The sequence below is a fragment of the Muscardinus avellanarius genome (genome assembly GCF_963383645.1).
Source record: "Muscardinus avellanarius genome assembly, chromosome: 4".
NCBI lineage: Eukaryota > Metazoa > Chordata > Mammalia > Rodentia > Gliridae > Muscardinus > Muscardinus avellanarius.
Window position 1 is genome coordinate 150453614 of NC_137789.1, and position 142841 is coordinate 150596454.

The 142841-nt window shown below is 46.3% G+C and overlaps 5 protein-coding genes across 7 annotated transcripts; 2 read left to right on the top strand and 3 right to left on the bottom strand.

Annotated features, from left to right (window-relative positions):
* Window positions 1-5673: 5673 nt before the first annotated feature.
* On the top strand, window positions 5674-6312 carry NANOS1 (nanos C2HC-type zinc finger 1; the record flags this gene model as incomplete). Its single annotated transcript, XM_080694126.1, has 1 exon — window positions 5674-6312. The coding sequence occupies one exon, from the start codon at window positions 5674-5676 to the stop codon at window positions 6310-6312; it is 639 nt and encodes a 212-aa protein (XP_080550252.1).
* Window positions 6313-11854: 5542 nt separating this feature from the next.
* EIF3A (eukaryotic translation initiation factor 3 subunit A) lies at window positions 11855-53327 on the bottom strand (the record flags this gene model as incomplete). Its single annotated transcript, XM_080694973.1, has 22 exons — window positions 11855-12066; window positions 14127-14317; window positions 14973-15174; window positions 17021-17646; window positions 18757-18845; window positions 23699-23883; window positions 25083-25236; window positions 25614-25736; window positions 27120-27233; window positions 27554-27658; window positions 28364-28711; window positions 30372-30557; window positions 30751-30867; window positions 32809-32907; window positions 33233-33337; window positions 35221-35392; window positions 38020-38228; window positions 40032-40231; window positions 43493-43656; window positions 44049-44185; window positions 44335-44525; window positions 53279-53327. 22 exons carry the CDS (start codon window positions 53325-53327, stop codon window positions 11855-11857), a joined length of 3978 nt encoding a protein of 1325 aa, XP_080551099.1.
* A 20161-nt stretch (window positions 53328-73488) lies between these two features.
* DENND10 (DENN domain containing 10) lies at window positions 73489-99389 on the top strand (the record flags this gene model as incomplete). Of its 3 annotated transcripts, none has more annotated exons than XM_080693910.1 (9): window positions 73489-73543; window positions 78228-78424; window positions 79691-79770; window positions 84447-84595; window positions 87157-87268; window positions 90591-90691; window positions 91400-91507; window positions 95481-95575; window positions 99213-99389. In XM_080693910.1, the coding sequence occupies 9 exons, from the start codon at window positions 73489-73491 to the stop codon at window positions 99387-99389; spliced, it is 1074 nt and encodes a 357-aa protein (XP_080550036.1). The 3 variants fall into 3 exon arrangements, with proteins under 3 accessions (XP_080550036.1, XP_080550037.1, XP_080550038.1); XM_080693911.1 differs by having other exon boundaries at window positions 91421-91507; XM_080693912.1 differs by lacking the exon at window positions 73489-73543 and having other exon boundaries at window positions 78324-78356.
* Window positions 99390-105469: 6080 nt separating this feature from the next.
* Window positions 105470-127677, bottom strand: SFXN4 (sideroflexin 4; the record flags this gene model as incomplete). Its single annotated transcript, XM_080694127.1, has 17 exons — window positions 105470-105547; window positions 108417-108534; window positions 111214-111299; window positions 114807-114922; window positions 115313-115391; window positions 116689-116754; window positions 116900-116956; window positions 117037-117090; window positions 117190-117388; window positions 117447-117538; window positions 117809-117865; window positions 117996-118021; window positions 119316-119370; window positions 119450-119476; window positions 122222-122296; window positions 125686-125751; window positions 127639-127677. The coding sequence occupies 17 exons, from the start codon at window positions 127675-127677 to the stop codon at window positions 105470-105472; spliced, it is 1290 nt and encodes a 429-aa protein (XP_080550253.1).
* A 2746-nt stretch (window positions 127678-130423) lies between these two features.
* Window positions 130424-139880, bottom strand: PRDX3 (peroxiredoxin 3; the record flags this gene model as incomplete). The annotated part of the gene is made up of 7 exons (XM_080694293.1): window positions 139507-139880; window positions 138431-138566; window positions 136707-136848; window positions 134748-134883; window positions 133956-134059; window positions 131399-131564; window positions 130424-130477 (listed from the first exon to the last, which is right to left on the bottom strand). Exons 1-7 carry the CDS (start codon window positions 139540-139542, stop codon window positions 130424-130426), a joined length of 774 nt encoding a protein of 257 aa, XP_080550419.1. The 5' UTR covers window positions 139543-139880.
* Between the last annotated feature and the right edge of the window lie 2961 nt (window positions 139881-142841).

Below are 142841 nucleotides of genomic sequence, written 5' to 3' on the forward strand. Positions count from 1 at the left end.
ACCCAGGGCAAGCCTCAGCCCTACTACTTAGCAACACAAGTCTTGCCCACATGTCTAGAAACCCCTGGCGCTGAACGAGATGGAGCCATCCCTGACAGCTGGGAGAGCTCAGCCCAGGAAGAGCAGGTGAGTGGGGAAAGAGGGGACGCCCCCCAGCACCTGCCCTGGGGCTCCAGGCTCCACACAGAGCCCCACCACACTGCCACCTCCATTCAGCAGAACAGCCTGGCACACCGGTTACCGAATGTGATTCTGACTCCATGTTTCCACTAGAACAAAGTCAGTTGCACGTGAAAGCACACCCGCCTGGAAGTGGCTGAGGGGATGGAGGGTCTGAGGCGAGGCTCTCCAACACAGCGAGGCCCTCAGCAACCTCTCAAGACCCCGTTTCAAAACAAAAATAAGTATATAAACAAAAGGGCTGGGGTGTCGCTTGGAGGTAGAATGCTCCTGTGCTCAATTCCCGGTACCAAAAAAGAATGATAAATAAATAAGGGAGCGACTCTTTGGTGGCGTCCCGGACACTTGCTTACACCTCAAGGGCCAGGGCCAGGTCAGCGGCCAGCTCGGTCCCCCATCTGACCAGAGGAAATGAGACGTTTCTGCTCGCCTCAGCCTCCGCTCATCCCGAGGCCAAGGCTCCTGCAGACAGGACCCCCACGTGCCCAACGGTGCCTCGCCCTGGCAAACGCCGTGTCCGGGGCAGCCAAATCATGGCAGGCTGGACAGCAGGAAGCCCGAGCCTGACAAACGGCATCTCTGTAGCTGCCTGGACACCAGCCAAGCCGCCTCATTTCCCAGGGCTGGCCTCCGCCTGTGAAGAATCTGTGCGGTGCGGTTCTGCTGCTGGCAAAGGAACCCGCGCGGGCTGGGGGCGCAGGCAGAGGTGGGAAGGCGCCCTGCCCCGCCAGGCAGGCCCGGCTCCAGAAGAAACCAGGCAACACCCCTAGGTGCTAAAATGAGGCCCAAAGCCCACCTGTTGCCGTGCCTCGACGGGAGCGTCCTTCTACTTCTGTTTCTTGCCAGACCCCTGAAAAGCGAACGAAAGGCCGCCAGACTTGGCGGAGGCGCACCTGGGCCTTAGGGTCAGGCTGGGGCCCGGGCTCAGTCCCGCCCCTCCCGGCCGCTCACAGCAAAGGCCTCCAGCCAGAGGCCCCTCTCCCAGCGAGGACAAGCCCCTTTCGCGCTTGCTCGTTTGCAGGGTAAGCACCTCCAGGAAATAGAGGTGCTCACCTTGTTCCTTCCAGGGCATCTCCGTAAGGACCCATCACCGCAGGCCAAACAAGGCACCTTTTTTTCCCTTTCTTCTTTTCTTTTCCTAGGGATTGAGTCAGAGGCATTCTGCCTCTGAGCTACATCCCCAGCCCTGTGTGTGTGTGTGTGTGGGGGGGGGGTTTACTGGGGATTGAATGCAGGGGCATTCTACCTCCAAGCTACACCCCCACCCCTTTTGTAAATTTTCATTTTGAAATAGGTCTCACTAGGTTGATGAGAGTCTACTTGCTACGTCTGTCAAACCTGTGACCCTGCTGTCTCAGCCTCCCAAGTATGGGGATTGGAAATGAGCACCACCACACCACACTATTTTATTTTTATTTCAAAACAGGGTCTAAGAGCCAGGCATGGTGGCGCACGCTTGCAATCCCCCGCTTAGGAGGCTGGGACAGAAGGATCACACAGGTTCGAAGCCAGCCTCAGCTACTTAGTGAGGCTCTCAGCAACCTAGTGACACCCTGTTTCCAAATAAAATATTTAAAAAAAAATAGGTCTGGGAGTATAGCCCAGAGGTAAAGCCTCTGGGTCCTACCCTCAGTACCACATTAAAAAAAAAAAAAAAAAAAAAAAAAAAAACAGGGCTTAAGTTGCAGAGGTCCTTGCTAAGTTGCTGAGGCTGGCCTTGAACCTGTGATCCTCCTGTCTCAGCCTCCCAAGGACTGGGGTTCCAGGCATTTTCCACCAAGCCCAGCTAAGGCATTTGTTTTTATTGAAGTTCACATAAGTCAGATATGGGAGTTCAAGTCTATAATCCCAGTACTTGGGAGGCTGAGACAGAAGGATCACAGGTTCAAAGCCAGCCTCACACAATTTAGTCTCTCAGAACTTAGTGAGACTCGGTTTCCAAATAAAAGTAAAATAAAATAGGGCTGGGGGTGTGGCTCAGAGGTAGAGTGCCCCGGGTTCAACCTTCAGTGACACACAACATTCGCATCGAGTTAGCGTGCCCTTGGTTCAGCCAAGGGGCTCAGGGGTTCGGCCGGTGCCGAAGCCAGCGGCCAGCATCGCAGCCTTCCGTTATGCAAGGCCACTACTGAGGCCTCCGAGGCCAGGATCGGAGCCTGCCGAGTGGTTAGGCTGGGGCCAGGCAAAGAAGATCTCAGCTGCTCTCCTCCGACCAGACCTGGAGGGAGCAGACGCAGCAGCTGGCTGTTTTAAACTTTCCTTGCTGCAGTTCTCCTCAGAAGGAGGGCTCCCACTCTTGAGCTCGAAAAGTCCTCAAAAGTATGCGGGCTGCAGGAAGAGGGTGGAGTTCCCCATTTATAGATTAATACTCTTCATCCCACTCTGGGAGCCCGGCATCCTCTGCGAGGAGCTCAAGTTCCAAGACAGCAAACCTGCCGGGCTTCTGCAGGAGCCCCAGGGCACGCGGGCTCTTTTATTTATTTTTGGTGGGCAGAGGGGAGGAAATAAAGGATGACTTTTTAACTGGCGTGCCAACACAAACTTGAAAAAGAAACTGAGTTGGCAAGTGCAGAATATTACTGCCTGGTTTCAGGTCTTAGATCAACCTTCAGAGGCCATGGGATGAGAAAGCCTGAAAAGCACAACTTCAAGCCCGAACCCAACAGGTTGTCAGAAATCTAAGCCTCACGCTGCCACCTGGAACCCTTCCCCGCCTGCCAGCGGCCCTGGGTTGCTCCCCTCTGGCAGGAGCCCCATCTCTCTTCTCCCAACTCCCCTGCACTCTGCATTTGAGATCCACTGAGGCAGGCACCGACTCTGGCTGAAATACCTTCTGGGCCCTGATGTTTGTAAAGGTTTCCTGGCCAGAAGGGACAGACAGACCTGACTGCCAGCTCCAGCTGTCACATAGCCACTGTGTAACCTTAAAGAGGTCCTTTTGTTCTCTGAGCCTTTTTTTTCTTCTTCTTTTTTTTTTTTGGAGGGGGGGGGGCCTGGATATTGAACCCAGGGGCATTCTACCGCCAAGCTACACCACAGCCCTTTTAATTCTTTTCCTTTAAAACAAGGTCTTGCTAGCTGGGCATGGTGGTGCACATGCTTGTAATCCCAGCATTTGGGAGTCTGAGACAGGAGGATCGCAGTTCCTAGACAGCCTCAGATACTGAGAGAGGCCCTTTGCAACTCGGTGAGACCCTGTTTAAAAATAAAGAATAGAGAGCCGGACATGGTAGCTTATACTTATAATCCCAGCATTTGGGAGGCTGAGAGAGGAGAATTGCTGTTTGCAGCCAGCCTTCGCTACTTAGGCCCTCTGCAACTTAGTGAGACCCTGTTTCAAAATAAAGGATAAAAAAAATAGGGCTGGAGGTGTAGCACAGAGGTAGAATGCCCCTAGGTTCCATCACCAGTACTTTAAAAAAAAGGAATGAAAGAAAGAAGGAAGGAAATAAAAGAAAGAAAGAGAAGGAAGGGAAAAGAAAATAGGGCTGGAAGGCTGGATGTGGTGGCACATGCTTGTAATTCCAGAATTCAGGAGGCAGAGACCGGAGGATGGTGGTTCACGAACAACCTCAGCTACTTAGCAAAGCCCTTTACAACTCAGTGAGACCCAGTTTCAAAAAATAAAAATACTTAAAAATAGGGCTGGGGGTGTAGCTCGGGGGTACAATGCCCCTGGCTTCCATCCCCAGTACCGCAAAAAAAAAAAAAAAAAAAAAAAGTGTTGCTAAGTTGCTGCGGGCCCCTCCAATTTTGGGGGCTGGCCCTGAATCTGCAGTCCTCCTGTTTCAGCCCCTCGGGTGCTGGCATGGCAGGTGTGCACCACCACACGCAGCTTGCTGAGTCTTATTTTCTTCACCTGTAAAGACTGGACTGAATTATCCCAAAGGTCTGATGCTGGGTCGCTGTGTTGGTTTGTTCATTCTAACATTGGTGAATGCCAGCACCGGGTTTTGGCCATCCTAGACCTAATGGGCACAGCCAGGTTGGTGGGTGTCGCCTCTGGCCTAACAGGGCTGCCAGGAAACCCATTTTCCCGCTTGGGAAGGAAAGTCCTGTCCTGCCCTATGAAGCCCACCCTGTCGGCGGCCCAGCCACCAGTGGAGGCGTTTTTCTGGTCTCCATCCTAGAAGAGCCTCCAGTACCTAAAACCTTTCCTACTTTTTGTTTATTTATTGGTACTGGGGATTGGACCCAGAGGCATTCTACCTCCGAGCCACACACTCCCCAGCCTGATTTTATTTATCTAGAAACGGTCTCACTAGGTTGCTGAGAGACTTGCTAAATTGGAAGGCTGGCTTTGAATGTGCACCCTCCTGTTTCAGCCTCCCAAGGACTGGGATTACAAGCGTGCGCCACCACGCCCAGCTCAACCTTTCCTACTTTCCATTAAATAACAAAAAAAGTTAGCTCTTCTTGGGAAGGACTAGACTACTTCTCATCCTCCTAGTCCAAATTCATTTAACTTCTGATCTCCATGGGTTCTACAAAAAAGTCTTACTCATTTCAAAGCATTGAGTTGTGACGCTGAGCACGCGGTATTGCAAACTGCCCCTTCACCGCGATCTCAATCCAGGCCCTCTGTGGTCCGCGGATTTTTCGGCCTCACCCCCACCTAAGGCGCCAGCACTGGTTCCTAACACCTGTTGGAAGGCTGCTGCGCTGTGGGCAAGTCCTGCGTCCATCCGCTCCTCACTGGGACCAAACTTTAAGCTCGCCCAGACGCCTTCTGGATTTCGCCCGGCTCAAGAAGACCTAGAGCCCGTGCAAACGAAGTTACTGGGTGCAGGCAGGCAGCGCGGCTCCAAAGTGAAGCAGATCCTGGCCTCCGCTCGGTCCAGCCTCCCGCAGCTTTTCTTGCTGATGGAAAGAAGCGGGGAGAGCCCGAGTTGGGAGGTGGGCGCGTGGCTCCCGGGACATCCCCGAGTCACCATCCACACGCGGTGCCGGGCGAGCCTCGCCACCGGGCCGCCCGACCCAGCGGCGCCCACTTTCCCCGCTTCCCCGCGGCGCCACGCCCCTCCGCGGCGGCCACCAATCAGCGTCGGGAGCGGCGCCGCGGCTCCGGGCCGCAGCCAGTCAGCGCCGGGGCCCGAGGGCGCCGCGCCCGCCCCCTCGCAGCCCGAGCCGCGCCTCGCAGCCGGCGAGCGGGGCCAGCGCGGGGCGCGGGCCGGAGCGGGGGCGCGGGCCGGAGCGGGGGCGCGGGCCGGAGCGGGGGCGCGGGCCGGAGCGGGGGCGCGCACCGCCCTCCCGCCGCCCGCCCGCGCTCCGCCTCCGTCCGTCCGGGGCTCGGGCTGGCGGGCGAGGCGGCCGGGCGGGGGCGCGCAGGGGCCGGGCCGCGGCGGCGGGAGGGGCGCGGGGAGGAGCGCGCCCCATAAAAGGCGGCGAGGCGGCCCCACCCCGCGGCAGGCCGGCCGGCCGGCGGGCAGCTCCGCGCGTCCCTTCCGTGCGGCCCGCGCCGGCGGCGGGGAGGCGCGCGGCCGCCGCCCGCCCATGGAGGCCTTCCCCTGGGCGCCCCGCTCGCCCCGCCGCGGCCGCGCCCCCGCGCCCATGGCGCTCGTGCCCAGCGCCCGCTACGTGAGCGCCCCGGGCCCGGCGCACCCGCAGCCCTTCAGCTCGTGGAACGACTACCTGGGGCTCGCCACGCTCATCACCACGGCGGTGCGCGGCGAGCCGCGCGGGGGCTGCGCGGGCGGCTCCCCGCCGTCCTCGTCCTCGTCCTCGTCCTCGTCGTCGCCGTCGCCGCCCTGCTGCTCCCCGCACGCGGGGGCCGAGCCCGGCCCGCCCGACGACCGCCGCCTGCCGGGGGGCGCGCCGCCGCCGCGGGAGGAGCGCGCCGCCGCGGCCCCGCGCGAGCCCCCGGGCTGGGCGGCCGCGCCCCGGCTGCTGAGGCCCGAGCTGCAGGTGTGCGTGTTCTGCCGCAACAACCGGGAGGCGGTGGCGCTCTACACCACCCACGTCCTCAAGGGCCCCGACGGCCGCGTGCGCTGCCCCGTGCTGCGGCGCTACACGTGCCCCCTGTGCGGCGCCAGCGGGGACCACGCGCACACCATCAAGTACTGCCCGCTGTCCAGAGTGCCCGCGCCGCCGCGCAGCGCCCGGGACGGCCCGCCCGGCAGGAGGCTGCGCTGAGCCGGCGAGCGCGGAGAGGAGCCCGGACGGCGGCGGCGCCGAGTGCTTCTGTCGAGCGGTGGACCCTGGACGCTAAAAATCCTCATTTTGTCTCTAGTTTGCGCACATCCAGAACGGCGAAGGCTGGGTGTGTATTCTACTAACTGAAATATGGCAGCTGTTTATTTACTGTATACGTCGACCTATTTTAGATGCGCAGCGGTATGAAGTTCTCTATAATCATGGATGTTTCGTTTGATGGATGGAGGCACTTTACTAGGTCTAGAATATTTTTTTAATAGCCTCTCAACCGAGCTTGAAACTGGCGATTTTTTGGAATGTCGGCAAAATGACTATTTTATTGTTTGATGCAATATTTTGTTCTAATTCCAGGTGAAGCAGGCCCTTGGTAGCTTCGGCATCATGGCACGTGAAGGCTTAGTACACTTTCCAGTGTTAAGAGTGGGCATTCCCTCCTTGTGGCTTGTCTTGTCCTAGCCGGAGGTGTAAAATGCACATCTGTAGCAGGTAGAATATAGCTCCTTATCCTTTTATGTGCCGGATCTTTTATGACTGAACTAGCAACTAGTCCTCTCCACCTTTAAAAAATGTGCCAAGTCATAATCACATTGTGTATACACTTGGATATGGTGCTGTTTAAAAAAAAGAAAACTTGACTTGTGTATTTATAGTTAACGGTAGTTGAATCCATTATTTCACGTTGGCATTTTCCTCTCTGCACCCACCCTCCATTTCTGGTTCTCCAGTTACAGCCTAAGATGGGAAGAGAGACAAGGAACAGTGTCCAAGCGCACCCTGAATTGCTCAGTCTCGGGGTTCTCAGATGGGCCGAGGGAAGCTCACTCTAGTCCCTCTGGGCTGTCTGGCAGGAGACTCACATCTCTCTCTCTCTCTCTCTCTCTCTCTCTCTCTCTCTCTCTCTCTCTCTCTCTCCTCTCCTCTCCTCTCCTCTCTCTCTCCTCTCTCTCTCTCCTCTCTCTCTCTCTCTCCTTTCTCTCTCTCCTCTCTCCATTCTTACTCGTTGGCTTCCCGAGCCCCACCAGTTATCCCCGAGATTAATCCCTGATCCTTGGGCAAAGGTTCCAAACCTCTACTTCCCCTGCTCAAGTCCAGAGTATGGCATGGAGACCTACCATGAAGACAGATATGAGGCCATGGGAAGTGAATTAAGACAGACTCATCAGAGATGCACAAACACCACTATCTGGAAGTACCAGCAAGAGATTTAGTCCAAGGATGTAAGCTTCCAGTAGGAGGATTTAGCTAGTGTATTAGGCGTTAGCCTGCTTTCATGTTAAACAGCTAACTTCCTCCACAGCAAATTGACTTCATCTGGAGCCCTCTGCTCCAGTGTCACAGGCTCTGGTAAATACTGGGTAGCGGCGATCCTTTTATTGGAACCAAATGGTTGTGAACAAGAAAGCAACCCATCCTAACAGTCCCAGACCACAGGACTTCATATTTGACTGGGCCTCAGCTTAAAGCAGCTTAACAGAACCACCTACTGAACCACCTAATCACTTTTCTTTTGCTAGAAAATATGCCAGTTTAACTTTGGCTTTGGTTTTTTTCAGGTCAATATGAATTCCTACTCTCCCTCCTCTCTACCCTCCCGCTTCAAAGGGGTCACAGTTGCTTTGAATTTAGCCAAATCGTACCTTTCTCAAGGTCGGAGGTCTGTGGCATTAAGATGTCCTCAACACAAGCGAATCACTGAAGGGATGTTCCGGGCACTGGGCTGTCTTTGTGATAGGACGGGGGGGTTCTAGGGAATCGAACCCAGAGCCTTTCCTAACTACTTTGTTATTCCACTGTTATTACTGTTTTACCAGAACTGGCAACCTGAAGCCAGGAGGGGTCTCATTACTTGGTTAGTGATTCTACCCCCACTTCCTCCTGTGTCTGATTTATTTTCTAGCTAACGCTGAAATACTGGGAGTTAGGCCACATTCACTTAAAAGCAATCCCTGATGGCTCGATGTGGCGGCACATGCTTGCAATTCCAGAACCTGGGAGGATGATACAATGGGATGGCAGGTTTGAAGCCAGCATTGGCAACACAGCCAGGCCCTCTGTAACTTGGTGTGTTGGGCTGGGGGTGTAACTCAATGTGCCAGAGTTCAACCCCCACCACCACCACACACACACACACAAGCAATCTTGACCTGGGTGTGATGGCACATGCCTGCAATCACAGTACTTGGGAGGCAGGGACTGCAGGAATGCAGGTTCTAGGCCAGCCTCAACATTGCAAGATTCCTCAGCAACTTAGCAAGACGCGGTTTCAAAATTTAAAAAGGGCTGGGGTACAGTAAGGAGGTAGAATGCCTGTGGGTTCAACTTCCAGTACCAAAAATCAAGACTAAATCCTTTAATCACTCATACTGGGGGTGAAACCCAAGGGCATTCTACCTCCGAGCTATACCCCCAGGCCTATTTTTTATTCTTTATTTTGAATCGGGGTCTAAGTTGCAGAGGGCCTCACCAAGTAGCTGAGACTGTCTGCAAATCCAGGATCCTCCTGTCTCAGCCTCCCAAGTACTGGGAGCCACCACTCCCTGATAGACTAAATCCTTCTAATAAACATTTTTTGGGGGGAAAAACTCTTTAAGAAGTGTTAGCGGTATGATTTGCCATTATTACCTACTCTTTTCTGTTCAGACTTGTATTTCCAGTAACTTGAGTTTTAAAATTTTTCCTTAGTCACTTTTGGAAGTCGCAGCTATTATTAGCTTTGATTAAAACAACTTTGGTCATATTAAACTAAAACTACATTTTAAAACTACATTTTAAAATACATGTTCTTCAAGGGAAAAGTTAGTCATATTTTTCCAATCTATTAGCCACCTGGTGAGGACACCCCAGACCCCTCCAATGTCCCATATATTTCATTTACTTACATAAAATTATAAATCAATCTCAAAATGCCTTTGGGGAAAAACATCCCATAGACGCTGACCTTCTCCTGATGGGCATCATGGGCAACCAATGGATACAGTTTTCTTGAGTACAGAATGTCTTTACCCTCAGGCCCGTTATTAATAGCAGTGCTCTTAAAAGCCAGGAGTGGTGGCGCAAGCTTGTACTACCAGTACTTGGGGGACTGAGACAGGAGGATCACACAGCTTCAAAGCCAGCCTCAGCTATTTAGTGAATCGCTCAGCAATTTAGACCCCGTTCCCAAATAAAATATAAAAATTAGATCTGGGAGTGTAGCCTGGAGGTAGAAAGCCCCTGGGTTTAATCCCCAGTACCACAATAAATAATATAAATAAATAAGAAAGCCAGGCATGGTGGCACACACTTGTAACCCCAGCATTTGGGAGGCTGAGACAGAAAAATCTTGGTTTGTAGTAGACAGCCTCAGCTACTTAATGAGGCCCTTTGCAACTCAGACCCTGTTTCAAAATAAAAATAAAAAATAGGGCTGGGAGTGTAGCTGGGAGGTAGAATGCCCCTGGGTTCCACCCCCAGTACTGCAAAAAAATAAAAAACAACTTCAGGTATAGTTCAGGGATAGAATATCCCCGAATTCAAATCCCAGTGTCCACCCCTCAAAAAACAAAAACAACAAAAAAAACTCATTAAAAAATGCACAAGTTACTAGACTTTGGGACCCACGCCTGTAATCCCAGTATTTTGAGAAGCTGAAACAGAGATTGCAGGTTCAAGGAAAGCCTCAGCAAGTATTGACACTCTTGGCAACCTAGTGAGACCATTAAAAGCAAGGGCTGGGGGTACAGCTCAGAGGTGGAATGCCCCTGGGTTCAATCCCCAGTGCCACACACACAAAGCAGAGCCACTGGAAGCATGGACCATCTAGCACAGGGAGCAGGTTGGTTGCTCAGCTTTAACACCTGTGAATAAAGTGGGGGACAACACACACAAGAGCTAGGTCACAGGCGACCCTGCTGAGCCCCTGGGCGAGCTTCTGATTGCTAGACAATACTACGGCGTCCGGGACGTGGGCCCAGCAGAAGGGCACAGGGCTTGTGGACTACCCTGAAAACTTACTCGTGCTTCTGTAACTCATCTAACAAGTCTGAGTAGATGAATCGCTGCAGCTAATCTATGTCAGTTTTCTCTAGTACCAAACTCATTGTAGTACTGTTGCTGATCTTAAGTTTTTACTTATTATCTTTTGAGATTTCCAAGTGTTTGAAATAGTACTTTGAAAGCAATCACCACCACTGGTAACATCAAACAGAAAACTGCATGACTAGGAAAGTGACGCTGCTTCTTCCGGCCAGCTAGCTGGAATTCTCACGGCTCCTCAGGAGCCACGATGAATTTGTGACTAACATTCTCTGAAATTAACCATATTTTTTTTTTCTAATTCAGGTGAAACATACACACACTACATGTAGGACACCATTGCCAGCAAACTAAGGTGTTCCCATTGAAAAACCAGGATGTTCTCACATCCCCCACTCACTTGCTCTCTGTGTGTTGTATTTAAGTTATTTTCTATTGATACTGAACACAGATTTAATGGCACTGATATAAACTCAACAGCTGAATATGCAAACTTTTCATTAAAAACAAAACACTTTATAATCATAAATCAACACTAAAATTCTGTAATATTTTATTTATCACTGAAGAAAAAACAGCAGCAAGTTCTGTGTTGGCTTCAATAAGACCAAATCGTTAATCTTTAACGTGGCTACTACACTCCAAAACTGAAGTCAACACAGTCATTACTACAAATTACTTGTTGAGAGACTCTATCCTGAAGAGAAAGAAAATTAGGAAAAAGAATTTAAACAATTCCTCCAAACCACACATTTATAAATATTGTCATATTTAAAATGCTTGAAAGGCATGAATTCTCCATTAATGGAAAAGCAGTTCACTATTGGCAACAGAAAAAAAACAGCAATCGTTTACCAAATGCTTTAAAATTTAAAAGCTGTACTGCTTTGGATTCCCACTTGAACAGTACTGTCATAATAATGACTGTAAATTGCTTTATACTTACCTCTTAAGATCTACAGATCCCACTGTATCCACTGTGTGTAATGTTTACTGCACTTACAGTGAACCTAAAAATTTTCTAAACTTAGTTAATAGTAAATACCTCAAAATACCTAAAGAGGTATGTTTTCAACCACTAATGGTGTGAGATTGTTTCAGATCCACTGGTTTAAAGGGTCTGCAAATGTTTTAATAGAACCTTACTTCATTCCAAATTAATGTCAGATATTTCAAAATCAAAGATCAGTTCTATACCAAGATACAGGTGTTACTCCATACCCAAAGGGTTCACATTTTAAATTTATTTTAGTTTTGATTTTTTTGTAAACAAATGATTGATGAAAATAATGCAACACCTTAAATTCCAGAAAATGGTGTGGTTTTCCAACCTGTGGATACGGTGCATGATCAATCTATTATATAGGATTAATACAAGTTCATGCTTTTCGTGTTATGGTGAAACAACATTAAGAATCCAATTTAGATTGGTTGAAGCACAAGTATAATAACCCTCAAATGTCATCAAACCTACGTAAGACAAGAGTTTGACGCCATCATCTTGGACTTAGCGTCGTACTGTGGTCCACCCGTCTTCATCAGTCTCGTTTTTAGCACGACGAAGGGATTCCCTATCCTTTTCAGCTCTCCAGGAAGCCTTCTCTTTGTCAGCTTCCCTTTCTCGCTCTCTTGACAGAGCTGGAGGAGGAACACGACGAGGGGGATCCCGCTCCTCCGCCCGGTCATCTTTCCTATCATCAGAACGTCTCCAAGAGCTCACTAAAAAAAGCAGTTTAGAAGAAAAAATGCATGCGTTTGTAATGTTTCTATTGGCTCAAACAAAAGGAGTGTCTGCCTGAGATTATTCAGAAATCCTGTACTAAGATTAACAGCAAAATTATAATAAAGCTTCATACATTTTAACTATTTGATGAAATTCTGATAGTTTTTTAACAATTTAGATATAATTCACAAGTTAAAAACAAGAAGAAACTATTGGTCAGAAATATCCTAATAGTGCGCCGGGCGTGGTGGCGCACGCTTGTAATCCCCGCGCTTGGGAGGCGGAGACAGGAGGATCTCGCAGGTTCAAAGCCAGCCGCGTGCGCTGGCTTAGGAGACCCTGTTTCTAAATAAAAATATAAAATAGGTCTGGGAGTGTAGCCCGGAGGTAGAAGGGCTTCCAGGAACCCCAGTACCACCAAAAAAAAAAAAAGAAATATCCTAATAGCTATAAAACACTTAACATAGTGACAAAAATCTGGATGAACAACCAGGCATAGCGGCACACATCTGCAATCCAGCGACTCAGAAAGCTGAGGCAGAAGGATTTCAAGTCTGAACCCAGCCTCACACTTAGAACATTCCAAATGCTCAATTTGGCAAAACCGTGTGTTAGGAAATGAGAGAGTGGAGCTCAATGTGAAGCACTTCCCTAGCATGCCCCAAACCCTCGATTCAAATCCTAGCATTGCACAAAAAAAAATGCAGAAATTTTAACAGCAAATTAATCATAAAAACAAAGTTTTATTTATTTTAGGGGGTGGTGCTGGGGATAGAATCCAGAGGCTTTCTACCTTCCGGCTATACTCCCACATCTATTTTTCTATTTTATTTGGAAACAGGGTCTCACTAAGTTGCTGAGGCTGGCTTCAAACCTGCACAATCCTCCTGTCTCAGCCTCCCAAGTACTGGGATAACAAGTGTGTACCACCACACCCAACCTAAAACAGTTTTAAATTATGGCCATAATAGTGTAATTTTTTTTGTGTACATGTTACTGGGGAATTGAGCCCAGGGGCATTCTATCTCCAAGCTATACCCCATATATATCTCCCTCTCTCTCCCTCTCTCTCTCTCTCTCTCTTTTGGCAGTACTGGAGATGGAACCCAGAGGCATTCTACCTCTGAGCTACACCCCTACTCCTATTTTTTATTCTTTAATTTTGAATCAGGGCTCACTGAGTTGCAAAGGGCCTAAGTAGCTGAGGCTTTCAGTGAACTGCAATCCTCCTGTCTCAGCCTCTCAAATGCTGGGATTACAAGCATGCATCACCATGCCCAGCTCGCCTATCTCATTTTTATTTTGCAATATGACTTTGCTAGGTTGCTTAGAGTCTCACTACTTGCTAAGGTCTGTCCTCGAACCTGCAATCCTGTTTCAGTCTCCCAAGTATTGGGATTAGAAGTGCATATGACCATGCCCAGCTTAAGAATAACGTTATGACCAGACAAAATAATAAAAGCGTGAGGCAAGTACTTAAATGCGAGGAGCATTCAAAATGTACTAAAAGCCGGGCATCGTTGCACACACTTGTAATACCAGCATTTGGGAGGCTGAGACAGGAGGGTTGCAGTTCAAGGACAGCCTCAGCTACTATTTAGTAATAGTAAATATTACTTTCCAACTCAGTGAGATGCTGTTTCAAAATAAAGAATAAAAAATAGGGCCAGGGTGTAGCTCAGAGGTAGAATGCCCCTGAGTTCTATCCCAGTATTGCAAAAATAAACAAATAAATAAAATGTACTAAGGTACTTTTACTAGTTTCTACTGTTATAATTTCAGAGAGTGTTTCAACTTTGTGCTTACCTGCCAGGACCTTACTTCTATAAGAATTTTATCAACACAGTGATTATCCAATATAGTCTACTACTGTACGCTGAACTGAGAGATGAGCTCATCTCATAGCTGGACAACTAAGTGTATAAGAATCACCAGTTCTCAAGTAAATAAGCACCAACTGCTACTCTTGGTGTTCAATACAAATTTGCTATAAATTAAGCCCCCAGTCCCCAAGAAAGTATGGTCTCCAGCACTCCTACAGTCCTAACACACATACCTTCTTCCCGTTCTGATCTGAGGGGAGGTCCTCTGCGGTCTCTGTCATCTCTTAGATCTCGTCTTTCTCTTAGATCACGCCGATCATCTCTCTCACGACGACGGTCATCCCTTTCCCTATCATCACGGCGACTCGAATCTCTCCAGCTTGAAGACTCCTCAGCAGGTCCTCTTCTCCAGCCACCCTCATCCCTGTAGGCATTTTAAATGACAAATACTCTTGCTGTTAGTAGATAATGTGGTTAGTTCTAAGTGAGCACATTATACCCAAGTAGTGCTCCGCATTTACAAATATAACAAAATCTAAGCTCCTAACTGACCTCAATGTGCTACCTCAGGCCTGGAGGGCAAATGTGGGAGCCTGGATCTGTGTTATCCCACACAGTAGCGCCTTGATTTTAACTAAAATAAAATCAAGACGATTCCTTTGCAGCACTAAGCACATTCCAAATGCTTAACAGACAATGTCACTGCTGGCTACTACATACAGACACAGAACAGTTTCATCTTTGTAGAAAACTCTTACTCAGTGCAGGGCACTTTGGCAAGGTGAACAAAAGCTAGAACTTTTACTACTAATAAAAGTAAAGAGGGTTTTGCTCAATTACAAGCAATAAAGCTGAGTACTTTTACTCAAAAACCAAAAAAAAAAAACCTGCGTGTAGCTAGTTTAACCACATTCTCATGTAAGAAAATGTTTGATTAGATCTAGACTTCTAGAACTTTTTAAATCTGCACAATGTGATGCTAAGAGACATGGCAGAACAGTTAAGACTATCCTTTCTCAAAACCAGTTTGGAATACACAAGAGGGCATTTAGGGTGATATCTCCACTAGAGTAGCCAACCTGGGTCTTCTGAAGCGGTCCTCTCGGTCCCCATCTCTCTCTCTGTCCCTGTCTCGTTCAGGCTCCTTGTCGTTCTCCTCGCGGTCTTGAGTGTCTCTATCCCTTTCTTTGTCTCTATCCCATTCACGTTCTTCTGATGGTCTTGATTCTCGAGGTGGACCCCAACTCTCTTCTCTGGCTTTTTCTTTCTCTCTCCATCCACCTTTTTAAAAAAAGCAAAACATTTTATCCACTCAAGAAGCAGGCTGGCAATAATTAAGAGATCTTAATGTTGTCATCAATTCATCACCATTTACACATTGACTTAAGACACTCTAACTTCGTTAAAAAAAAAAAAAAAAGTTTTGCACATCAATGCACAGACCGAGGTGAATGTTTCATAAAGTGTCAATGAGTTGTCCACAATACCAGCAGAGATTTTAGGTATAAAATCTGTCCTAATGGTAAACTGCTCATTTAAGTGGAGAACGTCTGAGCTTTCTTGGAGGAGAGCCCCAACTGTGGATCCATTTATCCCTGCAGCACTGCCGTACCCTCCACTGCTGAAGAGTCGCTCACTCCTGGCGTCCACCACCTACACCACCATGTGAGGATGCGACAAGGAAGCCTGCCCAGTGTCCCACAGGCAGCTGAGACATATGAATCTACCAAAAGGCCAACGCAGCAAAGACTTCAATGAAAGCATATGACAGCTTTAAAGCTAATTATTATTACTGTGAACACCGATATGACCAGGTGCCAGAGCACTAATTTAAACCATATACTTAAATTACCTCCCACAATCCTACCCAGAGCTAAGGCTACTCTCATTAATGTCAGATTTTGTACAGTCTACAATCAATCAGTCACCCAAAATTTATACTCATGGCACTTTTAGTCACTCCGTGGCAACAAAAGAAGTGAGTTTCCAGAAACCCACAACATCAGCTGAAGCTGGTGACGCTGCCCTCTTGTTCCAGCTCTGATTATAAACAAGCATCCTTTCCAGCATCTATTTAGTGTCATGTTTCTTTGTAATTTTTGCCAGTAACTTTGCCGTTCAACAACCCCCAGCACAGTACTACCTAGTGTCCCCAAGAACAGCAGGGTTATGAAGCAGCTAGGGAGAAAACACACCTGTTGCCAAGCTTTGTTCAGGAAGGAGTTATAAATACTCTGAACCCATGAACTTCCTTCCAGTATCAGTCTCCCAAATATTGGGATTATAGGTATACACCGCCATACCCAGTTTTAGAACTTTTAATGTAGAAAGAACTAAGAATGGAGAATCAGCAGAGATGAGTTAGAAGATTAAGAGCAAGAGCTCAAAGAAATAAAAATGGTGGACTCAAGTTGAGAGGGGAAAATCCAGAAGTAAATGGTTTTAAGAAACATCAAAAAGGCAGAGCTGAACTAAACCAAAGATTTAATAGAAAGGATGATATAGATCCATGTAAACATGAACACCCACCCAGGTTTTAGCTCATGCAGTCAGCGGTGCCCTGCAGAAGCAGGTGTGTGCACATACACGTGTTTGGAGGGTTAATCAAATCTTGCACAGGATTGCAAGTGGTTGTTGGGTGAAGACATGCTATGATAGCCATCTACCTGCCACCTGTGTGTAGTATGTAGAACTCACCTGGAGGAGATGGTAACAGACATCACACAGACACAGACACCACTGCTCCAGGACAACCAAGTGTGATGGGCAGGGCCAGGAGTAGAAAAGTTAAAAACCAAGCTTTCCCGGGTATAATCCCATGGTGGGCAGGAGTGTGAAGGAACATGGAATAAGTGTGTGTTTTGGTTTTATTTCTAAAAGACGGCTGGTACAGAATAGGAATTGAAGAGTACACCAATACTTAAGGAGCAGGCATAAAAAGTCTTCAATGAAACAGTCAACAGAAAGAAAATTAGGCTGATATTAATGGAGAGAGGGTTAAGGGTGATGTTTTTAGAGTGTGGAACGGTGAAGAAAAACTAGACATAAAAGTCGCCCAATCTGTCGTTTTTCCATTAAAATCTTGCTCTACATGCAAATGCATCAAGCTGATTACACCAGATCTCACCTGGCTTGACAAACGGTCTCCAGGGCCCGGGTCTTGAGTCATCGCTCCGCCTGGGCCCCCGATCATCTTCACCGCGCCTGGACAGCCGGTCATCATCCATGTTTCTCCAGGGGCCCCTGTCATCGTCTGCTCCACGCCTAGAAATTCTATCATCATCGGCATTCCTCCAAGGTCCCCGGTCATCATCCATGCCACGCCGGGGACCCCGGTCATCGTCCATGTGGCGCCAGGATGGCCGTTCATCGTCAGCACCTCCTCGCCTGGGCCCCCGGTCCTCATCCACCCCGCGTCTTGGCCCTCTGTCCTCGTCCGCCGTTCGCCAGCCCCCTCTGTCTTCATCCAGTCCCCGCCGGGGAGGCCTATCATCATCTGCGTGACGCCAGCTTCCCCTGTCGTCATCTGCATTACGCCAGGAAGGCCGGTCATCATCTAACCCACGACGAGAGAAGCGGTCCTCATCAGGACGCCGAGGGCCTCTGTCGTCATCCATGCCCCGCCTGGGGACCCGATCATCCTCTGCTCTAAGGGAGGACTCTCTCTCCTCATCATCTCCCAAACGCCGTGGTCGGTCTTCATCTCTCCTGTGAGGCCGCTCCTCATCTCGCCCTTCTCCACGTCTCCACTCCCTAGGAACAAGACACATGCTGTTTGTTGCTGGAAGAAGGAGCGAGTTACTTGAGGCTGAACCTAGGGCACTTTATCTCTTAGCAAGACTGCAACTGGCTAGCCACATTTTTTTGGTGTGTGTGTGGGGGGGGGGGAATACTGGAGGATGGACCCCAGGGTATTCTCTACCTCTGAGCTATACTCCCAGCCCTATTTTTTATTTGGAAACAGAGTCTCATACTAAGTTGCTGAGGCTGGGTTCAAACCTGCAATCCTCCTGTCTCAATCTCCCAAGTACTGAGATTACAAGTGTGTGCCACCAGGCCCAGCTTTGCCACATATTTTGAAGAACAAATTTTCCAGAAAGCATATGATCCTCTGGGAAACTGTTATTTCACCTTCTTTTAAAAATCACTTAAGTCTAGCTGGGCATGGTAGCACAGTTTTCCTAATAAAAACAACACAAATCCCAGTATCTTACACCGACACAAAGATCTATAAGCAGACAACCACCTAGAAAGATTATCTGAATTTTTTCTTTTTCTTTTTCTTTTTTTTTTTTTTGCGAGTCTGGGGATGGAACCAAGGGGCATTCAACCTCTGAGCTATACCCCCTACCCTATTTTTTATTCTTCATTTTGAAACCTTGTCTCACTGAATTGCAGAGGGCCTCACTAAGTAGCTGAGGCTGTCCACGAACCGCGATCCTCTGTTCTCAGCCTCCTGAATGCTGGGATTACTACAAGTGTGAGCCACCACGCCAGGCTTTCTAAATCTTTTTAATGAGCTTTCTAAACCTAATTTCTATACAGGAAGTAAAGCGCTACTATCAGGAGTGCTAGCTTTACTTCTTTAACAGAACTGCTAAAGCTACTTAACAAAAAAAGTTATGAAACGGTTCCTTCTTACTCCCTAAACTCAATACTGTTAGATGAGGAAATAAAAACAAATCCGAAGCACATTTCCCCAAATGTTTAGGTCAGTTATAACGTTAAAATAATTTCAGTAACAGTAAGCCAGGCTGTGCAATTCTTCTTGGGTCTCCTTTCCCCAGGCCAGATTTTAAAAACCATCGATCGGGCATGCCCAGGCCTCGTGGCAAGGGATGCCTGTTCTGTAACTCCACTTACTTCTCGGGTGGGCCTCTCCTCCACTCGGAGTCAGCTTCGGGTCCTTTCCTCCAAGTGCCTTCAGAATCTCTATCTCCCCAACGAGAGTCCTGCATCAGCAATGAACAAGAGCCACCACAAAAACCATAAATAACTATTACAACTACTGGTATTGCCAGACATCTGTATTTATATTAAAACCACCTCAAGTCCTTAAATACAGGAAAATCTTGACTTTTTTTTTTTGTGTGTGTGGTACTGGGTGGGTTCCTGGAAACCCTTCTACCTCCAGGCTACATTCCCAGACCTATTTTATATTTTTATTTGGAAACAGAGCTAGGCTGCCTTGGAACCAGCGCGATCCTCCTGTCTCTGCCTCCCAAGCACAGGGATTACAAGCATGCGTGACCACACCCAGCAAATTTTTCTTTTTTAATCTGCCATCAGACTGACAGTTTAATGGAGCTAGTTAGTATTCTCAAATATTGTGGGTGAGCCAGCTGTGGTGGCACATGCCTGTAATCCCAGTATTTGGGAGTTTGAGACAGGAGGATTGCAAGTTTGAGGCCAGCCTCAGCAACTTAGAACCTGTTTCAAAATAAAATAGAACTGGGAGTATAGCTCAAAAGTTGAAACCACCTGGAGTTCCAATCCCCAGCACCACAAACAGGGGAAATGGGAGGACTTCATATACTGGTCAAGCAGCACTTAAAAAAAACCAGAGTACATACCTGGAGCCATTAAAATCACTACAGATTTTCTTTGACCTACTAACAACTTTTGAGAAGGATAAAGTGAAAAAAGCCAACTGCTTTGAAATGTACATCATAGTGCCTACTAAACAAAACAAGAATAAATGAAATGTCTAACGGGGTGGTTACATTAGCCGTTATTTGTCTTCAAAGCATTCTTTGTAGTCATAAAAACCTATGAGAAGGCCATCAGAAGACATTCAACACCCTCCACTGAAAATACAAATGTAAGCCGGGCATGGGACACGCGCTTGTAATCTCAGCATTTGGGAGGCTGAGACTAGAGGATCCGAGTTCACAGCCAGCCTCAGCTACTTAGTGAGGCCCTCTGTAACGCAGTGAGACCGTGTTTCAAAAGAATAAAACCGAGCCGTGGCTATAGTTCAGAGGTAAGATGCCCCTGGGTTCAATCTTCAGTACTACACACACACACACACACACACACACACACACACACACACACACGGTAAATCTAGACAGTTGGTATGAATAACTTTTATCATCAACAGCCTTGGGTGTGGCCTGACTGTTCCTACAAATGTAGCCTAAGCTCTCCAAAAGATATTTTAAAACGAGATCTAGCAGTGGGGTAGAAAAATTACAATCTAAAGTTGAAAATGACTTGAAATCCCAAATGGCTCATGAATTAGAGGATTTTAAATTTTTTCTTTAAAAGAGTCTTGGCAATGAAGCCATCCAGTAAGAACTACAGATAAAAAGCAGTAAAGAACACACACAGCGGCCGGGCGTGGGGGCGCACGCTTATAATCCCTGCGCTTGGGAGGCAGAGAAAGGAGGATCGCGCGGGTTCGAAGCCAGCCGCGCGCGCTCGCTTAGGAGACCCTGTTTCCAAATAAAAATAGGTCTGGGAGTGTAGCCCGGAAGTAGAAGGGCTTCCAGGAACCCCAGTACCACAAAAAAAAGAAAAAAAAGAAAAAAAAGAAAAAAGAACACACACAGCCATCTAAGAACCCGGCCCCTGCCAACATGGGCTGACTCTGAATTACCTCTGAAGACAGGTGGCGTGCACCTGTAATCCCAGGTACGTGGGTGGCTAAGAAGGGAGGATAGCAGGTTCTTAGCCAGCCCCAGCAACTCAGTAAGGCCCCCTGCAACTTAGTGAGACACTGTTTCAAAATATAGAATAAAATAGGGCTGGGTGGTATAGCTCAGATGTAGAATGTCTGTGGGTTTAGTACCCACTACCTCGCCCAAAAGAGGTTGTTTCCCAAGTGGAAAGAGAGACAACCTCCACAGTCACTGTGCTTTTCTGGTCACTACAACAAGAGCACCCACAAACACAGGGACGCCTCTCCTTCCCATAAGATGCTTCTTTCCCGCCCTCCCCTTTGGTGGTACTGGGGATGAAGCCCAGGTTGTGCGACACCACAACCCTACTTTTTTTTCCTGGGGGTGGAAACCAGAGGCTTTCTACCTCCGGGCTATACTCCCAGACCTATTTTATATTTTATTTGGAAACAACAGGGTCTAAGTTGCTGAGAGCCTCACTAAGTAGCTGAGGCTGGCTTCGAACCTGTCCAATCCTCCTGTCTCAGCCTCCCAAGCGCGGGGATTACAAGTGTGCGCCACCACGGCCGGCTCAACCCTACTTTTTACTCTTTTATTTTGAACACATGTTGCCACCACGCCCAGCTTCTTTATGCCTTATGTTCCTTTTACCTTTATCATCTTTATGCTCACTAAAGAACTCAAGTGAGGAGAAAGTACATTACAAACATTAGAACCTCATTATGAGAAAGTACAGTACAAATATCACACCTTCAAAAGGCTTTTAAGCCCGGTGTGGTGGTGCACACTTGTAATCCCAGCATTTGAGGCTGAAACAGGAGGATCATGGTTCAAGGACAGCCTCAGCTATTTAGTGAGGTCATTTGCAATGCAGTGAGACCCTGTTTAAAAAAAAAAAAAAAAATAGGGCTGTGGGTATAGCTCAGAGGTAGAGTGCCCCTGGGTTCCACTCCCAGTACTGCCCCCCCAAAAAAAGTTTTAAAGACTCTATGACAACCATTAAGTAAAAAGCAACAATTCTAAGATATTAAAATGTTGGTCCAGCCCCCAATTTTCTGTGGTGCTAGAGAATGAGCCCAGGGCATTCTGCTCCAAGCTATTCCCACCAACCCAGCCATTTTTATTTGTTTGGAACAGGGTCTTGCTAAGCTGCTGAATCCACTGTATTGCTGAGGCTCACCTTTGTTCTCTATTTTGAAACAGGGTCTCACTGAGTTGCAGAGGGTCTCACTGAGTTGCTGGGGCTGGCCACAAACCTGCGATCCTCCTGTCTCAGCCCCCCAAGTACCTGGCTTTTTTTTTCTTCATTTTGAAATGGGTCTCACCAAGCTGCAGAGTGCCTCACTTTTTGCTGAGGCTGTCCTCAAACCTGCGATCCTCTTGCGTCAGCATCCCAAGTAATAAGATTATACTGGAGCACCCAGTTCCAGAAATTAAGTCAGTGGATTATTTAAATGGCAGAATGAGCCCTACTAATGAACAAATAGGCTGAACAGGAATCTCAGAGAAGCTGGTAGGAAACAGAAAGAGGACAAAAGTACAAGAAACATTAAAAGACAAAGAATGTCAGGTACCGGGTGCCCACTTATCACTACAGCTAGGGAGGAAGCTGAATCAGAATGATCTTTAGTTTGAGGACAGTCTACACAACTTAGTGAGACCTTGTCTCAAAGCGGGAAAAAGAAGACATTTTTAAAGGCCTGGGGATGTAGTTTAGGAGAACACACCTGGGTTCAATGCCTAGTACTGTCAGAAGAAAAAGAAGCTGGGCGTGGCGATGCCCCTTGTAATCCTAGTGCTGGGGAAGCTTAGGAGGATCACAGGTCTCAGGAAAGCCTCAGCAATGAGATAAAAAAAAATAGCTAAGCGTGGTGGCTCAGGCTTTTAATCACAGTACTTGGGCGGCTCAGACAGGAGGATCACAGGTTTAAGGCCAGCTTCAGCTACTTAGGCCCTTCACAATTCACTGAGTCCCTGTTTCAAAATAAAGATTAAAACATAGCTTGGAGACAGAATTCCCCTTGGTTCAATCCCTAGTGCCACAAAAAAATAAAAACCTAGGACTTGGGGTACAGCTTGGAGTCAGAACGCCCCTGAGTTCTCCAGTACCAGTCAATCATGGTGGTACACGCTTGTATTGGACTCCCAGTACTTGGGAGGCTAAGATAGGATGACTGCAGATTCAGCAAGTAGGGAGACTTTCATCAACCTAGTGAGACCTTGTTTAAAAATAAAAAAATAAATTAAAAAAAATTATTAAGAGAGAAAAATAGAGCATTGTCATTGTATCACTACATACGTACATTATATTACTGTAGCAGCAGTTGTAATAAGTGGGGGGGGCAGGCAAAACTACAAAATAAGAGATTGAAAATTAACAAAAGAACAGATGGATTTGAAAAAGCTAACTACAAGAAATTTAAAAGCCCAGCTGGGCATGGTGGCATACACCAGTACTCTCAGTATTTGGGAGGGAGACAGGAAGACTGCAGGGTCAAGCTCAGCCTCAGCAAAGTATGAGGCTCTCAGCAATCTAGCAAGACCCTATTCCAAAACAAAAACGTCCCTGGATTCCAGCCCTCATGACAAAAAAAGAAAAAGAAACTTTAAAAATTCACGAATCATAACAAGTCCATTTCCTTACACTGGGAATATTAAAGTTCCCGTAAACTAACTTTTTTGGCAGTACTGAAGATGGAACCCAGGGGCATTCTATACCTCCAAGCTAAAGCCCTACTTTTTTTATTCTTTGTTTTAAAACAGGGCCTCACTAAGTAGCTGACGCTGTCCATGAACCACAATCTTCAGGTCTCGGCTTCCCAAATGCTGGGATTACAAGCATGTGTAACCACACCCAGCCATTTTTCAAGGGGACAGCACCAGACAGTACCCCCAGCACTATTTATTTTATTTTATTTTATTTTTTTGGTTGTACTGGGGTTCCTGGAAGCCCTTTTACCTATGGGCTACACTCCCAGACCTATTTTTATTTTTGGAAACAGGGTCTCTTACGCCAGCGCAGCTGGATTCGAACCTGCGCGATCCTCCTGTCTCCGCCTCCAAGCGCAGGGATTACAAGTGTGCACCACCACACCTGCTCTAGTGTTACATTTAAGAAAACTGATTGACAAGCAGAGACCTCCTTAAGACACGACAGACTCCACCGACCCACCAACACTCACCTTCCTAGAAAGCGGGTCGTCACCGAGTCTCCGCTCTTCTTCTCTACGGCGCTCTCTTTCCTCAATTTCCAACTCCCTCTGGCGCTTTTTCCTTTCTACTTCTTCTAGTTTCTTGACCCGCTCCTGATATTCTCGAAGCTCCTCCTCACGCTTTGCACGTTCAGCCCGCTCTCTCTCTTCGCGCTCTACGTAATGGATTAGGTTATAAGTGTCCCTCTCACCCAACGCCTTTCCCCAAGTGCTTCCTTCCCTTGGTGCTTAGGCCTCCTTTTCTGGTATAAAACCAGAAGCTGAGAGGAGAAATAAGTTTTAAAATAGTTGGTAATCAGATAAATGACAGAAGATATTCAAGAAAGCAGGCATTATGCCGCTCAATAATTTTGTATTGAGACCAGAATTCCTTCCTCTACTTGAGCACCTAAGGTTCCCAATACAGGACCATCTAACATGTATTCCTCAATGGCATGTATTGAGAAAGGTAACAGTGATTAAAAACAAAAAATATATTTTTTCAGTACTAGGGATCAAACCCAGGGGAATATTTTAACTCTGGATTAAACCCCAACGTTTTTGTTTATTTTGAAACAGGGTCCCACTAACTTGCCAAGGCCAGCCTCAGACTTGCAATCCTCCTACTACTCATCATCCCAAGTAGTGTGTTAGAGGGGTGCAATGACACCTGGCTAGTATGATTTTTTTTTGGGGGGGGGCAGATCTGGGAGTAGAACTCGGGCATTCAACTTCCAAGCTACACTCCATCCTATTTTATTCTTTATTTTAAAACAGGGTCTCACAAAATTGTGTAGGGCCTCACTAAGTAGCTGAGGCTGTCCACGAACTGCGTATTTCCGGTCTCAGCCTCCCAGATGCTGAGTTTACAAGCGTGCGCCACTATGCCTGGCTTAGTATGAATTTTTAAAAGAACATCAAATTCAACTCAGAAGGTTGTGGCAGGAAAACTACAAGTGTGAGGACAACTTGGGCAAATTAGACCCAGTCTGATGTAGCCCAGAGTGCTCATGAAATATGTGAAAACAAGTTCACACAGGATGTAACATCTTCACACGTGTAACAACATGGGTTCTGAGAATTAATCAACTGCACTGCTGACAGGCCAAGTATCTGGATCTCTATATTTTCTATTAAATAAGATAGCAAGCAGACACTGTGGTACATGCCTACAATCCCAATACTTGGGAGATTAAGAGAATCACAAATTTAAAGACAGAATCAGCAACTCAATGAAACCTTGTTTCAAAACAAAAGGGGAGTGGGGTGGGAATACAATTCAAAGATAAAATGTACCTAGGCTCAATCCCCAAAACAAAACAAACAAACAAAATTTGCTGAACCCTGACTTTCTCCCCCAGTGTGCATGGCTTACCTTTGAGCATCTGCTCTTCGGCCCTCCTCTGTTCCTCCTCTTCCTTCTCTCTGTAGTAAGTCACTCTGCGCTCTTCCTTGCGTTGCCGCTTTCGTTCTTCCAAGCGGTTATGCCTTTCTTCTGCTAATCGTTCTTCAAACTGCTTCAGTTTCTCCTGTAAGAGTTAACCAGGGGGTGGGAGAGAACAAGAGTTTTCAAATGATACAAACTAGGAGTATGCCTTTTTAAGTTTCAAAAAAAAACTATAAACATCTTGGAACCACAGAAATTCTAGAACCTAAGCATACAAAAGCAGAATTTCCAAACAAATCCAGTTTGTTTAGCATACGTGCTATTTTTTAAATTTAGCTATTTCCCATCTTTAGAACTTTGTTCATATGGTTCCAAAAGTTTTCTATCAAAATTATTATCTGAACAATCTTTAGACGTGGAAGTCAAGACAGAATGTACCATAGTATAGTATTTATTTAGAACACTTGAGGCAAAATTATGAAACTCACATAGGGACACCCCTAAAACCAGTAAATTCACCTCATAAACAGACTGCCGAGCAGCTTTGAGTCGCATCACAAATAAATCTCTGTCTTCCAGCATTCGTGACATTCGATTCTTATGTTCGAGAGCCTTCTCCCGTTCTAGCTGCATGGTAGTAATCTGCAAATACACAATACACAAATTTCAAAGCTTTTGCTATTATTCATAATTTTTTCTTTTTTGCAGGTCTGGAACCCAGGAGCATTTGACCTCCGAGCTATACCCTCCACCCTATTTTTTATTCTTTATTTTGAAACAGGGTCTCTAAGTTGCGGAGGACCTAAGTAGCTGAGGCTGTCCGCAAAGTGATTCTCCTTTCTCAGCCTCCCAAATGCTGGTATTACAAGCATGCGCCACAATGCCCGACTTTATTGTTAATAATTAATAATTTACTCCAAACGAACTGCTAACTTTTTTTTAATTTGGTTATGGTGGTGGTGCTGGGAATTGTAACTCAGGGTCATTTTATCTCTTAGCTGCATCCGCAGACCTATTTTATCTTTCCTTTATTCTGAAACAAGATTTTTTTTTTTTTTGGTGGTACTGGGGATGGAACCCAGAGGCTTTCTACCTCCGAGCTATACTCCCAGACCTATTTTATATTTTATTTGGAAACAGGGTCTCACTACGTTGCTGAGAGCCTCACTAAGTAGCTGAGGCTGGCTTTGAACCTGTGCGATCCTCCTGTCTCAGCCTCCCAAGCGCGGGGATTATAAGCGTGCGCCACCACGCCCGGCTTGAAACAAGATCTTATTAAGTTGCAGAGGGCCTAGTTGAGACTGGCTATAAACCTGAGATTCTCCTAGGTACTGGGATTACAAATGTGTGTCACCACACCAGACTAAATATTCTTGAAAAATTAGAAGCAGGTCCTTTCCCCTTTACCATAAAAGTAGAAAGATAAACTAGCCTTTATGCCCACAGGTTCCAATGAAAGCAAGAGGCAAAAAGATAAATTAGGTGAAAAAAATGAAATAACTGCCAAATGTAGTAAGTACAATGGCTTAAATTTTTTGTTTTTTTTTCTGTTGTTTGTTTTGGTGCTGGAGGTTCTGGCCTCCAAGCTACACCTTGTGCAGTAGTCCACCAGAAACCATAACCATGCATCAAACCCACAGGCAGAAAATTCACTCACTTAAAACTGCTAGAAGTTTTTAGATGAGTGTTTCATGTGCTCTGTTATAACTTGAATCTATTATAAAATTTCTCCTTCCACTTATCAGTAAGTAGACACTAAAGCACCGATTGAATCCAGGAGCATTCTACCTTCAAGCAAATCCTCCAGCCCTGTTTTTTACTCTTTATCTTGAAACTGTCTCACTGAGTTGCGGAGGGCCTCACTAAGTAGCTGACTGAGGCTGTCCACGAGCCTCCTGTCTCAGCCTCCCAAACGCTGAGATTACAAACCTGCCTCACCATGCCCAGCTAAGCTATAAGTTTTTGAATGCTGATGCCATCATTAGCATAAAGTCTAAAAACATTACAATTAAATGAAATACTTACTCTTTCTTCTTCTTGTTGTTCCCACAGATCCATGTCCTTAATCCTCTGTTCCTCATAAGCACTCTTTATCAAAGGAATTTCTTCCAAACGTTTAGCTCTTTCGAAATAATCAATCTAAATGGCATGAAAACAAAAACGTTTAAAAAAAAAAAATCTCCTAAGTACTTCCCCAGCAGTCTGGGAGTTGAGTCCAGGTCTCCAGCACTGAGCTGCATCCTCAGCCCGTTTTGAGACAAGGGTCTCCCTAAGCTGCGCAGACTGGCCTCACTTCCTGAGGAAGTTTCTGCCTCAGCCTCCTGAGGAGCGGGCGTTACAGGTAGTAAGCACGACGGTTTGATTTTTTGGTTTTTTTTGTTGTTGTTGTTTGTTTTGGTGCTGGGATTGACCATACCTGGCCCAGCTTCTTAGCTTCCTAAGTGTATTCTTTCGTTTACCTTCTTTTCTTGATTTTTTAGGCGCTCTTGAAGTTCCTTCTTTTCCTTCTCCAGCTGTTCAACCTGTTTGGCCATGATGAAATCTGGATCCAACTCTTCAAGATCCTAGAAAATAACACAAACGCAGCGCTGTTAGTGAGAAAGCGAGACGTGCTTACGTGTCAGGAGAGCACACTGCATTCTAGAACCAATTTTCTTTTTTCTTTTTTTGCGGTACTAAGGATGAAAACCAGAGGCATTCTACCTCTGAGCTACACTCCCAGCCCTATTTTTTTAATTCTTTTTTCTGAAACAAGACCTCACTAAGTAGCTAAGGCTGGCTACAAACTTGTGATCAAGTGCTGGAATTAAAGTGTGTGCCACCATGCCCAGCTCTAGAACCAAATTTCTAATTATTTTTCAGTAACAGGGATTAACTTAAAAAATATAAAAACATTGCGCAATAACCTTACTTCCACTTGACAGTTTAGGAAATAACCAAATAACCCAAAACAAACCACAAAATGGTAAGACTCTGGTGGGAAGAGTACAAAGGACCTGGATAAACCTGAATCTTCTAGCGAGGTGCGGTGGCACATGCTCTTAATCCCAGCATTCGGGAGGCTGAGACCGGAGGATCGCAGTTTGCAGACAGCCTCAGCTACTTAGTGAGGCCCTCTGCAACTTAGGGAGAGCCTGTTTCAAAATAAAGAATAAAAAATAAAGCAGGAGGTATAACTCGGGAGGTCGAATGACCTGGGATCCATCCCCAGAACTGGGAAAAAAAAGAAGAAAGAAAACTAAGTCCTCTACGGGTGAGAAGCTACTTACTTCAATGTCAATATCTTTGAAGGCTTTGGCACCCAGCTCTGTTTTCTTGATCTGCTCTAAACGCTCACGAACAGTTTTCTTCTTGATCTGTTCATGTTCCTGTAAAATCCGCTCTTTCTCCCGCTCCTTTGCCTCCTGCCGCAGCCTCTCTTCTTCGGCCTTCCGTACTTTGAGGAGCTCAGCTTCCCTCTGCTCCAATTCTTCTTTCTCACGCTGAATATTCAGACTCTCGAGCCGCTCTTTCCTTTCCTCGATGGTCTGACGACGAGCCAGAATACGCTGATGCTCTTTCCGTGAGTTTTTGAGATATGCAGTAACTGCCAACTGATGCTGTTCTTCTTTCTCTTGCTTTAAAAAATGCATTTGTGTTAATATGTTATTGATACTGAATTCATCTACACCCCAAGCCACTTTATTCGCTTGTTATTTGTTGTACTAGGGATTGAACCCAGAGTTCTACCTCCAAGCTACATCCCCAGCCCTATTTCACTTTATTTTGGGACAGGGTCTCACTAAGTTAGAGAATATCACTAACTTGCTGAAGCTGGCTTCCAACCTGCAATCCCACTATCTCAGCCTCCCAAGTACTGGGATCACAAGTATGTGCTACCACACCTGCCTTAAAAAAAAAAAAAAACAACTTTTTTTTGGCGGTAGTAGGGATGGAATCCAGGGGCATTCTCACTCCAAACTACACCCCACGATCCTCCTGTCTCAGACTCCCAAAGGTTGGGATTACAAACATGCACCACCATGCCCAGCTCCTAAAAATGCAATTTAAAAACAATTCAAAGCAACATACCCCAGAGTATTAGGCATCAAAGAAATTATACACTAAACCTACTGTACTGCCCGCCCTTCAATGTCTTTACATGAAAAATGATATGGCAGCCGGGCATGGTGGCACACGCTTGTAAACCCCACGCTTGGGAGGCTGAGACAGGAAGATTACACAGGTTCAAAGCTAGCCTCAGCTACTTAGTGAGGCTCTCAGCAACTTAATGAGACCTTTTTTTCCAAATAAAATATAAAAACAGGTCTGGGAGTATATATAGCCCAGAGGTAAGAAACCCGTAGGTTCCACCAAAAAAAAAAAAAAAAAGATATGGCATTGTTCCTATTCAGTTATGTGAATAGCAATGACAGAGCTGAATAACTATCTCTAGTTATCAAATTTTCGCTAAATCTTCCTTAAATATAAAGCAAGAAGAAATATTAACAGCTTATAAATGATAACTTAAACACAAAGAAAAGGCCCAATCATTCTACTCCACTATTCCTAGGGTTATGGCATCCATAGAGTCAGTCTACTGTTTCATATAACATGACCTATTTAATTACATTATCTAGCAGGGCACAGTGACACACGCTTGTAATCCCAGCATTTGGGAGGCTGAGAAAGGAGGATGGTGGTTTGTGACAACCTCAGCTATAGTGAGGCCCTTTGCAACTCAGTGAAACACTTGTTTCAAAATAAAATTTTTTTTAAGATATTAGGCTAGGGGTTTAGCTAGAAGTAGAGTGCCCCCTGGGATCCATCCCCAGTACACACACACACACACACAAAATTACATTATCTAGTATTTTATGCTGTGGAAGGCAACTCAGTGATATATGTATTTGATAGATATATAAGATGGGCATGGTGGCGCACACTTGTAATCCCCGTACTCAAGAGGCTGAGACCAGAGGATCACGGTTCGCGGCAGCCTCAGCTACTTAGTGAGGTCCTCTGCAACTTGGTGAGACCCTCTTTCAAAATAAAGAATAAAAACTAGGACAGGGGGCATAGCTCAGAGGTCAAATGCCCCTGGGTTCCATCCCCAGACCTGCAAAAACAAACTACAAAAAAAGGATATGTGATAAGATATGAAACAACTAAGTACAAATGAATGGCAAATATGTAATAAATACCTTTACTCAGTATCATTTCAAGCCTTTTTGTCAAAAATGTGGGCTAACAGTCCCTCAACACTTCTGGAATTAGTTTCTCCCTAAAGAGGCATACCAGTATATGAGCTGGCTTGATGACTTCAAGTGCTTTTGCAAGTACTGAGGACATGGCTGTGAGCTGGTTTCTAATTTGTTCTGATGGCATGCTCTGCAGGTGAGGACCAATTGGGGCATCTTCTCGGGTAGCATAATTCAAATCAGATCCAAAACTCAGAGTCCGAGAGGTGTGGTCAATACGAACCTTTGGAAAATCAGTTAACAGTGGTTAAATCTATGCATTAATATGAAGTCATAAATCAATGCCTTGAAAAAAATTTAAGCAATATAAAATACAAAAGCTATGAAACTCAGTAACATTAAATAAAAAAGGTGTCACTGAGCCAGAAGGAGCAGCAGAAAACTTACGCACCTCAATGTTTCCTTCCAGTACTTACCTGCAGATCGCAGTGCCTGGCTGCATCTACTATGGCCCGTTCCAGTTGGAAAGCATCAGCAAAAGGAACCAGAGATGTCAAACGAGAAAACTCGATGCTCTGATAAATCTGTGCCACCTGCATGAGAACACAGGGTTAATAACGACAGCTGCGTCTACTCAGCACCGTTCATGTGCAATCTCATAACCACCAGGGGAAGCAGAAATTAAGCCCACTGCACAGAATACGAAAAAAATGAAGCTCAGTTTGTCTTAAAAGTACACAGCTAGAGCTGGAATTCTAATCCTAGGCTATCAATCCAAAATCTTATGCTGTGAAACATCGTATTACAACATTCCTCAAGTATAAATCTTTTAAGTGGTCACATTTACAGTACAATAAAGAAAATAAAGGAAAAAATAAAACAGTAAAATAAAGAAAGAAAAACACCACAATACAGTACAATAAAAAAGGTCACGTATTTATAAGATCTGCTACTTACTGAATACATTTAAATACTTTATATAAAATTTTCTGTCTGAAGGAGACTGGCAGCATTACTATTTATAGTTATTCTGCTAATTTACCTCCAACTATTTGTATAGCACATAAGAAATAACACTGCTCACATATATAAAAGAAAGCAGGTCAATGAAATGTGCACAGGTACATAAATGATTTATCTAATAAAAAGGCTTCCTACCAAAGTGAAAATAAAGACAGAATCACTTAAGCCATTATAAACCATAAGATTAAACGTAGGTGTGACTAAGCCAGGTGTAGTGGTACACACCTATAATATCAGAACGGGAGAGGCTGAGACAACTTAGCCAGACCCTTTTCAAAGTAAAAAAATAAAAAGGGCTAGGGGTGTAGCTTGGAGGTTAAAAAAAAAAAAAAAGTGCTTGATTTCAATCCTCAGCACCAAAAATTGAAATTGGACTAAAATATGTTAAACTATACCAGCCCCAGTTATTAGAAAAAGGAGAAAGGGTGTATTTTTTCACGAATGGTTGAAAGGTCTGAGTGAATAAAGCTTTAAAATGTTTAAACTGAGCCAGGTTTGGTGATGCCTAACTGTAATCCCAGTACCTGGGAGGCTGAGAAAGGAGGATTGCAGGTACAAAGCCAGCCTCAGGAACTTAGCAAGACCCCATTTCAAAGCAAAAAATAAAACAGGGTTAGAAGTATAGCTCAAAATTAGAATGTCCCTAGAATCAACTACCAGTACCCACAAAAATGAAAAAAAATGTGTAAACTGTGTAATTGTACTTCTCATAATAAAAAGTTCCATTTGTAAGCAATGATACATGTATATTAAAATGCTCAGTGCTAAGGCCCAGCATGGTAGCACAGACTTGTAATCCCAGCATTCGGGAGGCAGAGATTGGATGATTGCATTTTGTGGACAGCCTCAGCTACTTAGCAAGGCCTTCGTAACTCAGTGAGACCCTGTCTCAAAAAATAAAACGACTAGAAAATAGGAACAGGGGTATAGCTCGGAGGTAGAATGCCCCTGGGTCCCATCCCCAGTACCGTAAAATTAATTAATTAATTAATTAAAAGCCAGTGCTACTATTTTCTTTCTTACTTTTTTTTGCAGGTCTGGGGATGGAACCCAAGGGCATTTGACCTCCGAACTATACCCCTGTTCCTATTTTTTAGTCTTTATTTTGAAACCGGGGCTCACTGAGTTGCAGAGGGCCTCACTAAGTAGCTGAGGCTGTCCATGAACTGCGATCTTCCAGTCTCAGCCTCCTGAATGCTGGGAATACAAGCGTGTGCCAACACGCCCAGCTCAGTGCTACTATTTTCTAACAAAAAAAAAAAAAAAAAAAAAAAAAAAAAAAAAAACAGAAACAGGTTTTCCTTAAAAGTGCATTCAGTTAAAAAAAAAAAAGCAGTTTTAAATACATAATTGTTTTTGAAAACAGCAAATAGATGAAAATGGGCAGGTATAGAATTTTGGGAGGTGTTACTTCCTAGGCAGTTCTAAAATTTTTTGGTTTTTTTGTTTTGCTAAAATATAAAAAATGGGAAACCCAGTTCCTCCAGGAAACAGCCTCTGGTTATCTTTACCTGCTGCAGAAGGCGGAGTATGGTGTTGTTCTGCAACTGGGGGACATACTGCTGCAGCTCTGGTTCTTTTTCAGGTTGTTCCCTCACCCAATTCAGAACCTATAAAATCCATTACAATTGACAAAGTTATGCTTTCTATGAAACAGATACTAAGACATCGGCAAAAAATACAAAATTTATCATGAAATGATTATTTGTCTGAAGGTGACTGACAGCAATGGCTAAAGTAGTCATGCTGCTAATTTACCTCCAAAAGTTAGTTTAGCACATCAGAAATATCTTTTCTCTTGATATAAAAGAAAAGACAATGAAATGTGCAGACTTGTACATACAAAAAAGCACTTTTCTCTTAAGACAGACAAAAATCCCAAACTGCAATAATGCTGACCACAGAGTAACAGGCAAAATTGAGACAAAGGCTTACCTTTGTGACTCTCTCACAGAGTTTTAGTGGGTTAAACTCTACTTCCAGCCAGTTGTAAAGGTCTTTCACTTCTGGGACAACATACTGTAGTACATTGAATCTGACCTAGAGCAAGCAAAGCAGAAGGTTAGTAGCTGAAGGACATTTTCCACTAAGATTCTGAACTTAGTATAACCAAGAGAAAACTACAGAAATGTGAAAAATTCAAGAATACCAAGCCTTGACCACCCATAAATTACCAAAAAAAAAAAAAAATCCAGACTGCCATTTCTTGCCCCACACTATGCATCTTCCTATACTTATACTGAGAATGCCAAGAACTAGAAAAGGAAAGACTAAATCAATAGAGTAAGAGATTTGCAGCTGCTAAGGCCAACTAAGACTGATTTATTACCAAAAAAAGTAAAATACCAGAGCTTACAAATTACTCTTACAGAAATAGAAATCATCATCAAGAATATGGCAACATTAAAGCCAGGCGTGGTGGCGCACACTTGTAACCCCAGCATTTGGGAGGCTGAGAAGGGAGGATCATGGTTCAAGGACAGCCCCAGCTACTACTTAGTGAGACCCTTTGCAACTCAAGAAGACTGTTTCAAAATAAAGAATAAAAATAGCCAGGCGTGGTAGCACACGCTTGTAATCCCAGCATTTGGGAGGCTGAGACAGAAGGATTGTGGTTCGCAGACAGCCTAAGCTTAGTGAGGCCCTCTGCAACTCAGTGAGACCCTGTTTCAAAATAAAGAATAAAAATGTTTAAAAATAGGGTTGAGGTTATATATATCTCAGAGATTGAAATCCCCTGGGTTTCATTCCCAGACCCGAAAAATAAAAATAAATAAAAAATAGGGCTGGGGTATATATATAGCTCAGAGGTAGAATGCCCCTGGGTTCCATCCCCAGTTCTGCAAAAAAAAAGGGGGGGGGGGAATTATTTTTATTAGGCCCAAACTGGAAAAAGCTCAAAAGTTCACCAGCAAGATAGTGTTTTGTTCATATAACAGCTGGCCCTCTATACCCTCAGGATTCACATGCGCAGAATCACCCAACCATAGATAGAAACCATTTTGGAGGTCGGGCATGGTGGTGATCCCGTACAGGGAGGCTGAGACAAGACCAGAAGGTTCAAGGACAGCCTTAGCAAGTAGTTTAGAGTCAATCAGCCTAGCGAGACCCTATTTCCAAATAAATAAAATTGGTCTGGGGGTGTAACTTGAAGGTAGAATGCCTTTGGGTTCAATCCCCAGTACCACACACACACACACACACACACACACCCTAAAAAAAATTATGGAGGTGATTTTGCATGTATGCTATACGTGTACATTTTTGTAATTATTCCCTAAACAATATAGTCTAACAACTACTTACATTAGCATTTACTTTGCATTAGGGACTTTAAGTAATTTAGAGATTACTTTAAGTTTATTTGCATATATAATAATTATATGCAAAGAGGTAAAGGACTTAAAATTAACCTATGAAGACACCAAAGAGCAACAGTTATTTTACAGTTTTGTTGCATAATTGTGATTAAGAACCACTGCCTTAACTTGAAAAGTCTAAATAAGAAGAAAAAAGTCTGAAACATCTCTGTAGTCCAAACTCAGGCCTAAATCTAGCTCACCTTTGCTCTGGGCCTCAAGAGCCGTGCGTGGGACACCCCAAATGTTGGGCGGATAGTCTTCCTGCAGTCCCGACAGACGCCACAATCCTTCGTGCCCAGTTACTTTTCCTCAGACTGCTCCACAGTATTTCTCAATCAGTCCAGGCCTAGTTTTACTACATCAAAGCTCCCACTAATTTAATCCACTAGAGAGGAATCACCTCAACTGAACAAAGTACCCATTCATGCCAGTAACCCCCTGTTCACGCATCGGAATCCCCTGGCAATAAATCAAGTTCCCAGTTATATGTATTACTAAACCTGGACATCAAATCGGGTAAAATTTTGATCTAAAGCTCTAAATGCTCAAACTTTTACTAACCATATCATTAATAAGACCGATCCGTGTGGGTGGGGCTTGAAGACCAAGCAGTGTTGCGAGGCGGCGTTGCTTCTCAACTATGATGCCATCCATATCCAGAAGTCGAGCGATATCAGTACGCTCAGGGGTGATAGGGATGGAAAGGGTAGCCAAGAGGACTCTGGTAGACATTCTGTGGTAAACAAAGTGAAACCTGTTAGGCCTATCTGCTGCCCGATAAACAAAAGAGCAGAACAGCACCTGCTTCTCTTTACTCATCCTAATGTGTACACCACAATACGAAACTACGTTTGCAAAGGCACCCCCTTTCTCCCCTGGGTGTAGGAAGGATGTAGCTTACTGGCAAAGCACCTGCTTTGTAGGTGCAGTGCTCTGGGTTCAATCCCCCGCCCCCGCCCAAAAATGGTCTCACTAACTTGTGGCAGGCCTCACTAAATTGCTAAAGCTATTCTTGAACTCACAATCCTCTTGCCAAAGCCTCCCAAGTACTGGGATTACAAGTATGCAACACCAGGCCTAATTTTCAAATGAATCCATTTGAAATTAATACTTGTGAACTGGGCATGATGGCACTTGCCTGTAATACCAGTACTTGGGAGACTGAGATAGGAGAACAACAGGTTCACAGCTAGGCTCAGTTACTTAGTGAGGCCTTCCACAACTTAGTGAAGCCCTATTTCAAAACAAAGAATAAAAAGTAGGACGGGGGGCATAGCTTGGAGGTAGAATGTCCCTAAATTCAACCCCCAGTACCACAATTTAAAAAAAAAGCCAGGTGTGGTGGCGCATGCTTGTAATTCCAGTATTCGGGAAGCTAAGACCTAATTGTGGTTCGCAGACAGCCTCAGCTACGTAGCGAGGCCCTCCACAACTTAGTGAGACCCTGTTTCAAAAATAAAGAATAAGGCCGGGCGTGGTCACGCACACAGGAGGATCACACGGGTTCGAAGCCAGCCTCAGCTACTTAGTGAGACTTTCAGCAACTTAGCGAGACCCTTTTCCAAATAAAATATTAAAAAGGCCTGGGAGTATAGCCCGGAGGTAGAAAGCCTCTGGGTTCCACCCCTAGTACCACCCAAAAAATAAATAAGTAAAGAAAGAAAGAAAGAAAGAAAGAAAGAAAGAAAGAAAGAAAGAAAGAAAGAAAGAAAGGGCAGAGGGTGTACTTCGGAGGTCTAATGCCCCTATGTTCCATCCCCAAACCCGCAAAAACAAACAAATAAAAAAAAAATACTTACAAACTGGGTATGGTGGCACATGCTTACAATCCCAGTACTTGGGGGGCCAAAACAGGAGGATTGCAGGTTCAAGGATGGCATCAACAAGTAGTGAGGCTCTCATGAACCTAGCAAGACCCTGTTTCAAAATATATATATATATATATGCATACGCGTGCACGAGTGCACGTGCACCTCCCCCTCCCCTCTCTCATGAGTATTTTTCTCTCAAATACAGATGGTACCCAACAATAATTCAACTTTAAATTTTCTGGCTTTAGCAAAGTGAAAAAAAACATGGAATCAATCAATAATAGTTGTACTTTGAATTCTGATCTTTTACCAAGTTAATGATAGGTATTTTGATATTCTCAAAAATGGTGGAAACTGGGCTTGGTGGCACATGCCTGTAATCCCTGCGCCTGGGAGGCGGAGACAGGAGGATCACTCAGGTTTGAACTCAGCCTTGCTGGCTTTAAAGACCCTGTTTCCAAATAAAAATATAAAATGGGTCTGGGAGTGTAGCCCGGAGGTAAAAGGGTTTCCAGGAACCCCAGTACCGCCAAGAAAGGAAGGAAGAAAGGAAAGAAGGGATGGGCAGCAACAGTAAAGCTCAGTTTCAGCCAGCCATGCAATGATAAGGGTAAAAAACAAAGACTTTAAGCCAGGCGTGGTGGCGCGCGCTTGTCATCCCCGCCCCGCGCTTGGGAAGCTGAGACAGGAGGATCGCGCAGGTTTGAAGCCAGCCTCAGCTACTTAGTGAGGCTCTCAGCAACTTAGTGAGACCCTGTTCCCAAATAAAATATAAAATAGGTCTGGGAGTGTAGCCCGGAGGTAGAAAGCCTCTGGGTTCCACCCCCAGTACCATCAAAAAAAAAAAAAACAAAAACGTGAAAGAGCAACCATGTTACTGGTAACATTTTATAATCAGGAAAAATGACATGATTTATCTTATGCCTCCTGTACAGTGGCTAGATGGCCCCAACTGTCAGACTATCTCTTCTAATACTCAATTTTTTTTTCTGTTCAGTTCCTGATGGAGTTGGTTATCAAACGATGACTCCTACAGACGAAGAATTTTGTCCAAGCGCAATGTCCAGAGATGTTTTTGGTGGTTACAACTAGATGGATTGCTACTAGTACCTGAGTAATCCCTAGTAGAGGGATTAGGGTTAGGGTCACAATCTCTAGTAGAGGATAGAGATTGTGCTATTCTACAATACACAAAATGGTGTTCCAAAATTTAAAAACAAATCTAACACAAAATGTCATTTGTGCAGAAAGTGATAAATCATGACTTAAGAATACACTACCGGGTCATTTGGTAGAAGATTCATAATTTTGTATGGTACTGGGGACTGAATCCAGGAGCATTCTCTACATCAAAGCTACACCTCCAGCCCTATTTTTTTAATTCTTTATTTTGAAACAAGTCTAAACTGCAGCAGGCCTAACTAAGTAGCTGAGGCTGGCTTTGAACCTGCGATTCTCCTGTTTCAAATTATCAACTACTGTAATTACCAGTATGCAGCACACCACCATGTCCAGCTGAAGATTCCTAATACTATTCAACTAATTTTACCTCTGCATCTCGTCTTGTGTAAGGTTCTTTCTCATTTCTCTAGATAAATGGTAGAGACGATGGAGCGTAGATGCATGAAAAAGCGCATTTCCGGACTTCCAGAACACCGTTGAAACTTTGTTGTAATAATTTGCCATCAACTGTGGCTTAGGTGGTTTTTTGGACAAGGAGAACAGCCCGTGAATATCTTCCACAGCTTTGAATGCTTCCTAGAATTAGTAACGTAAATTTGTCATTCCATTGTAAAAACAAAAAATCTAATATAAACTTCTATATGAAACCGAAAACACAGAACATTAAGATAAAAACAGCAGGTAAAATGCTTTCATGTGTACTTTTTACTTAATCTACAATATCTGATTTATTTGAGAAAACTCCCCCATAATTATAAAAACTCTTTAAACATTTTTAGGTCCTTTGGGAAATATTATAAAGAAAATAAAGCAGACTAAAAACGAAACTACATATCATACAATTTATAACTTTTTTGTATATGTGATACTAGGGATTAAACCCAGGGTTATTCTGCCGGGCTAAACCCCCAGCCCTATTTTACTTTTTATTTATTTATTTTTTGGTGATACTGGGGTTCCTGGAAACCCGTCTACCTCTGGGATATACTCCCAGACCTATTTTACTTTTTTTTTTTAATTTGGAAACAGGGTCTCTTAAGCCCTGCGCCACCACGCCCGGCTCCTATTTTACTTTTTTTTTTATTCTGAAACAGGTTCGCACTAAGTTGTGAAGGGCCTAAGTTGCTAAGGCTGGCCTCAAACCTGGAATCTTGTCTCAGTCTACCAAATGCTGGGATTATAGGCATGCACCACCATATCTACTTGAGGCAATTTATAAAGGAAAAATGTAGAAGAATATACAACAGAATAAATACAGGGGTTTCTGAGCAATGAGTCAATGAAAGAATACTTCTTTTAGCTTATCCACTTAATATAATGACTATGTCCTCTTACAGGTAGTATTTTAAGGTGAGTGGTCCTATAAAAAGGAAAATTATGAAGAAAATGTTTTCATTTGGCTGAAAAGCTTCCTCTGTACTTTCAATTAGATGTTTTTGTCAAATACAAAAAAGCCTTCGATGTCTTCTTTGCAGGATTCTTAGATAAAAAGGCCACATAAAAGACAGGCTAAGGGCACCCTGAGCTCTAACATATGGTATTTCCCATACACACTCCCTAAACCAAAGCAGCACTTCACCCATGGTACGGCATTCATTGGTTTTAATTTCCATCTATCACCAAAACACTTCTATAAAATATAATATTTATGATAAAGAAAACAAGTTTCATTTTAGATTAGACAAAATTACAACTGATTTTAAAAAATAAGGCCAAGCATGGTGACACACACCTGTAATCCCAGTGCTTAGGAAGCTGAGACAGGAGAATCACAAAGTCTAGAACATCCTCAGCAATAGTCAGACTCTCAGCAACCTGAGACCTTGTTTCAAAACAAAATATAAATAGGGCTAGGTCTAGGGCTGTAGTATGGAGGTAAAACACCCCTGGGTTCAATTCCTAGTAGCAAAATGAGAAGGTATAGCTGAGAAGTAGAAAATCCCTGAGCACAACAACAACAAAAGAAATGTGTAGGGGGCTCAGTAGCAGAGTGTGTGTAAGGCCCCGAGCTTATGTGAGCGCACGCACGCGCACACACACACACGATTCTGTCTCTGCCTCTCCTCTGCAAATGCTTGCTTCATCACAGACTAAACAGCTGAGACTAGAACCAGTCATGGAACCACACTTCTGAGCACCAACAATGTACTATTTTATATGGAAAAAACTGGCTCAGAAAGAGATTACATGATCAGGCCCAAATTTCACTGGTGACTAGAACCAAAATATTCAGAAGCTGTCTATCTAGATCCCTTCTTGCTCCATCACAACCACCTTAAATTCCTCACTTTACCTATCAACATTAACCAGACCAAGATGAAGACACTCACAAAGGCGAAAAATAGTTACTTAAAAAAAAACTAATAGTTGACAACATACCTGCCACAGTTCCATACTGATAGCACTGTCCAACTGAACAAGCCTGGTTTCCAAATGCATGGACTGGCTCTCTGGATTGTTAAGGTTGATTGCTGTACTTTGGTTATGGTGGCGCTGAATCTGCGATAAGTGCATTCTCAAATTGTCACACAACTTGCGGAACTCAGCCTTACGGGTATATTGGAGGCAGAATTTGAAAGCTGGAAGCATAATTACCAACACTGTTAGATACTTTCCACCAACAACTTAAAGATGAGAGTTTTGTTTCCTCTATTATACCTTCGGCCCTATTTAACTTTTTAATCTTGAGACAGGGCCTAAGTTCCCGAAACTGGTCTCAAACTTGCAATCCTTCTGCTGCCTCAGCCACCAAGTACTAAAATTACAGACATATGACACCATACCAAAGCTGAAGCTTCATTTCCCATTTTAAGATGTTAAGTCAGGCGTGGTGCCGTATCCTGTAAATCCAGTACTTGGGAAGCTCAAACAGGAGAATTGTAGATTTGAGGACAGCATCAGGAAGGGAGCAAGGCTTTCAGCAAGACCTAAAAAGACCCTGTTTCTAAAAGAGCTGGAATTGTAGCTAGGAGGTACAATGTCCTTGGGTTCAGTTCCAAGTGCCATAATTAAAAAAAAAAAAAAGTTGTTTTGCAGTACTGGGGTTGGAACCCAGGGATATTCTACCTCCAAGTTATACCCCCAGCTCTATTTCTTTATTCTTTATTTTAAAACAAGGTCTCACTGATTTGCAAAGGACCTCACTAGGTAGCCTAAGCTGGCCACAAATCCCAATCCTTCCATCTCAGCCTCCCAATGCTGGGATTACAAGCATGTGCCACCATGTCCAGCTTAAAAATTATTTTGAACAAGATTCACAAAATTTATCTTTAGTATTTGGGGGTTGGGGTTCCGAGGATTAAACTTTGGACCATTCTACCTCTAAAAAGGTGTAGAGAAAGTTGCTGAGTCTTACTACTTGCTGAGGCTGTCCTCAATCATATGGTCCTCCTGTCTTGACCTCCCAAACACTAGGCTTACAGGTGCATAAAGTCACACCTGGCTATCTTTAGTCTTTGAATGCGTAATAAACCGTCAATTCCAACAAAGTACCCTACTATTTCAAAATTTAACTGATTAAGATATACTCATAAGCCCTGGCCTGAGACAAAATATATTTCTGGGAGTTCCAAACATAAAATGACTGAAATATTGATTCAGGAAAGACGTTTCAAACACCCATCACTTCAATCTTAAAATAGTTTAGGCTAAACTACAATGCGCTTACATATCTAAGTTATACAGAACACAACATGCTTTCACAGCAATTAAAACTACATAATACAAAAGGGAAATAGAGTTACAATAACCTAAGTTCAACTATATACATAAGACATACAAATGAACTACTTGTGTCTCTTTTTTTGTGGTACTCAGATAGAACCCAGGGCCCTTCAACTTCTGGGCTATACCCCCACACTTATTTTTTATTTAGAAACAAGGCCTTGCTAAATTGTAAACTGCTGAAGCTGGCTTTGAACCTGCAATCTTCCTATCTCAGCTTCCCAAGTACTAGGATTACAAGCATGTGTCACCAGGCCCAGCTTAGCATCTCATTTCAATAGAACTAAAACAAAGTGATGCAATTTAACTTCAAGTTAATATTGATATAAAAAAGAATTACATCATTGATTACCTAAATGTCCAAGCTAACTTGTGTAAAATAAAAACCTTATTTTCACTTTACATATTCATAATTTACATGCTAGCCATGTAAACAAAACAAAGGTTCCAATATTCCTAGAAAAACATTCTTAATTACAAAGTCACATAGCATTTGAATAATGAAATTCTAGTCACCCCAATACTTGGTAGGCTGAGACAGGAAGATCAAAGGTTTGAGGCCAATCTCAGGCAACTTAGCAAGTCCGTTTCAAAGAAAAAAAGAAAAAGAAAAAAAAAGATAAAAGAAAAAAGCCAGGCCTGGTGGCACACACTTGTAATCCCAGTACTTAGGAGGCTGAGACAGAAGGATCACAGGTTCACAACCAGCCTCAGCTACTTAGGCGCTCAAACACTTAGCAAGACCCTGTTTCAAATTAAAGAATAAACAGGCCGGACGTGGTGGTGCACACTTGTAATCCCCGTGCTTGGGAGGCGGAGACAGAAGGATCGCTCAGGTTCGAAGCCAGCCTCGCTGGCTTAAGAGACCCTGTTTCCAAATAAAAAGTGTAAAATAGGTCTGGGAATGTAGCCCAGAGGTAGAAGGGTTCCATCCCCAGTACCACCAAAAAATAATAAGATAAAGGTAAGTACTGGGCATGGTTGCACATACTTGTAATCCCAGTACTTGGGAGGCCGAGACAAGAGGATTGCAGATTTGTAGCTACCCTCAGCTACGTAGTGAGATCCTCCACCACTTAGTGAGACCCTGTTTCAAAAATAAAGAATAAAAGGGAAGAGGGTAGGGGTGTGGCTCTGGGTAGACGTAGAATGCCCTGGGTTCAATCCTCAGTACCACAAAAAAGACAGATAGATGGATAGACAATAAGCCAGGTGTGGTGGTACATGCTTTTAATCCCAGTACTTGAACGGCTGAGACAGAAGGATTACAGGTTCATGTCTGGCCTCAGGAACTTGAAGCCTTCCACAACTTAAGTGAGATCTTATTAAAAAAAAAAAAAAAAAAAAAAGTTGGAGGAATAGTTCAGAGACAGAATAGAACGCCCCTGGGTTCAATCCCCTAGTCCCACAAAATTTAAAAAGAAAAAGAAAGAAAAAAAGAAAACAGGGCTGGGGATGTTGCCCCTGATGCTGAATTCCCAGTAAGCTAATAACAATAGAAAGGAAAAATATGTATTTTTCATGGAATTCATTAAATATGGAAGGCAGTCAAAGGTAGAATTTGAATTTACCAAAAAGCAATGGAAAAGTTCTGAATGAAAATGACTTTATAAAAGGTCTCTTGGACAATCAATAAAATATATTTCATGAGCCGGGCATGGTGGGACACACTTTTAATCCCAGTATTTAGGAGGCTGAGACAGAAGGATCACAGGTTTGTGGCCAGCCTTAGCTACGCAGTGAGGCGCCCTGTAACTCGGTGAGACCCTGTTTCAAAATAAAGAATTAAATATATATATATATATATGGGTGGGAGTATAGCCTGGAGGTAGAATGCCCCTGGGGTTCAATCCCCAGCTGGATATGGTGGCACACCCTTGTAATCCCAGCATTTGGGAGGCCAAGAGAGGAAGATCTCAGGTTTGTGGCCAGCCTCAGCTACGTAGGCCCTCTGCCAACTTTTTGAGATTCTGTTTCAAAATTAGCAGTAAGAAAACAGGGTTGGGGGTGTAGCTTGGAAGTAGAATGCCCCTGGGTTCAATCCCTAGTGCCACAGATAACAAAAATAAAGTCGGTTTACCAAATCAATATATTCCGATTTGATGTTACCATTTTACCTTGCTGGGCAATGTCATGGTAGAGGCGCTCTACTCTGGAATTGTTTCGAAGAAGGTCCAAACACTGTCTGTAGGATTCCCACAGGAACTTAACCCAGGGAGTTAAAAGCAGTCTGTCGGTACGATCCTGAGTATCTTCCCCACTCACGGCACTGAGTAGAACACTACAAAGAAAAATAACAACACTGAAAACAGTCTAAGACATATTTCCTACTTTGTTATATGTGATTAAAAAACTGAAGTCAACAATCAAACAGTACAAATTCTTCCTACAACCTGATACACACTGTAAAGTTATTTAGCATCTATAGCTCAATTCCCAGTCTACATCACAACTTTTTAAGTTAATAGACGTCCTCCTATCCTAAGGTTGTAATCTCCCACTTCTCTGAATGTTGGCTATTACATAATTGCTTCGGGTACTATGAACATTCAAAATTTCAAAGATAAACATTCTTCCTGATAAACATTCACTTCAAATGGGGATGAAGAAGACACTTATAAGAAAATACTCAGTTAACTATCAAAATATTTACTAAAGGTTTGACTCACACACCTCTCAGGAGTTTGAATATTATCCAGATCCTCTATGTCCAGTACCATCTGCTGGGATTCTTCTTTAGCAGCTTCAGTTTTTTCCTCTGCCAGTTTCAAATATGCCCTAACAACATCCTCCAAAGACTTAATGTTCACCTAAGCAGAAGGGGAGAAAACATTTAAACCATTTTCCCTGATGAACATAAAAGAGTAAATCTCATGTTACAAAATACATTAACTTTGAAAGGAAAACTCTTCTGCATCTTACTAAAAGCATTTGAAAGACTTCTGAGTTTTATTTGTACCTGCTGACAAATGTTCTTGTACTGATACAACCCTTCTTTGGCCAAATGGCTCTTCCGAAGATCCACACAAAGCTCCAGGTATTTCAACATAATCGGCTCGTGTATCTTTTGCCATGTTCTATGTTTCTTACTTTTCATAACATCATAAAGAACATCCAGAGCAGGTTGCTTTTTGCCAACCTCAAGGAATTCTGAAAAAAAGTAAGAGAATTAAAATAAGTTAATGTACTACACAAAGATCTAAACCCTGCTTTAACCCATTACAAACGTGTTAGGTCACATGTATTTTTTACTTCTAATAGCTATGCCATAATTATTCAAGTTAAAAGATTGGTACTATCTCAAAACACAGAAAATAGGTAAACTGAACTTCACCCAAGCCCAATCTGATTTAAAAGTTCTAGAAATTGAGCCGGGCGTGGTGGCGCACGCTTGTAATCCCTGCGCTTGGGAGGCTGAGACAGGAGGATCACATGGGTTCGAAGCCAGCCTCAGCTACTTAGTGAGGCTCTCAGAAACTTAGTAAGCCGGGCATGGTGGCGCACGCTTGTAATCCCCGCGCTTGGGAGGCAGAGACAGGAGGATCGCGCTGGCTTAGGAGACCCTGTTTCCAAATATAAAATGTAAAAAGAGGCCTGGGAGTGTAGCCCGGAGGTAGAAGGGCTTCTAGGAACCCCAGTACCACCAAAAAAAAAAAAGAAAGAAACTTAGTAAGACCCTGTTTCTGAATAAAATATATATTTAAAAAAAAGATCTGGGAGTATAGCCCAGAGGTAGAAAGCCTCTGGGTTTCACCCCTAGTACCACCAAAAAAAAAAAAAAAAAAGTTCTAGAAATTGAAGCCATGAGGAAAAACATTTCCCTCAGCAACTCAGAAAAAGTCCAGATTTGTCATACTTATCTGGCTGATGAAAATTCTACTAGTTTATGCTATCACTTGAGGCAGAAAACACATTAGATTGTCTTGAAAGCTTTAAGATCAACTGAGTAGGCTGAAGTGGGTCCTTTCCTGGGCTTTCTGTTTAATTCATTCTCTATTAAGTCAAGCCAAAACCACACTGTCTTGATTACTGCAGCCTTACAAGGATTTTCAATCAGAGCGAAAGCTCAAGCTGTGTTCTTTAGCACTGTGTGAGCTACACTAGGGTCTTTGCCTTTCCATACAAATCTTACAATAAGATTGTAGTTACCTACAACTTGCCAGGATTTTGACTGGGACTGCAATGAATCTATAGATAGGGATTTTTTTCCTTTTTTTGGCGGGTCTGGGGATGAAACCCAGGGGCACTCTACCTCCGAGCTACACCCCCCAGCCCTATTTTTTATTCTTTAATTTGAAACAAGTTCTCGCTAAGTTTCAAAGGGCCTCATTAAGTAGCTGAGTCTGTCTGCGAACTGCGATCCGATCCTCCCAGTCTCCGCTTCCCAAATGCTGGGATTACAAGCACGCACCACCACGCCTGACTTATAGGTGGGAATTTAAAGAATTAACTACTAGACATTCGGTCTTACAATCACTGCACATGAAATCTCTTCATTTTTACTACCCTAGTCTAAAAATAAGAAAAAACATTAAGACAAATCCAAATGAAAGATGGTATTGTTTGAATGTGTGTCCCTCTAAAACTTTATTTTTGCAGTATTGGGGATGAAATCCAGGGGCACTCTACCTCCAAGCTATACCCCCAGCCCTATTTTTTATTCTATATTTTGAAACAAGGTCTCACTGACTTGCAGAGGACTTAAGTAGCTGAGGCTGTCTGTGAACCACGATCCTCCTGTATCAGCCTCCCAAATGCTGGGATTACAGGGGTGAGCCTATAATTCTAAAATTCATTCAGACACTGACTCCCTAAAGCAACAACAGTATTAAGAGGTGAGTGGCTTGGGGTAATGTCACATGCCTATAATCTCATTACATCCTACAAAATACTTTATGAGTAATCCTCAAAATTGTCAAAATCATGAGAAGACCTAGAAACCATCACAACTAAGCAAAGAACTGGAGGAAGTAACAACTTGGGAGACTGAGACAGGATGATCACAGGTTCAAAGCCAGCTTCAGCAATTTAGCAAGGCTCTCAGCAATCTAGGGAAACCCTGTTTCTAAATAAGAAATAAAAGCAGGCTGAAGGTGCAGCTTGGAGGTAGAATGCCCCTGGGTTCAATCCCCACTGCCAGCCACAGCCCCCCCCCCCACACACACACACTAAATTTGGTGTGGTGTCATCAATAGGACCCCAGACCAAAAAAAAAGGACATTAGAAAAACCTGAGTTCACTATGGACTTCACTTACTGTGTCAGTTCTGGTTCAGTTGTGACAAATACTGCACACTGATATAAGCTGTTCATTAAGAGAGCAACCGTACACGACAAATGAGAACTCTACTACTGTAATAATATTCTGTAAATTTCACACTGTTCTAAATGATAGAGCAGTAAATTTTGAATATATTTCTAGAATACCACAAACTTCTTTTGAATTTACTATCCTTTATACCTGAAGGTACTTGGTATGTGGCAACATTTCAAAATCCAGTTCTAGGGCTGGGCGTGGTGGTGCACGCTTGTAATCCCAGCGCTTGGGAGGCAGAGACAGGAGGATCGCACGGGTTCGAAGCCAGCCTCAGCTACTTAGTGAGGCTTTCAGCAACTTAGTGAGACCCTGTTTCCAAATAAAATATAAAAAAGGTCTGGGAGTACAGCCAGGAGGTAGAAAGCCTCTGGGTTCTATGCCCAGTACCACAAAAAAAAAAAAAAAAAAAAAAAAAAAAAAAAGAGCTGGACATGTAGCTTAGAGGCAGAACAGTCCTGGGTTCCATCCCCAGTACCACCAAAAAAAAGAAAACGTTGACAACAAAACAAATTCTTTACACAATGTCCTATGTGTCACCCCTTATAAAATCAAATCATATTCTTCACAAGCAAATAAATTCCTCACCTAAAATCTAACTTGTGGGTTTTACAACCACTCACAAAAAAAAAAACTAACTTTAAGTAAACTAGATACATTGTTGAAACAAAAAGCCTTTCCTGTTTTAAGAAAGGTGTACCTACCCTCTTCCTGAATCACAGGTAGGTTATTTTCTAAAACCTGTATGCATTTTAGGTGTTTTTCCAAGCTACTTAACCTAAAGTCTATCCACCAAAACTTTAGGAGTAAATCAAAATTTATCCATTACATAAAACCACAGAAGCAACACTAAAACAATCCATTATTATCCATCTCCCAATCTTACATTAAGGACTTAAAATTTTTTCTAAGGTACTGGAGATGGATCCCAGTGTCATTCTACCTCTGAGCTACATACAACCCCAGCCCTATTTTTTATTCTTTAGTTTGAAATAGGGTCTCACTGAGTTATAAAGGACCCCACTAAGTAGCTGAGGGTGGTAGTGAATTGTGATCCTCCTGTCTCAACCTCCCAAATGCTGGGATTACAAGCATGTGTGCCACCACACCTGGCAAAGGATTAAATTTTAAACTATAAAATGCATTTACAATACGCTTATAACATGGAATAGGCACAAATAAAGTTAAAATTGAGGGCTGAATCCGGCTTACAATGATGGCAAAATACAAAACTCTCAAAGAATCCACCTTAGGCCGGGCATGGTGGCGCATCGCGGTTCGCAGACAGCCTCAGCTATTAGTGAGGCCTTCTGCAACTTAGGGCAGGGGGTGTAGCTCGGAGATCAAATGCCTCTGAGTCCCCAGACCCGCAAATAAATATATAAATAAACAAATAAATAAACCACCTTCCCAATCTAATTTTTAAATGGGAATGTACTTTCTTAATTCTAAAAAGTCTTATTTATGGATTGAACTAATATATTTCACTCTCTCAACAGCCAATCAAAATTTATGACTCCAGCCGGGCGTGGTGGCGCACACTTGTATTCCCCGCGCTTTGGGAGGCTGAGACAAGAGGATCACACAGGTTCAAAGCCAGCCTCGGCTACTTAGTGAGGCTCTCAGCAACTTAGTGAGCCCGTTTCCAAATAAAACAGAAAATAGGTCTGGGAGTGTAGCCCCAAGGTGAAAAGCCTCTGGGTTCCATCCCAGCACCACAAAAAAAAATTATGACTCCAAATCCCATGGCTTCTATGGAAGTCTCAAGCCAATGGAAAAAAACACTTAGTATATAGGGTAAGATACCCTCATTCATACCAAATTAAGAGAAAAGGAAAACATGGATAGCAAAGGATGCACCTGAAAGAAAAGCCAGAATGGAAAGTCTCCATGATGACCCATGACAGCGTCTCCCTATCTTTGTCCTATCCTATTTAGGATTTAGTTCCTGAATTATAGGGGAGGGGAAAGCTGGGAAGAAGTGTATCATACACACTACTGGCTCTATTCTAATACTTTAAAATGCAGATCTCCTGATTAACATTCCAGAAATTAAAATTAAAATCTGAGGTTGGGAATATAAAACTCAGCAGTAGAGCACTTGCCTAGCCTGCTTGAGGCCAGACCTGGGCTCTATCCCCAGCACCACAAAACTACACAAAATCTGGAATTAGAGCCTGGCATGGCGGCCCAGTACTTGGGAGGCTGAGACAGGAGGCTCGCAGGTTCATAGCCAGCCTCAGCTGCTTAGTGAGGCCCTTTGCAACTTAGTGAGAGTCTCAAAATATAGGATTAAAAAAAATAAATAAGGCTAGGAATGTAACTTAGAGGAAGAAGGTCCCTAGGTTCAATTTCCATTACTGCAAAAAAAAAAAAAAAATTTAGAATTAGGACCATTACTAGGAAGGTAGGGAGGCATTCTAAGCTCACCTTTAGAATACATGGCTGAAACTATGTATCTATAGAGTTAAGGTCAGCCCTTCATTTTTTACTAATTTGTACAGCAAACCAAATAGATAAAGTATATTGTTATTCAATTTCTGGGTTTTATAACAACTTTATTTTTTAAGGTACCCATTGTAGGGTGTAAACAAAGGCTGTTATAGGGCCAGGGGCAGCAAATCTGACACTAACAAATGCAAAAGGGGCCTTTCTCCCAGTGATGAGGTGATACGGATTTCTTACCTGGAACTGCTGAGCCAACTGCTCATCTTTTTTTTCTCCCTGCGGTATTAGAGATGGAACCCAGAGACATTCTACCTCTGAGCCACATCCCCAGCCCTATTTTTTTATTCTTTTTTCAGTACTGGGGATGGAACCCAGGGACATTCTACCTCCAAGCTACACACCCAGTATTTTTTATTCAGAGTTGCAAAGAGCCTCACTAAGTAGTAGCTGAGGCTGTCCTCAAACTGCAATCCTCCTGTCTCAGCCTCCTGAATGCTTGGATTACAAGCGTTCGCCGCCACCACCACCGGCTTTTATTGTTTTGTTTTGGGTTTTTTGTTTTTGTTTTGTTTTTTGTGGTACTGGGGTTCCTGGAAACCCTTCTACCTCTGGGCTACACTCCCAGACCTATTTTATATCACTTTTATTTGGAAACAGGGTCTCTTAAGCCAGCGAGGTTGACTTTGAACCTGCGCGATCCCCGTCTCCGCCTCCCAAGCACGCCAGCTTATTGTTTATTTTAAAACAGGGACTCATTAAGTTGCAGAGGGCCTCATTAAGTAGCTGAGGCTGGTCACAAGCCACAATACTTCTGTCTCAGCCTCCCAAGTACCGGGATTACAAGCCTTTGCCAACACGCCTGGCTCCAAATTCTCATCTCTCAGAATGACAACTGTAATTTTCTTCCAAAAATATTGCTCTGATCTACAAAATCATTCTGATTTGAAGGATTAGTCCACTTCCCAGGCGTGGTGGCCTGTGCTTGTAATACCAGCATTTAGGAGGCTGAGACAGGAGGATCTTGACCCGCAGCCAGCCTCAGCTCCTTAGTGAGGCCTTTTGCAACTCAGTGAGACAGTTTCAAAAAGAAGAAAAATAGGGCTGGGTTCCATCCCCAGTACAGGGCCAAAAAAAAAAAAAAAAAAAGAATAGTCTGGGGTTACAAATGTTACAGATAAAGCATTTAACTGAGAATTCCAGGAAGTGAAATGCCCTTTGCCATTCTTTAATGCTTGTAACCTGTCATATGCTGTCCACAATCTGCTCATCTTGGGACTTAAGAAGGGATCTGACTCAAAAGATCAAAGGCATTCAAGTTACTACTTGGAAGGTAAGGCTAACTGGAAACCACCAGCCTGCAGCTTAACAGGACTGAAACAAGGAACTACACAAACAGGATCCAAGTTTCCCCAAATATCCCTTTATTGCCTTGCTTACTCTAATGCTCCCCCCAATCTGCCCTTCATAAATAGTCTATTTCAGTTTAGATTTTGAAAAAAAATTAACATGTTATATATCCTTTTTAAGACATTACTGAAATATAAAGTTGAAAGGAAGATTTCATGGAGTGTTGAAACAAGGTCGGAACACACACAGTAGGCAATATTTACTCCATGGAGACTGCAGGGCTTCAGCCTACTAAGCATGGAAAAATGTCTGCTAATGAAGCAAACGAATTACTAAAATGTATCTACAATAGCCAGACATGGCCACGCACCCTTGTAATCCCAGCAATGGGGAGGCTGAGACAGGAGGATTCTGGTTCAGACAGCCACAGAATTTAGTGAGGACCTTTGCAACTCAGAGAGATCCTGCTTCAGAATAAAGGACACAGGGCCGGGCGTGGTGGCCCACGCTTGGAATCCCAGCACTTGGGAGGCTGAGACAGGAGGATCACACAGGTTCACAGCCTCACCTACTTAGTGAGGCTCTCAGCAATTTAATGAGACCCTGTTTCCAAATAAAGCACAGCATGGAGGTAGAAAAGACCCTGGGTTCCACCCCCAGTACCACAAAAATATTAAAAAAATAAAAAATAAAGAATACCTAATAGGGCCAGGTGTGGTGGCACATGCTTGTAATCCCCGTGCTTGGGAGGGGGAGACAGGAAGATAGCGCAGATTCGAAGCCAGACGCGCTGGCTTAAGAGACCCTGTTGCCAAATAAAAAAGTATAAAAAAATAGGTCTGGAAGTGTAGTCCAGAGGTAGAAGGGCTTCCAGGAACCCCAGTACCACCAAAAAAAGGAAAAAGAATACCTAATAGGGGTGGTATCTCAGAGGTAGAATGCGCCTGGGTTTCATCCCCCTCACCATGCAAATATATATACACATATATATCTACAACAGCTATGTATGCAGAATGTAATTTCATGCAAATTACTTTGTATATCATAACTGAGTTACTGTTTGTTGAGACAAACTTCCACTTCAATATATCCTTTCCTACAAATTGAAAAAAAGCTTAAAATTCATTGTCTTGTTTTAGCCATTAGATTACTGGTTTGAATGAATACTAGTGATCAGATATGTTGTAGTTTTTTTTTTTCTTTTTTAACAGTACTGGAGACTGAACACCCAGGGGCATTCCACCTCCAAGCTATACCTCCAACCCTATTTTTTTATTTTTTATTTTGAAACAGGGTCTCACTAAGTGCAGAGGGCCTAAGTAGCTGAGGCTGGCCAGAACCTGCGATCCTCCTGTCTCAGCCTCCCAAGAACTGGGATTTTAAAGTATGCACCACCAAGCCCTATTGTAGTTTTAATAAAACAATTATTCTGTTCCACTGACTCCTCTCCCCACAAAAATTGTTTTTTTTTTTTAACGTATGACCAACACAATCTTTAGTCCTGACACATTATCAATAGTGTGTGTGTGTGTTGGGGATTGAATGCTAGAGCATTCGACCTCCAAGCCACACCTCCAGCCCCAACTTTTCATTCTTTATTTTGAAACAGTGTCTCAGTAAGTTGCAGAGGGCCTCACTAAGTGTGGAGGGCCGGGAGCCCGGATCCTCCAGTCTCAACCTCCCAAATGCTGGGATTACAAGCGTGCCACCATGCCCGGCTAGTACCATCAGTTTTTAGTACTGACTCAGACTAGACTGGCCTTTTCACAAAATGAAATTTCAAACAAACTAAAAAAATAAAAAATAAAAATCTACAAATATTAACTGTAACAGACATGACAGCCATCTCCAACACAGATAAGACCCAAAACTTCATTCTAGATGGAGGGTAAAAACAAAAACTACCGACACTTACAAAAACACTATAAAGGTGTTAGATTTAAAAAAAAAAAAAAACATACCAGCAACAAAGTTTTTAAAAGTCAGGAGGCATTTGCACCCCTGTAAGGTCAATGTAATAAATGCCTTTTGAATAGATCGGGGCACTCAAGATTTTCCTGCAAGCTCCACGGCCTAAGTACACATATGGAAACAGAAATAGTAGATAGCAGCGCGGTGGCAAAAAAAAATAAAATAAAAAAAAAAAAGATCTGGATGTCAAGAGACTTTGGTTTTAGGCTCCTGACTCAACAACCAACTCCCGGAATGACCTTGGGGAAACCAGTCTCTCTCGGCCTCAGTTTTAAGGAAGATCTAAAGGCCCTTTAATAATATTAACTTCCAACTTTCTGTGGTTCGGAATACAGGCTTTGGGACTGTCCCAATCAACGCCCGGAAGAGACGACGACAACCAGGAAACGGGCTAAATGGGTCAGAGGCCCGGAGGGTACGTGCGCGGCTGGGCCGGGGGAAGGGGCCGGCCCCGCTCAGCTCCGCGCGGCCGGGCCGACGGGCCTCGCTCGGCCGCAGTGGGCCGGCCAGGCTCCGGCCGGCGGGAGGTGGGGCCGGGGCGCCGCGTGCATTGTCCCCGGGAGGGAGCCATGTTTCCTCCTCCCCGGCACTCCCAGATGGCGGTCGGGGCGCGGCGCCCGGGCAGCCCGCAGCGCGGAGCCGGGGCGGAGGGAGCCGGGCCAGCGCCACCCCGAGGCGGCGAGGGCAGGACGCGGCCGCGCGGGCCCCGATCGGCGCCGCCGGCCCCAGCGGTGGGCGTGGGCAGGGGACGCGGCCGCGGCGAGCAGCAGGCCCGGCCCGCGGCCTCCAGGCCGCCCGGCCCACGCGCCCCGCTCCCCACTCACCGTTGGCGCGTTTGAGGGCATTTTCCGGCCTCTGGAAATAGGCCGGCATCTTGGCGGCAGGCTCGGCTCGCCGGCGTCGGCGAACTCCCCAGCGACCCGGGCGGGGAGAGGAGACGGGAGGGAACCAGCGCGACACTCCACGCGCCTCGCCAGCAGTCGCCCGCGCCCAGCCGGCCAGAGACGGAAAGGAAGGGGCCACGTGACCCCCGCGCGGCGGCGGCGCCGCCGCCCAGGCCCCGGATGTAGGGCGGGGCCTCGCGGAGCCCCGACCCGGCGCGCTGTCGTCACGCGCAGCGCTGACGTGGCGCGGCGGCGTGCTCGGCGCGCGGCGCTGAGTTAGGAGGTGGTCCTCGGGGTTCCTCGCCTGGGGCGGGAATGGACAGGCGAGGTGAGTTCAGGGCGGCCGTCTGCACCAGTTCAGTGTCCTCGCGACTTGTGCGGTGTCATGCCGGGATCCCATCGGGCCCCATCAGCGAGGCCCAACTGAAAATGCCGAACCTCTTCAGCGGAAGTCTAGTGCTTCCATCGGGAAGTCGTGGGGACCTGTCCCGGGATGGACGAGCCTAGGGAGTGGGGAAGCGATAAGTAAGTCTAGCAGCGGCATTGTTTATCCAGTCAAAGATGGTGTCACAGGATTGCCTGGGGAGTGGGGGTTCTCAGAAGGCAAGTGAGCAGAGCGCTCTGACATGGGGCGGCGCGTGATGCTTGAAGCTCGCGAATGTCGTCGCTTTTGCACACAGCACGCGTCACAAACACAGGAGAAATGAGTGTTAGTGGGAAAATGTGTAATAATCACAGATTGCTATTCTGAGATTATGCGGGAACAGGGGGCACTAGAAATTGAAACCAGGGTTTTCTATTTCTGAGCCCCGCCCCCAACCACTTTATTTTTTTATTTTGAAACGGTCTTACTAAATTGCCCTGGCTAGCCTTGAACATGAGAACCTCCTGCCTCCACCTCCAGAGTAGCTGGGATTACAGGTGTGTGCCAACGCTCCTGGCTACTAGTCCTAGAATTTGGAAGCCATTTAAACCTAATCTAAATCTCAAATCCTTGGTAGAAAATAAAGAGTGCAGCTCGGTGTGTAATCCTAGCGTTCGAGAGGCTGAGATAGGATCACGGTTCGCAGACAGCCTCAGCTACTACGCAGGCCCTGTGCAACTCAGTGAAACCCTGTCTCAAAATAAAGAATAAAAAATAGGGTTTGGGGTATAATTCGGAGGTAGAATTCCCCTGGGTTTCAACCCTGGTACCGCGCAAAAATAAATAAATAAATAAATAAATAAATAAATAAATAAATAAAAAGTCTTTAAAAAAAAAAAAGGGCTGGGGGTGTAACTCAGAGGTACACTGTCCCTGAGTTCCATCCCCAGTGACGCAAAAAAAAATTAAATAAAGCCTGGCGTGGTGGCGCACACTTGTAATCTCCGCGCTTGGGAGGCTGAGACAGGAGGATCGCACAGGTTCGAAGCCAGCCTCAGCTACTTAGTGAGGCTCTCAGCAACTTAGTGAGGCCCTGTTCCCAAATAAAATATAAAATAGGTCTGGGAGTATAGCCCGGAGGTAGAAAGCCTCTGGGTTCCACCCCCAGCACCAAAAAAATAAAAATAAATAAAAATTAAATAAAAAATAAGGCTGGGGGTGTAGCTCAGAGGACCCTGGGTTCCATCCCCAGTGAGAGAGGAGGGGAGGCAAGCAGAAGGAAATTTAGAAAGCAGCAGAATAAATCATTGCAAGTTTATTACACATTTGAAATAATAGATGAGACGTGAATTAATGAGGGGATACTACATCTGTGAATAAGGAAACCATAGTACACGCACACAAAAAGCATTTCCCCTCATTCCTTCCACATCCACAAATTTTTCTTTTTGGTGGTAGTGGGGTTGGAACCCAGAGGCTTTCTACTTCTGGGCTATACTCCCAGACCCATTTTATATTTTATTTGGAAACAGGGTCTCACTAAGTTGCTGAGAGCCGCACTAAGTAGCTGAGGCTGGTTTTGAACCTGCGTGATCCTCCTGTCTCAGCCTCACAAGCGCGGGGATTACAAGCGTGCGCCACCATGCCCGGCTACAAAGAAATTTTTCTTATTAACTAAATTCATCACTGGGTTCCATCCCCAGGACCACACACAAAAAAAGTAGAAAGTCTGTTTAAGCCAGGTATGATGGCACATGCTTGTAATCCCAGTCCTAAGAAGACTGAGACAGATGGATTACAAGTTCAAGGCAAACCTTAGCAATTTAGAGAGTTTCTCAGCAACCTAGAAAGACCCTGTCTCGATAAACAAGCCAGGCATGGTGGTGCACACTTGTAATCCCAGTACTTGGGAGGCTGAGACAGGAGGATCACAGGTTCTAGACCAGCCTTAGCTACTTAGGCCCTTGACAATTAAGTGAGACCTTGTTTCAAAATAAAGAATAAATAAATGGCTGGGGGTGTAGCTCAGAGGTAAGATGCCCCTAGGTTCCATCCCCAGTACTGCAAAAATAAATAAATAAATAATAAAAAATGAAATAAAAGAGGACTGGAGGTATAGCTCAGAGGTAGAATGTCCCTGGGTTTGAGGCTTTAAATTAATTTCAAAGCCAGGCATGGTGACACACACTTGTAATCCCAGTACCTGAGAGGCTGAAACAGGAGTATTACAGGTTCGTGGCCAGCCTCAGCAACATAGTGAGACCCTGTTTCAAAATAAAATATAAAATAAAAGAGGGCTGGAGGTATAGCTCAGAGGTAGAACACCCCTGGGCTCAATCCCCACCAAAAAGTAATTTCAGACAGTTCTTACTCCAACATGCTTAGTCCATTTTATATGCATGGGCTTACTCCCTTTTCTAACATACAAGTAGGGCAAGGCTGATCTAAGAAGACATAAAGAACTTTTATGGGGAGGATCAGGAACTTGTTTGTGTATGTTATAATTAAGTCAAAATTTAAAAGCCAAACATAAAAGCTAATAGCTTCTTCATGTTCTGTGAAAACCATTTAAGAGACCATAGAGGCCGGGTGTGGTGGCAAATGCTTGTAATCCCCAGCATTTGAGAGACTGAGATAGGAGGATCGCAATTCACGACAGCTTCAGCTACTACTTTGTGAGACCCTTTGCAACTCAATGAGATCGTGTTTCAAAATAAAGAATAAGAGCTGGGTGTGGTGGTGCACACTTGTAATCCCAGCATGCTTGTAATCCCAGCATTCAGGAGGCTGAGACCTGGAGGATCGTGGTTCGCGGACAGCCTCAGCTACTTAGTGAGGCTCTTTGCAACTCAGTGAGACCCGGTTTCAAAATAAAGAATAAAAAATAGGGCAGGGGATGTAGCTCGGAGGTCAAATGCCCCTGGGTTCCATCCCCAGACCTGCAATAAATAAATAAATAAATAAATAAATTAAATAAATAAATAAAAATAAAGAATAAGAAATAGGGCTGGGCATGTAGCTTGGAGGTAGAATGCCCCTGGGTTCCATCCCCAGCACCACAGTTCACGGACAACCTCAGCTACTTAGTGAGGCCCTCTAGACCCTGTTTCAAAATAAAGAATAAAAATAGGGTTCCATCCCAGACCTGCAAAAAAAAAAAAAAGGAAAAAATAGGGCTGGGGGTGTAGCTCAGAGGTACAATTCCCCTAGGTTCCATCCCCCATACCTAAAAAAAGAAAAGCATTGTACAGCCAAGTGTGGTGGTGCATGCTTGTAATCCCAGCATTTGGGATGCTGAGACAGGAGGATCCAGGTTCGTGGACAGGCTCAGCTAGCTAGTGAGGCCCTCTACAATTTAGTCTACAATTTAGTGAGACCCTTTTTCAAAATAAAGAATAAAAAATCGGCCTAGGGGTATAGCTCAGAAGTAGAATACCCCTGGGCTCAATCCTAAGCACCACACACACAAAAAAAATAATAAGTATTATAGCCGGGTATGGTGGTAAACCCACCACCAGCTTTAAAAGAAGCGTTACAGCCAGGTGTGGTGGCACACGCTTGTAATCCCCACACTTAGAAGGCTGAGACAGGAGGATCATGCAGGTTCAAAGCCAACCTCAGCTGGTTTAAGAGACCCTGTTCCCAAATAAAATATAAAATAGGTCTGGGAATGTAGCCCAAAGGTTCCATCCCAAGTACCACAAATACATACATACATACATACATACATACATACATACAACAAGCATTATAGCCAGGCGTGGTGGCACACACTTGTAATCCCAGCGTTTGGAAGTCTGAGACAGTAGGATTGCACAGGTTCGAAGCCAGCCTCGGCTACTTACGCTCTCAGCAACTTAGTGAGACCTTGTTTCCAAATAAAATATAAAATAGGTCTAGGAGTACAGCCTGGAGGTAAAAAGCCCCTGGGTTCCACCCCCGGTACCATAAATAAATAAATAAATACATACATACAAGCATTATAGCTGGAAATGGTGTTACACACTTTTAATCCCAGTATTTGGGAGGCTGAGACAGGAGGATTGCAGGTTCAGGCCAGCCTTGGTGATTTAGCAAAGCCCTCCACAACTTAGATGCTGTTTCAAAATAAAATAGGACTGGAGGTGTAGCTCAGAGGTAGAATTCTCCTGCATTTAATCCCTAGTACCACCAAACAAGAAAAATAGAAAGAAAAAAGAAAGAGAAAGAGAAAAAAGGGAAAGACAAATTGTGTGTTCTGTAATTCACAAGGTGCTTTCACTCATTTATTTACAGGGGTGTGGTAATGAGGCATGCATACTGATAAATACAATGAATATCAGAGAGGTAAACTCTGATTCATAGTAACTAATTTGCCCAGCAAACCTTTATGAAGCTCCTGGTGTCTGGTGTGCTGGTTGTACCTGCCATGGTACCTGGTAAGCAGAGTTGAGAGGGTGAACAGGACAGGCTGCCTCCTGCCCTCTGGGACTGTGCAGTTGGGGAAGCCGACTGCAGGCGTTCACTGGGGCTCTGAGGACGGCCCACACTGCAGTCCAGGGCCCTGGCCACAGCCAGGTCTTCCAGTACTTGAAGTGCCCCTCCCCCTGATGCCTGCCACCACTTCACTTGGCACATTTGGCACCACCATTCCCTGCTATATAATAACTGATTTCTCCTTCAGGTCTTAAATGCACATTATGAGTTTTCCTTGGCCCTCAGGTTAACCTAGCCACCAAGGCTGCAAGCACCAACAGCATCCTGTCTGAGCATCCTGTCTGAGGACGGTGCCTCAGTGCAATTGCTGGCATGCTGCGAACTCAGAGCAGGAAAGAACCAATTTCTTTTTTTCTTTTTTTCTTTTTTTGTGGTACTGGGGGTGGAACCCAGAGGCTTTCTACCTCCGGGCTATACTCCCAGACCTATTTTATATTTTATTTGGAAACAGGGTCTCACTAAGTTGCTGAGAGCCTCACTAAGTAGCCGAGGCTGGCTTCGAACCTGTGCAATCCTCCTGTCTCAGCCTCCCAAGCACGAGGATTACAAGCATGCGCCACCACGCCCGGCGGAAAGAACCAATTTCTCATGCCTGGTAAAACAATGAGCAGATATAGTGCTCTAAAAAACTGCAGGAGAGATAAAGGAATGATTGCCCACCCATATAAAGACTGATATAAGACAGCCTCCCACTGTATCTGTGTTTAAGTATGAATGGGGTTGGAAATCCAATGCGTCCTGGGTGTGGCGGTACACATGTGATCCCAGTACTTAGAAGGATGAGACAGGAGGATGGCAGGTTCAAGGACAGCCTCAGCAACTTAGGCTCTCCGCAACCTAGTGAGACCTGTTTCAAAATAAAAATAAAGTAAAATAGAGCTGAGGGTATAGCTCAGAGGTAAAAAATGCCCCTGGGTTCAATCCCCAGTACCATCAAGAAAAAAAAATGCACTGTGTACCTTCCGTTCATACAGCATTGACCCACTCACTCTAAGCTCCCAGTGTACCTGAGCACCAAGTAGGCAAAGATTAACAATCAGTAATGTTCACCCAAAGCTGATTGAACTGGTTCCAAGCCTTTAGACACACCAAAGCCTATTGAGATTTTCTGAGGTCAGTGTTCACAGATAGCACCCTTTCCTACCCCTAAGTACCTTTCCCTTCTCTCCATCCTGCCACTTTCAGCTCACAGTCCACTGCCAGTACCTCAGCCCTTAGTTCAAGCCTCCCCGACTGCAAGGCCACCTCGCTGGCCCCTTTGCCTGTGCTCTTTGCCACTGCCACCATTAACTTCATCTCCAGACACACCCCTGGGCACCTTGCCAACCCTGCAGCCATCCCAGTGGGCTGACTAATTGCCCCCTTAAACCACTGGGTCCTGGAGGCAAGGTCAGCTCTTCCTACTCAGCAGTTCAGATCTTCCCCTTCTTCCCCCATTAAACCCTAAGCTTTGAAGTTCATATTGCTGTCAAACTAGATTCATCTTCCAAATTGCAACTTTTATAGGGTCTACAAATCCCAAGCCACGCCCTTCATTCCTTGACACTTCTGGCTCTGTCACCCTTGCCAGCACTACTGTCATAATTACTGATTTCTATCCCCAAGTCGATGGTCCAGTATCCTGGCCACCTCGCCTCAGCCGCTCACACAGTTCCAGAGTCCACACCAGGTGTTACAGTTTGGATTTGGGATGTCCATCTACCTCTCCCTCTCCCCAAAGCTCGCGTGCCGAGGCCCGGTTTCCAGTGGAACAAGGTTGAGAGGTGGCATGGCTGTAGGAGGTGGTTCACTAGGTGTGCAGCCTTGAGGACCATCTGTCCCTGGCTCCCCTCTCTGCTTCCGGGCTGCCATGTACTGAGCAGGTTTCCCTGCGCCCCCATAAACCTGCTGCCATGAAGCTTCTACCTTGGAGCCAGGCAACCATGGGCTAAGCCGCAGAAACATGAGCCAAATACGCCTTTCCTCCTCTGAGTTGTTCTTGTCAAACATTTTGGTTTCAGCATCAGAAAGCTGACTAACTTACCAGGGGGCAGCAAACTTTCTGCGATGTCCAGACAGCATATATCTTACGCTTTGCAGGGGGCCAGGAGGCAGTGCCTTCAACTCTTTGAGCAAGTGTTCTTGCTGAAATATTCTCTCTTTTTTTCTTTTCATATATGTGTGTGTGTGTGTGTGTGTGTGTGTGTGTACATGTATATATATGAAAAATATATATAGTTTCATTCATACATATATATACATATATATGTATATATGAATGAAAAGAAAAATATATAATTGGGGGGATACTGGGGCTGGAACCCTGGGGCATTCTACCTCTGAGCTACACCCCAGCCTTGTTTTTTATTCTTTATTTTGAAACAGGGTCTCACTGAGTTGCGGAGGGCCTCACTAAGTAGCTGAGGCCGTCCGCAAACCACGATCCACTGGTCTCAGACTCTCGAATGCTGAGATTACAAGCGTGTGCCACCACACCTGGCTTTTATTCTTTATTTTGAAACAGGGTCTCACTGAGTTGAGGAGGGCCTCACTAAGTAGCTAAGGCTGTCTGGGAACCACGATCCTCCTGTCTCAGCCTCCCAAATGAATGCTGGGATTACAAGCGTGCGCCACCACGCCTGGCTCTCCTTTACATTCTTCCTGGCATCCTTCTTTACTTTCCTTTATGCCACTTATTACCATCTTCTCTCTGTCCATCCCTCTAGAAAATAATAAGTTTAATGAGAGCAAATATTTTCGTGTCTGTTCTGTTCACTGCTGTGTGCCTAACACCAAAAACTGCCTGGAACATAGTAAGCACTCAATAAATGCTCATTGGATAAATACCTTAGTTGATTAAAATGGCCTCCTAAGCCAGGCATGGTGGTGAACACCTGTAGTTCCAGCTACCTGGGTGACTGAGGCAGGAGAATCTCTTGAGCAGTGAATTCAAGACCAATATGGGCAAATAGCAAGTCTCCATCTAAAAAAAAAAAAAAAAAACCCTCTCATGTCATTATTTCCCATTTCATATTGTTTCCCTTGAAGGTAGTGGTAGGACAGCTTGTCATTGTATGCTGACGGAGCCTGGCACATGGTCAGCGCCCAGGAATGTGTTCACTGCTGGGGATGGAACCCAGGGGCAGTCTACCTCTGAGCTACACCCTGGTCCTAATTTTTAGTCTTATTTTTTTTGGAACAGGGTCTCACTGAATTGCAAAGGGCCTAAGTAGCTGAGGCTGTCCGCGAACCACAATCCTCCAGTCTCTGCCTCCCGAATGCTGGGATTACAAGCCTGCGCCACCAGCCCGGCCTGACTGCAGTTGTTACTCAGAGCACTTTGATCATTCCGCCTGCAAGACAACAGAGTCCAAAGCCGCCCAGTCTTGCATTTTTTACCATGAAAATGTGCAGCTGGGGTTGAAACCTTTTGAACAGCAGTATAACAAGAAATGATGGGAGTACACCGTGCCTGTACCAGGCTATTCTCACTGGATCATTGGGTTCTGGGAATAAAAAGTGGGAAAACTGGAATGCAAACTCAGTTGAGTATATTTTTAGACAAAACGTGTCCTGGCAGTGTTTGCTACTCACTGGAAGAAACGCGTCTTACACTCAGCTGTGATCACCCACTGCTGTTCTGCTGGGCTCCAGAAGGCCGAGGGGAGGAAGGCACGCTGTGAGGGTCGGCACAAGCACTCCCGTGTGCCCTTTTTGGCGGGCTCTGGCCCGGGGAATTGGGAGGTCATGCCCAAAGCCACGCCAACCAACCAGGCCACGAAAGCACAGGGAGTGAGACGCTGGGCCTAGTGCTTTTGGGTGTGGCTAAAAACAAACTTCTCTGTTACATGTGGTAGGCATGATTAGAAAGAAACAGGGAGCCACGGGGTGTGGGCTTTTGAGTTAGGGAGGCAGAAATTAGATATCTTCACATGGACCTTTTCATTGTAACATCTTCTCCCCAGCAACTTAAATGGCACCTCCTCAGAAAGAAAGCCGTTCCTGACACCCAGTTTAAATCTGAAGGCATGCATTGTTTTGATTCTCTGGAGAGCCACGTGTGGTAGCTCACACTTGTAATCCTAGTACTTGGGAGGCTGAAAAAGGAATATTACAGAGTTCAGGCTCGCCTCAGCAATTTAGTGAGACCCTTGGCAACTTAGTAAAACTCTGTTTCCAAATAAAAAATAAAGCCGGGCATGGTGGTGCATGCTTGTAATCCCCGCGCTTGGGAGGTGGAGATAGGAGGATCGCACAGGTTCGAAGCCAGCCAGCCGCGCTGGTTTAAGAGACCCTGTTTCCAAATAAAAATATAAAAATAGGTCTGGGAGTGTAGCCTGGAGGTAGAAGGGCTTCCAGGAACCCCAGTACCACCAAAAATAAATAAATAAATAAATAGATAGATAGATAGATAGATAAATAGATAAATAAATAAATAGTAAAAAATAGCCGAGCGTGGTGGCTCACGCTTGTAATCCCTGCGCTTGGGAGGCTGAGACGAGGATCCTGCAGGTTCGAAGCCAGCCTCAGCTGGCTTAAGAGACCTTATCTCCAAATAAAATATTAAAAAGGTCTGGGAGTGTAGCCCAGAGGTAGAGGGCCCCTGGGTTCCATCCCCAGTACCACCAAAAAAAAAGTAAAAGATAAAAAATAAAATAATTGCCAGGCATGGTGGAGCATGCTTGTAATCCCAGTGTTTGGGAGGCTGAAACAGGAGGATCGCAGGTTCATGGCCACCCTCAGCTACTTAGGCCCTCCGCAATTTAGTGAGACCCTGTTTCAAAATAAAGAATAAAAAATAGGGTTGGGGATATAGCTCAGAGGTAGAATACCTCTGGGTTCAATTCCCGGTACTGCCAAAATTTAAAATAATAATAATAACAACAACAACAATAAATAGAACAGTGATAAGGGTGTGTGGCTCTGAGGTAGAATGCCCTTGGGTTCAATCTCTAGCACCACAAAAAATAAAATATCTGGGCATAGTGGTACATACCTGTTATTCCAGTAGTTGGGAGGCTCAAGACCAGCCTCAGCATGTTATCAAGATTTTCAGCAATCTAGTGAGGCCCTGTTTCAAAACAAAATTTAAGCCAGGCATGGTGGCACACTCTTGCAGATTCTATTACTTGGGAGCTGAAACAGGTTTGCATCCAGCCTCAGCAACTTAGTGTGGCCCTGAGCAACTTAGTGAGATCCTATTTCAAAAATTAAAAGAAGTGCTAAGCATGGTGGTGCACATTTGTAATCCCAGTACTTGGGAGTCTGAGACAGGAGTATCTCAGCTACTTAGTGAGGCCCTTCCACAACTTAGTGAGACATTGTTTTATAAACAAAATAGGGCTGGAGTGTACCTTGGAGGTAGAATGCCTCTAGGTTCAATCCTCAGTACTGGGGGGAAAAAAAAAAAAGGACAAAAAGTAAATAAAATAGGGCTGGGTGTGTGGCACAGAGGTAGAATGTTCCTCTGTACCAAGTACACCACAATAAATAAATAGTTAATTGATTAATAAAAAAAAAAAACTAGGCAAGCAAGCAAGGTGGCACAAACTTGTAATCCTAGTATTTAGGAGGCTGAGACAGGAGGGTCACAGGTTCGGGGCCAGCCTCAGCAACTTGTGAGGCCCTCTGCAACTTAATGAGACCCTTTTTCAAAATAAAGAATAAAATAGGGCTGGGGGTATAGCTCAGAGGTAGAAGGTCCCTGGGTTCAATCCCTAGTACCACAATAAATAAATAAATAAATAATAAACTGGGCATAGTAGTGCATGCTAGTAATCCCCATTCTTGGGAGGTTGAGACAGGAGGATTGCAGGTTCAAGACCAGCCTCAGCAACTTACCAAGATGCTGTTTCAAAACAAAATAATAAAATAAGGCTGGGGTATCAGTTAGAGTTAGAATACCTCTGGGTGTTATCCTCAGTACCACAATAAATAAATAAACAGTTAGGCTGGGGTTTAGCTCAGAGATAGAATGCTCCTGGATTTAATCCCCAGTACCCAAATAAATAAATAAATACATAAATAAGCTGGGCATGGTGGCGCACATTTGTAATCCCAGTGCTTGGAAGGCCAAGGCAGGAGGATTGAGGTTTGCAGCCAGCCTCAGCAACTTAGACCCTCTGCAACTTAGTGAGACCCTGTTTCAAAATAAAATTTTTTTTAAAAAAGGGCTGGAAGCGTAGTTCAGAGGTAGAACATTTCTAGGTTCAATCCCCAGTACTACAAAAATACATAGATACATACATACATACATACATACCTAAAAATAAACTAGGGCTGGGGATGTAACTCAGAGGCTTGAACACCACTGGGTTCAAGCCCCAATACCAAAATAAATAAATAAACATAATAAGCCAGACATGGTGATGCACACTTGTAATCCCAGCATTCCGGAGGCTGAGACTGGAGGATTGCAGTTCGCAGACAGCCTCAGCTACTTAGTGAGGCCCTTTGCAACTCAGTGAGACCCGGTTTCAAAATAAAGAATAAAAAATAGGACGGGGGAACAGCTCAGAGGTAGAATGCCCCTGGGGTTCTATCCCCAGTACCACCAAAAAAAAAAAAAAAAGAAAAGAAAGAAAGAAAAATCCACAGACAACAGTAAAGTAAAAGTAGAAAGTTTATTTAAAAAGCAAGCAAGGCCGGGTGTGGTGGCGCACGCTTGTAATCCCGGAGCTTGGAGGTAGAGACAGGAGGATCGCGCAGGTTCGAAGCCAGCCGCGCGCGCTGGCTTAGGAGACCCTGTTTCTAAATAAAAATATAAAAAAAATAGGTCTGGGAGTGTAGCCCGGAGGTAGAAGGGCTTCCAGGAACCCCAGTTCCACCAAAAAAAATAATAAAATAAAAAGCAAGCAAGTGGAGAGGCAGCTCACCCTGCAGGCCTTAGCAGACTTCAGAGTCCAGCGGGGACGTCTGCACTCCCTGAGTGTAGCCCAGGCCAAGCACCATTAACTGCCCTTCCTGAAAGCCTACTCAGCCCACTGAAGAGAGCAGCAGGGTAAAGCCCCCTGCAGGAGAGGGTCCTGAGAAGGGACCTGAGAAAGCAGCCATACTGGTGCTGTGCCTCAGATCGCCTCTCCGGAGCCACAGACCGTCTATGCTCTCTGTACTCACACGTAAACTCTTAGTCCTAAGTAAAAATTTGGTTTATTTATTTGTCATTTATTTATGGGGCAGCTGGAGAGAGAAAAGCAGAGAGCTCCTTCACTACTTCTCTGCAAGTCTTCTCGCAGACGCCTTTTTTATTAACAAATTTTATTTATTTATTTATTTATTTATTTATTTATTTATTTATTTATTTTGCAGTACTAGGGATGGAACCCAGGGGCATTCTACCTCCCCAGAAGCCTTCTACCTCTGAGCTATACTCCCGGACCTATTTTATATTTTATTTGGAAACAGGGTCTCACTAAGTAGCTGAGGCTGGCTTTGAACCTGCATAATCCTCCTGTCTCAGCTTCCCAAGTACTGGGATTACAAGTGTGCGCCACTACAGCAGGCTGATTAATTTTAAATAAAGTGTCTGTTAATGTCAAACTCAGAATACACAGAAAGTAACTTGTCTAGGGAAAAGGGCAGTCCTCAGCATGCCTCACGGGCAGACGCAGTGTAAACAGGAATGTCCACCTGGGCTCATTTCTGATATCCGGAACTTGAAACAGCTCTGCGTACAGGGATCCTCCTTTCCACAGCTCACTGACCTCAGAAATTGAACCCCTGATGGCCTGCAGCAGTGCTGAGCTCAGAGGTTTATACATGTTTAAGGTTCCCTTGTGTAGACATTAACCAGTGCAGAAAGTTCCATTTTTCATATTGTTTCATTTTTTTTCTTTTTTCTTCCTTTCTTTTTTTTTTGTGGGTCTGGGGATGGAACCCAGGGTCAGTGGACCTCCAAGCTATATTCCCTGCCTTCTTTTTTATTCTTTTTTTTTTTTTTTTTTTTTTTTTTTGCGGGTTTGGGGATGGAACCCAGGGGCATTTGACCTCTGAGCTACACCCCCTGCCCTATTTTTATTATTTTGAAACAGGGTCTCACTGAGTTGCAGAGGGCCTCACAAAGTAGCTGAGGCTGTCCATGAACCACTATCCTCCGGTCTCAGCCTCCCGAATGCTGGGATTACAAGCGTGCGCCACCACGCCCGGCTTTTATTTATTTATTTATTTTTTTGCGGGTTTGGGGATGGAACCCAGGGGCATTCGACCTCCAAGCTACACCTCCTGCCCTATTTTTTATTCTTTATTTTGAAACCGGGTCTCACTGAGTTGCAGAGGGCCTCACTAAGTAGCTGAGGCTGTCCGTGAACTGCGATCCTCCAGGTCTCAGCCTCCCGAATGCTGGGATTACAAGCGTGCACCACCACACCCGGCCCTATTTTTATTCTTTATTTTGAAAACAGGGTCTCACTGAGTTGCAGAGGGCCTCACTAAGTAGCTGAAGCTGTCCATAAACCACGATCCTCCTGTCTCAGCCTCCCAATGCTGGGATTACAAGTGTGCGCCACCACGCCCAACACCACCTTTCTTTTTAGGGAAACCTGAATTTTGTTTTTCTTAACCTTTATCTCACGGGGGTCCTCACTAAATACCTGATACCTAATTCCTCACCAGTACCAAACAAAATAAACTAGCGCTGGAAGTGTAGCTCAGAGGTAGAGTTCCCCTGTGTTCAATCCCCAGTTGCCACATACACACACATCCAAAAAAGTTTATTTTATTTTATTTTATTTTATTTTATTTTATTTTATTTTGCTGTACTAGGGATAGAACCCAGGGGCATTCTACCTCTGGGCATTCTACCTCCAAGTGACACTGCTAGCCGTCTTTTTTTTTTTTTTTAATTCTTTATTTTGAAACAGGGTTTTACTGAGTTGCAAAGTGCCTCACTAAGTGGCTGAGACTGTCCATGAACCACAATCCTCCTGTCTCAGCTTCCCAAGTGCTGGGATTAAAAGCATGCACTATCATGTCCAGCTTCAAAAGGTTTATTTAAAAAAATTTCATTAGGAGCGGGCTTGGTGGCACATACTTGTAATCCCAATACTTGGGAGGCTGAGACAGGACGATGACAGGTTCACGGCCAGTCTCAGTTACTTAATGAGGCTCTCCACAATTTAGTGAGACCCTGTTTCAAAATAAAGAATAAAATATGTCTGGGAGCCAGGCGTGGTGGCACACACTTGTAATCCCAGCATTTGGGAGGCTGAGACAAGGAGGATCATGGTTCGAAGACAGCCTCAGCTACTCAGACTTTTGCAACTCAGACCCTGTTTCACAATAAAGAATAAAAAATAGGGTTGGAGGTTTAGCTCAGAGGTAGAATGCCCCTAGGTTCCATCCCTAGTATCACACACACACAAATTACTAGTGTGTGTGTTACTAGTGAATGAGCCTTGAACTCAGGGACATTCTACCTCTGAGCTATACCCCAGACCCCAGACCTAATTTTTTTTTTTTTTTTTGGTACTGAGGATAGAACCCAGGGGCATTCTACCTCCGAGCTACACCCCTAGTCCTATTTTTTTCTTTTCTTTTTCTTTTTTTACTTATTTACTCTTATTTATTTATTTATTTATTTATTTATTTATTTTGAGACAGGGTCTCACTGAGCTGTGAAGGGCCTCGCTAAGTAGCTGAGGCTGTCTGCAAACTGTGATCCTCTGGTCTCTGCCTCCTGAATGCTGGGATTACAAGCCTGTGTCACCATTTCCAGCTATTTTTTTATTTTCTATTTTGAAACAAGGTCTCATTAAATTGCTCAGGCTAGGTGGGAACCTGTGATCTTCCTGTGTCAGTCTCCCATCTACTGGGATTAGAGGTGTACACCAACACACCTAATTAAAAATTTATTTTAAAAACATGCAGGAGCCGGGCGTGGTGGCACATGCTTGTAATCCCGTGCTTGGGAGGCTGAGACAGGAGGATCACACAGGTTCAAAGCCAGGCTCAGCTACTTAGTGAGGCTCTCAGCAACTTAGTGAGACCCTGTTTCCAAATAAAGTATAAAATAGGTCTGGGAGTATAGCCTGGAGGTAGAAAGCCTCTGGGTTCCACCCCAGTACCATAAAAAAAATAATAATAATAAAATAATAATAATAAAATAAAAACATGCAGGAACCGGGTGTGGTGGTACACACTTGTAATCCCAGCATTCTGGAGTCTGAGACCAGAAGATCATAGTTCACAGACAGCCTCAGCTACTTAGTGAGGCCCTCTGCAACTCAGTGAGACCCTGTTTCAAAATAAAGAATAAAAAATAGGTAAAAAAAAATAGGACAGGGGGTGTAGCTTGGAGATCAAATGCCTCTGGGTTCCATCCCCAAACCCGGAAAAAAAAAAAAAAAACATGCAAAAAACATGCAGGAAAAGGGATTTTATTTATTTATTTATTTTGTATGGGTCTTGTACCAGTATTGGGAATGGCCTAGGAAGATTTGAGAAAGCTATGATTATTAATATATTTAAAAAATTGGGTAAGGAGCAAATTTGTGCAAGGACTTGGTTTCTGCCTAAAAGCAGGCAACTATTCCAATGTAAATTAACCTAGCTAAAGGTGATTAACAAGTCCTAGGAGAGGAGAACTAGGCCTTTCTCTATCTAAAGACAGATCTTAAAAGAGGAGAAGTAGACCTCTATCTAAAGACATATCTAGCTGGGTGTGGTGGCGCACATTTGTAATCCCAGCATTCGGGAGGCTGAGACCTGGAGGATCGCGGTTTGCGGACAGCCTCAGCTACTTAGTGAGGCCCTTCACAACTCAGGGAGACCCTGTTTCAAAATAAATAATAAAAAATTGGGCAGGGGGCGTAGGTCGGAGGTCAAATGCCTCTGGGTTCCAGCCCCAGACCCACAAAAAAAATAATAATAATAAAAATTAGGGCTGGGAGTGTAGCTCAGAGGTAGAAGGCCCCTGGGTTTCATCCTAGGGCATTCTGCCTCTGGGCTACACTCCCAGACCTATTTTGTATTTTATTTGTAAACAGGATCTCTTAAACCAGTGGAGGCTGGCTTCGAACTTGCACAATCCTCCTGTCTCAGCCTTCCAAGCGCGGAGATTACAAGCGTGCGCCAGCATGCCTGGCGATATATATATCACTGGGCATGGTGGCACACACTTTTAATGCCAGGACTTTGGAAAGCTGAGATCACAGGTTCATGGCCAGTTTCAGTCTCACAGGATGATCATAGGTTCATAGCTAGTCAGTGAAGCTCTCCACAACTGAGTGAGACCTTGTTTCAAAATAAACAATAAAATAGGGCTGGGGGTATAGCTCAGAGGTAGAAAGCCCCTGGGTTTAATCTCCAGTAGCACAAACATGACTAAATAAGTAAACATACCTTTGTAAGTAATAAATTCTATATTCTCTAAAATTCTTTGAGAAATGTAAATAAGGATCAGAATTTTTTTTTCCAGTACTGAGGGTGGAACCCAGGGGATTTCTATTTCTGAATTACACCTATTTTTTATTCTTTATTTTGAAATAGGCTCTCGCTAAGTTGTGGAGAGCCTCACTAAGTAGCTGAGGCTGGCCACAAACCTACATTCCTCCTATATCAGCCTCTCATGTTTTGGGGTTACAAGCGTGTGCCACCATGCCCGGCTTCAGAATTTATTTTAATTACTTTTTTTTTTTTGCAGAACTTTTTCTTTTAATACAACAGAGCTCCATAGCCCAGCTTTCTGGGGCCTGGGATTTTCCTTGTCCAATATCAGTATCCTGAAACTGAAGAACACAAGGACACTTAGAAATGTCCTAGAAACCTCACATATGCCAGGAGGCGTTGACTGTCAGGACAGTGTCAGAGCAGTTGGCTGAAGCCCCTTCTCAGTGAGCCTTCTGTCCCTTAAAGGAACAGAGCCCCACCCTAAGCCTTCAGTCCCTTAAAGGAACAGAACCACACCCCAACAGCTTCCTTGGCTGACATGCCCAGGCTCAGATTAAACCCAGTGATGGAAACAAAAATGAAAAGAAGGGCCGCTCATGGCTCACAGGACCAAAGAATTCCTTCTGTGGAAGAGATGGGGGGCCCTTGCCCACAGGACCAGACAGGTTTGGGCATTCTCCAGATCTGCGTTAGTGCCAACATCTTCTTACTCTTCTTTTGCAGATCTCGGAGGGAGCAGGCTGTGCAGACTATGACTGTCGTAGCAGGCCCAGGACTGGCAAGGCGGGTCCTTGGCTGGTTCCTGGAGGCTGGGATTTCAGCAGTGTTCCCACCTTTCCACAACCGCAGGCATGATGACCGCGCCTGCACTATTTGTATATGTGGTGTGTCTTGTGTTGAGTCTGGAATTTGGCTAAGTGCCACATAGCAGGTGCCTAGGGCCAGGCACTGAGTTCTAACGAGCTTCCCTGGTCAATGCATTTCGTAAGTGTGTCATCCTGTGTGACACCCGGGGAGCTTGGGACTAGTTTCCTCCAGGTATCAGCCCTCATGTCTTTTTCTTTCACTGGTTCCTCTTTGCACCTGCTGGCTGTCATATATCATAGCCATGAGCACAGCTATGTGCCGAATCCTAACAGTTCTTCTAACAAATCATTGACTCTGGGAGTGATCTGGGAGCACCATATACAAGGCTATTCTTTTTTTTTTTTTTTTTTTTTTTTTGGTGGTACTGGGGTTCCTGGAAGCCCTTCTACCTCCGGGCTAAACTTCCAGACCTATTTTTTAACTTTATGTGGAAACAGGGTCTCTTAAGCCAGTGAGGCTGGCTCCAAACCAGCGCGATCCTTCTGCCTCTGCCTCCCAAGCGTGGGGATTACAAGCGTGTGCCACCACGCCCGGCTCAAGGCTATTCTTATCAACAAATTTTGCACAAAGATTTCTTCTAATTAAAACCTTTTTTTTTTTGAGTCAGGCATGATGGCATATACTTGTAATCTCAGTACTTGGAAGGCTGAGAAAGGAGGATTACATTTTCATAGACAGCCTCCTCTACTTAGTGAGGCCATCTGCAACTTAGTGAGACCTTGTTTCAAAATAAAGAATAAAAAAAAATAGAGCTGGGGATGTAGCTTGGAGGTAGAATGCCCCTAGGTTTCATCCCCAGTACTGAACAACAACAACACAACAAAAACCAAAACCTTTTTGAGCCAGGCAAAATGGCACACACCTTTAATCCCAGTACATGGGAGATTGAGACAGGAGAATAGTAGGTTCGAAGACAGCCTCAGCAAGTAGTGAGACTTTCATCAAACTAGTGAGACCTTATTTCAAACTAAAAATAAAATCAGGATAAGGCTGGGAGTATAGCTCAGAGGTAGAATGCCCCCTGGGTTCAATCCCCAGTACCACAATATAAATAAATAAAATCCTTTATGGTGGCGCATCCTTTAATCCTGTTACTTGGGAGGCTAAGAAGGAGGTTCGTAGGTTCAAAGCCAGCCTTAGCAACTTAGCAAGACTCTGCAAAGGAAAAAAGGGCTGGGGGTGTAGAACACACCTGATTCAATCTCCAGTGCCACAAAACCAACCAACCAACCAACCAACCAAAAAAATACTTGTATTGGGAAAAGCACAGAGGAAAGTATGATTAGCTGTGTTGAGTCTCTGAGAAAACAAGTCAAGGAGAGAATAAGAATAGTCCACATGAGTGGGGTTTGCCAGCCAAGACGGCAGGGCTGGGATTTGAACTCAGTTTGTCTGCCTCCCCCGCCCAGCTCCATCTGTAATAGCAGAGAGGTCAGTTTGGAGCTGACTTTTCGAAGCCTCTCTCTTCCTCTTTGCACCTTCTTCCTCGCCCCTTAACTGTGGTGGTGAAATAGGAGGGAGGCAGGGAGGGAGGCCTCAGTCCTGGTTATCTGCCTTCCCATAAGCCACGCCTCCGCCCCAGCCTCCAGTCCCACCAGAGCTAGGCACAGCCTTCCCTGCCCTTCCCCTCCTGCACCACCAGCTCCTCAAACCCTTTGCTATGTCGCTCCTCATCTTCTTCTTCATTTGTTTTCTGAATCTTCCTATGTGCCAGACACAAAGATGGCACCACGGGCCTTGAGGAACTATTTAGAGTGTAGACCCTGGACCGAGGACAGCAGAGCAAGGGCAGTCTACCTGACAGTCCACCTGACACGGTCATCCTACCCACCCGAGACTCGGCCTGTGCCACTTTCCCCAGGTCTGGATCTCCAGGGATGAATTCCTAGAACCAATAAGTCTGCTCATGCCTCCCCTCTCCCCCTTTCTGCTTTTTCCCGAATTGTAGGAGTATGGGCAAGAATTCTGCCCTGGTCATCTCTTCGCCTCCCCAGTCTTTAGCCCATGACAGTCTGTTTTGCAAGTGTTTGCACAATACACATTGTGCAAGGCAGATCAAGTTTTACTAATCCCAGGTTCTGGCTAAGTTAGTGAGAAATTACTCCCTAAGCCCACATGCCACGCAAAACTAGATAACATCTTTGGGCTAAATGTGTCTGTCAGACTCAGTCTTGATAAGGTGGGGGAAAGAGATCTGGGTTCTATGGATTAATGTATTTTGTCAATATTTTGAGGCCCTGGGAATTGAATCCAGGGCCTCACACATGCTAGGCAAGCAGTCTACCACTGAGCTACATTCCTGTGGCATTTTTTGTTTGTTTGCTTTGTGTTTTCTTTTTTGTCTTTTGTCTTGCAGTACTGGGGATGGAACCCAGGGGCATTCAACCTCCTAGCTACACCCCGCAGCCCTATTTTTTTTTTTTTGTCTTTTTATTTACTTATTTATTTATTTTGCGGTACTGGGCATGGAACCCAGGGGATTGTACTTCTGAGATACACCCCCAGCCCTATTTTTTATTTTTTATTTTGAAACAGGATTTCACTGAATTGCAGAGGGCCTAAGTAGAAGCTGGGGCTACCCTTGAACCGCGATCCTCCTGTCTCAGCCTCCCAAATGCTGGGATTACGAGCGTGCGCCACCACGCCCGGCTTTGTTTTGTTTTTGAAACCGGTCTCTGTAGGCTGCTGAGCAGCTCTCTAGGTTTCTGAGGCTGTCCGCAAACCTGAGATTCTCCAGGCTCAACCTCCCAAGTACTGGGATTACAGGGATGTGAAACCACCCCCAGCTGGTAAAAAATTTTAAAGATCAAATGACGCCGGCCGTGGTGGCGCACGCTTGCTCCCTTGAGGAAAAGGCTCAGGGCCCAAGAATGGATCAGGAGAACCGGGCATGGTGGCGCATGCTTGCAATCCCAGTATTTAGGAGGCCAAGACACAGAATGGCAGATTCCCACAGCTGCTGAGTGAGACGAGGCCGAGGGGGCGGGGCCGTCGCCGGGGCGGGCCCGGCGGTGGGCGGGGCCTGGTGGGCGGGGCCTGCGGCCGGAGCCCTGGCGGCGCGCGGCGGCGGCGGTGGAAGATGGCTGCGGCGGAGGCGGCGGACACCCAGCTGATGCTCGGAGTCGGGCTGATCGGTGAGGACGCAGGCGCCCGGCGGGCAGGCCCGCGCCCAGTCCCGCCTCCGCCCGGGCGGCGTCCCCGCTGCGGCGGGCCGGGGCTGGAGGCTGCGGCCCGGCCTCCTTGGCGTGAGGCCTGCGGGCCCCGGGACGCCGGCGAGCTCCTCCCGCGCTGCGCGGCCGAGGTGGCGGGCGGGGCCGCGTGGGGCGCGGGGAGCCGCGGCGCCCCCGCCTGGGCCGGGCGGCTGGAGCCTGCTGGCCGGCCGCGCGCCCCCCAGGCTGTCATTTCGAGCACGGCACGCGCGAGGAAGCGGCAGCGCCGGCATGGGGACCCCGGCCCCGAGCCGCCGAACCCCCGCGCCCGCGGTGAACTCCGCCATCCCGAGGTCGAGCTCGAGCTCGTGCGCGTGGCGGGGTCCCGGCAGCCACTCGCGGGCCTGTTGACTTTGAGGAATTCGTGGGTGGAGAAGTTCGTTGGGACAAACCCGAGTGTGTGTCCGCCCAGTGCCGCGCGTGACGGGTGGGGCTTCCAGGCGCTGCTGCTCGGTGCCCGGAGCACGGGTTGCTTGAACGAATGATTCCCTTTGAGAAAGTTTTACTCTCCCTAGATTTTAACACACCCATTCTATCTCTCCCAGTGTACAAGAACTGGGAAAGTAAGCTTAGGCTTAACAAAACTGGAAGAATGTGTTTATTTTTCAGTGTCTCAAAAGAGTGCTTCCTGTATGCATTTCAGGAAACTGTCTTTTGTATGCACTTTTTTATATATATATATATATATATATATATATATATATATTTTTTTTTTTTTTTTTTTTGCGGTACTAGGGATGGAACCCAAGGGCATGCTACCTCCGAGCGACACCCCCGCCCTGTTTTTTTATTCTTTATTTTGAAACAGGGTCTCACTGGCTTCAAAGCTACGCAATCCTTCTGTCTCAGCCTCTCAAATGCTGGGATTACAAGCATGCGCCATCACACCCAGCTTGATATGATTTTAAAACCACTTCAGCCTGGCGTGGTGGCACAGGCTTGTAATCCCAGTACTTGGAAAGCTGAGACAGGAGGATTGCAGTTGCAGCCAGTCTCAGCTACTTAGTGAGGCCCTCCATAGCTTAGTGACACCCTGTTTCAAAACAGAGGAGAAAAAAAGAAAAATAGAGCTGGGGTGTAGCTTGGAAGTAGAATGACTCTTGAGTTCAATTCCCAGTTCCTCAATAAGTAAATAAGTAAATAATAAAAATGCTTCAGAGACTGAACCGAGCGGTATTCTACCTGTGAGCTACGCCCCCAGCCCTATTTTACTTTTTATTTGGAAACAGGGTTTTGCTAAATTGCTGAGGTTGGCTTTGAACCCACAATCCTCCAGTCTCGGCCTCCCGAGTACTGGGAGTACAAGTGTGCACCACCACACCTGTCTATATATATTTTTTTATTTTGAAACGAGATCTCACAAAATTGCAGAGGGCCTCACTAAATTGCTGAAGCTGGCCATGAACTTAAGATTCTCCTGTTTCAGCCTCCCAAGTACTGGTATTTCAGGTGTAACCCCTACAGCTGACTTACTTTTACTATTTGTGGTACTGGGGATTGAGCCCAAGGATACTCTTCTACTGAACTACACTTCCAGACCATAACGTGTGTGTGTGTGTGTGTGTGTGTGTGTGTGTGTGTGTGTGTGTGTGTGTGTGTGTTACTGGGAAACTACCCATCAGCCCTATTTAATTTTTTATCTTTTGCCAGGTGTGATGGCACATGCTTGTAATCCCAGCATTTGAGAGATTAAGACAGGAAGATCGCGGTTTGCAGACAGCCTCAGCTACTTAGGCCATTTGCAACTCAGTGAGACCCTGTTTCAAAATAAATAATAAAAAATAGGGCTGGGGTGTAGCTCAGAGGTAGAAAGCCCCTGGGTTCCATCCCAGTACTACAAAAAAAAAAAAAAAAAAAGTTTATTTATTTTCAGTACTGGGGATGGAAGCCTGGGGCATTCTACCTTTGAGCTACACCCCCAGCTCTATTTTATTCTTTATTTTGAAAAGGTCTCACTAACTTGTGGAGGGCCTCACAAGATGCTGAAGCTGGCCGTGAACCTGTAATCTTCTTGTCTCAGACACCCAAGTGCTGGGATTACAAGCATTTGCCATCATACCCAGCTTAATTTTTTATTTTATTTTTATTTTATTTTATTTTGGTGGCACTGGGGGTGGAACCCAGAGGCTTTCTACTTCTGGGCTATACTCCCAGACCCATTTTATATTTTATTTGGAAACAGGGTCTCACTAAGTTGCTGAGAGCCTCACTTAGTAGCTGAGGCTGGCTTCGAACCTGTGTGATCCTCCTGTCTCAGCCTCCCAAACGCAGGGATTACAAGCGTGCGCCACCATGCCTGGCCTTTTATTTTAATTTTTTGGTGGTACTGGGGATAGAACCCTTCTACCTTTGGACTACACTCCAGACCTGTTTTATATTTTCTTTGGAAACAGGGTCTCTTAAGCCAGTGAGGCTGGCTTTGAATCTGTGTGATCCTCCTGTCTCAGCCTCCCAAGCATGGGGATTACCAGCGTGCTCCACCATGCCCGGCTAATTTTTTATTTTAAAACAAGGTCTAAGCCGGGCGTGGTGGTGCATACTTGTAATCCTAGCATTTGGGAGGCTGTCAGCCTCAGCTACTTAGTGAGGCCCCTTGCTCAGTGAGACCCAGTTTCAAAATAAAGAATAAAAAATAGGGCAGGGGGTATAGCTCAGAGGTCGAATGCCCCTGGGTTCTATCCCCAGACCTGGAAAAAAAAAAAAATTAGCTGGGTGTGGTGATACATGCCTGTAATCCTAGTATTCGGGAAGCTGAGACAGGAGGATCATAGGTTCAAAGCCAGACTTAACAATTTAGGGAGACTCTTTGGAAATTTACTTATTTATTTATTTTACCCCCAGTACCACCAAAAAAAAAAAAAAAGATAAAATAAAATAAAATAAAATTGTAAAAGTTTTTAAAAAATTTAAAAGAAGTCGGGCGTGGTGTTGCACGCTTGAGGCCCTCCACAACTCAGTGAGACCCTGGTTCAAAAATAAAGAAAAAAATTGGGCAGGAGGTGTAACTCAGAGGTCGAATGCCTCTGGGTTCCATCCCCAGACCCGCAAATAAATAAGTAATTAAGAAGAAGGCAGGGGGTACAATATAGAGGTAGAATGCTCCTGGGTTCAATCACCAGTACCCCCAAAATATTTTTTAATAATAATAATGGGAGGAGAGGTATATCCCTCCCACATAAGAAAAAAGGAAGACCAATTTGGATTTTTGTTGTTGTTGTTCTGGGAGCTGAACCCAGGGACATTCTACCTCTGAGCTACACCCACAGCCCTATTGCATTTGTCTTTTGAAACAGGGTCTTGCAGTTGAAACAGGTTGATGAGCGCACTCCTTCCTGAGTCTTTCCTCAAACCTGTAATCCTCCTGTGTCAGTCTCCCAAGTGCTGGGATTACAGGTGTGCATCACCGTGCCCAGCTTCCCCAGCCCTATATTATTTTTTATTTGGAACAAGGTCTCGCTAAGTTGGGCAGGACCTCACTAAGTTCCTGTGATCCTCCTACCCTGGACTCCCAAGTATTAGGATTACGGGCATGCACCATCACCATCATGCTTGGCTCCTCTTTTTTTGTTTGTTTGTTTCTTTCTTTTTTCTCTTCTTTTCTTTTCTTTTCGCCATACCAGGAATGGAACCCAGGGGAATTCTGCCTCCAAACTACACCCCAAGTCCTATTTTTAGTCTTTTTTTATTTTTTGAGACAGGATCTCAGACTTGCCAAGGGCCTTGCTAAATAGCTGAGGCTCTTCACAAACCACGATCCTCCGATCTCTGCCTCCCAAATGCTGAGATTACAACCGCCACCGGGCCCAGCTATTCTCTTTTTTTTTTCACCTTTTCTACGTATTTATTAAAGATTTTATTTTCAACTAGATAAAAACTTAATGTAATTGTAAGTAAATAAGCATCCATGTGGGAAAAGATAGGGAGGAACTCTACCAAATATCTCAGTCTACATTTTCATTCATGATTTGTTATAAAACGCTTTTTACTACTGGTACACTCTTGTAATCCCAATACTTTGAGAGGCTGAGACCAGAACATCACAGGTTCACAGCCAGGCTCAGCTGCCTAGTGAGGCCCTCTGCAATTTAGTGTGAGACCTTGTTTCAAAATGAAGAATAGCCAGGCATGGTGGTGCATGCTTCTGATCCCTGCATTCGGGAGGCTGAGACCAGAGGATCGTGGTTCGCAGACAGCCTCAGCCACTTAGTGAGGCCCTCTGTAACTTAGTGAGACCCTGTTTCAAAATAAAGAATAAAAAAATAGGGCAGGGGATGTAACTCTGAGGTCAAATGTCCCTGGGTTCCATTCCCAGACCTGCAAAAAAAAAAAAAAAAAAGAAGAAGAAGAAGAAATAGGGCTAGGGGCGTAGCTCAGAGGTAGAATGCCCCTGGGTTCAATCTCCATTACAGCAAAGAAAAAAAAAAGCCTTTACTCAGGTGGTCTAAAATTCAAAATCATGAGTTCACGAGCATTTGGGATCTCAAGTGCTCTGGGTTGCTTTGTAAAATGGGGTATTAAAACTGATTCCAGTAAGTGCCTCTAAGTAACCAATCAATTCGCTTCCTTGCTGCTGTTTGGCATTCTCACAGTGACCATCTTTCCACCGTAGAAAAGGACACCAATGGAGAAGTTCTGTGGGTGTGGTGTTACCCTTCCACGACAGCTACGCTAAGGAATCTGCTGCTCAGAAAATGCTGCCTTGCGGATGAAAACAGGCTTCTCCACCCCTTTGTCTTTGGTCAGTACAGAAGGACATGGTTTTATATCACAACAGTTGAAGTTCCAGATTCTTCCGTTTTGAAAAAGGTATGACTTGCATTAAGGTAAAAAAGCAAAAGATATTTAAAGCAATATAAGATTACTCTAGTAACTCTTAGCATTAGACCTTATTCGTGGTGCACTTTTTGTATGTGTTGTGCTGGGGATCGAGCTCAGGGGTATTCTACATCTGGGCTACACCCTTGGCTCACTTTTTTATCTTTTTTTTGGAACAGGGTCTCACCAAGATGCCGAGTCTCACTAAGTTGCTGAGGCTGGTCTTGAACATAGCTTAGAGGTAGAATGCCTCTGGATTCAATCCCCAGTACCCAAAACAAACAGATTTCTTCAATACCTTTCTTTCTTTCTACATCTGGGCTACACCCTTGGCTCACTTTTTTATCTTTTTTTTGGAACAGGGTCTCACCAAGATGCCGAGTCTCACTAAGTTGCTGAGGCTGGTCTTGAACATAGCTTAGAGGTAGAATGCCTCTGGATTCAATCCCCAGTACCCAAAACAAACAGATTTCTTCAATACCTTTCTTTCTTTCTTTCCTTCTTTCTTTCTTTCTTTCTTTCTTTCTTTCTTTCTTTCTTTCTTTCTTTCTTTCTTTCAAAAGCCAGGGGCCTTCTACCTCTGGGCTGCTACATTCCCAGACCTATTTTACATTTTATTTGGAAACAGGGTCTCACTAAATAGCTGAGGATGACTTCAAACTTGCGTGATCACTTCGAACTTGCATGATCCTCCTGTCTCAGCCTCCCAAGTACTGGATTACAAACATGAGCCACCACACTCAGCTTGTTTATTTATTTTTGCAGTACTGGGGATTGAACCCAAGGGCATTCTACCTCTGAGCTACACTAACCCCCAGCCCCGTTTTTTATTCTTTATTTTGAAACAGAGTAACACTAACTTGTGGAGGGCCTCACTAAGTACCTGAGGCTGGCACAAACCCAGATCCTCCTGTTTCAGCCAGTTACTGGAGTTAAAAGTGTGTGCCACCATACCTGGTTTGTTTTTGTGTTTTTGAAAAAAAAAGTTTTTTCTAAAACTGTTATGTTCTTATATAGGAATTTAAATATGTATATTAATACATATATACACACACATATGTACATACACGTATAATAGAAGAACAAGTGAGAACATTTTATATTTTGGTCTTTTCCTTCTAATGCTAGTATATCTCGTACAAGAAGTTTGCAAGAAGAAAGTAATAAAATTTTCATTCTATTAAAGCCTCTTAAATTTCAGTAAGTTATCTTTAACAGGTGAACTTTTATTGTTTCTTTGTTTCTTTTTCTGGACAGGTGACTCATTTTTCTATTGTACTGACCGCCAAAGATTTTAACCCAGAGAAATATGCTGCCTTCGCTAGGATATTGTGTAGGTCTGTATGAAAACTGTGTTAAATGTTAATATGCCAAAATAAAGCTCCCACCTGATACTTGCACAGTCAGCTTCTACAGGGAGGAAGCAACCTCAGCCCCGCCACCTGACTTGCCCCAGTGGCTCTTCAGAGGCTCTTTCCTAAAGTCAGGCTTCCTCCTCTGCTTATCAGTGTCTCCTCTAATTTGGGAAAGTGGGGCGGCGTGGGGGGGAGAACAAGCAGCTTGCCAACTCTTAGAGTTCCTGGGTGTCCTGGGTTACTTGCCATTTTGGAGTATTACTTCTACTGACTTTGAATCCAGGGGTCTTCTTAACAGGATGGCTAAATTAAGTGGCAGGCTGGTTCGTATGTGTCCATCTGTGTGTGACAGTCGTTTTAGGGAAAGTCAGTGAATATTTTGAATTTTGTTGAAACTCAGGAAAATATTTCTTAGCTGGAATGCTGAAGGACTGGGAAATTCTGAATCACTGATCAATTCTAATTCAAGTTGACTGTCAGTTTCATTCTAGCCATTGGAAATATTTATCTAAAATATACCAGCCTGGGGTCTGGCGCACGCTTGTAATCCCAGTATTCAGGAGGCAGAGACTGGAGGATCGCGGTTTACAGACACCTCAGTTACTTAGTGAGGCGCTTTGCAACTCAGTGAGACCCTGTTTCAAAAAATAAAAAGACTAAAAAATAGGGCGGGGGGTGTAGGTTGGAGGTACAATGCATCTCTATATATACCCTGCCTCCTGGGTCGCATCTCTAGTACCACAAAAATAAAATAAAATATACTATCCCGAGCCAGGCATGGTGGTGCATGCCTGTAATCCCAGTACTTGGAAGGCTGAGACAGGGGGACCACAGGTTCACAGCCAGCCTCAGCAGGTAGTGAGACTCAGCAACCTAGCAAGGCCCTATTTCAAAACAAAACATAAATGGGCTGGGGGTGTAGCTTGGAGGCAGAATGCCCCTGGGTTCAATCCCAGTGCCCCAAAAGAAAAGAAAAAAAAGGAAAACAAAAATCCTCTCATTACACAAAGGGTTGATTAGATTGTATTTGACTAAGTATGGTATTACCGTATGTGCAGCTAGCTACAGTGAGAAAGATTCTTGCTGTCATAAGGCAAATTCCAGGTGTGTGGCTCACTGGAATAAAACAGCTGTCTCCTACCAGGGTGCAGACATAAAGGGAGCTTATTACTGCTGGAAGAGACGCTATCCAGAAGCCATAAACTAAAAGCACTAAAGGGGCGTTTTTGAACAAACACTGGCCTCCCATTTCTTTGGATTGAGTCAGGGCTGGTTCACTGGGTGGAATCCACGGGAGACATTCTGAGGTCCAGGGGCAGGCTTGCTTCAGGCCCCGCTTCCCGCCTGGGGCTGCTAGCTGGCAGTGCCATGCCCCCGTAGCATTCTGGGCTCTTCTCATCTCCGGGTAGAAGGCACAAGTCTGAGCCTGTGCCCCTGTCTCGTCCCGGCCTGCGTGCTCAGCCTGACTCGTGCATATACCCTGCCTCCTGTGCGTGTGTCTGCACGCCCATGCACACATGCACAAGCACTTTTCCTGATGGTGCAGTTAACGTGGGGAGAGAAGCAAGGCGGCAGCCTCTCAGAGCGTGCTGCTCACGGGAGAGCGGCCTCACATGCAGGCTGTGGCCGGGTGATGTCCTCTGTGGACGGCCTTCATCCTCCAGACACTGCAGTTGAGTGGCAGGGAGGGAAGCAGAGTTTTAGTCACAGCTGGGCTCAGCTTCCCAGACCGGCTGCGGCAGCCGTGGCTGTCTACCTGGCCAGGTCCTCTGGCGGCACTTCATGAGGGTTCAGAGGTTCTCTTCTCTGCCCTGTGTGTCTCTCTCATGGGCCTTGATTGTCACCTAGGAAGTCATTTTATCCCACTGGCCTCTTATGTTTGTATTCTTCATGACTGTATATTACTTCTGTTTTATACTGTTAATGGTTTTTTTTGGGTGGTAATAAAACACATAATTTTTGTTTGTTTTTTTGTGGTACTGGGGGCTGAACCCAGGGGCTTTCTGCCTCTGAGCTATACCCCTACCCCTGTTTGCTTTTAATTTTGAAACAGGGTCTCAGCAGGTTGATGAGTTCCTCATTGGAGTCTCTCTACTTGAGGTTGTTCTTGAGCCTGTGATCTTCTCTCAGCCTCCCACGTAGTGGCTTTACAGGCGTATGTCAGAATACCTGGATTTTTTTTTTTTTTTTTTTTTTGGTACTGGAGATTGAACGCAGGGGCATTCTACCTCTGAGCTACACCCCAGCCCTATTTTATTTTTATTTTTATTTATTTATGTATTTTGTGGCACTGGGGGGTGGAACCCAGGAGCTTTCTACCTCTAGGCTATACTCCCAGACCTATTTTATTTTATTTATTTATTTATTTATTTATTTATTTATTTATTTGCGGTACTGGAGATGGAACCCAGGGGCATTCTGCCTCTGAGTGACACTCCCAGCCCTATGTTTTATTCTTTATTTTGAAACAGGGTCTTACTGAGTTACAAAGAGCCTCAATAAGTAGCTGAGGCAGGCTTCGAACCCATGCAGTCGTCCTGTCTCAGCCTCCCAAATGCTGGGATTACAAGCATGCACCACCACGCCTGGATCTATTTTATACTTTATTTGGAAACAGGGTCTCACTAAGTTGCTGAGAGCCTCACTAAGTAGTTGAGGCTGGCTTCGAACCTGTGCAGTTCTCCTGTCTCAGCTTCCCAAGTGCAGGGATTACAAGCATGCACCACCACACCTGGCTTTAGTTTTAATTTGAAACAGGGTCTCTATAGTATTTTTATTTTGAAGCAGAGTCTCTAAATTGATGAGATTCTCAGTGCTTACTAAGGCTGTCCTCGAACCTGGGATTGTTTTATCTTGTCCTTTCAAGTCCTGGGATTACAAGCATGTGTCACCACACTCGGCTCTTTTTTTTTTCTTCTTTTTCTTTTTATGACAGGGTCTCGCTGAGTTTCCAGGGCTGACCCTGAGTTGGGATCCTCCTGCCTCCGCCTCTTGAGTTGCTGGGATTATAGGCATGCATCAGTGTGCCTGGCTCTTCTTTACACCCCCCAGAGTTCCCATGTATGATTGCCCACTGTAGTCGTTGTCCACCTTTTTCTTCTTCAGTTTTTGAATTGAAATAAAAAAGAACTGATGCTCAATAAAATTCAGTAATCAGTAAAAACACTAAATATAACCTGGGCTCAGTGGCCCACACCTGTAGTCCCAGCACTTGGGACACTAAGGCAGGAGGAGGCCTTGAGTTCAGGAGTTTAAGACCAGCCTGAACACCAGGGCGTGGCCCTACCTAAAAACAAAATAAAACAAGAAACAGAAGAAGAAAAGCACTAACTTTTTCACTTAGTCTACAATAAATGCAAATTTCAAGCCATTTAAACATCAGTTTTTATTCCTGATTTTTCTATCACATCAGCTGCTGAAAGGCCCATGTAGACCTGCTCACGTCTTTTTTTCCCCTTCTGGTTTTGGAGCTGGAGCTTGAACTTAGAACTTTGCACAGGCCGTGCGTGTGCGTACACTCTACTGTTAAGCTACCCCCGGCCCTACATCAAGCTTTTTAAGTTTAGTTTTAGTTGCTCACAGGAAGAGATCTTGAGGGGAAGAGACGGCCTCCTTGTGGGAGCTATGAATGCAGCTGGTTTCCTGTCAGCATTTTCTGAAGTCTAAACTTGATGACGAATATCTGTAATGCACATTTATCACTGGGAACTTAGAAGAGCTTGGATTTCTTAATTATCTAAATATAGCTAGCTCTGGGAGCTCTGATAATAAGTATGGGTTCTACAGCTAATTACTGCTTTCTCTGTGAACAATGCATAAAACTCCTTTCTTGTCAAAGGAAATTGCAGCAATAAAACAGAGTCGCATGACTAAGAGCAGCAGTTGTGAACAGAAGACCTAAAAAGATGAGGCTGTGATATTCTGGGGAATAGTGGGGCCTCAGCAGGCCTGTTGTCAGTTACCATGCTGTAGAGGACCATAGCACTTTGCTCCAGATTTAAGGAGTGCTGCCTTCAAAGAAATATCTGTGAAGTGTTTTTTTTATTCAATACACTTATTGTGTACATTAGAAAGTAAGTTGGGAGCCGGGCGTGGTGGCACACACTTGCAATCCCAGCGCTTGGGAGGCTGAGACAGGAGGATCGCACAGGCTCGAAGTTAGCCTCACCTACTTAGTGAGGCTCTCAGCAACTTAGTGAGACCCTGTTTCCAAATTAAGTATAAAATAGGTCTGGGAGTATAGCCCGGAGGTAGAAAGCCTCTGGGTTCCACCCCCAGTACCACACACACAAAAATAAGTAAATAAATAAATAAAAAAGAGAGAGAGAGAGAAAGAAAAGGAAAGGAAGTTGGCGAGGTGGTGCACGTCATTCTAGGACTTGGGAGCCTGAGACCAGGAGGATTGCAGATTCAGGAACAGCCGCAGCAACTTAGTGAGACTCTGTTTTCCAAATAAAAAATAAAACAGGGCTGGGGGTGTAGCTGGGGGCAGAAGGCCCTGGGCTCCCCCCATACCACACAATGAATGAGCAGTTGGAGAAGTGATGCGTGTTGGGAAAGACTCTGGCCTCCCGAAGCCTCTGGAGTGCTGTGTCTTTGGGAGCTGAGCCTCGGTCCCTGAGGGTCGGAGCGCCGCCACTTCCTGTCCTGTCTTACAGGAGGTACCTGAAGCACGGGAGCCCCGTTAAGATGATGGAGAGCTACATTGCAGTTCTCACCAAGGGGGTATGCCAGAGCGAAGAAAATGGCTCGTTCCTCAGCAAGGACTTTGACGCTCGGAAGGCGTACCTTGCAGGTTCCATCAAAGGTAAGAGAAGAAGGAAGAGCAGAAACAAAACGCGGGCCAACAGGAACATCTCCGGCTGCCCAGGGCGGCTCAGCTCCCCTGACCCTGCCGTGTCGTCCTTCCTGCCTTTCGTCTGCGTCGAGCGCCTCCTTCATAGGAGCCCCGAACTCGTGTTTCCTCGCGGGTTAGAATTCTCTTTTTCAGTTATTTATTTTGTTGGTGCTTCGTAATCAAACATCTGAATGGGGTACCAGATGTAGAGGCGTGCACGCACAGAGCACGCCTGTAGCCTTCCCCACTTCCCACTTCACTCCTTCCCTCTCCCTTCTCATGTCGAGCCTAGTGATTGACTGACATGTTTGTGAATGTACTTCGTGTGTGTTGGGGAGTCCTCTCTTCCCCTCCCATTACCTACAGTTCCTCCTATGACCCATTTTCTCCCTAGCTTCCACACTCTGTCAAAGGAAAACGTGTTTGTGGCCTTCCTTTCCATACATTCTATAATCGTAGAAACATTCTTTCAGCGGTGTGTGGAGCACATCAGTAATCCCAGCTACCCTAGAGGGTAAACAGAAGGATCACACGGTAGAGGCTGGCCTGAGCAGCCTGGTGAGGTCCTGTCTCAACAAAGAGGACTGGCAGAGCACTTGCCTAGCAAGTACACGCTCGCGTGCGCACGCGCACACACACACCATGATGGAATGTTTATTCACAAGCAGCTTGAACTTCATGGCTCAAGAGCTCCACTGACTTCCATATTTTTCTTTTTCTTTTTTTTTCTTTTTTGAGTTTTGTCTTTTTTGAGGGGGCTACTGGGGATTGAATCCAGGGGCATTCTACCTGAGCTATGGCCCCAGTCCCCTCCCCACCAGCCTCTTTTTGTGGTACTGGGGATGGAACTGAGGGGCATTCTACCTCCGAGTTATACCCTCAGCTCTAATTTTTATTCTTTATTTTGAGATATTGTCTTACTAAGTTGCAGAGGGCCTCACTAATTAGCTGAGGCTGTCTACAAAGAGTGATCCTTCTGTCTCAGCCTCCCAAATGCTGAGATTACAAACATGCGCAACCACACCCAGCTTCCCCAGCCCCTTTCTTATTTATTTTTATTATTTTTTTTTTATGGTACTGAGGGTGGAACCCAGAGGCTTTCTACCTCTGAGCTATATTCCCAGATCTATTTTCTATTTTATTTGGAAACAGGGTCTCACTGAGTTACTGAGAGCCTCACTAAGTAGCTGAGGCTGGCTTCGAACCTGTGCGATCCTCCTGTCTCAGCCTCCTAAGTGCAGGGATTACAAGCGTGCACCACCATGCCCGGCTCCCTTTTTTATTTTTTATTTTTTATTTTTTTGCATTCGACCTCCTAGCTACACCCCTTGCCCTATTTTTTATTCTTTATTTTGAAACAGGATCTCACTAAATTGCAGAGGGCCTCACTAAGTAGCTGAGACTGTCCGTGAACCGTGATCCTCTAGTCTCAGCCTCCCAAATGTTGGGATTACAAGTGTGCGCCACCACACCCAGCTCCCTCAGCCCCTTTTTACAGTTTTTATTTTTGGTACTGGGGATTGAACCCAGGTGCATTCTACTCTGAGCTGTACTACCAGTACTGTTTATTTCTTCTTTTGAAATAGTGTCTCACCAGGTTGCTCAGAGTCTTGCTAAATTGCTGAGACTGTCCTTGAACCTGTCATTCTCCTGTTTCAGGTTCCCAAATACTGGGATTACAGACATGCTACTGTGCCCAAACTATGACACCTCCATGATTTCTCTTTTCCTAGAATTTATCAGTTAGCTCTTCCGTCTGGAAGCTCAAGCCACAGCCTAGAGTCCCCGATGCAGCTGGAAATCCAGAATGCAGAAACAGCCCAGGGCGAAGCCCCAGACTTCAGGGTGCTGACAGAGAGGAGAGGGGAGCTCTGAGGCGCTCCCTCGTCCCCATCCTTCCACAGTACCTTACAGAAGCAGCCCAGGGCGAAGCCACAGACTTCTGGGTGCTGACAGAGAGGAGAGGGGAGCTCTGAGGCACTCCCTCATCCCCATCCTCCCACAGTACCTTACAGAAGCAGCCCGGGGCGAAGCCCCAGACTTCCGGGTGCTGACAGAGAGGAGAGGGGAGCTCTGAGACGCTCCCTTGTCCCCATCCTCCCACAGTACCTGCTTGTTCTGTCCTTTGTGCTTCCTGAGGTGTGTGCTTCATGTTCTTTAAGCTAGCTGAAAAGGACTGAAGTAATGGCATAGAGAAGGGTAGTGAACATTTTTTATTTATTTCAGTACTGCCGCAGCCTCCCAGGTAGCTGGGATTACAAGTGTGTGCCACCAAACCCAACTTAATTATGAATTTTTCATGACACAGAAAGATGTTGGCTGTCCTTCATAGAATTGGGGCTTCGTCTACACGACCAGCATATCGACAAACGTTCCTATCCACCAAATTGGGGTGCTTTTGTGTCTACAGCAGTTCCTAATATTTTTCTCTGTATTAAAAATAATTTTGCATTCATATGATAAGAACTTTTCCTGATAAACTTTTGCCGTTGTGTAATATTTAATACAATAACATTGTAATCCCTCTTTAGACGTTGTGTCACAGTTTGGAATGGAAACTGTTATCTTACACACTGCACTGATGCTAAAAAAACGAATTGTCGTCTATCACCCTAAAATAGAAGCTGTCCAGGAGTTTACCAGGTATTGTCAGTAATTCCTAAAAATTGTGAACTTTCTTGGCAGACAGTTAAATGTTTAAGTTTAGACCTAGTAGTTCAAGATCACTGAATATGGACAGATTGTTTTGATGATGGTGATGATGATGATGATGTCCTGGGGACTGAACCTAGGGCATTCTATCTCCAAGCTACACCCCAGCCCTATTTTATTTTTGTGTTTTGAAACAGGGTCCTGCCAAGTTGCTGAGACTGATCTCGAACCTGCAATACTCCCATCTTAGCCTCCAAGGTATTGGGATTATAGGCATGTGCCACCATGCCTGGCCCTGGACGATTTATTTATTTCATTTTATTGTGGCACTGGGGGCCAAAAGCTTTCTACCTCTGAGCTACACCTCCAGTCCTATTTTATTTTTTATTTTGAAACAGGGTCTCACTAGGTTGATAAGAGTCTCACTGCTTGCTGAGGCTGTCCTCGAACCTACGATCCTCCTGTCTCAGCCTCATAAATACTGGAACTATAAGCATACGAATGCACCACCATGCCCAGCTCTGCTTATTCTTTAACTTTGGAAATAGTACTATTTTTTAAAATTAATGTATTTATTTTTAATGTGCCCAGGGGCATAACAAGTGTGTACCCCTATGCCTGGCCATTATTATCATTATTATTTTTTTTTTTCAGTATTGAGAATTGGATTGAGAAGCGTTCTATTCTGAGCTATACCCAAATCCTATTTTTTATTCTTTATTTTGAAACACAGTTTCACTAAGTTGTGGAGGGCCTCACAAAAAAGCTGATGCTGGCTGCAAACCTGCAATCTTCCTGTCTCAGACTCCCAAATACTGGGATTGCAGGTGTGTGCCACCATACCTGGGTAGTTGGCCCCCCTATTTTAAGTAAGTTGATCCTTCATTTCAGTTTTTTTTTTTTTTTTGCGGGTCTGGGATGGAACCCAGAGGCATTTGACCTCCGAGATACAGCCCCTGCCCAATTTTTTATTTATTTATTTTTTTTTGGTGATAGTGGGGTTCCTGGAAGCCTTTCTACTTCTGGGCTACACTCCCAGACCTATTTTATATTTTTTTATTTGGGAGCAGGGTCTCTTAAGCCAGCGAGGCTGGCTCCGAACCAGCACTATCCTCCTGTCTCCGCCTCCGGGTCTCACTGAGTTGCAAAGGACCTCACTAAGTAGCTGAAGCTGTTTGTGAACCATGATCCTCTGATCTCAGCCTCCCAAATGCTGGGATTACAAGCGTGCACCACCATGCCCGGCTTTCACTTCAGTTTTATCAGACTCTTTGTTGTTTGTGATACTGGGGATTGAACCCTGGAATGTTTTACCTCTGAACTGTACCCCCAGCCTATTTTATTTTTTATTTATATTTATAGTTTGTGGCACTGGGAGTTGAACCCAGGGACATTCTACCTCTGAGCTACCCCACCAACCTATTTTTTAGTTTTATTTGAAATAAGATCTTGCTAGGTTGAGGAGAGTCTCACTACTTGCTAAACCTATCCTTGAACCTGCAGTCTTACAGGCGTGCACCACCACACCTGGCTCCCTCTGTGTTTATGCTTCTTAAACTGGGTGTCCATAGCTTCTGAGATTTCACAGGGCCCCAGGGGGTTCCAAAGCACAATTGCATTTGGCATACCTTCCTATGGTTCTTATGTTGTCTGAAAACAAACAAAATGTGGCTTGCAAATTTGACTAGACTTTTAAGTTTAAATGGGAAACTTGCAGGAAATTTCTTTTTTGCAGGGACCACTTTGAATTTTACCCAGGGTCCCTCTCTGTGGCGGTCTGCAGTGTAGGATGTTTGAAAGACTTTAGGTCCATCACTCTTTCCAGGTCTTTGGAAACTTCTTCACCTTGAACTTTTTGTAGCTAATCTTAACTCTAAAAGCAGCTTGTATTTTGTTTGTTTGTTTTGTTTTTTGTTTTTGGTGGTACTGGGGTTCCCAGAAACCCTTTTACCTCCAGGCTACACTCCCAGACACTTATGTTTTTTTAAATATTTTTATTTGGAAACAGGGTCTCTTAAGCCAGCGCAGCTGGCTTCGAACCTGCGTGATCCTCCTGTCTCCACCTCCCAAGTGTGGGGATTACAAGCGTGCGCCACCACGCCTGGCTTTTTTTTTTTTTTTTTTTTTTTTTTTTTGGTGGTGCTGGGGATGAAACCCAGGGGCATTCTACCTCTGAGCTACACCCCTCCAGCCCTGTTTTTTATTCTTTATTTTTGAAATAGGGTCTCACTAAGTTGTGGAGGGCCTCACTAAGTATCTGAGGCTGGCAACCAGCCAGGATCTTCTGTCTCAGCCTCCCAGGTACTGGGATTACAAACATGCGCCACCACGCTCGGCCCATGCAGCTTATTTTGTTTGTTTTTTGTTTTGTATTTTTGTGTGTAGTACTGGGGATTTAACCCAGAGCATTCTACCTCTGAGCCATGCCCTTAACCCTATTTTATTTTATTTATTTTTTTATTTTGAAACAGGGTCTTACTAAGTTATAGAGATCCTCACTAAGTTGCTGAGGCTAGCTGCAAACCCGAGATCCTCCTGTCTCAGCCTTCAAGACCTGGGATTACAAGCCTTGGCCACTACTCCAATTCCAAAAGCCAAGTTTAAAACATGGCTTTAGCCGGGTGTGGTGGCACATGCTTGTGATCCCTGCACTTGGGAGGCTGAGACAGGAGGATCGTGCAGGTTCGAAGCCAGCCACAGCTACTTAGTGAGGCTCTCAGCAACTTAGTGAGACCCTGTTTCCAAATAAAGTATAAAATAGGTCTGGGAGTATAGCCTGGAGGTAGAAAAGCCCCTGGGTTCTGATAGATTAAATATGCAGGGCGTGTTCCTTGGCGCACACAGATACGTGGAGCCTTCTGGTATAGATGCCATGAGCCGTTTATTAGTCCAGAGGGCCAGCGCACCTTTCCTGGGCAGTTCCCTCCCACGAGAGTAGAAGTGTCCCTCTGTGAGATAGCAGCATCTCCTTTATATCGAGGGGAGTGGTCTCCTCCATGGGAAGCGGGGTAAGGAGGCGGGTCCTTCCTGCCTCCTGGCTTCCGGCCCCACCCCATGCACCCGTGGGGACTTAAACCTAACAGGTTCTACCCCCAGTACCACACACACACACACAAAAAAAAAGAACATGGCCTTGCTTTAATGTGAAGCCCGGAGGTCTTAGCACTTTGGGGCATGGCCTCACCTCTGCCCCTGACTTGCCAAAGGACTATACCTTCTCAGTTTCCTCCACCGGAAAAGGACAAGGGGCAGGCAAGTCTCTTGGATGTGGACCAGCAAGCAGGTTCATTGAGTTCTTACCTTGCTTCTGCAGGACGCTGCCTGCCCTGGTGTGGCACCGACAGGACTGGACCATCCTGCATCCTTATGTGCACCTTAACGCCGACGAGCTGGAAGCCCTGCACACGTGCGCAGGTACGAGCATCCCGAGGAAGGAGCATTCGTGCTTCGTCTCCCTCTCTTTTTGTTGTGATACTAGGGATTGGGCCCAGGGCCTAGCGCATGCTAGGCAAGTGCTGCGTCACTGAGCACATTGGTTTTGTTTGGAGTGTGTTCCTTTTTCTCTTTCTTTTTCTTTTTCTTTTTTCTTTATTTGCGGTACTGGGGATGGAACCCAGGGGCTTTCTACCTCCAAGCTGTTTTTGAACCGTGATCCTTCTGCCTCAGCCTCCCAAATGCTGGGATTAGAGGTGTGCGCCTTTTTTTATTTTACTTTATTTTTATGGGTCTGGGGTGGGAACCCAGAAGCATTTGACCTCCGAGCTACACCCCCTGCCCTATTTTTGATTCTTTATTTTGAAACAGGGTCTCACTTAGTTGCAGAGAGCCTCACTAAGTAGCTGAGGCTGTCCGCGAACCGCAATCCTCCAGTCTTAGCCTCCCGAATCCTGGGATTACAAGCGTGCGCCACCACGCCTGGCTCTATTATTTTATTTTTTGAAATGGGGTCTCACTAAGTTGTAAGAGCCTTGCTAAGTTGCTGAGGCTGGCCTTGAACCTGAGATTCTCCTGTCTCAGACTCCCAAGTACTAGGATTACAAGCGTGCACCACCACACTCAGCATTGATGCACCATGGTATGTTTGCTCCCCGCCTCAGTCATTTGACCGTCTGTGTCACGCAGGTTACATCGCTGGATTTGTAGACTTGGAGGTGAGCAGCCGACCAGACCTCTACGATGTGTTTGTGAATCTGGCAGATAGTGAGATCGCCATTGCTCCACTTGCGAAAGGTGAGTTCTGTGCTGTCGACATGAGATGTGAGCACACTGTTGGCTTCAGGCTCTGCTTACCTGCCGTGCGGAACCTGGAGGGGTTTGTCATTGTTTGGAACATAGCGTCTTTCCTTGTAGAACCAGACATGTTAGGGATGCAGGTGGGATTAGTAATAACAGTTTTGGGTTTTTGTTTTTTTTTTTTTTTGTTTTTTTTTTTTGTACTGCTAGGGATGGAACCCAGGGGCATTGTACCTCTGAGCTATACTCCCAGCCCTATTTTTTATTTTTGAAACAGGGTCTCGCTGAGTTGCAAAGGGCCTCACTTAGTAGCTGAGGCTGTCTGCGAACCACAGTCCTCCGATCAATCCTCTGGTCTCAGCCTCCTGAATGCTGGGGTTACAAGTTTGCACCACCATGCCCGGCTACTGATAACAGCTTTTGTGTGTCACTTCTCTTTCTCCCAAATGTGGGGGCAGTGAATTCTTCCCTGGGGCTCATTGTTAAGTAGATTCTAATAATAGAAGGGGGTTTTTATTTTTTAATTAATTAATTTATTTTTTATTTATTTTTTGGTGGTACTGGGGGTGGAACCCAGGGGCTTTTTACCTCCGGGCTATACTCCCAGACCTATTTAATTTAATTTAATTTATTTATTTATTTTTTGGTGGTACTGGGGTTCCTGGAAGCCCTTCTACCTCCGGGCTACACTCCCAGACCTATTTCTTTTTTTTTTTTGAAACAGGGTCTCTTACGCCAGCATGGCTGGCTTCGAACCTGTGTGATCCTCCTATCTCAGCCTCCGAAATGCAGGGATTATAAGCGTATGCCACCACGGCCTTTATTTATTTATTTATTTATTTTATTTTGCGAGTCTGGGGATGGAACCCAGGGGCATTCGACCTCCAAGCTGCACCCCCTGCCCTATTTTTTATTCTTTATTTTGAAACAAGGTCTCACTAAGTTATGGAGGGCCTCACTAAATAGCTGAGGCTGTCTGCGAACCACGATCCTCCAGTCTCAACCTCCCGAATTCTGGGTTACAAGCATGTACCACCATGCCTAACTCTTACTTTATTTATTATTTATTATTATTTATTTATTTATTTATTTATTTATTTGTGGTACTGGGGTTCTTGGAAGCCCTTCTACCTCTGGGCTACACTCCCAGACCTATTTTATATTTTTATTTGGAAACAAGATCTCTTAAGCAAGTGCAGCTGGCTTCGAACCTGTGCGATCCTTCTGTCTCTGCCTTCCAAGTGCGGGGATTACAAGCATGTGCAACCATGTCCAGCTTAATTTACTTTTAATTAAATAATTAATTTTTTTGTGGACCTGGGGATGGAACCCAAGGGCATTTGACCTATGAGCTACACCCCCTGCCCTATTTTTTATTCTTTATTTTGAAACAGGGTCTCAACAAGTTGTGGAGGGCCTAAGTATCTGAGGCTGTCCACGAACTGTGATCTTCCAGTCTCAGCCTCCCAAATCCTGGGGTTTCAAGTGTGCACCACCATGCCCAGCTTTAATAGGAGGTTTTATCTGGTGACTTAAAATTAACAAAACCAAAATTTGTATGTATATATGTATGTATGTATGTATGTATTTATGTGTTTGTGATACTGGGGATGGAACCCAGGGGCATTTTACCTCCAAGCTACACTCCCAGCCCTATATTTTATTCTTTATTTTGAAACAGGGTCTCACTGAGTTGCAGAGGGCCTCACTACGTAGCTGAGGCTGGCCTCAAACCTATGATCTTTTTGTCTTAGCCTGCCAAGTACTGGGATCACCGCGTGTACTACCACACTTGGCTTTTTCATTTGTTTTAAGGTGTCAAACTTGATGCTTGTTCATAGGAAAATTTCAAACCAGAGAATCAGACCCTTAGGAGATACTGCCTTTTGTAAAGCCAAACTGAGGTGGGTGTGGTGGTACATGCCTTTGATCCCGTGCTTGAGAAACTGAGACCAGAAGGATCACAAGTACTAAGACTTTAAAAATAAATGCCGGGCGTCGTGGTGCACTCTTGTAACCCCAGCATTCGGGAGGCGGAGACCTGACAATCATGGTCGTGGACAGCCTCAGCTACTTAGTGAGAATAAAAAATAGGGCAGGGGGTGCAGCTTTGAGGTTGAATGCCCCTGGGTTCCATCCCCAGACCCACAAAAAAAAAAAAAAAAAAAAAATCGGGCTGGGGGTGTAGCTCGGAGGCCTAATGCCCTAGCACCGCAAATAAATAAATAAATAAATAAATAAATAAATAAATAAATAAATAAATAAATATATAAACGAAGCCAAACTCACACTGTCCAACAGAGTTTGTCTCTTGTATGACAAACAAACTTTCTGTTAATTTTTATTTTGAAGATTTAAAGAAGTTTATTAGAAAGATAGAAATACAGAAAATAGGAATACAGCTCCATGCCAGACTGGCACTCGAAATGAATACACCCTGTTAAATTTTTTTAAGCGCTAGAGATGGAACCTATGGGAATTTACCTCTGAGTGACACCCCCATTCCTATTTTTTACTCTTTATTTTGAAACAGGGTCTCACTGAGTTGCAAAGGGCCTCACTAAGTAGCTGAGGCTGTCCGCCAATCATTATTTTCAGACAGTGCTAATGTCTATCATTCGTGTAACCTGGGTTGTTTCCTTTGTTCATTTCAAAGATCTTAGCACGCCGAGTGCTCAGCTGGCCCCACAGCAGTGACAGGAAGCGCTGCTTTCACAACATTCCTGACACAAAGATAAATTTAAATTCTTAACTCTAAAAACCGGGACAAGTCACAGCTTATTTGTAGTTAGAATTTCCTATTAGGTTTTGTATGGAAAGAAAAATAAAAATTCTTATTAGGTGGATATGAAGGAAAAATTTGGTTTGGTGTTGATGTGTTTTCTTTGGGCCATGAAGTTTATAAATCTGCTTATGAGCTAGGCCTGGTAGTACATGTCTATAATCCTGGTTTGGGGAAGCTGAGATAGGAGGATCACAGGTGCTCAGTTACTTAGTGAGAAACTGTTTCAAAATAAAAATAACAGCCGGGTGTGTGGTTGTACGCGTTTGTAATCCCAGTATTTGAGAGGCTGAGATAGGAGGATTGTGGTTCACAGACAGCCTCAGCTACTTAGTGAGGCCCTTTGCAACTCAGTGAGACCCTGTTTCAAAATAAAGAATAAAAAATTGGGCTGGGGGTATAGCTAGGAGGTAGAATACCCCTGGGTTCCATCCCCAGTACCACAAAAAATAAAAATAAATAAAAATTAAAAAAGTAAATAAGCCCGGGCATGGTGGCGCACACCTGTAATCCCGCACTTGGGAGGCTGAGACAGGAGGATTGCACAGGTTTGAAGCCAGCCTTAAGTACTTAGTGAGGCTCTCAGCAACTTAGTGAGACTGTGTTTCCAAATAAAATATAAAAATAGGTCTGGGAGTATAGCCCAGAGGTAGAAAGCCCCTGGGTTCCACCCCCAGTACCACAAAAAAAAAAAAAAAAGTAAAATAACAGGGCTGCTGGGCGTGGTGGTGCACACTTGTAATCCCCGCGCTTGGGAGACAGAGACAGGAGGGTCGCGCAGGTTCGAAGCCAGCCGCGCGCGCTGGCTTAGGAGACCCTGTTTCCAAAATAAAAATGTAAAAAAAATAGGTCTGGGAGTGTAGCCTGGAGGTAGAAGGGCTTCCAGGAACCCCAGTACCACCAAAAAAAAAAAAAAAAAACCAGGGCTGAGAGTGTAGCTTTGGAGATAGGATGCCCCTCCCTGGGTTCAAACCCCAGGACCCCCCCCCCAAAAAAAAATCCTGATTATACCTTATCTTCTAGCAAATTGTCACATTGTGTTCAGTAATAAAATGGAGGAGTGGGCATTTTATCTGCTTTTGGAAAATTGACTCAGTCTGGTCTTTGCAGTTTTCCATTAGATGGAATGATTATTTTTTATTATACAAACTTCTAAATATTTCCACAATTTATTCTTGTTCTCACCAGAATCCATGACAATGGGCAAACTGCACAAGGAAACCGGTCAGCTCATTGTTCAGTCTGCGGAGGACCCAGAGAAGTCGGACAGCCAGGTCATACAGGTAACTGCCCAGCTGCTGCCTTGCTGGGAGCGCACACCGCGGCTTGTTCTCCGCTGTACGTGCCGAAGACAGGCCAGCGGTGGGTGCTCCGATGGGGTTTGCAGACAGCACAGTGATGGCGGACGAGCAGCTGTGTTACTGGGCTCCGGGGACAGGTTATTGCAGGGGCCGCTGCGGAAGCCACGCATTGGTGTGAAATGCCACTGCTGAGTGCAGTTCTTTGGGCGGGCTGCCACATCCTCTCCTCCTGGGAGAATTTTTACAGCAGAACAAATTGTAAAGACAAGGCCCCTGCTGAGCACAGGGTGTTGATAGAGGGTTGTAATCTGGCTTGGCTCCGCTGTCTCCAGGATGGCAGTAGCCGTGGAGTCAAGGCCCTGCCGTCATAAGTGCAGAGCCAGTCCTCTCTGGGATCTGCCTGTCAGGCTGACCGGTGTCTAGTGCACAGTCAGCACTCTGTCCTCCACCCTTGCCAGGCTGGGATGGCAGATGTTTTATATTTCTGGAGCTTTCCACCTGGTGCCCAAGCCCCTCCTCTGGCCTGTGGCTTGCCTGCCCCCTCCTTCGCCTTTGGTGCGTTCCCAGCCCCTGCCCTTCTCCTGAGGAGCACAGATGCATCGGCAGATAGGGGCACACACCTGTGGCACCCAGCAGAGCTCTCGTCGGGTCTCATGAATGCCATAGTGAGTGAAGCTGGAGGCCACTGACAGGCGTAGTGACATGCCAGTCACAAAGGCACAGGCTTAGGTGCGGGGCCTAAAGAGGGCGGGCCCTCAGGGAGGGTGGAAGGGGTACAGGGTCCTGGGGGCGCACTATTGCTAACGGAGACAGTGCCTGGGATGGTGGGGTATTGGTGATGGTTGTGCAACAAGATGAATGTACTAAACACTACTGCATTATACACTTTAAAATGACTAAAGTGAAGCCGGGCGTGGTGGCGCACGCTTGTAATCCCCGCGCTTGGGAGGCAGAGACAGGAGGATCGCGCAGGTTCGAAGCCAGCCACGCGCTCTGGCTTAGGAGACCCTGTTTCCAAATTTAAAAAAAAAGGTAAAAATAGGTCTGGGAGTGTAGCCCGGAAGTAGAAGGGCTTCCAGGAACCCCAGTACCACCCCCCCCCAAAATGACTAAAGTGGGGGCCAGAATGTAACTCGGTGGCAAAGCACCTGCTTTGCAAGTGCGGTGCTCTGGGTTCGGTCCCCGGTTCCAAAAAGACAAAAAAAAAAAGAGCCCCTTTATAAAATGACTAAGCCAGACGTGGTGGCGCACGCTGGTAATCCCCGCGCTTGGGAGGCAGAGACAGGAGGATTGCACGGGTTCAAAGCCAGCCTCAGCTACTGAGACCCTGTTTCCAAATTAAAAAAAAAAAAAAATAGGTCTGGGAGTATAGCCTAGAGGTAGAAAAGTTTCTGGGTTCCACCCCCAATACAAAAAAAAAACAAAAAACAACAAAAAAAAACCAGATAGGGCTGGGGATGTAGCTTAGAGGTAGAATGCCTCTGTGTTCTATCCTCAGTACTGCAAAAAAATAAAAAAATAAAAAAACAGGCCTGAGATACAGCTCACAGGTTTGATGCCAGCCTCAACAACTCAGAAAGACAGCAACTTAGACCCTCTTTCAAAATGAAAACAAGCTAGGTGTGGTGGCACATGCTTGTAATTCCAGTACTTGGGAAGCTGAGACAAGAGGATTGCAGGTTCACAGCCAGCCTCAGTAACCTATTGAGACTCTGTTTAAAAATAAAGAATAAGCTGGGCATGGTGGCGTACACTTGTAATCCCGTGCTAGGGAGGCGAAGACAGGAAGATCGTGCAGGTTTGAAGCCAGCCATGCTGGTTTAAGAGACCCTGTTTCCAAATAAAAATATAAAAATAGGTCTGGGAGTGTAGCCCGGAGGTAGAAGGGCTTCCAGGAACTCCAGTATCACACACACACAAAAAGAATAAGCACACATTTGTAATCCCAGCTTTTGGGAGGCTGAGACGGAGGATCGTGGTTCGCAGACAGCCTCAGCTACTAAGCGAGGGCCTTCGCAACTGAGACCCTGTTTCAAAAATAGAATAAAATAATAGGGCCGGGGGTGTCACTAAAAGATAGAATGCCCCTGGGTTCCATTCCTGGTATGGCACACACACAAAAAAAGAATAAAAAATAGGGCTCTCAGCCAGGCGTGGTGGTGCACACTTGTAATCCCCGCAATTGGGAGGCTGAGATAGGAGGATCGCACAGATTCGAAACCTCAGCTCCTTGAGGCTCTCAGCATATTTAGTGAGACCCTGTTTCCAAATAAAATATAAAATAGGTCTGGGAGTATAGCCCAAAGGTAGAAAGCCTCTGGGTTCCACCCCCAGTGCCACCAAAAATAAATAAATAAATAAAAAATAATAGGGCTGTGGGTATAGCTTGGAAGTACAGTGCCCCTGGGTTCAATCCCCAGTACCACAAAATAAATAAATACTAAAATATAAAAGGAAAAACTTTCCAAAAAAAAAAAAAAAGTGGAAAGAATTCTAGAGAGTATTTTTTTTTTGTGGGCCTGGGGATGGATGGAACCCAGGGACATTCGACCTCCGGGCTACACCCCCTGCCCTATTTTTTATTTTTTTATTCTTTTTTTTTTTTTTTTTGGTGGTGGTACTGGGGTTCCTGGAAGCCCTTCTACCTCCGGGCTACACTCCCAGACCTATTTTTACAGTTTATATTTGGAAACAGGGTCTCCTAAGCCAGCGCGCGCAGCTGGCTTCGAACCTGCGCGATCCTCCTGTCTCTGCCTCCCAAGCGTGGGGATTACAAGCGTGCGCCACCACGCCCGGCTTTATTCTTTATTTTGAAACCAGGTCTCACTGGGTTTCAGAGGGCCTCACTAAAGTAGCTGAGGCTGTCTGCGAACTGTGATCCTCTGGTCTCAGCCTCCCAAATGCCTGTGCTACCACACCCGGCATAAATTTTTTTTTTTTTTTTTTTTTTGGTGGTGGTGGTACTGGGGATGGAACTCTTCTACCTCCAGGCTACACTGTCAGACCTATTTTTAATTTTTTTTTTAATTTAGAAATAGGGTCTCTTAAGCCAGCAAGGCTGGCTTCGAACCTGAGTGATCCTCCTGTCTCTGCCTCCCAAGCGCGGGGTGAAGCATACGCCGCCACGCCCAGCAAAAAAATTTTTTTTTTTTTTTGGTGGTACTGGGGTTCCTGGAAGCCCTTCTACCTCTGGGCTACACTCCCAGACTTATTTTATATTTTTGAAACAGGGTCTCTTACGCCAGCGTGGCTGGCTTCGAACCTGCGCAATCCTCCTGTCTCTGCCTCCCAAGCGCGGGGATTACAAGCATGTACCACCACGCCCAGCTCCAGCAAATTTTTTTAATTAAAAAAATTTTTTTTGCTCTACTAGGGATGAACACAGGGTCATTCTACCTTTGAGTTACACCCCCAGCCCTATTTTTTATTATTTGTTTTTGAAACAGAGTCTCATTGAGTTGCAGAGAACCTCACTAAGTAGCTGAGGCTGTCCGCAAACCGCAATCATCGTGTCAGCCTCCCAAATGGTGGGATTACAAGCGTGTGCCACCACCCCCAACTTGAGAATATTGAAAATTTTAGGTGGTAACACGTTACATATTTTCCTGTTCTGTTAAAGGATATCGCCCTAAAAACAAAAGAAATCTTCACCAACCTAGCACTGTTTTCAGAAGTTCCAAACAGCGGAGGAAAGCCGGTCCTCAATTTTGAGGCACTAAAGCAAAAGCGATTTCCACCAGCGACGGAAAACTTCCTTTACCACCTCGCAGCTGCCGAGCAGATGCTGAGAGTCTGACTGAGTCGGACAGCCGCGCGTGGCTGTGTGAAGATCCCCTTCCATTCTGATTACCCACTAACTATGTAAAATGCTGGAATAACAGGAAGTGCTATATTTTTGATAGCTTATTTGAAAGTATTGCGATTTGACATGAAACACGGGAAAACACTTGTGACTTTCTCCCAGGAGTGGCTTCCTGCCTGCTGTCAGTGTGGGCAAAGCGCGGTAGCCACCGTGTGCGGCGTGAGGGATGGTCCAGTGTCCCAAGCAAGGAAGAGCGCTGTCTAGCCCCTGTGCAGATCTGCAGACCCTAAACCTTCGTCCCGAGTTCCTGTTTGTCTCATTGTGCAGCCATAAACTAACGGCTTGTTTTCAGAAAGCAGCCGGAAAGTTTGCTTTGTGTTCTTCTAGGAAGAGCTTTCATTCCTCACAAGGAAGTCTCTCTGAGCCAGACTGCTAAGTTTTCTGCAGAACTGTTTAGAGGATTATTCAAAAGACCTACAGTTGCACTTTCTTATAATTTTTTTTCTTGGCCTTTGAACATTTGCCTATATTATGAGGCTTTTGCATAGATTTTTTACTTGAGCAGACAACTTTAATTGTTGTATTTGTACCGCTGCAGAAGGAAGCGTTTGTCAAGCCGGTGCCTTCGGTACTGTGCACTTGACCCTGTTGCTAGCACTAGACTTTGGAGAAGCCCATCCTCACATGGTAGAGGAAGAGGCCTGTTTGGAGTACCAGTGTCTGTAGGACAAAACAATGATTTTTATAATTGGTAAGGGAGAATCAACTTATTTGCAGGAGCCAAAATGAGAAAATGTCTTCAAACGGCTCCAGTAAAGCAATTTGGCCACAGCTCAAGATGACTGCCTCATTCAGTCGCGGGACTTTTTCACAGCTGGAGAATTTAGAGTTGCCGAGTAAGCATGGCGGCCTAAACTGCGTACTCGTTTTAGTACATGTATTCATGTTGATTATGAACGATTACTTTTCACTCAGTACTATTATCCTTTGAAATCTCTTACCTGGAAACAAGTTTGCAAAAAAAATTGTCTTTATTGAATATTTTATTTTTTCTTGCTGTTAATTGTTAAGTAAAAACTTTAAAAAAGCCTTTCCCCCTCCTTCCGAGTGTGGGGACCAGGAGGACCTGAAATGATGTGTTTACTGAGGCGAACAATGAAAATTAAATCTGCACTTTATGATAATGAATACTAACATCTTTTTTTTTTTTTAACGGTACTGGAGATGGAACCCAGGGGCGTTCTACCCCTGAGCTACCCCTCAGCCCTATTTTTTCATTCTTTATTTTGAAGCAGGGTTTCACTGAGTTGCAGAGGGCCTCAGCTGTGAGGCCATCTGTGAACCATGATCCTCCTGTCTCAGCCTCCCAAATGCTGGGATTACAAGCGTGCGCCACCACGCCTGGCTCTTTTTCTCCGTTTTGTTTTTTGTTTTTTGTTTTGTGGTACTGGGGGTAGAACCCAGAGGCTTTCTAACTCCGGGCTATACTCCCAGACCTTTTTTATATTTTATTTGGAAACAGCGTCTCACTAAGTTGCTGAGAGCCTCACTAAGTAGCTGAGGCTGGCTTTGAACCTGTGCGATCCTCCTGTCTCAGCCTCCCAAGCGCAGGGATTACAAACTTGTGCCACCATGTCTGGCTTTTCTCTGTTTTTTTTTTTTTTTTTTTTTTAACTATTAGCTAATGATCAAAGTTGTTAAAATTGCAAATTTATGCAGAAATGAAATGAAAATATTTTGATACTCAACAGTTTTAGGTAGATGAGAAGTCACATCCACTCTCCCCAACACACACACACACACACACACACACACACACACACACACACACACACAGCTGAAGTGTTAGGGAATTATGAAAAATCTGTCTGAAAGGTAAAGGGAGCCAGGAGGAGCACAGGTTTGAAGCCACCTCAGCAACTTAGCAAGACCCTGTTTCAAAACAGAAAAGGAGCGAGCCGGGCGTGGTGGCACACACTCGTAATCCCCGTGCTTGGGAGGCTGAGACAGGAGGATCGCACAGGTTCGAAGCCAGCCTCAGCTACTTAGTGAGGCTCTTAGCATCTTAGTGAGACCCTGTTTCCAAGTAAAGTATAAAATAGGTCTGGGAGTATAGCCCAGAGGTAGGAAACCCCTGGATTCCACCCCAGTACCACAAAAACCAAAACAAAACAGAAAAGGGGCTGAGAGTGTAGCTCAGAGATCAAATGCCCTGGGTTCAATCCCCAGTACCAAAAACAAGGTCAAGTGAGCCTGGGCCACAGCCTGGCTCCAGCCTCCCCTGCCCTGCCCTCCTCTGTCCCTCCCCTGCCCTCCTCTGTCCTCCCCTGCCCTGCCCTCTGTCCCTTCCCTGCCCTGCCCTCCTCTGTCCCTCCCCTGCCCTGCCCTCTGTCCCTCCCCTGCCCTGCCCTCTGTCCCTCCCCTGCCCTCCTCTGTCCTCCCCTGCCCTGCCCTCCTCTGTCCTCCCCTGCCCTGCCCTCTGTTCCTCTCCTGTGGCTTAGTCCCTTGGAGGAAAGCTTCACTTTTTTTTTTTTTTTTTTTTTGTGGTACTAGGTGTAGGACCTTTCTACCTCTAGACTATACTCTTAGACCTATTTTATACTTTATTTGGAAACAAGGTCTCACTAAGTTGCTGAGAGCCTCACTAAGCAGCTGAGGCTGGCTTCAAGCCTGTGCGATCCTCCTGTCTCAGCCTCCCAAGCGCGGGGATTACAAGCGTGCGCCACCATGCCCGGCTGAGACCTTCACATTTCTGCTCAGCTCCCTGGTAGTGGCTGAACCATCTGCAGCCTTCGCTTTCCTCTCCCCTCCTCCCCTCTGCTTTTTGTGGCAGTGGAGACTGAACTCAGATCTGCACGTGCTAAGCAAGTGCTTTACCACTGAGCTGCACCCCAGTCCTCTCTCTCTCAAGACAGCGTCTCAGTCAGCTGCTCAGGCTAACTCCAGACTTACAGTCCCCCCGCCTCAGTCTCCCAGGTAGCTGGGATGCAGGTGTGAACCACGACACCACTCCCTTGCCCAGCTTGTTCTCCCCCTTTAATCTTATTTAGTGTAAGGCTGGCCAGACTAAGCCATCTCAGGGTAATTTTTCTAATTCTGCCTTTTGGGCTGCTGTGAAACAACTTTTGACTAAATTTGTAAATAACTGTCATTCTGGCCAAAAGAAAATTTGGGCCACAGGCACACTGTTAGGTAGTCTGAGAAGGGAGTGTTGAAAATAGGGCCGCGGTGCCCAGGTGTTCGGGTGTGTTCCCTGGCCGGGCCTGGGACGGGGCTCTGCTGATGGCAAGAGTCCCTGCTGCGCAGGCTCAATCCTGGGCTGCGGGAGCAGGCCCACGCCAGTACTGTGAAGCCTCAAGGCCTCAGGAGGCCGTGGCTAATGCCCGAGTCAGCCCCGGGCAGAGGAACAGTCAGTGTGAAGGCCAGAGAAAACCACAGCCACGTGGGGAAGCGATGCCGGCCACAAGGACAGAATGGTGTGAGCCAAGGGAGGCACAGGCCCTGAGTGCTAGACGGCGCTGTTTGATCTCCACGCACTGGGAAGCTGCTTGCAGCAGGTGGCGCATGCCTGTAATCCCAGTACTTGGGCGGCTGAGCAGGAGGATCGCAGGTTCACAGGTTTGAGGGCAGACTCAGCAACTGAGCTAGACCCTGTTTCCAAAAAACAAACAAAAAAGGGTTGGAGGTGTAGCTTGGAGGTAGGATGCCCCCAGTCAATCCCAGTACCAAAAAAAGAAAAAAGAGCAGGTTGGTGCAGGGACTGAAGGGAGGCAGCACCGAGAAACACCAGCAGGGAGCGCTGTTGCACCGCGGGCAGCAGCAGGGTCCACCAGGGTGGGAGGGGTGCTGCCAGTGCTCCTGCCCCCACAGCTGGCCTCCCTCCCAGAGGCCAGGAGGGAGCTGATCCAGGGTGGGCAGGACAGTGAGGTGCCTGGGGAACACCCGAGCCATGTGCAGCGGGCAGCTGGATGGCAGCCTCAGGAGCCCCAAAGCTCAGGACCTGAGCAGACCGAGAGCCTGCTGCACTGGGGCAGGAGAGTCTTTGGGAGGGGCACAGGTGAGCGCAGTTGCAGCAGCGTGGTAGGCGGAGCTGATGTGAGAGCCAGCAAGTCTCAGGGCTGGCCATTAGCCAGGCGGAGTAGTGCACGCCTGTAGTCCCAGTACTTGAGGCCAAGATGGGAGGGCTGCAGGTTCGAAGCCAGCCTCAGCAACTTAGACCTTGTCTCAAAATAAAAAGGGCTGGGGGTGTAGCTTAGAGGCAGAATATCCCTGGGTTCAATCTCCAGTACCAAAAAAATCAAAATATACCTGGCCGTAAGCCAGGCGTGGTAGCACACATTTGTAATCCCAGTACCTGGGAGGCTGAGACAGGAGGATCACAGGTTCACAGCCAGCCTCAGCTACTGACACTCTCTGCAACTTAGTGAAACCCTGTTTCAAAGTAAAGAATAAAGGACTGGGCTGGGTGTAGCTCAGAGGTAGAATGCCTCAGAGCTCAATCCCCAGTACTGAGAAAAAAACCTGGCTGTGAATGTTTTTGTTTGTTTTTGTTATGTATGTGTGTGTTTGCATGTGTATATTAGTTGGGATTGAGAGTCCAGGAGTGTTCTACCTCTGAGCTACACCTCCGACCCTTTTTAATTTTATTTTTAGCATATATATATATATATATATATATATATATATATATATATATATATATTGTGTGTGTGTGTGTGTATGTGTGTGGTACTAAGGATGGAACCCAGAAGCTAAGTCTTTTTATTTTTTATTTTTATTTTTTTGTGGTACTGGGGATGGGACCCAGAAGCTAAGTCTTTTTATTTTTTATTTTATTTTTATTTATTTTTTTGGTGGTACTGGGGATGGAACCCAGCGGCCTTCTACCTCCTGGCTATACTCCCAGATCTATTTTATATTTTATTTGGAAACAGGGTCTCTTAAACCAGCTGAGGCTGGCTTCGAACCTGCGATCCTCCTGTCTCAGCCTCCCAAGGGCAGGGATTACAAATGTGTGCCACCACGCCCAGCTCCTTTTTTATTTTGGAACAGGGACTCACTAGGTTGCTGAGAATCTCACTAAATTGCTGAGGCTGGTCTCAAACCTACAACCCTCCCTCTCAACCTCCCAAGTACTAGGATATAGTTAGTTGTGTGCCAACAGGCCTAGCTTGGTTTTTGCTTTTTTTTTTTAGGTTCTGGGGATGGAACCCAGGGGCATTCAACCTCTGAGCTATATCCTCTGCCCTATTTTTTACTATTTATTTTGAAACAGGGTCTCACTAAATTGCAGAGGGCCTCGCTAAGTAGCTGAGGCTGTCCATGAACCATGATCCTCCAGTCTCAGTCTCCCAAATGGGATTACAAGCGTGCGCCACCACGCCCGGCTGGGTTTTGCTTTTTTAACAAGGCAGGTGGCTGAAGCAGTTAAGCGTGCTCCCAGGGAGGAGCCAGAAGGGAATGCGGCAGCCAGAGAGCAAGGCCCTGGGAGCTGAGGAGGGGCCAGAGCCTGGGGACAGCTGGCCTGTGGACAGGGTGGTGCAGGTGCAGGCCTGCTGGGCTGGTACCGGCGGAGGCGCTGGTCAGCAGCCCGGGTGTGCACAGTGGAGGTGGCGGCGAGGTCTTCAGTGAGAAGAGAGGAGCTCTGCAGCACAGGGTGGCTTTGCCACTGCCTAGGACCAGGTGCGGCCGGAGGAAGCGGGGTTGCTGTGGGGCCGGAGGCCTCGCGTGGATGGAGAGGGGTATCAGCTGCCGCCTGTGCCCGGGTGAGGCGCACTCTTCACCTTGACTTTCTCAATACTCGACTGTAGACAAGTTTATTAGTGGTTTCACAGTATGCTCCCACGGGCTGACCCTCGCCTCTCCTGTGCCCTCAGCAGCACCCCGGGGTGTCAAGACACCCTCCCTTGGCTCTTCCAGCCAGCCTCAAAATGCCAGCCACAGCCAGCTGTGAGGCTGTCCTCAAGGCGAGGTGCCAGCGGGTCTCCAGGGGACCTTCGCAGGGTTCTCTGAACTGAAACCGGGGCAGGAGGAGGATCTTCGCGCAACCACCACAGGTTCACAAGAGACTCGCCCTACACCCCTCTGTTATAGAACACTTCTGTTTCCTCTGTCAAGGACCGAATTTCCTCTTCAAGCTTACCGCACTGGATCTGAAAACAAGTGGTATTCTCGTTATTCACATGGGTCGCTGTTTTTTGCATTAGTAGTTTTTTGTTTTTTTTTTAATTTCCGGAAAGTAACTATTTCACAGCCCATCTTTTTCTTTTCTTCTTTTCTTTTCTTTTTTTTTTCTTTTTGGTGGTACTGGGGATGGAATCCTTCTAACTTCAGGCTACACTCCCAGACCTATTTTATATTTTATTTGGAAACAGGGTCTCTTAAGCCAGCGAGGCTGGGCTCCGCCTCCCAAGTGTGGGGATTACGAGTGTGTGATCCCTGTGCCATCTTCTTCAATGTTTAATCAACAGCCAAAGGGATCCTTTAGCTCCTTGAAAAGTTTTTAAGCTGGGCATGGCGACACACACTTGTGATCCCAGCATTCGGGAGGCTGAGATGGGAGGATCGGAGGTTCGCAGCCAGCCTCGGCTACTTAGTGAGGCCCCTCTGTAACTCAGTGAGGCCGTTTCAAAATGAAAAGTAAAATAGGGATCAGGGTGTAGCTCAGAGGTAGAAAGTCCCCGGGATCAATCCCCAGTACCACACACACACACACACAACTTTTTAGGGAAATTTTCAAATATAAACATATAGAAAGAATACAATGAGCCTGCATGGACTCGTCCCTCAACAATAACCCATACCAACCCATGGTTATTTCGAGGACCCATACTCAGAAGCAGGCCTTTTTTTCCCTTGATTTTTTATTATTTATTTATTTTGCAGTACTGGGGATGTTACCCAGGGGCATTTACCTCCGAGCTACACCCCCAACCCTATTTTTTATTCTTTATTTTGAAATGGCCATAAGTAGCTCAGGCTGCCCTCGAACCACAATCCTCCTGTCTCAGCCTCCCAAATGATGGAATTACAAGTGTGCGCCACCACACCCGGCTTATTATTTATTTTTTCTTATGGTCCTGGAGATTGAACCCAGAGGCATTCTATCTCCCAACTATACCCCAGCCCTATTTAACTCCTTATTTTGAAACATGGTCTCACTAGGTTGGTGAGAGCATCACTAATTCCTGAGAATATCCTCAAATTTGTGATCCTCCTGTCTCAGCCTCTCAAGTACTGGGATTACAAATGTGCCCTCACCATGCCTGACTAACACAAATTATAAAATATTACTAAGCCAGGCAGTGTGGGATTACACCTGTAATCCCAGCACTTAGGAGACAGGAGGATCGCAAGATCAAAGACAGCTTCAGCAAGTAGTGAGACTCAGCAATCTAGCAAGATCCTGTTTCAAAACATAATAATAATAATAGTAATAGGGCTGGAAGTGTAGCTTAAAGGTAAGACTGTTCCTGGGTTCAATCTCTAGTGCCACAAAAAATTATATTACTATATATTACAAATTACCTATAGAATTGTGCTGTCAAATATAGTGGCCACCAGCTACATAATACTCTCATGGTGGTGCACGCTTGTATTCGGGAGGCTGACACAGGAGGATGGCAGGTTCGCAGCCAGCTGCAGCTACTTAGTGAGGCCCCCTGCAACTCAGTGAGACCCTGTTTCAAAATAAAGACTAAAAAATAGGGCTGGGGGTGTAGGTCGGAGGTAGAATGCCCCTGGGTTCCACCCCCAGTACCGCAAAAAAAGAGAAAGAAAGAAAGAAAGAAAGAAAGAAAGAAAGGAAGGAAGGAAGGAAGGAAGGAAGGAAGGAAAGAAAGAAAGGGAAAGAAAACTTTAATGCCCCCAGGCTGGAATGTAGCGTGGTGGTAAAGCACTTGCCTAGCATGTGAGAAACCCTGAGTTGGATCTCCAGCATCACAACAAATAAGATAATAGCAGCAGAGACCACATCTATCACGGTAGGAAGGCCTATTAAATGGGGTATTGCAGCTGGGCATGGTGGCACACACCTAAAATCCCAGGACTGGAGAGGCTGTGACAGAAGGATCACAGGTTTGGAGGCAGCCTCAGCAAGTAGTAAGACTCTCATCAACCTAGCAAGACTCTGTTTCAAAATAAAAATAAAAAATAGGTCTGGGGGTGTAGCTTTGAGACAGAATGTCCCTGTGTTCCATCCCCGGTACCACACACAGAAAGGGGTGTTGCAATAGAATATTTCCAAGTATTGGGCAATTCTTTGTTTTTGGTACTGGAGATTGAATGAAGGAGCATTCTATTTCTGAATTCTACAACACGGCCCTTTTTATTCTGAAACAGAGTCTAACTACAGTGTTGAAGCTGACGCCAAACCTGCGGTCTTCCTGTCTCAGCCATAAAGTACTGGGATTACTTAGGTGTGCACCACTGAGCCTGGCCTTTAACACACACACACACACACACACACACACACACACACACACACACACCCCACAGCGTTTTTGTACTAAGGATTAAAATCGGCATTCTGCATCTGAACTACACCCATAGCCTTTTTTTTGGGGGGGGGTGTCTGGGGATGGAACCCAGGGGCATTCAACCTCTGAGCTATACCCTCTGCCCTATTTTTTATTCTTTATTTTGAAACAGGGTCTCACTAAGTTGCAGAGGGCCTCACTAAGTAGCTGAGGCTGCCTGAGAACTGTGATCCTCTGGTCTCAGCCTCCTGAATGCTGGGATTATAAGCATGCGCCACCACACCTGGGTTCACCCACAGCCTTTTATTTTGAGACAGAGTCTTGCTAAATTGCTGAACCCAGGGTCACTCTACCTCCAAGCTACATCGTAAGCCCTATTTTATTTTTTATTTGGAATTAGGGTCTTGCTAACTTGCCGCGGCTGGCCTTAAGCCTGTGATTCTCCTGTCTTAGCCTCCCAAGTACCACAGCTGGTTTATATTCTTAAAACCGTGAAATAACAGCCCCATTATCCTCTGAGCAGAAATCAAATGGGAGTACTTACCTGTCCAATCTGTGGAAATATACTAAAAGATACTGGCACCATCAGCCCCATTACCAGGATGGTACAGGTTAGTTTTACTGCCCATAAGGACCATGGGTTTTTCAGGAAAAACTGGGTCCTGTAAGAAACAAGGTTCAGCTCACAAACGGCCCTGAACATCTCGGGGCTCCTTCCGAGGCGGCCTCCTGCCCCTGGGGTGGCTGACTCCCCTGCAAGGAGCCGCAGGCCCAGGCTATACAAGCAGCCGCACTGACCACATGTGTCCTGCTCACTGGACCCTCACTGCCCAGCAGGCCGTGTGAGCATCACTGCCTTCATAGAATGCCGAAACAGGCACTAGCTGGCTAGGAGAAGGAGCTTGCCCAAACCCCATGACTCAGAAGTGACGGGTCTGAGGTTCCAGAGCCTCAGATGGTCCTGACGGGGTCGTGACATTCTGACATTGACCTCTGCAGGGTGAAGGGACATGTAATACAGAGAGCCCCAGCCTGGGGGAACCTGCGGCCTGGGTCTGGCTCTCAAGCAAACTGCCTTCCCCTTTTGACCCTAGGTTTTCTCTGATGCAAAATAAGGGGGCTGATGCACACTTGTAATCCCAGCATTTGGGAGACCGAGACAGGAGGATCCAGGTTCTCAGCCAGCCTCAGCTACCTTTGCAACGTAGTAAGACCCTGTTTCAAAATAAAGAATAAGAAAAGCCGAGCGTGGTGGCACACGCTTGTAATCCCTGCACTTGGGAGGCTGAGACAGGAGGATCGCACGGGTTTGAAGCCAGCCTCAGCTACTTAGTGAGGCTTTCAGCAACTTAGTGAGACCCTGTTTCCAGAAAAAAAAAAAAAAAAAAAAAGGTCTGGGAGTATAGCCCAGAGGTAGAAAGCCTCTGGGTTCCACAAAAAAAAAAAAAAATGAGGGGGTTAAATTCAAAGAGCCCCCAAGGCCCCAACAGCCTGGACACCATCTACTAGCACGGCCCTGGATGGTGCTTCTCTGCAGTTACCAGATGGCACAGTCCTTCCCACACCCGATGCCTGCTGGGAAATGAGGAGCATCTCCCACCAGCCAGCCTGTGCCGTTCATGCAGACCTCACAGAGATCCAACATCCAGGCCGGCCGTTGCAGGACAGACAGAGCCATTTGGAGCAGAGGCCTCCCTCTGCATGTACACTCAGGAAACGCTGGCCAGCTCTGCCCAACACGGTGCCCTCCTTCCTGAAAATGCGCCCACAGTGGTTCTCAGGGGCTTCCTAGACTTCCCATGCTGCAGAGACTGACTGGTGAGCCACAGGGCACGGGGCCCAACAGAACCCTTTCCGGGGGATCTCAGACAGGAAGGGACATCGGCCCAGTCCCTAGAGGGCTGCTGTGCCTCTGAGCAGGAGGCTGGGAGTGGCCAGCGATGGCATCGCTCCTCTACTCAAAGCCAAGCTGGCAAGAGCAGGATGCCTGCTCCATGGATCGAGGAGGAGGACAGGGGCCGGCAGCAGAGGCCCGTCAGCCCACACCTGGAACCTGAACCCTGCGCCCCTTTCTCACTGAGGCCACTACAGGTTGGGTTTCTCGTTAGCGACTGCAACAGCGGCATAACCTCAGCCTAATGGGCCAGTTCTTGTTTCTCAAAAGGGGGAGCTCCAGGGGATCTCGGGTTCATTTCCGGCATGCTCCGAGGCGGGGAGGGGAAGGCCAGAGCCCCGTTCAGAGCACAGCAGAGCTGGGAGAACTCACGAGTCACCCAAATCCATCACTCTCCAGGAGAGGGTGCGGCAGGCCCTAGGCTGGGCCCCAGGCTTGCAGAGCGTGCACCCCTGGATTTCACACCTCCCAAGACCGACTGTCACCTCAACTGAGGAGCCTTCAGCAGGCAGGTCACTGAAGCTCCCTCCTCCACCCCCCAACTAAGTTTAGCATCGGACATGGTTGATTGATTGATCATGACTGATTGATTGATTTTGGTGCTGGGGACTGAACCCAGAACCTTTGAGCTACATTCACCAGCCCTATTTTATTTTTTTATTGATTGATTTTTTTTTTTTTTTTTTTGCAGGTCTGCAAGCTACACCCCCTGCCCTATTTTTTATTTTGAAACAGGGTCTCACTACGTTGCAGAGGGCCTCACTAAGTAGCTGAGGTTGTCTGCAAACCGTGATCCTCTGGTCCCAGCCTCCTGAATGCTGGGATTATGAGCGTGTGCCACCACGACTGGCTACCCCCAGTCCTATTTTTTATTCTTTATTTTGAAACAGGATCTCACTAAGTTGCGGAGGGCCTCACTAAGTAGCTGAGGCTGGCTGCTAACCCAGATCCTCCTGCCTCAGCCTCCCAAGTACTGAGATTACAAGCGTGCGCCACCATGCCTGGCATATTTTATTTTAAAAAAGGTCTCACCAAGTTGTAGAGAGCCTCACTAAGAGGCTGAAGCTGGCCTCAAACGTGTGATCCTCTTGTCTCAGCCTCCCAAGTACTGGGATTATACAAGTGTGCACCACCAGGCCTGGCTCAGATAAGTTTTGTTTTGTTTTGGTTTTTTTTTTGGTGGTACTGGGGGTGGAACGGAGAGGCTTTCTACCTCCGGGCTATACTCCCAGACCTTTTTTATATTTGGAAACAGGGTCTCACTAAGTTGCCGAAAGCCTCACTAAGTAGCTGAGGCTGGCTTCAAACCCATGCGATCCTCCTATCTCAGCCTCCCAAGCGCAGGGATTACAAGCGTGCACCACCACACCTGGCTCAGATAAGTTTTATAAGGCGTTTATCCTTCAAAATATTTACGACTACCTGGGGAGATGAGTGCCCCTCTTACCTTTTATAATAGTAGGTGAAGACTTCAGAGACAAAAGCTGAGGTCCCAAACAGCAGTGCCCTGGAGACGGCTGTTTCCCTCACAGCCTGGTGACACAGAGAGAACAGCTTGGTACGTGGCTGAGGCAGGGGCGCGCTGCAGCCAGGCGTACGCAGCCAGGGTTGGCAGGGCGGCACCGGCCAGGAGTGACAGGAGGACACTTACTGCCCCTGTCAGTACAAGCCGGGGCAGCTTCCACACAGAGCCTTCTCAGGACCAAATGGCAGCCCGTGGAGGGGCAGGAACGCTGGATTTGCCACTTGCGTTCATTCTGTGTCTTGTGTTTTCCTTCTACCTGGTCTCTGCAGTGGGCTCAGCTGAACCTCAGCAGCTCCCACCAACCCACGGGGAAGGCCACCAAAGCCCGGCTTGGAGTGCCCGGCACCCCTGCGGGGCCGCCTGCCTGCGCCCGCCTTCGCTTGGGTGAACACGTTGTGCACCAGGAGCAGTGGCGCGTGCCTATAACCCCGAGAGGCTGAGACAGAAATCAGAGGTCACGGCCAGCCTGAGCGACTCAGGAAGGACTGCGCTGCCTTAGTGACATCCTGTTTCCAAATAAAAATCAAATAGGGCTGGGGGTATAGACTGGAGATAGAATGCTCCTGGGTTCACTCCCCAGCAACACACACACACACACACACACACACACACACACACACACACACACGTTGTGCTTAGCTGGGATGTAGCTCAGTGACAGACCCTGGGCCCTACAGTCAAAATTTTAGTGTTGGCCGGGCGTGGTGGCACACGCTCGTAATCCCTACGCTTGGGAGACGGAGACGGGGATCGCGCAGGTTCAAAGCCAGCCACGCTGGCTTAAGAGACCCTGTTTCCAAATAAAAAAGTATAAAATAGGTCTGGGAGAGTAGCCCGGAGGTAGAAGGGTTTCCACGAGCCCCAGTACCACCAAAAAATAAAAAAAAATTTAGTGTTGTACTATAAAACTATATATATACATATACATACATATATATATATATATATATATATATATATTTTTTTTTTTTTGCAGGTCTGGGGATGGAACCCAGGGGCATTCTATCTCTGAGCTACACCCCCTGCCCTATTTTTTATTCTTTATTTTGAAACAGGGTCTCACTAAGTTGCGGACGGCCTCACTAAGTAGCTGAGGCTGTCCGTGAACTGCAATCCTCAGGTCTCAGCCCCCTAAATGCTGGGATTACAAGCGTGCGCCACCAGGCCTGGCCTATAAAACTATATTTACAGTTTATAACAGTCTGTTATCATGACAGGCCTGGTGGCACACTTCTCTAATCCCAGTACTTGGGAGGCTGAGAAGGGAGGATTGCAGGTTCAAGAATAGCCTCAGCAAGTACTGGGATTGTTTCCAAATAAAAAATAAAATTGGGCCAGGCGTGGTGGCGCACGCTTGTAATCCCTGCGCTTGGGAGGCAGAGACAGGAGGATCGCGCTGGTTCGGAGCCAGCCTCGCTGGCTTAAGAGACTCTGTTTCCACATAAAAATGTTAAAAAATAGGTCTGGGAGTGTAGCCTGTGAGAGTATATACCGGAGGTAGAAGGGCTTCCAGGAACCCCAGTACCACCAAAAAAATAAAAATAAAAATAAAATAAAATAAAATAAAATTGGGCCAGGTGTGGTGGTGCATGCTTGTAATCCCAGCATTCGGGAGCCTGAGACTAGAGGATCGTGGTTCGCGGACAGCCTCAGCTACTTAGTGAGGCCCTCTGCAACTCAGTGAGACCCAGTTTCAAAATAAAGAATAAAATATAGGGTAGGGGATGTGGGTAGGGGGTGTAGCTCGGAGGTCGAATGCCCCTGGGTTCCAATCCCAGACCCGCAAAATAAATAAATAAATAAATAAATGAATAAATAAATAAATAAATAAATAAATAAATTGGGCTGGGGGTATAACTTAGAGGTAGAATGTCCCTGAGATCAATCCTCAGTACCATTAAATAAATAAATAGCCGAGTGTGATGGCGCACACTTGTAATCCCAGCACTTGGGAGGCTGAGACAGGAGGATTGCGTAGGTTTGAAGCCAGCCTCAGCTACTTAGTGAGGCCCTTAGCAACTCAATGAAAACCTGTTTCAAAATAAAAAAAAATTAAAAATAGGGCTGGCAGTGTCGCTTGGAGGTAGAATGCCCCTGGGTTCCATCCCAGTACTGAAAAATAAATAAATAAATAATTTATAAATCAAAATAAAAATAGGGTTGGGGGTGTAGCACAGAGGCAGAATGGCCCTGGGTTCAATCCACGGTACCCCCCCCCCACAAAATGGTTCACATGTTAAACAGTGTGGGGAGCAGGGAACTCTGCTCCATGGTGACATTTCTTTGTTTTTCTAGTATGCATTTGAATTTTGGGAATAGCCTACATTCCTTTATTACACATGTTAACTTTATTTATTTTGTAGAACTAGAAGTTGAACCCAGGGGCATTCTACCTCTGAGCTACCCCAGTCCTATTCTTTATTTTGAAACAGGGTCTCACTAAGTTGCAGAGGGCCTCGCAAGTTGCTGAGGCTGACTGCAAACCTGGGATCCTCCTGTTTCAGCCTCCCCAGTACTGGGATTACACGTTTGCACCACCACGTCTGGCCACACGTTAACTTTAGAACACAGCCTGTGGGTAGACGCAGCTCCACCAACAGCAAAGCCCACTCTGGGCTCGAGAACAGCAAGAGCAGAGGAAGAGCTCAGTGATAAAGCGCTCACCTATCAGGCATGAGGCCCTGGGTTCCATCCCCAGCACCACCAAAAGAAAAGTCCAGGCCCCCTGCCCGTCCTCCCTGAGCACCCCCTCCCACCTCCCTCTGTGACCCGCTACCTTCCCGGATCCTCTCCTGCTGCGGAGGCCTGGCAGACAGCACAGACACACCCACACTCGGCTCCAGCCCTGCCTCAACAGACAGGAGCCCAAGAGGTAGTTTTTAAACAAGGTTTCAGGAAAAAAAAAGTCAAGGACAAGTGCTTGACTTCAGGAAGAGAACAGTGGCTGCTCTAGAGAGGCGAGGTGTTTCCAGGCTGGGGGGCGAGGCGCCTCTCTCTGCCCGTGCGTAAGGGGAAGGCATTCTGAACAGGACAGCCGTCATCGGGAGGCGCTGCGTGCCAGCCAGCGGCCTGCAAGGCCAGTGGGGAAAAGGGCTGTGACCAACCTCCCGGAATCTGATCCGGGGTGCCCTATTACAATCAGATATTGCTGGTTACGCAGTTTCTGAAATTTTAGCCAAAGAAAATAAACCTTTCGGTGACGAGGAAACGGCGGAAGAATGCTCGTGCTTACGCACAGCTGTGGACACCCTATTCTGAAGTCCTGCTGGGAGATGGACTCAGATACACAGGGGCCGAGGCTCCTGCCCCGGGGAGGCTGGGCGGGCACCTGGGAGAAGGGGCTCTCACGGATCCGGGTTTGGGGCTCCAGAGCCCAGCACGGGGCTGGCAGGCAGGAGGTGCTGGGTGACAATATCCACACTCGACTCCCCAACTTCCAAGGCAAGACTAACACCAACAGAAAACGCAATTCCGCGCCCACAGGGCAAGCAGCTACGGCTCCATCAGGCCCATACCTTCTTCCCAGCTCTCCTGGAATGGCCTATGACGTTGCCTTCCTTGTCCATGACCTGGATCCCTCGAACGGGCTCCAGACCTCGGGCTGCATACACACTCATCCCACTGACCTGGGCTGCAGATATAAAAGAACGGGAAACGCAAGAGCGAGTCTAGAGTCCAGCGAAAGACCACCTCGCAGGAGTCCGCCCACTGCAAGCCCTGTTCTGATTTTTGGTTTTGTACTAGGAAGGGAACCCAGTGGCATTCGACATCCAAGCTGTACCCCCTGCTCATATATTAATAGGAATATATACTATATAACACACACACACACACACACACACACACACACACACACACACACACACTTTTTTTCTTTTTTTACACAGGGTCTTGCTAAGTTGCAAAGGGTTTTGCTAAACTGCTGAGATTGGCTTCAAACCTGAGCCCTCCCATCTCAGCATCCCCAGCACTGGGATTACAGGTATGCTCCACCCTGGCCAGCCCAGCCCTTTTTTCTCACCGAGCATGACAATAGGTAAGACTCTTTTAATCCAAAAGTTATCCAGGGGATACTTCATTTGGGCCAATTGAGGGATTGACTAGAAAATAAGACAAAAATCATTACTACCTGGGAACAAAACTCAGTGGAACATACCCCAAAGCTGAGCTGGCACTGACTGGGTCCCGGGTCAGATGGGGCCAGTGAGCTCATGCATTTATTTGTTTTAATTCTTGCAATACTAGGGTGTTTTCCCTGTTCATTCTAGGAGTAAACAGGGCTTTTGTTGTTATTCTTTGGTTGGTCTTTTTGTGTGTATGGTACTAAGGATTGAACCCAGGGCATTCTTCCTTTGAGCTATACTCCCAGCCCTATTTTATTTTATTTTTGCAGTAATGAGGATTGAACCCAGGGGTATTCTACCTCCGAGCTATACCCGCAGCCTTATTTTTTTATTCTTTATTTGGAACAGGGCCTCATTAAGTTGTAGAGGACCTCTCTAAGTAACTGAGGCTGGCCATGAACCTGCAATCCTCTTATCTCAGCCTCCCAAGTACTGAGATTACAAGTGTGTGCCGCCATGCCCAGCTCCCTATTTTATTTTTTATTTTGAATAAAATTTTTAATTTTTCAAAATTTATAAAATTTTCTTTTATAGCCTCGGCAAGTAACGACAGTCTCCTTCTACTTGGGAGGCTGAGACAGGAGGATCACAGGTTCAAGGGCAGTCTCAGCAAGTAGTGAGACTCATCAACCTAGCAAGCCCCTGTTTTAAAATAAAAATAAAGAGCCAGGCGTGGCGGCGCACGCTTGTAATCCCCGCGCTTGGGAGGCTGAGACAGGAGGATTGCACGGGTTTGAAGCCAGCCTCAGCTACTTAAGTGAGGCTCTCAGCAACTTAGTGAGACCGTTTCCAAATAAAATATAAAATAGGTCTGGGAGTATAGCCTGGAGGTAGAAAAAAGCCCCTGGGTTCCACCCCCAGTACCACCAAAAACAAACAAAAAAACAACAACAACAAAAAAACCTAAAAAAACCACTATACTAAAATAAAAATAAATCCGGGCGTGGTGGCGCACGCTTGTAATCCCTGCGCTTGGGAGACAGAGACAGGAGGATTGCGCAGGTTCGAAGCCAGCCACGCTGGCTTAAAAGTCCCTGTTTCCAAATATAAAAAAAATAATAGGTCTGGGAGTGTAGCCCGGAGGTAGAAGGGCTTCCAGGAACCCCAGTACCACAAATAAAAAAATAAATAAATAAATTAAATAAATAAATAAATTAAATAAAAAATAGGGCTGGGGGGGTATAGCTCAAAGGTAGAATGCCCCTAGGTTCCACCCCCAGTACCACCAAAAAAAAAAAAAAAAAAAGATTTGACAGGTTGTAAAAATACTTACTCCAAAGAAGGCTGAGGAAGCAGTCACTCCTGCTCCTAACAGTACTTTCTCTGGTAAACTCTGACTCTAAGGAAAAATAAAAGGACACAGTGAACAAATACCACAGTGGGACTCAGCAAAGATGACTGAAATACAGCGACAACAAAACCCCAAACCACGAAGAACTGACAGGAGCAGCCAGGCACATCCTCCCTGGCTTCCCAGTACTCACGTAGCTCGCGTTTCCGTTGACAATGGTGAAGGCCGTGGTGTAACCGTACAAGGAGACCTGCGGGAGGGGGCGCAGGCGGGTCACCTAACGGCTTCCAGCCCCACGGAACCCAGTGACCCCGACACGGAAGACGGTACCTGCGGTAAAACCATGGACCTCAGTCCCTTGGCCGGCATCAGTGACAGGAACATCTTGAAAGAGAGAGCAGAGTGGAGTTACAGGTGCCCGGGGGAGGCAGCAGCCAAGAACCTTCCGGGGGCGATGTGGGCCTGAGCCCCGGGAGCTGAGACCAAGAGGAAGGTGGAGGACGCGCTGCCACCAGCCAGGGCACAAGGCTGCGGGGTGAGTGCGTAGCCCGCAGCGGGCGGCTCCGAGGACACGGGCAGCCCCTGCCTGCCTGTCTCCAGCCCGCGGTCCAGCAGGGCGGGCGAGCGGCACACACTTGCCGGGTAAGCAAACACGGGCAGGTGCGGAGAAAGTGATCGGCCACTGGCGTGACCAAAAGCAACTCCCCAGAGCCAGGTGGTCAGCCCGACCGGGAGGCAACCGCAGGTCCCCGGGAGGAGCTGTACGGAGGGTGCGCTTGGGGATGATGGCGCTCCAGTCTGAGCTGCAGGTGTCAAGGGCGCGGGCCCCTGCCTGCTGATGATGGGAGCCCGTGGAAACTCTGAGAGGTGAGCCTGGCGGGAGGTCCCTGGGTGCGTGCCCTTGACTCTCCAGCGGCCACAGCTTTGTGTCACCCCGCCACAGCCCCAAAACGTGGGCAAGTGACCACAGACCCAAATCTGAGAGCTGAAATAACCTTTTCTTTCTCGAAGTTACTATCGGGTAATGGAAAGCTAGCAGGCGCAGAGGTGACACGGACAGGCACTGGGGGCTCCGGCCAGCAGCTCATCTTGACACACTGGCCTTGTCCACCGTGCTTTGTGTAAGAATCCAGAAGAGGACGCCCTGAGGACCCCGAACCTTAGAGAAGCCAGAGGCCTGACTGGATGAGGGGTCAAGGTGGGGCGGGGTGGGTCACAGGTGGGGGTCCGGAGCCCTCAGTCAGGCAGGCAGAAGGGACACCTTCCTCAGCCTTCCTCGGCTTACTCACCGTGGGCGCCATGAGGGGCAGGAAAGCTGGAAAAGAAGACAAGAGCGTCAGTGACCGCGGGGCAGCGGCCTGGAGCACCACCCCCTGAGAGCCCCGCTGGCCTCCCTCGGGGGCACACGTCTCAGAGACAATGCTTACTTTTTTTTCTAGTAAAAATAATAACTATGGCAGTGCACGCTTGTAATGCCAGTATTTGGGAGGTTGAGACAGGAGGCTAGCAGGTTCGTGGCCAGACTAAGCTACTTAGTGAGGCCCTCTGCAGCTTAGTGAGACCCTGTTTCCAAATAAAGAATAAAAAAATAGGGGTGTAGTTTGGTGGTAGAATGCCCGTGGCTTCTATCCTTAGCACCACAAAGAAATGCAAATAAATAACAACTCTGTGAATATGGTAGGAATGTACTGATTTATTTTGTGTGTATGTAGTACTGGGACTTGAACCCAAGGACATTTTATCTCGAAGCTACATCCCAAGTCCTTTTTATGTGTGTGTGTGTGTGTGTGTGTGTGTGTGTGTGTGTGTGTGTGTTTTGTTTTGTTTTTTGGTGGTACTGGGGTTCCTGGAAACCCTTCTACCTCTGGACTACACTCCCAGACCCTTTTTTTATATTTTTATTTGGAAACAGGGTCTCTTAAGATAGCACAGCTGGCTGCGCGATCCTCCTGTCTCCACCTCCCAAGTGCAGGGATTACAAGCATGCACCACCATGCCCGGCTTTATTTTTATTTTGAAACAAGAGTCTTGCTGGCCGGGTGTGGTGGTACACACCTATAATCTCAGTACCTGGGAGGCTGAGACAGAAGGATCACAAGTTCACAGCCAGCCTCAGCTACTTAGCGAGGCCCTCAGCAACTTAGTTAGACCCTGTTTCAAAATAAAGAATAAAAAATAGGACTGGACTGGGGGTGTACCTTGGAGGTAGTATGCCCTGGGCTCAATTCCCAGTACTACAAAAAAAAAAAAAAGAAGAAAGAAAGAAAGAAAGAAATCAAATCCTCCAAGAAAACATTATAATAAGCCAGACATGGGGGTGCACGCCTGTAATCCCAGTAATTGGGAGGCTGAGACAGGAGGACCAGTTTCATGGACAGCCTCTGCAACTTAGACCCTGTTTAGAAATAAAAGAATAATATAGGGCTGGGAGTAGAGCTTAGAGGTAGAAAGCCCCTGGGTTCCATCACCCCCCCCCCAAAAAAAAAGAGAAAGAAAGAAAGAAAGAAAGAGAGAGAGGGGAGGCAGGCAGGCAGGCAGGCAACAGAGTGGGCCGAGTCCGCTACAGAGCTCGTCTTCCCGACCCGCTTCAGAAAAGGCGGACGGCGCACCTGCAGGCCGGAGAGGAGTGGGGATGAGCCTGCCGCTGTCGGGGTGCACAGTGGACTGCAGAGGCGAGGTGCACAGGTTAGCTAGACGTCTGGCTTTGTCTTTTTAGGAAACTCAGGAAGGGAGTGAAACTTACGAGACTCTTCTTCCACGCTTCTTTAATCTAAAAAGAGAAAAACCAAGCAATACCTTTTTTCTTTTCTTTTGTACTGGGTTTGAACCCAGAGGCATTCCAACTCCAAGCTACACCCCTAACCCAATTTTATTCATTTGGAAACAGGGTCTCACTAGGTTGCCGAGAGCCTCACAAAGATGTCAAGGCTGGCTTTGAACCTGCGACCCTCCTCTTTCAGCCTCCCAAGTACTGGGATTACAAGTGTGCACCGCCACACCCGCCTAGCAATAGCTTTTCTTTTCTTTTTTCTCTTCTTTTTTCTTTTCTTCTGCGGGTCTGGGGGTGGAACCCAGGGGCATTTGACCTCTGAGCTACACCCCCTGTCCTATTTTTTATTCTTATTTTGAAACCGGGTCTCACTAAGTTGTGGAGGGCCTCACTAAGAAGCTGAGGCTGTCCTAGAACCGCGATCCTCCTGTCTCAGCCTCCCAAATGCTGGGATTATAAGCGTGCCCCACCACGCCCAGCTTAGCAATAGCATTTAAAGGTGGCTCAGCAGCCAAAAATTCTCCTGCCCAGTTATTTGCTCTGCTAACCAGAGAGGGACGGCCAGAGACGTGTTCTACCACATGAATGGAACAAATCAAAATGAACACATCAAATAGATGAAAGGAAGACAAATGAGCACAAGTCTATCCATGCTGGGCGTGGTGGCACACACCGTAATCCCAGTGCTTCGGAGGCTGAGACAGGAGGACTGCAGCTTTGAGGACAGCCTCAGCAACTTGGGGCCTCATCAACTTGGTGAGAACCTGTTTCCAAATAAAATGTAAAACAAGGCTGGGGGTGTGGCCACTACCAAAAAATAAAAATAAATATATAATGCCAGGCATGGTGGCGCATGCTTGTAATCCTCGTGCTTGGGAGGCGGAGACAGGAGGATCGCGCTGGTTCAAAGCCAGCCTTGCTGGCTTAAGAGACCCTGTTTCCAAATAAAAATATTAAACTAGGTCTGGGAGTGTAGCCCGGAGGTAGAAGGGTTTCCAGGAACCCCAGTACCACCAAAAATAAATAAATAAATATATAAAATACTTAAATATGGCTGAGGTAGAATCCCCTTGGTTTAATCCTTAGTTAAAACAAACCAACAAAAACCGAAAGCAAGAGAAAGATAAGGCAATCCACATAAAGAAATCGCCCAAATATTAAAAAGTCCTATAACCTTGCAAAAAGCCAGTATCTAACTTATTCCTCAGATGAGCCCCAGAACCAGCTTGTCCCTGGCTCAGAGCAGAGGGCTGTGTGCAAAGATGACCCACACCATAGATAAGTCACTTGTGAGAGGACACACTGTCAGTCCAGAGGACTAAACGGGTCCTTATGCCGGGCGTGGTGGCGCACGCTTGGCATCCCAGCACTCGGGAGGCTGAGACCTGGAGGAACGCTGTTCGCGGCCAGGCTCAGCTACTTAGTGAGGCCCTCCACAACTCAGTGAGACCCTGTTTCAAAATAAGAATAAAAAATAGGGCTGGGGGTGTAGCTCAAAGGTCGAATGCCCCTGGGTTCCGTCCCCAAAACCACACACACACACAAATAATAACAAATAAATAAAATAAACAGGTTCTTAGAAAAACCAAGTCAAATATGTAAAAATATATAAGCGTTCTACAGGCGGCTTCAGGAGACTGAGGTTTGTGGGCTCCAGAGACCCCTACACTGCAGGGTACATAAGGAATACTGGGCTTGCACCCATGGGCAGGATACAAGCCTGCCTGGGACACTTCCCGTATGGAAAATAGATCCTGACACTGGAGGCTGTCTGCATGATGGAGGCTGCCGCGGGGCTCCAGGAATCAGCTACAGAAAATCCCCACTTGTATCCATGCAGAGGATGGATGCTGCTCTGTGTAGCATACGGGATGGAATTCTTATAGTACTGGCATAAACTGGTTTGATGCCAGCCTTAGCAACTTATTGAGACCCAACAGCTTAGCAAGATCCTGTTTCAGAATAAAAAATAAAAATGCCTGAGGATGTGTCTTACAGATAGAACGTCCCTGGGTTCAGCCTCCAGTTACAAAATAAAACAAAAAAACTAACTCAGCCAGGTGTGGTGGCACATGCTTGTAATCTCAGTACCTGGGAGGCTGAAGCAGGAGAATCACAGATTCGAGGCCAGCCTCAGCAACTTAGCGAGGCCCTTTCAAAATTAAAAAACATTAGCCGGGCGTGGTGGCACACGCTTGTAATCCCAGCGCTTGGGACGTGGAGACAGGAGGATCGCGCTGGTTTGGAGCCAGCCTCACTGGCTTAAGAGACCCTGTTTCCACATAAAAAAAAAAAATTTTTTATGCCAGGCGTGGTGGCGCACGCTTGTAATCCCCGCACTTGGGAGGCGGAGACAGGAGGATCGCGCAGGTTCGAAGCCAGCCGCGCGCGCTGGCTTAGGAGACCCTGTTTCTAAATAAAAATATAAAAATAGGTCTGGGAGTGTAGCCCAGAGGTAGAAGGGCTTCCAGGAACCCCAGTACCACCAAAAAAAAAAAAAATTTTTTTTAAATGTAGAAAGGGCTGGGGGTGTAGCTAGAAATAGAACCACCCTGGGTTCAATCCCTATTCACACACACACACAAAAACCTATCCCAATTTGTAAAGCTGACCCCCCTCGGATAGTATGAACAGTAACACGGTAAATGGACAAATTGCCACCTCATCTCACACTGGGCCAAGTGGGGCCTTCTAAAGGTGGGTGTGCCAGCCCCAGCCTTGCAGAGCAGAGCACAAGCTACGTACCCTTTGGTCGCCCAGCTCATGTATGAAGGCATCTTCGTTGGTAAACAACAGCTGCCTTGACTTTTCAATTTTTTCCTGTAATCAGGTATCAAAAAAAAAAAAAATCAAGCAATAATATCAACACCATTCAAAGTTTTATACACATTTAGGAATCACAACTCAACCGCGTGCATTGCGTGTGGGCGGCACACCTGATTCCAGTGCGGTGTGCAGCCTGCGGCTGAGTTTTCTGTAGGACAGCCCCCCTGTCCTCGGAGGGAGGCCTTCCGGGCCCCTAGCCTGCTCAAGCCGAGCCACGGGACGCCGCTCTCCATGGGACCCCCTTCTCAGATGCTGCACAAGTCAGAAACTCCAAGTCCTTCCCCTCACATGCCCCAGGTCTAATCAGTTCCGGCTTATTTCCCCTCTCCTTTTCTTAACTGGAGAAAGAAAATTAAGTATAAAGAATGAAAGCCAGGAATGGTGGCGCACGCTTGTCATCCCAGTACTTAAGAGACTGAGATGGGGCAAATCAAAACTACACTGAGATTCCATCTAACCCCAGTCAGAGTAGCAAGCATAAAGAAATCAAACAACAACAAATGCTGGCGAGGATGTGGGGAAAGAGAAACTCTTTTACACTGTTGGTGGGAGTGCAAACTAGTTCAGCCACTATGGAGATCTGTGTGGAGATTCCTAAGAAAGGTGGGAATAGATCCACCATATGATCCAGCTATACCACTCCTGGGTATCTTTCCAAAGGGGTTGAATTCAGAGAAATACAGCAACATATGCATACCCATGTTCATAGCAGCACAATTTGTAATAGCCAAAATATGGAACCAACCCAGATCACCATCAACAGATGAATGGATAGCAAAACTGTGGGAAATACACACAATGGAATTCTATTCAGCCATAAAGAACAAAATTATATCATTTGCAAGAAGATGGAAAGCCCTGGAGAGCATCATGTTAAGTGAGATCAGCCAAGCACAGAAGGAGAAGATACACATGTTTCCTCTAATATGCCCAAACTAGAAAACACAAAGGATACCAGTAGGACCCCAGATATTAGAGGGGAAATACTAGCTAAGTTTTAATGGAAAGATAGGAGAGGAGAAAGGCCGATCTTGATTAATGAGGGTCTACACCTGAACATGTGTAAAATTATGAATAAGACATGGTTAACCTGGACAACCATTGGTGGGGGGGGGAGAGAAAACGGGGGCGGGGGGGGAGAGGGCACCAAATATAGTGTAAATGTATACTATTTATGTTCAATTAAAAAAATTGTTAAAAATAAAAAAAAATAAAAAATAAAAAATAAAAAAAAAAAAGAGACTGAGATGGGGAGGTCGCAGGTTTGAGTCCAGCTTCAGCAATTCAGTGAGACCCTGTTTCCAAATAAAAAATAAAATAGGCCGGGAGTGGTGGCGCGTGTTTGTAATCCCAGTATTCGACAAGGAGGATCGTGGTTTGCAGACAGCCTCAGCTACTTAATGAGGCCCTTTGCAACTCAGGGGGACTCTGTTTTAAAATAAAAAATAGGTGCCGGGCGTGGTGGCGCACGCTTGTCATCCCCGCGCTTGGGAGGCTGAGACAGGAGGATCGCGCAGGTTCGAAGCCAGCCGCGCGCGCTGGCTTAGGAGACCCCGTTTCCAAATAAAAATGTAAAAATAGGTCTGGGAGTGTAGCCCGGAGGTAGAAGGGCTTCCAGGAACCCCAGTACTACCAAAAAATAAATAAATAAATAAATAAATAAATAAATAAATAAATAGTAGGGCTGGAAATAGCTCAGAGGCAGAATGCCCCTGGTTCTATCCCCAGTACCGTAAAAAAAAAAAAAAAAAAAAAAAAAGTGTTCTGGATAACCTGGAGGTAGAAGCTCCTGGGTTCCATCTCTAGTATACACACACACACACACACACACACACACACACACACACAGGATGGGGTGTGGTTCAGAGGTAGAATGCCCCTGAGTTCAATGCCCAGTACCACCAAGAAATAAAAATAAGTATAAAAATAAAAAATAAAATAGGGCTGGGGGAGTAGCTTGGAGGTAGAACGCCTCTGGGTTCAACCTTAGATACCAAAAAAGAATGATTATGCACTCTACTCCTTACCCAGAATAACTCCCTTACCCAAAATATGCAACTGTGAAACATTTGGTTGTATTTGCTTTTCATTATATTTTATTTTCCCAAAACAACTATCTCACCAGTCTCATCCTGCCCCCGTCCTATTAGAGGTGAACACCACTTTTAAGTTCAGGGTATATCCTTCCAGTTCTTATTTGCATATGGATACATATACTGATGTATCCATAAACATATACAGTGTTGTCTTTTAATTTGCATAAATGTTATACTTTTTTTGTGTGCATGTAGCACTGGGTATGGAACCCAGGTGCATTCTACCTACAAGCTACATCCCAAGCCCCATTTTATTTTTGTTTGTTTGCTTGTTTTGGTGGTACTGGGGTTTCTGGAAGCCCTTTTACTTCCGGGCTACACTCCCAGACCTATTTTATATTTTTATTTGGAAACAGGGTCTCTTAAGGCAGCGCGGCTGGCTTTGAACCTGCGCAATCCTCCTGTCTCCGCCTCCCAAGCCCAGGGATTACAAGCGTGCGCCACCACGCCCGGCCCCATTTTATTTTGAAACAGGGTCTCACTAGGTTGCAGAGGGCTTCGCTAAGTTGTCGAGGCTGGCTTGAGTCCCAGCCAGAGTCCCCCATTTTGAGCCTTAGTCAAGTGGCGACTCGCTTTACCATGGGTCCTGTTACACAGAAGACTGGACACTCCTGGACACTCCAGCCCCCGGCCTGGGCTTGGGAATTCCCTGCATACAGATGTATGCTTTTATTCATCATCTCTTAAGCAGCGTACTCAATAGCAATAAAAAACATAATTTTTGTAATCCGGGCGTGGTGGCACACGCTTGTAATCCCCGCCCTTGGGAGGCTGAGACAGGAGGATCGCACGGGTTCAAAGCCAGCCTCAGCTACTTAGTGAGGCTCTCAGCAACTCAGTGAAACCCTGTTTCCAAATAAAATATAAGAAAGGTCTGGGAGTATAACCTGGAGTTAGAAAGCCTCTGGGTTCCACCCCCAGTATGACAAAAAAAAAAAAAATAATAATAATAATAATTGTATAGAGAGACTGTTATTTCTTTTTCTTTTTTCCTTTTTTTTTTTTTTTTTTTTTTTGCGGACTGGCATTGGAACCCAGAGACATTCTACCTCCAAGTTAAACCCCCAACCCTATTTTTTTATTCTTTATTTTGAAACAGGGCCTCACTAAGTAGCTGAGGCTGTCCACGCATGGCGATCCTCCTGTCTCAGCCTCCCGAATGCTGGGATCACAAGCGTGTGCCACCCTGCCCGGGGCTGAGGAACTGTTACTTCAACTGCTTTCAAAGGGATACATATTTTCAAGTTCCAAAATAAAATATGAGGTTATGTCTGAAAACATACTTACAATTGAAGCGATCAAATTTGCAGGATCTAATAATTCCGTCCATAGAAGAAATCTTTGAACAAAAGACTAAAAAAGAAGAAGACAGGCAACAGAGAAAAGGTCAACAGAAAAAGACCCATGGTAGTAGTAATAGTTAACACTTGTTTTTAAAACATCCTAGCCGGGTGTGGTGGCACAGGCTTATAATCCCAGCATTCAGGAGGAGGAGACCAGAGGACCACAGTTCCCAGACAGCCTCAGCTACTTAGCGAGGCCCTTCGCAACTCAGTGAGAGCCTGTTTCAAAAAAAATAAAAGACGCCGGGCGTGGTGGCGCACGCTTGTAATCCCCGCGCTTGGGAGGCTGAGACAGGAGGATCGCACAGGTTCGAAGCCAGCCACGCTGGCGTAAGAGACCCTGTTTCAAAAATATAAAATAGGTCTGGGAGCGTAGCCCGGAAGTAGAAGGGCTTCCAGGAACCCCAGTACCACCAAAATAAATAAATAAATAAATAAAATAAATAAATAAAAGACTAAAAAATAGGGCTGAGAGTGTAGATCGGAGGTAGAATGTCCCTAGATTCCATCCCCCGTATCATCATCATCATCATCTCCATCATCATCCTTGGGCCTTGCCTATGGTTTGTTCCATACAGGAGTCATCTCCTGGAATCCTCGCAGCTGAGCTTAGAAGGGCTCCTAAGTGGAAGGATGGCCGCACAGCAGGAACCACTCAGCAGTCTGTGCTAGTACCCACTTCCGATCACTGCCCACTGGGGGTTAAAAACCCAGACGTGGCTGTTTGAATGGCCTTGTTCACATGCCACAGGCCTCCAAGGAAAGACCCAGAAAGGCTTTGGAATCTCTTGCCTGGCTCTGAGTAATAGTAAGGCTGTAAGTAAAGAACAGACAGCCCAGTAAGGGGTGATACCCATCTCAATTCACCAGAGAAGGGAGGCTTGGTTTGCACCCAAACTCTGCGGGGCTCCTGGCTGGGCAGGGACCCCATTCCCTTCTCAACCCCCCACCCTCAGCCCTACCTCAGCTCAAGGCCTCTCAGAGAACACCCTAGAGCTCTGCTGTCAGCCCATGAAAGCGGCTGGGCTGAGTTGAGATGGGATGTAGTGAACCCCACACACCAACTTCCGAAAGTTGTACCAGAAAAAAAGAGGGGAGGGGTGTGAACTATCTCATTAGTTTTTAGAGCAAGTCTTGAAATACCCTACTTTACATCTGTTGGGCTAAATGATATAATATTTAACAATATTAAAATCAATTGTAAGCCGGGCGCGATGGCGCAGCTTGTAATCCCAGCATTTGGGAGGCTGAGACAGGAGGATCGTGGTTCTGGACAGCCTCAGGTACTTAGTGAGACTCTGCAACTCAAAGTGAGACCGTTTCAAAATAAAGAATAAAAAAAAATAGGTCTGGGGGGTGTAAATAATTTAAAAAATAGGTCTGGGGATTTAGGTCAGAGGTAGAATGCCCCTGAGTTCTATCCTCTGTATTGCAAAAAAAAAAAAAAAAAAAAGGTCAATTTATAGTTTTAAGTGTGGCTCCTGGAAAATCGAAAACGACCTCGGTGGCTGGCATCGCGTTTGCACTGGCCAGCCGTGCCCTAGGCGCTCGGGAGGTCAGGCCTGCAACTTCGGCCCACCCGGGCTTGCCAAGTCTGGGGTCGCCCTCTGAGCCCCTGGAGGGTGGGGCGCCACAGCTCCAGGGAGGACCTTTCTGTGCAATGTCCGGCTAAGCAGCAGGACAGCAGACAGCTGCGAGGCCCGGCCTCCAGGGCGTCAGGGGTGACCTTGGGGGCACCCCCACCATCCCTCCTGCGCAGCCGGGGGTGCGCACCCCGGCTTCCCCGCGGGCCCCTCCGGGCTGGGGCGGGCAGGGGGCGCGCCCAGGCAGCTCGGGCAGCCGCGTGGCCTGCCAGGTCACCGGCCACCGCGCCCCCCCCCGCCCCGGCCCCGCGTACTCGGCGTTCGGAGATCCAGAAGCGCACGTTGGGCTCCATGCGGGCGCCGCCGCCTCTTCCCAGGAACCGCGCGCGGAGGAGGCGGGGCCGCCAAGGGCACTTCGCGCACGCGCACGAGCCGGCCCGGGCGGGGCGCCCCAACCCGAAGGCCGCCGCACCCAGGGGAGCCCGGCACCCAGGGGAGCCCGGCACCCAGGGGAGCCCGGCACCCAGGGGAGCCCGGCACCCAGGGGAGCCCGGCACCCAGGGGAGCCCGGCACCCAGGGGAGCCCGGCGCTGGCAGGCCCGAGGGGCCACCTGCGGAACCCCCACCTCCCTTACCACCGCGAGGACCCTCTAAGCCACATCCCCTGGCTCCTGCTGCTTCGGACCTCGCTCCAGTGGTCCGTAGAACTCAGGGTCCTTACGCCGGGAGTGGGGGTGCACGCTTGTAATCTCAGCAAGCTGGCGGGCAGCCTCAGCAATTTAGGCCATCTGCAATTTAGTGGTACCCTGTTTCCAAATAAAAAAATAAAATAGGTCTGGGGGTATAGCTCGAGGTAGAAAACCCGTATTACATCACAATACCACCAAAAAAAAAAAAAAAATTATTCAGGGTACATGGGTAAAGTCAGGGCCAGCTAAGTAATTTGCATGGCCCAGTAAAATTGGAAAGTGAGGTGCCCCTCATTCAGAAAATGACTGAGAATTTTATTATTTAATGTGTGTGTGTGTGTGTGTGTGTGTGTGTGTGTGTGTGTGTGTAGTGCTGGGGATTGAACTCAGGAGCATCTACCTCTGAGCTACACCTCCAACCCGACTTTTTATTCTTTTTATTCTTTGTTTTTCGTTGTGGGTCTGGGGATGGAACCTGGGGGCATTCGACCTTTGAGCTACAAGCCCTGCCCTGTTTGTTTTTTGTTTTATTTATTTATTTATTTATTTATTTATTTATTTATTTGGTGATACTGGGGTTCCTGGAAACCCTTCTACCTCCGGGCTACATTCACAGGCACCTATTTTTTATATTTTTTATTTGGAAACAGGGTCTCTTAAATCAGCGAGGCTGGCTTCGAACCTGCGTGATCCTCCTGTCTCAGCCTCCCATGCGCGGGGATTACAAGCGTGCGCCACCACACCCGGCCCCGTTTTTTATTCTTTAATTTGAAACAGGGTCTCACTAAGTTGCAGAGGGCCTCAGTAAGCTGGGGCTGGTGGTGAACCGCTATCCTCCAGTCTCAACCTCCCAAATGCTGGGATTACAAGCGTGTGCCACCACGCCCGGCTCCATTATCCTTTTGGCTCTAGACTCTAGGTGCCAAATCCAGCCCAAAGGTCCTCTGCTCGCCCACATTGGACCGCACCAGTCCAGCCTTAACCAAGAAGCCGAGTGATTGTCTTAGAACAAGCTCTCACTCCTTTCAAAACCCTTTTGGCGTTGCTCACGCCACAACAGAATCCAGCACCCACACCTTGCCAGGGAGGCGCTCTGGCAGCCTGCGCCAGTCCATCTTCCCGCCCCAGGCACCGGCCTCCTGTCTCCTCCACCCCGAGTTCACTCCTGCCGTCTTCACTCCTGCCGTCGTTGCCCTTGCCCCGGCCTCTGCCTGGAGGACCCTTATTCCCCGGACTCCTACCTTTTCTATCAGAAGGCTGAGATAGGCACAATTAGCGGCCTCACTATTGACCCAGAGGGGCTGACTCCGCAGGCCTTCCTGACAGCCCTACCCAGAACCCTGCCCTCCACCCGGCCCTGGCTCTGCGGGCTTCCCTCCCTGGTCCTGTAGCTGCTGTTTATTGTACTTCCGCTCTGGAACCTAAGTGCCTAGACACAGGCGTTTGTCTCTTTTTATCCGCTCTGAGGCCTCCAAAGCAGCGCCTGGCGCCTGGTCAGCACTCGAGCACTTACTGAAATGAGCGTCTGCGGCCCTGGGCCCTTCACCGGAGTGCTGGGCGAGGAGCCGGCGTCGTGCGCTTCTGTGTGAGCCTGGGGTAAATGCCTGACAAAATCAGAGAGGGAAGAGCAGAGCCCCAGAATAAGCTGCCCCAACAGCCAATGATACTAAAACTCAAATATTTTAAAATATGTTCATTTTTATTATACATTTTACATTGAGCACTTCAAGAAAGAAAATGATCATAGTGATTTCAAAATGCAATCCCTGGATTCAGTATATATCTTTTATACTTAACCCTAAAAAATATCTAGGAATATGTAGACAGTAAGTCAGCTACTGAATGATAAAATAAACATGTAAACTCTAAATCTCAGGGGCGGGGACCATGCGTGATCAGTTAAGTCACTTTCCACCGTGTTTTTTAATAACATGATTCACGTTACTTTCCATCATATACATTCATTTCGAGCGTTAATTTGCACTGCTAATGCTAACAACGTAAAACTTTTCTACCCGAAAAGAAAATTCAGTTTACTGTAAAGAAGCCCAAGAAGATGATTCAGGACCTTTGATCAGAAGCTTTCAGGGTTTGTCGTGCTACTTTGGTGTAGACAAAGGCTCAAGTAGGGATAGGGAGAGGGCTTCCTTTATCTACTGAGGACAGAGCCTACTAAGCGCATCCTGGGGAAACTGACTTCGAGGTCATTCCCAGGAAAGGCTCCTGATGTTAGCAACTAACAACTTTTACAAAGCTTTAGCCACTCTTACGAAAACAAAACACTCAGAGTAATATTTATAAACACAAGCATGCTTGGGTTTCCCTTTATAAATAATCATTCTGAGGTGCCCACAGGGTTCAGCTGTGGTCCTCTTCGGGCGTGAGAGGCCGCAGGAGCACATGGGGTGATCTATTGATGCACCTTCTCAAAGTACTCCCTGGAAGCCGCTGGACTTGGCTTGATCTGAAAATACAAACACATTTAATTGTGCAACAGTCACTTTGGGATAACAGTCTCTTCTCGGGGGCGAGCTGACAAGCCTCCCGAATGCTGGGATTACAAGTGTGCGCCACCACGCCTGGCTAAGCTCCCAATTTTTAACCTAAACTTCTTCACTATTTTCCAGCCTGTACTGAGGATTGAACCTAGGGCCTCATGCATGCTAAACAAGTGCTGGACCACAGAGGATGTCATACATCTCCAGCTCCCTTTTTTTTTTTTTTTTTTTTGGCGGGTCTGGGGATGGAACTCAGGGACATTTGACCGAGCTATGTCCCCTGCCCTATTTTTTATTCTTTATTTTGAAACCGGGTCTCACTGAGTTGCAGAGGGCCTCACTAAGTAGCTGAGGCTGTTCGCGAACCGCGATCCTCCAGGTCTCAGCCTCCCGAATGCTGGGATTACAAGCATGCGCCACCACGCCCGGCTCCTTTTTTTTTTTTTTTTTGGCAGTCCTAGGGATGAACCCAGGGGCATTCTACCTCCAAGCTACACCCCCAACCCTATTTTTCGTTCTTTATTTTGAAATAGGGTCTCACTGAGCTGCAAAGGGCCTCACTAAGTAGCTGAGGCTGTCCTCAAACCGCGATCCTCCAGTCTCAACCTCCCGAATGCTGGGATTACAAGTGTGCGCCACCACGCCCAGCTCCCCAGCCCTATTTTACTTTTTATTTTGGAACAGGGTCTCACTAAGTTGCAGAGGCTACCTGTGTCCCCGCGATCTTCCTGTCTCAGCCTCCAAGTACTGATAGCTGGCTCTCCGCCTTGCCAACCTCACACACACCTACTGCACAGTCTGAACCCTTGTTCCAAGGTAGTTCCTTCTGACAGGTATTCCCTCGAGGCAGCAAAGACCCAGACTCTGCTTAGGGGAAAAGAACTCACCGTAGGGGAATCTGGTGTCCAGTTTGCTGGGCAGACTTCGCCGTGGGTCTCCACAAACTGGAACGCCTTCACCAAGCGGAGGGTTTCTTCCACGCTCCGGCCCACTGGGAGGTCATTGACGCTGAGGTGCTTGATGACTCCATTGGGGTCGATTATGAAGAGTCCTCTGCATCGGAGTTTATCCTTGTTAGCACCTCGGCGGGCCCAGAACCAACAACAGTCTAACTTCTACCCTCTTTTTTTTTTTTTTGTAAGTATTAAGGATAGAACCCAGGGCATCCTACCTCTGAGCTACAGCCCCAGCTCTTTTTATTTTGAAAAAGGGTCTTGCTAAGATGCAGAGGGTCTCATTAACTTGTTGAGACTGGCCTCACACCTGTGATCCTCCTGTCTCAGCCTCCCTAGTACTAGGATTACAGGCATGTGCCACCATGCCAGGCTATTTCTACTCTCTTTATGTCTTTAATTTTTCTCTTAATAAAACACGTATTAAATTAAGCTCTGACATATGCTTAAAATTGAGGTTTTTCATTATAAAAAAGCTTATCAGCTCTTATTAATGACAGATGCTTTAATAATGGCAGGGTGGGACCAGACTGCCATGGAAAATATTCAGTACGGTCACATTCACAAATTGAATAGCGGAGTTAGAAGAACGGAGAATGTCTCGAAGGACAGCGTGTGAACATCCCTGAACTACATGGAGGAAAGACTTCTTTGGTGGCGGTTCTGGGGATGGAACCCAGGATAATTCTACCTCGGAGCTACACCCCAGCCCTATTTTATTCTTTATTTGGAAACAGGGTCTCACTAAATTGCGGAAGCTGGCTGTGAACCTGTGATCCTCCTGTCTCACCTCCCGACTAGTGGGATCCCGAGCGTGCGCCACCACGCCCGGCGGAGCAAAGACTTCTTTACTTTTTAGCAACCTGGCAAGCATTCTTTGTGCTGTTATCAAATCTTGGCAAGAAACCATGGGCAAACAAGAAAGGATAGAGATGTTCTTTATCTACATCCGGGAAATATTCATTAAACGAGTGAATTCTTGCATAGATTTAGAGGGGGATCCCGTGGGAAAATGTGTGTGGAAAGAACCCGCCAGCCCTAAGGCAGGCGGAGCAGGAACCTGGCTTCTGGCTGCCCCGCTCAGCAGCAGCACCCGGAGCCGACCGCCCACCTGCCGGCCGCCCGTCTGTCTGCACCTCTGCAGGCTTCTGCTGTGGGGCCCACAGGCACAGTTCACTCAGGGGTTTCACAGTCCCTCTGGAAGGGTGTGGGGATTCCAAGTGTTAATCACTCGGAAAAGAAAAATGAAAGGGGCTTCTCCCCGCCAGGCCCGCTGCTCGGCAGTCTGGGCTTTGAGTCCTGAACTGGCCCGGGACTTGCTGCTGAAGGGAAGCCAGCTGGGGCCCCGGCAGGAGCAGAGGCAGAGCTGGGAGGGAGCAGGGCCCAGGGCCCCAGAAAGAGAGATGAAGTGCTAGCCACACCCAGCTCTGCTCCCTGGGAACCCCGGCAAGACCTCACCACGAAGGGGCCCCTGAGGGAACAACAGCCTGCACTCTTAGTCCTGGGAACTCTGAGGAGGCCAGGCTGTGGTGTGCTAAAGGAGGACGGTAATGTCCTTGAAGTCCTCAGGGCCCAAGCTCCAAAGGGCTGCCCAGACAGAGTGGGCAGGCGGGCAGGGTCCAGCTGGCCCGGCTGTTCCCCCTTCCCGGACAAGTGCTGCCGTCGCTCCTCCAGGGGCTGGCACACAGGCTCTGCTCCTGGGCCCTTCCCAGGAGCCTCTGGGAGTCACACCTGCCTCTGGGTGTGACTGAAGACCCCTGAAAGCTTTTCACTCGGAGGAGTACAGGGTTAGCCCCCGGGCTGAAGGCAGGAATGCCGTTCTGAGCAGAATGTCCGCTGCAGTAGCACCAGGAGCTGTGCTAAGCACTCGCCCCCCCACCTGTGAGCTCTGTCTTCATGGAAAAGCTGGAGCTCACACAGCTTTGCCCAAAGTCACACAGCCAATAACCAGCTGAGTACTGGTGTCGCACACCTGTGACCCCAGGACCTGGGAGGCTGAGGCAGGAAGATGGCGGTCCGGCGGACAGCCTCAGCAACTTGGCGAGGCCCTCCACAACCCAGTGAGACCCTGTTTCAAAATAAGGAGTAAAAAACTGCCGGGCGTGGTGGCGCACGCTTGTAATCCCCGCGCTTGTGAGGCTGAGACAGGAGGATCGCACTGGTTCGAAGTCAGCCTCAGCTAATGAGTGAAGCTTTCAGCAACTTAGTGAGACCCTGTTTCCAAATAAAATATAAAAAAAAAGGTCTGGGAGTATAGCCCGGAGGTAGAAAGCCTCTGGGTTCCACCCCAGTACCACTCACAAAAAAAAAAAAAAAAAAAAATAGGGCTGGGGTATAGCTTGGAGTCCATCTCCAGTACAACAACAAAGTTTTACTAAGACAAACGAAAGGAAAAAGCCACAGCAAAGGCTTCACCAAGGTCGCTTCTGTCCCTGAAGGAGCAGGGTGAGGCCAAACGCAGACACCCGGAGACCTAAGGAGCGGCTCCTACCTCAGCGCGAGCCCGGCGCCCTCCAGCAGCACGCCGTAGTCCCGGGAGATCTGCTTCGTTAAATCCGACAGGAGAGCGATGTTCATGCGGCCCAAGCCGCCACTCTATCAACAACGCAAACAGGCCGGGGTTAGTGCACGGCTGGGCCGTGTCGCGGTGTTTGAAACCCACACCGCCAACAGGGCGCATCGCCGGGCACAAGTTAACCAACCGCTCCCCCCTGCGGCCGTTTTATCCCGGCCATTTTACAGGTGAGGAAACTGAGGCCAAAAAAGGTTAGTACTTTTCCTCAGGTCACAGCTGGAAAGGGGCAGGGGCAGCAGGACTCAACCCAGCTGCTTGATACTACAGACCCTTCAGTTCTTGTATTGGGGACCGAACCCAGGGATGCCCCACCGCTGAGCTACACCCCTCAGCCCTGATTTTTTACTTTGAGAAAGGGTCTCCCTGAGTTGCCCAGGCTGGCTTCAGGTGATGCTCCCGCCTCAGCCTCTCAATAACTGGGATTATAGGCACCTGCTACACCCCCTACTGCAAAGCAGGGTGAGAATTGTTAATAATAATGTATTTCAAGCTAGGAGGGTTTTAAATGTCATCACCAAGAAATGACAAATATTTAAGGTGGGGGATGTGTTAATTAGCCTGATTTGACCATTCCACATGTATGCCTGTATCACAAAATTACACTGTACCCTATGAATATATACTATGTTTTATTGTGTATTATATATTCTTTATCAAAGAGTAACACTGTTAAAAAGGCCAGGACAAGGCTGGCGGCAGCAGGCATACCTTTCTTGGGGTATTGATCCAGGCGAGATGGGTGAAGTGGGAATCCACCGAAACTGCCACCACCTCACAGTTCACGTCGTGAAATTCATTGGCTTTGTCACTAAAAGCAACTATTTCTGTAGGACACACAAAGGTGCTTGGGGGAAAAAAAAAAAGTCTCATCAGATACTTTAAATTCTGAACAATAAACAGCCTAAAAACCAGTTTAATTTGCTTAAAAGTGAAAAAGACAAACCTGTTAACCCTCCTTCCTGGACTCCAGCATTCTACTGGGGGGAAAAAATTATCCCCTCTTTCTTAAGAAATAAGTAAGGCCAGACACACTCACCTGTTATCCTAATATTTGGGAAAATCACAAGTCCCAGGATAGCCTTGACAACCTAATGAAAACTTGTTTCAAAATAAAAAAGAGAGCCCAGGCTTGTAATCCCAGCATTTGGGAGGCTGAGACAGGAGGATCAAGGTACGTGGACAGCCTCCGCTACTTAGTGAGGCCCTTTGCAACTCAGTGAGACCCTGTTTCAAATAAGAATAAAAAATAGGCTGGGGTGTAACTCAGAGCTAGAATGCCCCTAGGTTCCATCTCCAGTACTGCAAAAAAAAATTAAAAAATTAAAAATTAAAAATAAAAACAAAGCCAGGCATAGTGGCACATACTTGTAATCTCAGTACTTGGGAGGCTGAGAAAGGTTCGTAGCCAGCCTCAGCTATTTAGCAAGGCCCTCTGCAACTTAGACCCTGTTTCAAAATAAGGAATAAAAAAATAGAGCTGAGTATTTAGCTCAGACGTAGAATGACCCTGGGTTCCATCCCCAGTTCTGGAAAAATAAAAAAATAAAAACTGTTTTTACATAGAGTAGTTTATTTTAAAACTCAGGGCCGGGCGTGGTGGCGCACGCTTTTAATCCCCGTGCTTGGGAGGCGAAGACAGGAGGATCGCGCAGATTCGAAGCCAGCCTTGCTGGCTTAAGAGACCCTGTTTCCAAATAAAAAATATAAAATAGGTTTGAGAGGTAGAAGGGTTCCATCCCCAGTATCACCAAAAAACAACAACAAACAAACAAACAAACAAAAATCTCATTAATCTGGGCGTGGTGGCCCCAACCTGTAATCCCTGTACTTGGGAGGCTGAGACAGGAGGATGTAGGTTTGACAGCCTCAGGAATCTAGCAAGGCTGAGACAGGAGGATCGTTCAGGTTCGATGCCAGCTTCAGCTACTTAAGTGAGGCTCTCAGCAACTTAAGTGAGACCCTGTTTCCAAATAAAATATAAAAAAGCCTCTGGGTTCCACCTCCAGTACCACCCAAAATAAATAAATAAATAAATAAATAAATAAATAAATAAATAAATAAATAAAATAAAAAGGGCTGGGGGTGAAACTCAGGTAGAATGTCCCAGTACCATAAAAAGCCCATTACTCATTTTATTATCCCTCCTTTTCTTGTTTTTTCTTTTCTTTTTTTTTTTTTTTTTTTTTTTTTGCGGGTCTGGGGATGGAACCCAGAGGCATTCAACCACTGAGTTATACCCCCTGCCCTAGTTTTTATTCTTTATTTTGAAACCGGGTCTCACTGAGTTGCAGAGGGCTTCACTAAGTAGCCGAGGCTGTCCACAAACCACGATCCTCCGGTCTCAGCCTCCCGAATGCTGGGATTACAAGCGCGCGCCACCATACCCGGCTCTCATTTTTTTCTTAGACCAATAAAAACTTCTTCAAAGACTGTCTTAGGAAACTAGTGTTCCAAAACATCTAAAACAGAGCCGTATTAAGACAACCTTGCCCCTGCCACACACACACACAAATGTGTCACTTGTAAGCCAGCCAGATTACAAGGCCATCAGAGATGAGAGCTAGAAAGAATCCTCCCTGGAGTAACTAAAACCCGGCAACTTCTGCATGGAGTAGGAGTCTGCGCCTGCCCTCAGGACCACAAAAAAGCATCATAGAAATCACTTACAAATCCAAAGGATAGAAGAAAAGCACCAAGTATTTCCCCTTGAAGTCATCAAGGCTCAGCTCTTTGAACTCTCCGTTGACGACAGCTGTCCCCTTAAAAAAGGGTGCATGCTGGGTGACCGCAGGAGCGTGGTGCAGGGAACCTGCAAAAGCCCACACCCGTATGTAGAGTTCATAAACTCCTATTTAATTTCACTAAAACTTCTCACGATAAATAATCCGTAATAGAAGCTATATAGCAGTATAAATCAATAAAAAGGTTCTGTTCAGATGTACCTCTCAGGTAAATTTTTCATTCTACACAGTTCTAGATTTAAAAAGAATGAAACATCTGGGTGTAGTGGCACCAGTGGGATTACACTGCTTGTAATCCCAGCTACCTGAGAAGCTAAGGCAGCAGGGATGCAAGTTTGAGGGCAGCCTGGGCAACTTAGTGAGACCCTGACTCAAAATTAAAAAAAAAAAAAAAAGCTGGGCGTGGTGGCACACGCTTGTAATCCCTGTGCTTGGGAAGCTGAGACAGGAGGATAACATAGGTTCAAAGCCAGCCTCAGCTACTTAGTGAGGCTCTCAGCAACTTAGTGAGACCTGTTTCATTAAGTCTGTTTCAAAATAAAGAATAATCCAGGCATGGTGGCACAAGCTTGTAATCCCAGCGCTTGGGAGGCTGAGACAGGAGGATCGCATAGGTTCGAAGCCAGCCTCAGCTACTTAGTGAGGCCCTCAGCAACTTAGTGAGACCCTGTTTTCAAATAAAACATAAAAGAGGTCTGGGAGTATAGCCCAGAGGTAGAAAGCCCCTGAGTTCCACCCACAGTACCACCAAAAAATAAAAAGTAAATAATAGGGCTGGAAGCATAGCTTGGAGGTAGAATGCCTTTAGGTTCAATCGCCGGTACCATTAAAAAAAAAAAAAAAAGGCTGGCGATAAAGCGTGGTGGTAGAGCACCTCTGGGTTCCATGCCCAGTACGACAAACAAAAACAAAAAATGCTATGGAAGCTGAAAAGAGGAAGGAGGGATGGAGCTAAGACAGTGTGTTTGGGGGGGGTTACTGGGGATTGAACCTAAAAGCATTCTACCTCCGAGTTACACCCCAAATTTCTTATTTGTCAAGGAAGATTCTGAGTATGGTTCAGACTTTGTCAAGTTTAGATGGGACCTGGCAAAAGGCATGGAGGAACAGCAGGAAGAGAGCAGGCAACAGGGCTCTCTGTCTGGGGAACCCCTGCGGGGCAGTTTGATTAGAACAAACAGAATCTAAAGGTCCGGAGGGAAGAAGAGCAGGAGACCAACACAGCAAGCCTGGTAGAGGGCCAGGCCCTTCCACGTCAGCCAGGGAGTGTCTCCTCACAGGACAGATAACCGGGAGTCTGGGCTCTACTGGAGGAGATGCAGAAGAGACAGATGTTTTTAGAACGATTAGTCTGGCAGAAGGATAAGGCTGATGCTAGGTGGTGATCTCAGTTATCTCGGTGAGAGGTCCCCAGGAGTGGCAGAGAGAACAGAAAGAACGGATGGCGGAGTGTATAAAAGGGCTGGCGGAGTTCAGTGGTAGGTGCTGGCTTAGCGTTCCCCAGGCCCTGGGTTCAATCGCCAGGACTAGGGAAAATATTTTAAAAGGCTCTGAGGAGAGCTAATCCAGGGTTCAAGAGATGCTGTCCTGTCCGGAGACTGTGATTCGTGTTTCCTTTAACTGGATCCAACCAAGGCAGCTAGCACTTACTGGTACTAAAGGAGAATTTTGCTTGAGCAGAGCCAGACTGTAGTATGCTTGTCAAACACGATCTTCTAGACGCAACAGGCCTAGCTGCCACAGAGGCAAAAATGCCCCGAGAAATGGTGCTCACACGTCCAGCAACCTGGGGGAAAAACAAAAGCCCTCGTTACAGTAGGAAGCCTTCTGAAATGGTGACTGAAGCCTGGCTCTGGTCAAAGGCGCTGTGCCGAGGGTAGCCTCTGCTGTCCCCGTGAGCCACATCCAGAACGCAGCCGTGGGTTGAGTCTCCGTCTTAACATCCCCTTCTGCTTTCTCTTCTTCAAGGCTGGAAGGCAGAGAACTGGAAGAATACAGACTTAAGAATTGAAAACTTCACGCCCTTAAAAGTAACGCAGAGGGTTTAAAAAGCAGGCCGGGCCTTGGGTTTTAAGCTCTTTCCCTGCCCTATCTGCTGTGCACGATGTACTATGGATGCCAAGGTTCTTCGTAGAAAAGACAAGGCCCTTTCAGCCCCAAAGACAAACAAGTAGAACAAAGTTCAGCCTCTGGGAAAGTTTGGACAGGGCTCAAGGGGAATGTTTGCTCAACTTTAATACCCAGCATGACGCAGGAAGAAAGGGCCGCGCGATCCCCCACGGAGGGACGGGAGGCGGCAAAGGGCACTGGGCTGCTGGAGAGGTGAGAGCAGGTGAGCGTGGCCGGGGGCGGTCCTGCGCTTCCTCCAGCACGCAAGAGGGTGCTCACAGCACCGCCTTTGGGCAGGCATCCCGCTTTCCATCTTAAGGGAAGGAAAGGAAACTGAGGCTCAGAAAGGCGAAATCACTGGCCCAAGGTCACAGAGTGGGCGACAGAGGCGGGACCCTGGCCCCGCGCCCAGGTGCAGAAAGGGAGGGGAGGTGCGGGAAGGGCGGGCCGCGCAGGCGCAGCGAGCCTTCCCTCCAGAAGGGCCCCGGGTCCGCTACGCGGACACCCTCCAGAAAGGGCGAGCAGCCCCCAGGCCCAGGAGCGGCGACCCCGTCTGGGAAGGAGGTCCGGAGACGTTGCAGTGTCTCTGCGCCTGTCCCTGGCGGGCAGCCACTCACCGAAGCCCGGAGCAACCTCGCAGCAGCGGCCGCCATCTTCAACGCACGCGGGGGCCGCAGGGGTGGCGGAGCCGATGGGGCGGAGCCAAGGCGGGCGGTGCTTGGGTGGGCGGGGCCTCCGGTTAGGGGGCGGGGCTGGGAAGGACCTCCGCCTTCCTGCCTTTTATACCTTCTTTTTCTTTTTTCTTTCTCTTTCCTTCCTTCTTTCTTCCTTCCTTCTTTCTTTCTTTCTTTCTTTCTTTCTTTCTTTCTTTCTTTCTTTCTTTCTTTCTTTCTTCTTTCTTTTCTTTTCTTTTCTTTCTTCTCCAGTACTGAGGATTGAACTCAGAGGCATTCTATCTCTGAGCTGCATCCCCAGCCCTATATTTTTTTTTGCTTTTTTGGATTTTTTGAGGTACTGGGAGTGGAACCCAAGGGCTTTTCTACCTCCGGGCTATACTCCCAGACCTATTTTATACTTTATTTGAAACAGGGTCTCATTAAGTTGCTGAGAGCCTCAGTAAGTAGCTGAGGCTGGCTTTGAACCTGCGCAATCCTCCAGTCTCAGCCTCTCAAGAGCAGGGATTACAAGCGTGTGCCACCGCCCGGCTCCCCAGCCATATTTTTAATTCTTTGCTTTGAAACAGGGTCTTCCTAAATTTCAGAGGGCCTAAGTAACTGAGGCTGGCTGCGAACTTGCGATCCTCCTGTCTGACCCGATTACCTTTATACCTTCTAAGAGTCTGACTGTGTCAGGAAGGAATTTCAGCACACACCAGACACTGAGGAACAGAGAGGTATGTAGGAAATAAGGGTATAAACACATCCAAGGGAGACAACGGGCCTTCTTGAGTGTGAACCGTGCCTTGGGGGCTTCAGGCTCCCCTCTTTAAGGAAACTCGATGGACAGGCGTGGAAGGCAGGGGTGACGACATCAGCCTGGTGACCACAGGACAGTTTAGGGTGGCCCAGCAGTTTCCAGGATCCTCAGGTTGACATCTTTCTCATTACCTAATCAATACATCATGATGGGAAAGTGCCCTCATCACAGGCTTCCGGGAAAGGACTCTCCCTCTGTAGAACAGACGCTGCTCAGTCTGTTCTACGAACGCGAGCATCCGTGGGCTGATACCTGCACGGGGCAATTTTTGCAAGTGGTTGAATTTCCAGGAACTTTAAGATGATGAGAAGATCTGTAGATTTCCAAGAAATTTGGAAGCAACAGGCCGGGGAGAGAGAACCGGCGCAGAGTGGAGGCCGGAGGACGTCAGCACCGGCTTCCACGTGAGAGTGCTCGCCTCATGCCTGGCATTGGGGGTGTACGCCTGTAATGCCGGGACTTGGGAGGCTAAAACAAGAGGATCGCAGGTTCGAGGCCAGCCTCAGCAAGTAGTGAGGTTCTCATTAACCTAGTGAGACCCTGCTTCAAAATAAAAATGAAATAGGGCTGAGGGCATAGGTCAGAGGTAGAATGCCCATGGGTTCTACCCCCAGCACCAAGAAAGGAAGGAAGGAGGGAAGGAAGGAAGGAAGGAAGAAAGGAAGAAAGAAAGAAAGAAAGAAAGAAAATCTGTTGTCTTTCTTTCTACCTTCTTATCTTTTTCTATATCTTCTCTCTCACCTCAAACACAGAACTTACTCACACCTGACCAGACAGTGTTTGTGACTGGCGGGCACAGCCTTGGCACCAGCCCCTGCATGAGACGATGTCATGTGTACCCAGCCTCCTCATTTTTTCCATCACCCTGTGCTTTCTTTTCTCTCTCTCTCTCTCTCTCTCTCTCTCTCTCTCTCTCTCTCTCTCTCTCTCTCTCTCTTTTGGATCAGAGGCATTCTACCTCCAAGATACACCCCCAGATCTATTTCACTTTTTTAAAAAATAGGGTCTCCTTAGGTTGCTGAAAGCCTCACTGAGTTGCTGCGGCTGACTTTGACCCTGTGATCCTCCTGTCTCAGCCTCCCAAGTACTGGGATCACAGGTGTGTGCCACCGCACCTGGCTACCAATGTGCTGGGTTTGTTTTTGTGTGTGTGTTATTGGAGATTGAACCCAGGGTTATTCTACCTCTGAGCTATACCCCCAGCCCTTTTTCTATTTTGTGTTTTGAAATAGGGTCTCTCTAGCTGGGCATGGTGGCACACTTGTAACCCCAGTACTTGGGAGGCTGAGATAGGAGGATTGCAGGTATATGGCCAGCCTCAGCTACTTAGTGAGGCCCTGGGCAACATAGTGAGACCCTGTTTGAAAATACAGAATAAAACCTGGAGTGGTGGTGCACCCTTGTGATCCCAGCATTTGGGAGTTGAGACAGGAGGATCACAATTTGTAACAACCTCAGCTACTTAGTGAGGCCCTTTGCAACTCAGTGAAACCTTGTTTCAAAATAAAGAATAAACGCTTGTAATCCCAGCAATTGGGGAGCTGAGACAGGAGCATCAAGGTTCGTGGACAGCCTTAGCTACTTAGTGAGGCCCTTTGCAACTCAGTGAGACCCTGTTTCAAAATAAAGAATGAGGAGCCGGGCATGGTGGTGCACACTTTTAATCCCAGCGTTTGGGAGGCTGAGACAGGAGGGTAGCACAGGTTCAAAGCCAGCCTCAGCTTCTCAGTAAAGCGCTCAGCAACTTAGTGAGACCCTGTATAAATTAGGTCTGTATAAAAGTATAAAATAGGTCTGAGAGTATAGCCTAGAGGTAGAAAAGCCCCTGGGTTCCACCCTTATACTACATAAAAAAAAAAAAAGAAAAGAATAGGGCTCTGGGTTCCATTCCTAGCAACACACACACACACACACACACACACACACACACACACACACAAATTAGGGCTGGAAGTGTAGCTCAGAGGTAGACTGCTCCTGAGCTCCATCCCCAGTACTATAAATAATAATAATAATAATAATAATAATAATAATAATAAATAAAATAGGGTGTGTAATGGTAGAATGCCCCTGAGTTCTATCCCCAGTACCTAAAAAACAAAACAAAACAAAAACAAAAACAAAAAACAAAGAAAAAGAAAAAAGAAATAGGATCTCTCTAGGTTGCTGAGTCTTGTCACTTACTGAGGCTGCCCTCGAACCTATAATCCTCCTGTCTCAGACTCCCAGGTACTAGGATTACAGGCATGTGTCACCATACCCAACACTATGTGATTTTATTTTATTTATGTATCAATATATGTATGTATTGTGGTACTGGGGATTGAAACCAGGGACATGCTACCTCTGAAGTACACACCCAGCCCTATTTTATTATTTTATTTTGAAACAGGGTCTTGCTAGTTTTATGAGAGTCTCACTACTTGCTGAGGCTGTCCTTGAACCTGTGATCCTCCTGTCTCAGCCTCCCAAGTAC